Raw genomic sequence first — 143,274 nt, forward strand, 5'->3', positions numbered from 1 at the left:
GTCTGGCCAGTACCATAAATTTGTAAACTTACATTTTTACATATTTAAAAAAATTAAAATTTTATCACAACCATCACATCACTCACAAACTTCAATAAACTTTCATCACACATCCACTTTAACATATCCCAATCCAAACACCCTCAACTTTCTTCACACTTTCTTTTTAAATCCTCACACTTCCACTCTCCCACACCCTCAACTTTCCACCCCCACACCCTCTAATCCAAACACACCATAAATGGGTGGTGCATGGCCCTTCATGACCCTTCATGGGTGGTGTAGGAATATTTAAGGTGGTATTAGGCCTTGGGTGACAATGATAAACATGATACCTCACTTAACAGAGGTATCTTGATTTCACCATTGTCTAGTCATGTAGATATGATTTTAAGCGGTGAGAAGTGAATGAGAATTACACTAGCCTTAATAAATATACATGCATATGGCTTAATATAAGATATACCCTGATATCACTAGTACAAAATTTGAAAACAACGACCATTTATTTAGTGCGGCTTTGCGTTTAAACGCATTTGTAAAAAACGCGGTGGCATTTTTGTAATTAAATTGATTTACAAATGCGGTTCTAGGGTAAGACCGCATTTGTAAATCAATTAAAATGAATTACAACTGCGGTCATAGTAAAGACCACATTTGTAATTCAATTCAGAATGAATTACAAATGCGGTCTTTAGTATGACCGCATTTGTAATTCAATTCAGAATGAATTACAAATGCGGCCTTTACTATGACCGCAGTTGTAATTCATTTTAATTGATTTACAAATGCGGTCTTACCCTAGAACCGCATTTGTAAATCAATTTTACCCTAAAAATAGAAGCGCGCCACTGGTTTTCACTTTCACTTTCGTCTTCTCCGCTCTTCGTTTCAACGTTCTCAGCTCTCTCCGCTTTGCATTGTAAGTTTCAGCTCTCTCTTTCAACGTTTGTTTTCATTTTCGTTTTTGTCATTGTCATTATTCACTTCCTTGGCATTGTCATTTCGTTTCCTTACTCGTTTTCTGCATATAGGTGGTTACTGTTCTATTGGTTCGCTGATTTTTTCTGCTCCGCCACCGCCTTCGCCTACGCCTTCGTCTTCGTCTCCGATCACCATCAACCTAAAGGTTGGTATTGTATTTATTTAATATTTTGAATTTATATTTAAAATTTTGAATTCATATTTAATATTTTGAATTTTTATTTTTCTGTATTATAATATATATTTAATTAATAACTAATACAACTTGGAATGTATAACTAATAACTAATAATTTATATATTTGTGTGTATTTTGAATTTTTGTATTATATAATTTCTATTTTCTTAAATTTATATTATATATAAATTCTATTTTTGTAATTATTTTTATTTTTTGCACTTTCTCTTTGCATATCTTTCTTTTTTTCCCTGGCATCATTTATTTTTTATAATTGTCACTTTAAACTACTTTTACTCAAATAAAAATGAATATGATATTAATCTTTATGGAATTATAATTCTATAGTGTATTAAACTTTGTTTTAGAATTTTAATTTTAGAAGTGACATATTTAGTTAGTTGTTAATTACATTTTAATAAAAGTTTTATGTTATGTTAGTTATTGTTACTTTTAGAATAGAAATATCGTGTTTGGATTGAGTCCGGGGGTGTTCGACCCTCGGCAAATGTGTGAGATTGAAGAGAATACTAATTATTAGAAAATCCTAACTATATTCCAGAATATATAATGGATCGAAGTTGGATTAATGTTGTTCGTATAAGTGATGAGTACGAAAGGGGAGTAGAGGAATTTATACAATTTGCGCAGCGTAACGCGATTATTAGTGGTCATGATGGAGCAAAGATCAGGTGTCCGTGCGTTAACTGTTTGAATGGAAGGATACTGGATGTGATTATCATGAGGGAACACCTGCTATGTGATGGGTTTCTTCGATCTTATACAACTTGGACATGGCATGGTGAATTATTAAATTTACCACGTGTTTCCGTAACTGAAGAATATGTGGGTTCTACCATGGATGAAGCAGTACACGATGATGGAGATGATGATCGATTGGAGGACATGATTCGTGATGTGGGAGCTGAGTGTTTTGCAAAAGCGCATGGATATGAAAGTATGTCAAAAGATGCAGAGACTCCTTTGTATCCTGGATCAACTAACTTCACACGGTTGTCGGCGGTGTTAAGATTGATGAATTTGAAGGCAATAAACGGATGGACTGATAAAAGCTTTACGGAATTGCTCCAGCTGTTGAAGGATATGCTTCCAGAGGGAAATAGTCTACCTAATCGTAATTACGAGGCAAAAAAGATTCTTTGTCCAATGGGTATGGAGTACAAAAAGATACATGCATGTCCTAATGATTGTATATTATACCGGAAAGATTTTGAATTGTTGAAAAGTTGTCCGAGGTGTGGGTTATCACGTTATAAGTTGAAACAAAAAGATGATGATTCTATTGATGACATGGAAAAGCATGGACCCCCAATGAAGGTTATGTGGTATCTTCCCATCATTCCAAGGATGAAGCGTTTGTTTGCAAACCCAGACGATGCTAAGAATCTTAGATGGCATGCAGATGAGAGAAAATGCGATGGCATGTACCGACATCCAGCTGATTCTATTCAATGGAAGAAATTTGATGATGACTTTCCAGAATTTGGTAAAGAATCAAGAAATATCCGACTTGGTTTAGCTACAGACGGAATGAATCCGTTTGGTAATATGAGTACAAATCACAGTTCATGGCCTGTATTACTAGTTATTTACAACTTACCTCCTGGATTGTGCATGAAGCGAAAATACATGATGTTGTCTATGATGATATCCGGTCCGAAACAACCAGGGAATGATATTGATGTTTATCTAAGTCTCCTAATTGAAGATTTGAAGTTAATGTGAGACCAGGGTGTCGAAGTATTTGACGGATTTGCTAATGAAACTTTCAAGCTTCATGCCATGTTATTTTGCACCATCAATGACTTTCCGGCATATGGTAACTTATCAGGTTATAGTGTTAAGGGTCACAAAGCGTGTCCAATATGCGAAGAAGACACTGCTTCTCAACAATTGAAACATGGAAGGAAAACAGTATATCTTCGGCATCGGAGGTTTCTTAGAAGTCATCATCCTTACCGGAGGTTGAAAAAAGCCTTTAATGGACACCAAGAGGGTAGTGGTCCACCAACTCCATTAACCGATGTTGAGGTTTACGAAAAGGTAAATAACATAGACCACACCTTCGGCAAGTCCAAAAAAAAGTCATCTGTGACAAATATTTGGAAGAAGAAATCAATCTTCTTTGATCTTCCGTACTGGTCGAGGTTAGAAGTCAGACATTGTATAGATGTAATGCATGTTGAGAAGAATGTGTGTGATAGCTTAATTGGTACACTTCTTAACATTAACGGGAAGACGAAGGATGGTCTAAATGCTCGTTTAGATTTGATTGAGATGAACATACGCGGCGAGTTGGCACCCATACAAATGGGTAAGCGTACATATTTGCCCCCAGCCTGTTACACAATGTCAAAAGATGAAAAAATTAGTTTTTGTCAATGTCTAAAGGGTGTGAAAGTGCCACAAGGACATTCCTCAAATGTGAAGAGTCTAGTGTCAATGCAAGATTTGAAGTTAATTGGGTTGAAGTCTCATGATTGTCACATCTTGATACAACAGTTGTTGCCGGTAGCTATCCGTGGGATCTTACCAAAAAATGTTAGACACACCATAACCCGTTTGTGCTCATTCTTCTCTTCCATCTATTGTAAAGTCATTGATCCATCAAAACTAGATGAACTTCAAAATGAAATTGTTGTTATCTTGTGTGAATTGGAAATGTTTTTTCCTCCGTCTTTTTTTGACATCATGGTTCATCTAGTGGTGCATCTGGTAAGAGAGGTTAGATTGTGTGGACCAGTGTACTTAAGATGGATGTATCCTGTTGAGCGGTATATGAAAATTTTGAAAGGTTATGTGAAAAATCATTATCGTCCAGAGGCTTCAATGATTGAAAGGTACATAGCTGAAGAAAGTATTGAATTTTGTTCAGAGTACATGACAAAAGCAAATCCAATAGGTGTTCCAGCTAATTCATGGCACCACAGGCGTTCTACAAGTAAATGTTTACGTGGTGTGAATATTGTAAGCAAATCTCGATCAGAAGTCTTGCAAGCACATTTGTACATATTGAATAACACAGATGAAGTTGTACCTTACATAGAAGCTCATAAAGCCATTGTGAAGGCAAATAACCCAAGACAAGCAGAGAAATGGGTCTTGATGGAACATAATAGAACTTTCATGCCTTGGTTTAAAGATGAGGTGTTCAAGGATTCAACGGCATCAGAGACCTTGACTTGGTTGGCTGCTGGATTGAAGTTTGATGTCATTTCATGTACAGCGTACGAAGTGAATAATTGTATATTTTACACGAAGTCCCTGGATGAAAAGAGTACAGTTCAAAATTCTGGTGTTACTCTTGAAGCCGAGTCAATGCAATTTTCGACTTCGAAAGATACAAATCCAGTACTTGGATCAATGGCATACTATGGGTTTATAAAAGAGATATGGGAGATTGACTACACTAAGTTTTCCGTTCCAGTTTTCAAGTGTAAATGGGTTGATAATAAAAGTGGGGTTAAAATTGATGAATCAGGATTCACACTAGTGGACTTTCGAAAGATAGGGTATCGAGATGAGCCATTTATAATGGTTCAACAAGCATCTCAGGTTTTCTATGTGAAAGATCCTACGTCAGAACATTGGTATGTCGTTTTACACGGGAAAAAACAAGGGGAAGCCATAGATGATATTGAATATGGCGAAACTCGTTCATTCACACCAATGATAACTAATAAAGATGACGATGTACTTGATGATGTACATGCAACCCGTAAAGACCATAGTGAAGGAATTTACATATAAACATTCAACCCACATGCAACATGTAAATAAACATTTAGAATTTTTTGTATTATTTTTATATGATTTTAATTCGATGCACATTAACTAATGTTTGTTACCTAATTTTTTTAACAGAGACATGAATGACGACCAGACTCCACACAGACCTCGATCTGGACGAGGCAGTAGAGGACCTACTAGATTGAAGCGTCTTGCATTGAGACGTGCTGCTGGTGAGAAGACACATGTTGACATTGACGTCAACACTGGAGTGGCTTTTGGTCCTAAGGCAGATGAGTTTATGAGCTATCTTGGAGTTGTTTCTCGTGAGAGGCTCTCCATTTTGATTAATTCATGGGATGAGGTTTCAGAGGTTGATCGGAACATGCTATGGGAGGATGTTCTGGTAAGCTTTACATTATTATTGTTATCATATAATGCTTTTTAATATTGATTAATTAATTTTAATTTGATGATGTTATTTTCTAGGCAAACTTTGACATTCCTGATGTGGAACCGCTTCGATCAAAGATATTATCCAATATCGCACTTAAATTTCGTACCTTTAAGTCAAGACTGACTTCGAGATACATTTTTGGCGACCTTAAAGACGAAAATCCATGTTTAAAGTACCAACATATTGATGAAGAGACATGGCGTCTTTTTAGAGAAAGCCGTGAAAATGAGGCTTGGATGGTAAGTGAAGTAACTTTTTTGTTTATATAACATTAATAAGTTTATCTTATTTACTTCAGTTTGTTTATTTCAATTATGACAGGATCGTCGGAAGAAAGCTCAAGAGATAGCTTTGAAGAATCTTACCCCGCACGTTATGTCTCGTTCGGGGTATAGAAAACTTGAGCAAACACTGATGGTGGAAAAGGAGAAATCTCAACAGGGGACGTATTCTGAGAATGTGGAAACAGGGGTCACTTCTCCTCCACCACCTTTTCACCATGAAAAATGGAAGAGGGCCCGAATTAAAAAGTCGGGTGCACCAAGTTCCGAGCAATCCGGGGTTATAATCGAAAAAATTGTAAGTTATTTTTGTTATTTTCAATTTTTTTAAAGCATTAATTATATTAATGATTGAAAATATGATTTTTGTGTACTCTTGCAGGATTCCTTGGAATCCGACGATACATTTGTTGCTGAAGGTCGTCACGATATCCTGGTTGAAGCAATTGGACGACCTGAACACTCTGTTCGTGTTCGTGCCGCTGGACAAGGGGTCGGAATTAAACTTTATTTTGGAGTTTCAGAACGACAGTCATCCTCCTCCTCCAAGAAGGAAACTCAAATGAAGACTAAGTTACGTGAAGAAATAATGGAGGAGATGAGAAAGGAGACTGATTTGATGTGGCTGGAGATGAAAAAGGAGAATGATCGAATGCGACAAGAGTTTCTATCGCAACAAGTTTGTGCTGAGCCGATTGAACCCCTTGTTAGTCCCACTCCCAAGAGCACAAAGGGGAGTTGTGCGGCTCCTCCAACATCAGGGGATGATATCAATGGGCAGACAGAGGATTGTGAGCTACTGGTAGTGGGCGGCAAACTTCCTCGGGTGGTGGCACTTGGAAAAGTCTATAAAAACGCCACCACCTTACATAACGTTCCTCTCTCCCCTGATGTGGCGAAGGTAACAGTTGAAAAAGTACGATTTCCTGATGCTCGTGTTCCACTACCTTCAGATGAGGTAACCACTGTGGCCGATGCATTTCAGACATTCGTTGCCTGGCCCAGAGAGCTCATTCGATCTATGCCCGAACCTCATGTAATAATTTCGTTTCATTATATTATTTTTTATTTATATTTATATATTACATATAATTTAATACAAATGTTGTTTATCTTGTAGGAACCTTTTCAGCCACCAAGTCCGAAAAAGAAGCGTGAGGTTCCAGTTGACGATCCTATGGCTTCCCTACGTCTCATTGCTAGTCAGATTGGCAATGATCCTTTTCCAGTTCCGTGGGATAATACATTTTTTCAAATCAACACTGAACTGCCACTGATGATTTACAACACATATTTATCAGAATTTATATCTGGGAAACAGGAGCTCAATATAAGTATAATTCAATTTTTTATGATGTAAGTATCTTTACCTATTATTCAATTTACTTTAAGTTAAATTATTATTGATTATGCTTTAACTAAAAACTTGTAGGTTTTTGCATAGAGTCTGTATCACTGAGGGGAAGGAAAATATGTACCAAAAAAAAAGAGCACTATTTACAAATGCGGTCATTTACCAATACCGCATTTGTAAATGTGAATTCGCTATTTACAAATGCGGTCTTGGTAAATGACCGCATTTGTAAATAGTGATTTATGAATGCGGTTTTTACCAAGACCGCATTCATAAATCCTAAACCCCAAACCCACTCCCTAATTCAGAATAATATACAAATGCGGTTACCTAAAATGACCGCATTTGTAAATGTGATTTATGAATGCGGTCATAGGACCGCATTTGTAAATTCCAGATTTACAAATGCGTGTTGATCAAATGCGGTTCTATGACTGCATTTGTAAATTTAAAATAGCCGCATTTGTTTAACTTATCTGCACTAGTGTATCGAGGACTTTGATCCGATGTGTGTTTGGTGTTAGTCTTTGTTGGGACTTGATTATCATAGTTAAAGTATTTTAGAAAATGTCTCATATTTAGTTATGACTTGTTGTGTGACTAAATTTGGGTTCATATGTGTATCGTCCCGAGGCGTTGACCAAAAGTCAAAGTCAAAGTCAACACGTGGTGGTACCGCTCGAAGGCCCCAAAGAAGGGAAAGAAAGTCAACAGGTTGACCGCTTGGGACATCACCAGGTTAAGGCGTCGCCTCACAAAGGCGTCGCTAGGTAAAGGCGTCGCCTAAGAAAGGCGTCGTCAGGCTAAGGCACCGCCAGGTTAAGACGTCACCAAGTTAAGAAATAGTCAAAGTTAAGACATCGACGGTGTTACCCCCCGATACCCATGGGCAGGAAAAACCATGGAGGGGTAATACCGTGAGGAAGTCTCGGGCCCCGGAGGCTCAGAACAACAATGAAGAGAAGAAAAAAGGTGGCTTCAAAGCCACAAGTTCTAGTACCAGCAGGGGGTAACCTGACTCGTGAAGTACCCGCGCCACCGCTGGGAAACCCTTGGACAGATACGACCCATGAGGAGGCCACGCCTAGGGGAGAACCACGTGCATGATACGAGAGAAAGGTAGATACCCTCCCAAGGTGAGTGACTAGAGGTTGGGGTGCACGAGTTGGCACCTAGGAAGTCACCCCACGCGCCAGAAGCACTTCGAGGAAAGAGGGCTCACACAATGGAATAACCCTAAGTTGGGTTGCGGCGCTGAGGGACCCTCTGCGTAGAATAACGATCAAGTCAGAAGAGCACGTGGCAATAAGTACGTGCTCATTAAATGTTTTAGTGAAAATTTGCCAAGGTACGCGCTAATTCAATTAAGATTCGAACATTCCAAGGAATATTTTTATACGCTTTCAATGCGCTTTAACGCGTTTTAAACACGAGAGATGTATAAAAAAGGACCTTGGGGCATTTGAAAAGGATTCGAGTTTTGACCTAATTATCGCAGTTTTACACAGAGCACAAACCCTAGTTGTTTTCGCTGCGCACCCACTGTGTGCACAAGGCAATTAGGGCAACACAGTTTCAGTCACTCAGTATAGTTTTCGACCACCTTCAGAGGGTGTGTCATCTTTGATGTTTCTCGCTAGCTGACTTGATCGTCAGAGTGCAAACGGCCGCGAGGGCGCCCCTTTGTTCACTTCTTTTCAAGTATTCACAGACGGAGCAGAACGAAGGTGCCCTAGCTCGTGAGGACAAGCCATGCACAAAGACGACCATGTCAACCGGCGAGAACAATATGCATGATAAATGGGACATGATATAGATATATATATAGATGATGATATATGAGGATGATAAGGATAATGTATATAATGGTATTTGCATGATCATAATCTTCAAATTAAATATTTTTAATGTTTAATATTTATGCAAAATTTATAAAGTTCATTTTTCATTCGTTATAGGGTAACATGAACAAGATTCTCTTTATCACACACGCATATTGTACCACCCTTATTGTACATGAACATAAAAAAATACATCAAGCTTAATCACTAACAACATTGACTATGTATTTATTCTCAAAATAAGAAATGATGGATTTAGATACGAGATTGGAAATCGAGACTTCCCAATCTATTAAGATCTGTAATTGAATATGAAACTATTTTTACAATACAAATTCAAATATTGAAAAAAGTACTATTTATATAAAATATTTCATAAATTTAAATAAATTAAATATCATACTTAATAAAAACAAAATTTATATCAAATTCAAATATTTATAATTAAATTGGTTGATTTATTCTACAATTCAAACACAAATTATAATAAATGACAAATGTTGGTGTTTATTTTTTAAAAAAATAGATGGCAATGTTTAGATCCATTTTTGTAAAAAACTCACTTTATAATATTTGTAGTATTATTTAAAAATTATTTTTATTAACATTTTAGAACCGTTTTTACCGTTTATTGTTTATCCTTATTAATATATATTTTTTTAAAATTTTATTATTTATAAAATTAGCATATAATTTTAGCATCCTAAAAATTAACAAAAAATATTAATTTACAATTTTTCATAATATTATTTATTTAATATTCTCAAAAAAGATTAGACACATATATAAGTTTGTTTCTCCTAATAAATGTTATATTAATAATAATGTTAAAAATTATAATTTCATGCAATGATAGTATAAGTGTAAGGAATTAATTTATGCAGTGTATGATAAGCTTATTGATTATTATAATATTATTTGTTAAAATTGTACCAAATATGATTTTCACTTAAAAAATGTATATATGTCTGTTAAATTCAATTAGGGAGGGTAAGCTTGATGATTAGGTAAATTTTTATTTTGTATTACAGTAAATCCAATGATTTATTTATTTATTTTAATTTATTAAAATTAAATTTAACATAATCAATTTAATAAAAAATAATACAATCTATTCACTATATTTTTTTTGTCTACGAACTAACTACAATACGCTGCCACATCAGCAATTAAGCACACAAAACACATTTATCCTCATGTCATTCTCAGTGTATAGGGACACCTTCTAGACCATACGATTAAGATCCAAATTATCCACTCAGAATATATTTTATTTAAAATAAGAATGTATATTTGAATTATCTACTCAGACAAGTTGATTTTTATTCCATTTATAATTGAATTATTTAAAAACTTTAGATTACTTCAACTCTTATTGTATTTGGAAATGCGTTATTTGATTAATACAACCTCGAGTAATATATTAAAAAAACTTTACAAATTAATTTTAATTTATAAAAAAAATTCTTTTATATTTTCTCCTTGAAAATCTTTATGGACTCTTGAGAATATTAACCTTTTACTTTTACTCTTTACTATTCAACTTTTTATATGATTTAAAACAAAATAGACATTTTAATATAATTATTCCATTAACTTATTGCTTATTAATAAATTACATATTATTGTTTTCGCCTGCTAAATATTGCATGTGTTATTTTATTTTTCTATGATTTTTTTTAAGTTTGACTTCAATTTTTATAAAATTTGAATTTTGATAGTTAATCAACTTATCATATATATTTTTTTTAAAATGGTTAACACAATTCTCATTTAATTTCACATTCATCACACCAGCTTAATAAATAAAATATTATTTAAAAATAACATAATTTTAAATTATATGTAGTCTTATTAAATAGTTGATCTAAAGAGTGAATAGTAGCTTAAAAGTCAATAATATATATTGAAACTCTTAAATAAGATTCTTTAATCACTGTACATATTTCATTATTGATTTTATCCTCATCAATATATCTCATTATATTATCTATTTTTAAAATTTTAAATTTCTTTAAAACCAGTTAATTACCTGTAATAAAAATGTACGTATTATAAAATTAATTTATTTTATAAATATTTATTTAAAAAATAATAATTATTTAATTTTTGTTATTATAAGAAATTAGTAGATACAAATGCACATGTACTTTCACTAATAATAAACAATTTTAATTGTAATTTTAGTCCTTATGTTTTATAAATTTTATAATTTAGGTTTATAACTTTTTTCACAATTCATAATTTTATTTTATTTTTCACAACTTTAACCCCTTAAATTTTAAGTTGTATGAACTTATTATTAATAAATATATTTTTAAAAACATAAAATTTAACAAAATTAAACAAATTTATAAATAAATAAAACTAAAAAATCAAAACCATCTTAAAGACTAAGAAAAAAATAATACAAATTTTGTAAAATATAATGAGCAAAATTAAGTCTAAAAAATATCTACTAAATGTTTTTTTTTTACGTAAACTAATCTCTATGATAGTTTTCTAAAAAAAACAGCCTTTAAAATTAGTCAATATTTCGTAATAATAGTTCAGTAGTCCAAAATACCCATGATAGAACAAAAAATCTATAGCAAAATTAACCTCAATTATTTGAGATAAACAAAATGATAAAATCTAAAGTTGAACTATAACAATAACAACTAAGAAGTACTACCAAATAACAGTTGAATTTATAACTTAAATTTTGAATGTTTAATTAAAACAATAGTAAGCATACAAAAATTAAACAATTATTTTATTTTGTGATGAATAAAAAAATAAATTAGGTTGATTACTTGGATATTTTTGAAGAATAAAATAATAATAAAAATATACATAGATACATTCCGTCTAAGTTATTACTATTTGGATATAAGAGTCACCATCCAGGCGCCACATAAATCCACAATAATCTATAATTCCCGGGTTACAAGCATTCATAAATCTCAAACTCTGCATTTTGATTGGACCACCAACCAGGTTAATTGCGGCATTATTACCAGCAACTGAGTTTGGCTTTTCCAGACGTCATCCTTCAAATACTTAGAACTTTCACCAATCCTCACAATTTTCTTCTTCCTTCATTCAGGAGGATTATATCCTAATGTTTCTCATAACTGCTTGCGTTTCTTCTTTCGTCAAATTCTCTTTTCTTCCAGGAACCCTGGATTGTTTTCTGTAACATCATTCAGGTTCGTAGATCTCAACTTTTACTCAATTGTGTACTGTTTATCCCTGTCGAAGGTTCCTGAATTAAGTGGCGGTTAAGAACTCACACGGTTATCTTGTTATAATTTTGAGGCGAAAATCTAGGGTTTTGTTTCTTGCTTTTCTATTTCTTTTTTCATTTGTATTGTTTTTTTAAAGTTAAATTTATCTCAATTCATAGGATAGGACTGCGATTAGTTCAGTTGCTGAGGATTTGTCTAAGATAAAGATTGCACTGATTTGTTGATTTTTTCTTTTCTTTTTGCTAATGTTATTGTTTGTTTTCTTGCAGAATTTATTTTCCATCTACTTTTAGAAATTTTGTATTTTGGTTATTTCATTTTTGAGAAACTGAAGCATTGGTAAGGAAGGTTTTCAACTTTGAACTGATTACATTAACTTGTAAGACAATTTCAAGATGCTCTGCCCAGGCTCAACTCAATTGTCTCTAGACGTTGGGCTCAACAGTAATATTGGATTCTGTAGTTTTCATCCTCATGTAAGCTGATATTTAGATAATTCCCTACAGTTTTCTATTCAAATCAAAGAAATGCTGAATTTTATTTCATCATTTGACAGAACCGAAGGATGGTTGGTCGATTACATTTGGTCACCATAAATGTTTCACCCTGGAGCTTGGTATTCATGCATAGTCTCTTTTACCTTTTCTCTTTCGTTTATGTTTGATGTTTCCTAACTTGGGTTGCACATGAGACAGTTATTTTTTAATAATATTCTGATTTGATCAAATTTTTGGAATTTAGGCAAAATGTGCACATTTTGTTTGATATTATGCAGAGCTAAGCCATTTATATACTTATCTTCTTTTGCATAAGACATCAAGTCTATAAGCTTGGCCAACTTAGTCTGTTTTAGTACAGGTGTCAAAATAGCCTAAACCCGAAAAGATTAACAGGTGGAGCCAAAACTGATCTGCGCCCCTTTTGGCCTGATCCATGTAGTCTGCAGTCCATATGGGATTAGGTTGGGCCAGTCTTAAGCATTGGATTGGACCAGGTCTAAAAGAATCATGGTACTTTATAAAGTCAAGCCTGACTGAGTCCACATCTTTTACATCTTAACCCATTGGCCAGAGATGAGCCACCATTTTCACACCACTCGTTTGTATAGCTGATTAGGTTCCCACATTCTAGAAATAAACTTGATTGATTTTGTTTTGGATTTCCTTTCGATGACATTTAAATATGTAATAAATCACTTGTAAAGAGTGACAAAAGATATACCAGGTTTAAGTTTTAGAACCCAATGCCAGCCCAATTAGCTGAGACTCGAGACTCGTTGGGTGGGTCATTGGCCAAAATTTGGTCTCAAGCATAGCATCCCTACTCTTTGTATACATGAATTTTTTTTTTTCTTTTATATGTGTTAATATTGATTGTTTTGATTTTATCTAAACCTCTGGAGATATTTCTTTTGGAAATAACAGAAACAAGACTCTTCGGCTCTCCATCTTTTAAGTAGACTACATGCCCCAATAAGGCACGTGCCTTCCAAATGTAAAGTTTTCATATGTCGGTCTGTCTTAATACCAGGTGGAGGGAGTGAAACTCCTCTCATGAAATCTGCCGGTGTTATTTTAACAAGGTTGGCTTCTCTCTTTGTTAATCTAGAAAGGTTCCCCAATTTAGTGGATATGTATGCTCATACCTGTATATGGTCTCTTACTTTTCTTATCTTTTGCTTTTTGTTGTAAAATTTATGTTAACTTACCTTTATGTTTTGCTAGAGTAGTGTCACATGTATATACAATTATGCTTATGAATGTTTATTATAATAAATTCCAGGTTAATGAATAAGTTTGTAGTTATGATTCAGAAGTGTATAATCAGATAAATTCTAACAACACACTCTTCTCTATTGGTTGAAATTTGGTCCCAAATTTTATTTAGTGAACCTCTTTGATGATTTTGTACTTTCTAATAAATTTCAACTAATGAGAGTCTCAGGGAGACTGTATCCTGAATAATATGTTGGAAAGTGTGTTCCTAGCACTCTTCATATTTATATATCACAGGTAAATCATTATAGGTTCTTTTATTACTTGCTCATTTTTTTTTCACTCTAGTTTAAACCATCTGTTTGTTTTCAGTCTTCTAGTGCCTAATACAGGTGCATGGTGGTTAAACAACCCTCCTGTCCTGTCTGATTTTTTGTCTCTATTTATTTAGCTTTTTGTCATGTTCTGGAGTATGTCAACCTGTCAAGTGATCTGTTTCTATTTTATCTTTTAGGGGTGAACATACATATAAATTGACATTGACTGTGGACCTACCTAGACTCATATTGATTTGTATATGTATATGAACGTGTAAAGAAATCTGAAAGAAGATGTTATGATATTTGTAATTTGTATATCTGAAGGATCACGATTAACCGGTTCTGATTTTCTACTATTCTTGTTGGTTCTCTCTCTTAATCTTTTATTTAATACATTACTCTATGGAAACATGATTTATTTTTAGATATTTATTCAGGTCATATGATGCTTTACAAGGAAATCCTGTTTTGCTTCGATTGATCCCAGCCCTTGGTATCATTGCCTTTGCTGTTTGCGGTCTTGAGCCACTCCTTCGAATCAGCAGGGTTTTGTTCCTTCAAGTAAGTTACCTTTAATTTTTTAATTATTCATTTATCCCAGATCTGATTGATTAATATGAATAATACCTTTTCTGATTATGAAAAAAATATATTTTCAGAGGACTGACAGCACTTGGAAGAAAAGTAGTTCGCGGTATGCTATGACATCCTACTTTCAGCCATTGTTGTTATGGACTGGGGCAATGCTCATATGCAGGTTTGAACACTTACAGTAGAAAATTTTATATAAGAGTTTTGGGATTGAACCAGAGTTTGTCGCACATAACCCTAACATAAGCCTAAGCCCAAACTGGGAGTATCCGCCATTTAACAAACTACTTCAGAAATTTAACACATAATAATCTGGAAACGGTTTCACATCCGATTTAAGAAAAACACGCTTAACTGACCAGTACATCTCCCAAGAAGTTATCATATAATTATTTGTTTCAGGGCATTAGATCCAGTAGTCCTACCATCTAAGTCCAGCCAGGTTGTGAAGCAGCGGCTTCTGAATTTTGTGAGATCTTTGTCAACCGTGATTTCATTTGCGTACTGTTTATCAAGGTATTGATATAATTTGTTATGATTTTTCTGCTTGTACTAGACATAAATACATAGTGATTCTATTACTTTTTTTTATTTTTATTATTAAGTGTTTTGGATCCTGCACAGTGGTTATATCATAATTTTTTTTTTTCAGTTTAATTCAACAAGCACAAAAATTCTTTCTAGAGGCAAATGACTCCACTGGTGCAAGAAATGTATGTTTCTATTACATATTACTATTGTTTGTTCTTGTCATTTTTTAATTTTTAGATCAATAACACGATGTACTAGTGTTTGTTGTTAGAACATTTGAACGAAGCCTTAGTTTTCTTTAAAATAAAAATAAAAATTTAGAACATATACTCAAATGTATATAAGGAAATATAGAATTAATCTTAATCAACTTCTCATTTAGGAAAAATTTGACTGACAGGTGGGATTTGATTTTGCTGGGAAGGCGGTATATAGTGCTGTTTGGGTTGCTGCCGTGTCGTTGTTCATGGAGCTTTTAGGTTTCTCCACACAGAAGTGGTTAACTGCCGGTGGTTTGGGCACTGTATTGCTCACTCTAGCAGGTCGTGAGGTACAACACTGTTTCTTTTATATTGACGCCCATTATGGTTTGTACTGGATAGTTTTTTGTTCACTGTATGTTGTGAATCCATAGCTATATCAACTTGATCAAATTCTGCAAGAGTAAGTCTTCTAGGGGTATAGTTAGTAGTCATTTTCAATCAGTATTTTGTATATAAAAAATAATTATTTAATACTCTTGTTTGCTATTTTCATTCTAAGTTCACATGTTTGTGATTTAATCCAGATATTTACAAACTTTTTGTCAAGCATAATGATCCATGCAACTCGGCCATTTATTGTGAATGAGTGGATTCAAACAAAAATTGAAGGATACGAGGTTTCTGGCACAGTTGAGGTTTGTATATCTAACCTAATCAGAATGAAATTTTAAAAGTGTAAGAAGGATCATGAAGTATCATGGTGGTCCATTGAATATGTTTTTTTCTTTTTTATTTATCTCCACAATCATTCGACAATAGAAGAATTATTACCATGCTAAGTTGTGCAACTTCAATTATGTTTTATTCAAAATTGTTTATTCTCTAGCATGTAGGGTGGTGGTCACCAACCATTGTTAGAGGCGATGACCGCGAGGCAGTTCATATTCCTAACCACAAGTTTACTGTAAATGTTGTGAGAAATCTGACTCAAAAATCTCATTGGCGTATCAAGAGTTACATTGCTATCAGTCACTTGGACGTTAACAAAATTAATGTGAGCATTATTTGATCTGACTCTGATATGCATTTTTTAATGTGAAAGCTTATGCTATCTATGTACCCTTTACTTCACGCAGAATATTGTAGCTGATATGCGCAAGGTTTTGTCCAAAAATCCTCAAGTAGAACAGCAAAAATTGCATAGAAGGGTCTTTTTGGAGAATGTTAATCCTGAAAATCAGTCTCTTATGGTTTGTGTCCGTTTTATTAATTTGTTTGCATGACACAAGTAGTTTTTAGTTTGCAAAATTTCATGTTTTCTGCTGGCGTACATTCTCTTACTATAGGTTCTCTTGCAGATATTAATATCTTGCTTTGTGAAAACTTCTCATTTTGAAGAGTACCTCTGTGTTAAGGTAAAATGATGTCATGTTTATGGTGAAAACTTTTTTCTAAATCGTCATTATTCTTTATGATCATAATATTTTTTTTTTGTAACATTTTTTATATGTAAAAATAGGAGGCAATACTTTTGGATCTACTCAGAGTTGTCAGTCATCATCGAGCCAGACTAGCCACTCCCATCCGCACAGTTCAGAAAATATATAGTGACACTGACTCGGAAAATATACCTTTTGGAGACACAATTTTCACTCGATCTAGAGCTGCAAATCGCCCATTCCTACTGATAGAACCACCATATAAAGTTAATGGTGAAGATAAAGTTAAACCCTCAACCCGTGCAACTCGCACAAACGAGGAAAAAGATTCCAAGATTGATGAAACCATGGCAAGTGACTCCAAAGTAGACGAGAATTTTGGATCAACATCTACCCCTTCAACCGATGTAAACAACTCTAGGGATAAATCCAAGTCATTTTCTGAATCACAGGCTAAAAGGGAAAATGCAGTAGATGAACGAAAGGGAAGTACAGTTCCCGTATCTAGAAACCTGGCTCAAAGTGCTGTGCCTGAAACCTCACCTGTTGCAACCCATGAGACCACTTCTGCTACTTCTTCACAGTCAAAGCAAGATGAAGAGAAATCTTCTGTCTCTTCGTCATCAGTTAGACCTTCATTGGAAGAGAACATTCTTCTTGGGGTTGCCTTAGAAGGCTCAAAACGAACTCTTCCAATCGAAGAAGAAATGACTCCATCTGCTATGCCCCCGGACTCACAAGGATTTGCTGTCCAACGGAACGGTGGTGGACCTCCTGCTAGCAAGGATAAGAAGGATGGTCAGTCTTCATTTCCAACTGGTAAACAGAATGACTAGATTAGTAGCTAAATTAAGCCAGATTAGAAATTCATATTTCAGTATATATTTTCGATAGAAGTTAAAATGATCCAGCTGTCTTTTATAAGTTGGAATTATGCATTGTATTCTCCCAAATTACCCGTGTATGTACATAATTATCAATTCATGGTTCACATAACTTTCAGAATCTCTGAATGTGAATAGTCCTTATTGTGGTTTGTCCCCACTCCGATAACAGGCAAAGGTAAATCTAACTAGCATTTGATTTAAATTATGGTTTATAATTTTATAGGTGAATGCAAAGTTGAGTTAGAATTCTTAATTCTTAGTAGTAGTATTACAAATCAAATTTTTGGGAGTAAAAATTTCCTTAAGACATTAACTTTTTAAGCTAGAAATGTCGAAACACATGTGGAAGGAGGATATGATCGAAATTAGTCAAAAATCAAATTTGTTTCCGCAGCCGTGAATCACATCTTCTGATTCACCAGAACAGTTGTGAATTATGTGTTTGTCGGTGAAGAAACTGAAATAACTGTGAGTTTTTTTCTTTAAAAAAATATTCAGAGTTCATAAGTAATCTCATTTCTAAAAAACTAGAAAAAAAAAACATGTATACATTTTATTATATTAAAAAATATATCATTTCATTATTTTTATGAATAATTAATTAAAACATAAAAAATAGTATAATTTAAAATGCCTATTGATATATACATTTTATATATGTTTGAATAGTATTAAAAAATTATATAACCATTATTTATTTATTTTTAATTATTTTGAAATAAAGAAAAAATATTCAATTACTTATTTTATTAAATAAATAAATTATATTTTTATTTACTAAAAAATAAAATTATTCAATTAAAAAATTATAGCAAAAGAAATTATCAAATAATATATTTTCTTTTATAAGTCAGGTTGTTAAATTAATCTTACCGTCTATGTAGCACGAACACAAATCTAACATAAATCTATATATAGCATGAATATATGCATAATATCTAAAATGTAGGATAAGATGATACAAATCTATATATTATATAATTATAAATTATATAAATTGACAATAAAGATTAAAATATACTATTTTTTTAGTAAAAATATATTTTTTATGACTGGTTTAAAATGATTTATTTTTTATTTTATAATCATAATAAAATTTTATATAATAAATTTAAGTTTTTTATTTTTTTAAAATTATGTTAGACCCGTACTAAAATTATCATAAATCTAATAAATATTTTTTGAATTTGACATTTCACTAATACATGTTCTATGAATATTATATAAAATGTTAGTGTTTGATACGTCTCTTCGACATGGATAAGAGAGTGTCCGAATCTCATAACTCAGAGTACTTCTAACGCACACGAATGATGTGTACAACGTTTATTCAAGGTACTACTAATTGTGTTTCGGTTCATATACAAGAAATTACATAGAGTTTATCTTTCCCCATTGTTCAATTTTCTAGTGCACTGTCTATGTATTTTTTAATCAACTTTTCGAAATGTGAAAAGAAACACCCTCATATTAAAAATGCTATGAAAAAAATAATTGAAATTATATTATTTACACTCTTCATCCTTTGTCTTTTAACATTAAAATGTTGTGCACCTCGAATTTTCCCCCATGTATATGACCGTTATAATTTTACCGTTTATTTTTCTGGTGGTATTTGTCGTTACATAATGAATATTAGATTACCATTTACGTCATAAAACTTTAATATTAATGTATTGTTTTTTAATGTGTATTTTGCATTATAAAAAATCCTAACAGTCTAGATAAATCTCATAATTTTTAAAATTCAATCATTTCGTACATAAGATAATGACAGTTAGCTTAATAAATAAATTAGTAACAAAATAATACATAAGGATAGGAGCTTTCAGGTGAGACCCACTTAAGAATTCAAATAAAAGTATTGAATTGGAAATAATAGATATTGAGAAGAATAAAAATAAGTTATTTATACTAAGAAAATTATCTAAGCATCTAAAAGGATATTCCTTGTTAAATATACTCTTAGACCTTCGCTAAAGAATATCTTATCATCATTGAAAAAAAATGCTGTTTGATTAATTAGAAAGTACTAAAAATATACAATTTTAATATGTCAACCAATTACGAATTAACAATAACAAAAATAATACCTTCTGAAATATAATACCTTCTGAATGAAGATATTTAAATCGATTTTTACGAGTTAAAAAAGAATATAAAATTAAATAACATTTTTAAAGTGTTTAATATGAAGTTTTTTTTCCTTCTAAAGACAAGTTAAAACTTACATAAAAAAATTCACTATGTGTAGAAGCGTCTAGGTCCTCTGTAAGAGATTTCGAAAAATGATTAGGCTTTGGACAAAGGGAACCTTTAGGTGGTTTCCGATTATACCAAGAACAAAAACAATGATAGAGAATTGAGAAAAAGAAACAAACTGCATATATTATTCATCCATAAAATAATATGTCAATACTCTATTTATAAAGTACTAAAGATTATAAAATTCTAATAAAATTTTAACTAATTAAATAAATGATAAAATCCTGATAAAATCCTAATAAAATACTAACTAATTAAATAAATAATTAATTTCAAATAAAATCCTAAGTAATTATATCCTAAAACTTTAGGATATAACACACTGCGGCCTAGTAATATTTCTTGATGTAGTGTTATTAAACAGTAAATAAAGAGCACGGAATAACTCGTGATCATATACCACTTTTCTTTCTTTTTCTTTTTAAGAAAAAGGTTTATCGCTGAATTATTGCTGCATAAAGAAGGTTCGCGGTTCGTGTGCTGATAGAAACCTCTTGATTTGGAAGAGTACAAATTTCCGTTTCTAACTATTCGCGATTGTTCCATTGCCGAGAAGAGGATTATTTTCTTTTCTTCGCTCCCACGTCTTCGGAATCTTATCAGTATCAGACATCAGCGTATCTCTCTGTTCGAGCCCGTTAGAAACATTATATTTATTTGCACTGACGACTCACTGAGACCTTCTTCTATTCTCTTTGCGTCTAACATTATCGGGTTTGTCTCTCGTGCAGGTGAACTAGGCAAAAGTTAAAGTAGTTTCGGTTGTTTGTTTATACGATGTTGTGCTCATCGCGTAACCTTGGATTTCATCTCACTTCAATTAGACTGTCTCGCGACGTCAGGCTGTACAGTAATCATGGAAGTTGTTGTTTTTGTCAGGTATGTGGTTACTTAATTTTTCTTGAGATTTCCTATTTGTTGTAAAAAAAAGTGGAATGAGTTTCTGGCGGATGCATGATCTTATTTGTAGAAATTTTCCAATCTTTATTTTTAACTTTTGTGAATGATAATTCAAGACTACTGAAATTTTTTCTTTCTGCGAGTGTTCTAATCCACGATGTACAACGTTGAGTTTCAATTTTGTTTGTCTTTTGGCAGAAGCGCGTGCATGGGGATGGATTATGTTTTGTTGCCATTAGTCTTTTGCCACATGGTTTGGTATGACCTTCATCTATGAAAAATTCATGTTTATTGTTTGTTTGTTCCCTCCAAGCATTTAAATTGTGGTCGCAATTTCACTTTCTTACTTTATATTGCTGGATATCACGGCCATAGGAGCGCCATAACTGTGCTCGTAGACACTTAGGTACAATTCTTTAAGTATTGCTTGTACTGTTCTCTAATAAAAAACAGAGTTTCATCCTGCTAATTCACACAATCCTTTAATAAAAACTTTAGGTATATGGATTACTAGGTAAAACTTCAATTCTAATTGGAGATTAAACAAACAACACCTAAGAAACTGTATTTAAGTTTTTTCTTTTTCTAAAACCCTGGTTCCATCCTAGGATGGCTATGTTTGCTAGTTATCTTTGAATTTCTTGTTTCTGGCAGTTTCATGATGATAAGAGTTACAGTATTAGATTGGATTTAAATGTATGTTTTTCTTTTATTTATTGTCTAAATCCATGGAGAACTTTGTGAACTGACAGAGGCTAGAGGAAGTATTACATAAGACAACAAAAATCAAATATATAAAGCACCTTACTTTTAAATCAATAAACTGTTGTTGACTGGGTAATGTGTCAATATACAAAACCAACCAACCAACTAATACATTATTTATGAATGACACCGGTATCTCCAACTACAAATTTTGAAAATACGTACTAACCTTGTCCAATTTAAGTACTTCTCAGATAAAAAGTTTCTGCTATGATGAGCGTACACAGCAGTCATCTTATATATTTTTAGTACATAAGGCATACTCAGCCAAAGATATAACTAAATATAAGCCATTCTGTAATTCACGTTTGCCAAAAGAGTGCAATTTTCCTTGGTGAAGATGTGGGTAACTATAGCAAAAGATTCGATGCCATCTCATTGCTGACATCACAACAACAAATAGTACTGGGGATTTTTATGTTAACCATTACAATTGAAAAGCAAAGGGTAATTTGAGGTTAGTCGGAGGACTAGTTACATTACTTAGAACCCTGCTTACCATACTCTTCTACTCTGTGATGAGCATCCATGAGAACATCAGTTGTCCAATCCTTTACTTCCTCCTGTGCACAGCACGTGAGGATTTCGGTCACTCATAGTGTGTTTGGATTAGGTTCATGGTGTGAATTATCAATTATTTTTTCTTGGTGAAGGTAAAAACAACAACAAATACTTCTACTTTTTTTTGGTATCACCATGATTTCACAGGATGATAGGATAGAATTGATTTTTGTGTTATCTAAACGCACTGAAGAGTGTTGAAAAAACAAAAACAAAAACAAAAATGTTCAGCACCCATTTTTCTCTTTTCAAGAAACTAAACATGTATGGAAGAAATTGTTGGATTCAGAGGTTGAACATTTTTGTGTTGAGATTGCCCATATTAGCAAGTGATAGATTATGTGTGATGAAGAATATATGATTTTACCTTTCACTTGATAGATTATGTTGACAAATCTAATAAAAGTATGAGAGAAGTTAATTTCAACCATAGTTATACTTGAACAATTGAGGATTGAAAACAGTGTATTCAACCCACACTGTTGGACTCTATTGATGTGTGTGTGTGTGTGTGTATATATATATATATATATATATATATATATATATATATATATATATATATATATATATATATATATAGAGGATACAAAGAAGAGGCAAGGCACTTGCCTAAAACCCTAACCCTAAAATTGGGTACACACAAGAAAAATAATAAAAAACATTATATTTCAACACTCCCCCTCAACCTGGACTATATAGATGATATGCACCAAGTTTGGAACATATAAATTGAATCCTAGGTCCTCTTAGAGATTTACTTAGAATGTCTGTGTGTTGTTCATTAGAGTTAACGAACTTGGTAATAAGATCCTTGGACAACTACTTCTCTCTAACAAAATGACAATCAATCTCTATATATTTAGTTCTCTCATGAAACATTGGATAGGAGACAATGTGAAGAGTTTCCTGGTTGTCACAGTACAACTTTGTGCTCATTTTCAAAATAATTCAATTCTTGAAGGAGTTGTTTATTCCACACAAGCTCACATGTACATAGGGCCATATATTGATATTTAGCTTCTGCACTAGTTCGAGTATAAACACTTTGTTTCTTACTTTTCCTAGATGCAAGGTTCCCTCTAGGGAATACACAATATCATGTGGTAGATCTCATGCCAATGGGACAACCAGCCCAATCTGCATCACAATACCCTAAGACTTGAGTACGTCCTTTGTTCTCATACAACAATCCTTGTCCTGGTTTCACTTTTACACATTTGAGGATGCGAATTACAACTGGATAAGAAAGACCAGGTCTTGTTATATTAAGCTAAATGAGTTTTCCAACTAACCTTCTCTATCTCTCTAGGTTTGAGAAAAATTCACCTTGATCTCCCATCACCGGGTTTGCAATTTTTCATGTCTATCCTCCAAAATATCAAGAGCACATTATCTTTGTGAGATGATGACACTTTCTTTTGATTGTGTCACTTCAATACCAAGAAAATATTTTAGATAGTCTAGATCTTTGGTCTGAAAGTGGCTGAATAAATGGTTTTTAATTGAACAATTATAGTGATATCATTTCCTGTAATAACAATATCATCAACATAAACCATTAGATAAACACACTTCCCAGAAGAAGTATAACAATAGAACATAGGATGATTTGCCTTGCTTAGTTTCAATCCAAAAATCTACACAATATGACTAAATTTACCAAATCAGGATCCATGTGATTGCTTTAAGCTGTAGAGAGATTGATGTAATTTACAAACTAAACCAGACTCCCCCTGAGTAATAAATCCAGGAGGTTGCTCCATGTAAATCTCCTCTTCAAGATTATCATGAAGAAAGGTATTCTTAATGTCAAGTTGAAGAGGCTAGTGACAAATGACAATCATAGCAAGAAAAACACAAACAATGTTGTTCTTAGTCATAGGAGAAAAAATATCACAATAGTCAAAATCATAAATTTGAATGTATCCCTTAGCTACAAGACGAGCTTTGAAATGATCTTCTTCACTAGTAGAACCTTCCTTAACAGCATAAACCTATCTATAACCCACAAGCTTGCTTCTTACTAGGAGAAAGAGGTACAAGCTCCTAAGTAGCACTCTGATCAGGTGCATGAATTTCATCAATCATGGCTTGTCGTGATCCAGGGTGGCCCAGTGCCTCTTGAACACTCCTAATAATATGTGTATAATCTAGATATTCTTGATTGTATAAGATCAACTCAACTCCTCATTTCTATAATTATTACAATTTGTTTATATTGTGAAGTTGGGAGGTGGCGTACGTACCATCAGGAGGAGTTTGGCAAGGAGAGCGATTCCGACAACGACGACCATGGACACAGTGGCGATGTCAAGGTAGGATAGGGATTTGGGAACTGGGCATACTAGTAAATGTTGTTTTTCTTTATTATTATTAGGTTAAATTCAACTTTTCCTTTCACATCGTTATATTTATATTATTATCTTAGTTTCTACTAGATTGAATTTAATGTTTTAAATTTTATATGTTTAAAATAATCCTTTTGCAAATTTATTATTAACAAAGTTGTATGTGTTTGCATTTGATTTTATATATGAATTGAATATTTGGTAATATTTGTAAGGAAAAATAATTTGTACATCATTAAGTAGAGGGTGGGGTGATGTTTTGAGGTTTTTTTTTATTGATTAATAGAATTTAAATCATATACCCTAAGTCCTAAATCCTAAATCATAAGTCTCAAACAAATATCTTGAAAGCTAAAAAAGGATTGTAATTGTTTTAAACTTGTTAATTTTGATTTTTTAAGAAAAGTTTGTATATAAATTGATATAGAATTGATCTAATTGATTATATTTAAGAATAATCAATTATAGAAACTCAATATGACTATCCTAATGGATTATGTTTATTTCTAGACATAATCGATTATCAACAAACTGTATACCTAAACCAAGCTCTAGATGATTGATTATCAAGTTATCAACTAAGTTTGTATTTGAACCAAATTTCAAGATAATTGATTATCTCTCATTTATGAGAATCGATTATTTGTGAAAGCACCATAATGTGCAAACACAAGATAATCAATTTTATTAATATGGTATTAATTTAATCACTTATCAAAAGATTTTTGAAAAAGATTTAAGTTCTTCTCAAAGGCATAGTATGAATATGAATTACATAAAGGGATGCGACCTAAAACTAATGCATACACACATTTACACTTGAAAGCACAATAACACTCTTTATAGTTTCAAAGTCTTGTTCATATATTTTCTTTTCCATCTATCTATTTCTGAATAAATGTTTAGAGATATTTATTTTTTAAATTGATGTAGGTCATATAATGCTATAGCGGGAAAACCAATTGCGATTCAATTCATCCCCGCCCTTGGTATTATTGGGTTTGCTGTTTTTGGTCTTGAGCCTCTTGTGCGACTGAGCAGGAATCTGTTTCTCCAAGAAGTTAGCATCTTATATAGCATGTTTGTCAAAATCATTTGAATAGTATTAATTGCTGATTTTCTGTTCCATGATGTTTTCAGAGTACTGATAGGAGTTGGAAGAAAAGTAGTTCACGTTATATTTTGACATCTTATTTTCGACCTATGCTGCTGTGGACTGGAGTAATGCTCATATGCAGGTATCTTTCTGGACTAACAAGTCTTTTGCAGTGGAAGTTTGCCATTTTCTGTTTGTGAAAACCTTAGAATAAACTATTTCAGGGATTTAGATCTACTAGTCCTACCATCAGAAACTAGTCAGGCTATCAAGCAACGGCTGCTGAGTTTTGTGAGATCGTTGTCAACTGTGCTTACAATTGCTTACTGTTCTTCAAGGTAAATTTGATTTCTGGCAGAATTATATCCCTCATTTGTTCAGTAAACTAACAAATTTACTACTGTATTTGTAAAAACTGTGGTCCTCATTGTGTATTTCAGGAAGTTTCATATGTTATCTGTAATTTTATTCTTTATGACAGGCTTATCTCGCAATTAATACTAGGTTTATGTATTTAAAAACAATCCCATAATCACAGGGATTTGTCTCCTTAAAATTAGCTGTCCATATTTCCTAAAATAACCAGCAGGTTCATGTATTTATTATAGGCCCAATGACCTCATAATTGATACAATGAAGTAGAATATTATTCCTTCTAAATTTGAGAATATTGCACTTTTTCATTGTAAGAAAAGCTTTTTGTTTTCCTATTTCTAGAGCTAGAAGTAAAATACACACTAAAGTGGAGTGATATATGCAAATTATTAACTAAAAAAATAGGATGAAAAAGAAACTGAGGCGCAGAACAATGTAGAGTTTGCTTTGTAGGATAATTCCATTTTTTTATTTTAATTATTCAACATTTCAATTGTATATTTATTTGAGAATTTTGTTGATTTATTTAAATAATAAGCAAATTAAATATTAAATCCTCTTTATTTGTTGTTGTAAAATAAACCATTGAAGTAGTTCACTTCTTATTATTATGGGTTTGGAGTCTTCCTATCTTGTTCAACTTATAATGTAATATGCTTCTGCTGCCTATTTTCAGCTTAATTCAACAAGCACAAAAATTTTGTATGGAGGCAAGTGGCTCCAGTGATGAAAGAAATGTATGTTTCCGTTATAGATCCTTGTCATTTTCCATTTCTGTTTACATGACATTTTAATTCAATAATAGAATAATTTTGGGGTGATACCACTTAAATAAAGGTTTAGTTGTGCTGTGTTATTCCCGATGAAAATTAGAAAAAGGTAGTCAGAGTCTACGAAATAAAAAATTCAATTGCTGAATATTATTTTAGCAAATTTGAATTTGTGGATTGAATATCGTATCATTATAGAATATTATTCCTTATTTTCATGTTGGATATTTTAGTGAGGGACTTCATAAATGTTAATTTAGTTTGTAGATTCCTGAGGGCATTTCTTAAGTATGTAAACACAAATCTTATTCAATATATTGCCAATGAATGACAGATGAGCATTGATTTTACTGGGAAAGCTGTATATACTGCAATTTGGGTTGCTGCTGTGTCATTGTTCATGGAGTTGCTGGGTATCTCCACACAGAAGTGGTTGACTGCTGGTGGTTTGGGCACAGTCTTGATTTCCCTTGCAGGTCGTGAGGTATAGTTTCCTTGATACTGTCTACGAGAATGATTAAAATTTGTCGTCAAATTTTTTTATGGATCCTCCTATACTTCAAATTCTTGAATTCCCATAGACCGTAGAGTAACTCTACTGGGTATAGCCATTACCAATTAGGTAGGCTCCTCTTTGCTGTCACTCTCACTTCATTTTTATGGTGTCTTGTCTTCAGATATTTACAAACTTCCTTTCGAGTATGATGATTCATGCAACTCGGCCATTTGTTGTGAATGAGCGGATTCAAACAAAAATTAAAGGATACGAGGTTACTGGTAAAGTTGAGGTTTGTATTTATCATCTAACCTGCTGAAAAGGTAGTTTAGGAGAACAGAAAAAAATATGTTAATTGAGTGCAAGTGATTTTCATCATAGGTGATATTTTTCCCGAGTATCTTTAAAGTATTTCACTATAATCAAATTTCATATTTTCTCTAGCATGTAGGCTGGTGGTCACCAACAATAATTAGAGGTTCTGATTGTGAAGCAATTCATATTCCTAATCACAATTTGAGTGTAAATGTTGTGAGGAATCTTAGTAAGAAATCTCATTGGCGTATAAAGACTCGTCTGGCTATCAGTCACTTGGATGTTAACAAGATTAATGTGAGTATTCTTAGACTTTAAAAATTGTTCAGTTACTATTTGATGGCTATCTCATCATCTGAAAACTTAAGTAATCTATTTCCTAATTTTTTTATGCAGAGTATAATAGCTGATATGCGCAAGGTTTTGGCTAAAAATCCCCAAGTAGAGCAAAGAAAATTGCACAGAAGGGTTTTTCTAGAGAACATTGATCCAGAAAATCAGGCTCTTATGGTTGAGATACCTTTCTTGTTCATTGGTTTATATAATATTTATGAGCTTATAAATTCCAATATATTTTTATCTTCCCCTTTTCTTCAATTTTTGTTTTGGAAGGCTTTTTTAAGGTTCCTTTTGATGCTACTTGTAGCATATTTCTTAGAATGAAAATAAGCTTCTTCAAAATCTAGAATCTACTGAAAATCTTGGGCATATTTTTATTCTCTGTGGAATACCTTTTTATTCTTTATCATTTAAGAACTGTAATTTTTACTATCATATTGTCATGAAATCGAGAAGTTTGTTATAATATTTGATGTTGTTTTAGGCAACAAAATATATTAAAAACCTGTTTATAAAGAATTTTTTTTTTTTTTTAACTTACGACACATTTATCTTGTGTTAAAAAAAATTCTCATCTATTAGGAAACGATCTCACAAGTATATTTTTATTTTGATTTCTCAACTACCATTATCTTATAAAAGCCTTTTTATGTCACAGATATTGGTATCCTGCTTTGTTAAAACTTCACGTTCTGAAGAGTACCTGCGTGTAAAGGTGAGAATAGATTGCTTATAATACTTGTTGATGCTAGTGCAATGATCCGTACTTCCTTGTTAAGGAAAACATATATAGTAATGCTTATAAATGTTTGGTAAAACAATCCTTTCAACTCAGTTGTATTAGTAATGTCCTCACCCATTTTCATGTTTTGAAACTCGGAAGGATTTTTTAACTGTTTTAAGTGTGGATGGTAACTTATAAGTTTCTCTGTTTTTGTGAATTGTGTGTTTAATCACACATGTAAATCTTTTATTAATAATCAGTGAAAGTATAATATAGGAAAACCTAATAATGGTTAATAGTTGAGAATATTCTTAATTATTAGTTGTTCAAATTTACCTATTTACTAAGATCAAATCATATCTTTTACACTCCTCTTCAAGCTGGAGCATATACGTCGAATGAGCCAAGTTGGTTGCAAATGATGTCAATATGTGAGCTCTTCAAGGATATAGTGAGCATCTTTGGAAGTTGGTCACTGGAGTTGACAAAGTCACTCATGATTTTTCCAGAAAGGACCTTCCCTAGTAAAATGACTATCTATTTGTCTATTTTTAATCTACTCATGGAAGAATGGGTTTGATACAATGTGAATGGCAGTTTAATTGTCACATATTACTATATATCTTGTGTATCTCCATTATTTTACCAATTGAGAAGTTTCTTAAGCCATGTAATCAAACATGAAGTGTCTGCCATAGTTCGGCACTCAACTTCAAAACTAGATTTAGCATTCCTGCTCCTACAAGAAATGACGTTTCCACCACCACAACCTGGTGCATTTTTTATGTATTGAAGGATGCGTAGCCCAACATCCCAATGACTTTCATATGGAGTCTTTTGGAATTGACTAACTACACTAACTGCACATGTAATGTTTGGTCTAGTGATACTGAGGTAATTAAGTCTGCCTACTAGGTGATGATATCTTCCAAGGTTTTCCAATTAGGATCCATTGAACTATCTCTGGGGGCGATTAATCATACCAATCTTGGTCTAAATGTCTAAAGCATTCTTTCGCTGGGAAATGACAATGCTAGATGACGATTGTGCAACTTCAAGGCCAAGAAAGTATCAAAGTGGACCCAAGTCCTTGGTTTGAAACTTACTGTGAAGTTGAGATTTGTATTAGAGAATGACATTAGATACCATTTCATCAACATATTCAACAAAATAGGTGCACATGCCAGCGAAGAATGTAGTGAAAAAATTGAGTGATCAACTTCCCAACGAGTCATACCAAACTCAAGCAAAATAAAGTTGAAACAGTAGAACCTGGTACGGGGACATTGCTTCAAGTCTTAGAGTGAGTGCCAAAGCCTACAATGAAGACATGAGTGAGTCATTAGAGATTATAAAACCAGGTGGTTGATTCATGTACACTTCCTTTTGCAACTTATAATGTAGGAAGAAATTTTTTATGTCCAATTGGTGAAGAGGCCAATGGTAGATGGTGGCCCTGGCAAGAAAAAGACAGGCAAAGGTGATTTTGGCTACTGGAGAAAATGTGTCACCATAATCTAAGCAAAAAGTGTGAGTATAACCTTTTGCTACCAATTGAGCTTTGTAACGATCAATTGTACCATTAAAACAATGGTTTTGTTAGGAGGTGTTGTGGAATAGCTCAAATTAAACTCACTATAGAAGCTTCTACACACAAACGATAATCTAATAACAGATAAATCACAATCATACGGTAAAAGGTAACTACATCAAGAAAGAATCACACAATGGTGGAAGAACGAATGGAATTGGAGATGATGTTGCTGGATCAGTGGGTGACACTTTAAATAGTGCCCATGTCCGTTGGTGACATGTAGAAGTGGAGGTGATGTAGAGCAACTACTGTGACAGCAGGTGGAACCTTTAGAGGACCTTTTTGATGTTGGAAGAAAAGCAAGGACTAGTTTCATGGGACGTAACATCAATAGAGACTAGATACCATTGTAGTTGAGAGAAACATCAATAACCTTTACACAGTCAAGAGTAAAAACAAATACATTTTTTGGATTTAGTAGTAACCTTTATTTTCACTTGGAGTGAGTTCATGGACGAAACATGTCTTGCCAAATATATAGTGACAAAATGAAGTTCATTTTTAGGGTTCAAGATTGGAATGAAGGATTTGATTGTTAAGACCCGATGGAGGCACGTGGTTAATCAGATGACATGTAGTAAGGAGACCCCCTAGAAATGTAGAGGAACATCAATGAGAAGAAGAAGAGTACAAATTGTTTCCACAGTGGTGGTTTTGCACTCAACAATACCATTTTGTTGTGTGTGTGGACACATGATGTTTGATGACAAATATTCTCTTGCATCATTAATTGTAGAATTTATTTTGCAGTTAAACTAAGTTTCAAAATAAGTACGATGAGAGAAATAATTATAGAAGTAACAAAATAAAATATCCTAATGTGTAACAAACACGACTAGGATCCTAAACATAAGAGTAAACTTCAGCAAATTGTGACTCAACGCGCTTATTGACTTGAGGAGCATAATTGGTACAAGTATGTTTACCTAGTTGTGAATTTTGATACAGACGTGGACACATGTATCTGTACGTATTTTCCTAATTATTATCATCAAATCATAACTATATGTTTTCAACTTTGTGAATCTTTAAACTTTTGACAAATATATTGACCCAACTATCCAATTTATTAATTTACTGCTTCCAAGCAACTCTTCATTAAAGATCATTATTATTTAATGATTTAATTACGTTTTAGTGCCTGAAATCTAGAATAATGGCCCCCCTACATTAAAAAAATATATTTTAGTTTATAAAAGTTAGAAAATGATGATTTTAGTCTCTAAACACTAGATTTAATAGACTAAAAGTAGTTTCAAAACAAAATTTAGTCCTTCAAATTTAATTATTTGGAACTAAAATCATATTTCCAAATTCATGGGATTATAATAACTTTTTTTTGAAATTTGGGAGAGTGAAAAAACAATGAGGTCTTGTTTATTTTATATTCAGCCTTAGCTTTTGTGATCAATAATTACTATTTAATAAAACAGGAGGCAATCCTCTTGGATCTTCTCAGAGTTATAAGTCATCATCGAGCTCGGCTAGCCACACCCATCCGCACAGTTCAGAAGATGTACAGTGATACTGATTTCGATATTGATCCATTTGATGACACCATTTCCACTCGATCCAGATCAAAGAAAAACCGTCCTTTCACACTGATAGATCCACCTTATAAAGTTAAGTCTTCAACTCCTTCAACCATAACAAATGAGGACAGAGATGGTAAGATGGATGAAACCTTGCCATCTGACATCAAAGTAGACTGTGATGAATTTTCTGTTACAGCAAGTTCCATCCAGAAGACCTCCAAATCCCAAAAGCCCAAAAAGGAAAGAGCAGGAAGCACTGGAAAGGAAACAACAACATCAAAGCTAGATGATCAGAAATCTGTTGTTTCCACGTCTTCATCATCATCATCATCACTTAGTCGTTCTTTGGAAGAGAATATTATTCTTGATATTGCTGTGATGGGCTCAGAGAGAACTCTTGCAGTTGATGAAGAATTGGTTAATTCTATCCCTGCAGAATCACAAGAAGTTGCAGCCCATCAGAATGGGAGTGAGTCTCCTATTTGCAAGGATAAGAAGGATGGTGAGATGTCTTCATTGCCTCCTACTAAACAAAAGGATTAAGTGGATCAGCAGAATAGATGTTGATGTTGAAATAGAGTAGCTACTTTTGTTCATGTTAACACGAAAATGATCTAGCTGTCTTTTTTAAGCTGGGCATTGTGCTACGTATCCATTTGTAAATTAGTGGGAATCAATTCTCTTATGTACATCACAAATTATGTTCATATCTCATGTCTATCTGTATCATGTTTTAAAGTGTCCAAGCTATTTAGAAAAAGACACAAAACTTAAACATGAGCTTGGCACATTTACTATGAGAGTACATTCCCCATTCAGAATCTCTGAATTACAAAGAAAACATTTTTGGGATTTTATTTGTAATTGGAGAATTAACCATCAAAATTCTCCAAATAACCTCGAAACATCAAAAGCAGAAATATCGCCCTTAATAATTGACTTTCAACGTTACTGGTTTAAAGTGTGGGATAGATGCAAAAGAAAAATAAAAATGGTTATGATCTTTGAGATGTTTCTATGTCAAACCATATACCATATAAAAAATAATGTTTCTCAGTAAAGTTGGTACAAGAGTTCCCAGTCCCGAGTGTTGAACATTCATACATTGCAATTAATGTTTTTTTTTCTCAGATTATCCTTAAGGGGTGCTTATTTGAAAGGGTTTTATGAAACATAATACATCAAAGGTTTGGTAATACTCAAAAGTAAAAAAGCATTAGTTGTTTTTCTAATAAAGGATTGATTACACTAAATTTAGCATCTCAAGATCCACTTAAAAGAATTGTAGGTTAACTGTTTCTTTAACAAAGAAATATTGATGATGGAAATTGTCAGATGATGGGTAATGGATTTGATTGCAATTTCAGTGAATACCTTGAACACAGTTTTTGCAAATTGTTGACTGGATGTGAGTAGCTCTTCTTGCGAACCAAACACTTATCCTAAAATATGTTTCTATTACAATAGACGTTTTGGGTAAATATGTTTCTATTGTAGTCATGTGCCCCTTTTACTTCATCCCATGCTTGTTATAAATTTCAAGCGACTAAATTCACTAATTTAAAAATTCAATAAAAATACATACCATTTTAAATAGCATTAGTAAAAACATACCAACAAGACAACAACATGACCACTAGTTTATAATGAAAATAAATAATTAAATAATTAATTTAATAGCAATTTAATATTGTTTCGATGTATTAATGTCCATTATAGGTTTATGACATTCAACTATAATTACTTTTAAAAAAAAAAATTTAAATAAATATTTCATTTAAAAATAATTAATATATTAGTTTAAAATATGAAAATAAAGAATATAAAAATATCATTAAAATAACACTCAAACCAACAATTTTACTATTAATAAATTTGATTATAAAATTGATTATTAATAAAAGTATTTTTGTATTTAATTGATTTCAAAATTAAATACTTCAAAATTTAAAAAAACACTTCGGTGTGAGTATCTTAATTGCATGAATTCGAAAACTACTGGAACATCTCTGCAATAAGAACTTGGGAGAGAAATAAATGAATTTTGCAGAAATAAAATATGCCAAAACTTGTTTACATTAAGCTCTACACATGCAATCAGGAGCAGGATACGTATAAATCGATTGTTTCTCCTTCCTTAATCTTATTTGCCCTTGTCTGTTCTTGTGTCCATCAAGAACCACACGTTGAAATTCTGACCAGCTTACGCTCTTATTCTGAAATAGATGCCCCAATGATCCCATGCTTGGTCTGATAGTCTTCAGATTCATATAAGCACGATGCGCCACCTAAAGAAGCAAAAGATGTTTCGCTAAATGATAAATTTTGGGAATTTAACTCAATTCTTGCACCAATACAAAACAAATATAGCTAGGTTCTTTTAAACCTATAAGTTGTTATTAAGGGAGTTCATCAATCCAAATCCAAATAAATGAATTAGATTTAAAATCCATATCCATTTTTAACTAGATCAAATTTAAATTGATCTTTTTAAAATCCATTTAAAGTGGATTAAATCTAGATTCAATCCATTTTGTTAATTAGATTAAATTCACTTTGTTAATTACATTAAATTCATTTTGATATGGACACAAATTAACTTGGCTCGAACCGGGCCTAAGTCGACTCAACCTGAACGCAAACCAACTCAGTTCAACATAGACCCGGGCTCGGACGACTCGACAATGGTCCGGACCTGGATGATTCGACATCAGCCCGAGCCCGTTCGACTCAACATCGGCCTGAGCCCACTCGACTCAACATTAGCCAGGGCCCAATCAAACAGACATCGACCCAGGCCCACTCCACTCGACATCGCCTCGAGCCTGAACAACTCGACATCGGCCCGAACCCGGACGACTTGACATCAGTCTGGGCCCGGACAATTGACATCGGTCCGGGCCCGAACGACTGGACATCAGTCTATGTTTGGACAACTCGACAATGGCCTGGGCCCGAACGACTTGATATCGACTCGGGCCCGCTCGGCTTGATATCAGCCCGGGCACGCTCGGCTCGACATTGGACAGGGCCCAATCAACTCAACATAGACCCAGGCTCGCTTCACTTGACGGGCCCGAGAGACTCCACATTGGCTCGGCCCGGCTCGGCTCGACATTAGCTCGGCCCAGCTCGGCTTGACATCGGCTCGACATTGGCTCGGCCCGACCCCAATCGACTCGACATGGGCCCCGGCCCGGACGATTCAACATGGGCATGGGCTCAAACAACTCGACATCGGCCCGGACAACTTGACAATGGCTTGGGCCTGGATTATTTGACATTGGCCCGGGCCCGCTCGACTCGACATTAGCCCGGGCCCAATCGACTCGACATCGACCCGGGCCTGCTCCACTCGACATCGGCTCGAGCCCGGAAGACTCTACACCGGCCCGAACCCTCTGTTGAACCAAGTGGTGTTCAAGCTTTGAAGAATCCAAACCCTTTGAAGGATGTTGAAGCCTTGGCTGTGCTTGGTGTTGCTGGGCTGGTTTAGTATAGTTCTGGGGTAGTTTGAGTTTTGTAATCCACCCCTTGATCGAATCTAAAGCATAAAGCATCTCAATCTTTGTGAAAATAAAATGTTTTCAAACTAAGTTAAAACAACCGATTGTTTTGTCGAAACAACCGATTGTTTATACTTAGGTGTTTTGAGAAAAAGATTGAAAACTGTTTTTCAAATGGTTGAACTGTTAAGAACCAAAACAACCGATTGATTCGAGGAAACAACCGATTGTTTGTTTTGGGACCATAACAGAAAAACTGTTTTATCTTTGACTGAGCTTTAAATGATTTAATTGCTTACGCTCCATTCATGAAATGTTTTGACCAATCTTTTAATGCAATTTAAGAGTTTGTTAAGATTTGATAACAAACTATATCTTTGAATAAATTCAGAAAAAAAAAAAACAGATTTGAGAAAAAAATCCTTGACAAGTTTTTGCTAAGAGTTTTTGAGTTTTCAAAGAGCTGAGATTGCTGAAAGTTTGTGATTGATCAAAGTCTGTGGAATAGGATTCTGCTTGTATTGATTTCAGATTATCTTCTGTAACAAGTGTAATCCTTGTACTCTATGAAACAAGTTTCGTTTATGTGTTTGCTGAGATTGGCTGTGTGTACTGGAGGGGATCAAGATCAGCAATCTTGGTGTTGGTGTGTTGGCCAAGGAGAGTGTGTGTCTTGAGGTGTTCAAGGTCATTCTCTTGGTTGTTGTGTAAGTGATCAAGTTGTGATTGCTTAGTGGATTTCCTCAGGGTTTCTGAGAAGTAGCTCTGGTGTTGGAGTGAACCAGTATAAACATCTGTGTGCAATCTCTCTATCCCTAACTCTTTAAATTCAGTTTTGATATTTGCTGACTAGTATAAACAACCGATTGTTTCGATAAAACAACCGATTCTTTTTACTAGTATTGTGCTTTTTGCTTTATGTTTTGAAAAACTGATTTCTTAATCAAGGTTTTCTTGAAATATTTTCATTCAAGGCTTAAAAGTTTATAAAAACCCTCTTTAAACAATTCACCTCCCTCTAGTTTAAAGTCATATATTCTAACACCCTCAACATTGGTCCAGGCCCGGACGACTCGACATCGATCCGAGCCCAGACGACTCGACTTTGGTCCGAGCTCGAACGACTCAACATCGGCTTGAGCCCGCTCGACTTGACATCAGCTCGGGCCCTCACGGCTCGACATTGGCCAGGGCCCAATCGACTCGACATTGGCCAGGGCCCAATCGACTCGACATAGACCCAGGCACGCTCCTCTAGACATTGGCTCGGGCTCGTTCGGCTGGACATCGGACGGGCCTGAGAGACTCAACATTGGCCCGAGCCCAATTGACTCGACATCGGTCCAAGCCCGGGAGACTCGACATCGATCCGGGCCCGGGAGACTTGTAATTGGTTTGGGCCCGTTCGACTCGACATTGGTTAGGGCCCAATCGATGTCAATCGACTCGGGCCCGTTCCACTCGACATCGACCCGGGTCCGTTCGGCTTGCCATCGACCTGAGCCCGGGAGACTCGACATTGGCTCAGGCCCAGCCGGCTCGACATTGGTCCGGGCCCAATCAACTTGACATCAGCCCGGGCCTGGGAGACTCGACATTGACCCGAGCCCGTTCGGCTCGACATCCACCCGGGCTTGCTCAGCTCGACATTGGTCTGGGTCCGTTCAGCTCGACATTGGACAGAGCCCGGGAGACTCGACATTTGCCTGAGAGACTCAACATTGGCCCGGGCCCGTTCGGCTTGACATCGGCCCGGGCTTGCTCATCTCGACATTGGCTTGGGTCGTTCAGCTCGACATCGGCGCGGGCCCGACGACTTGACATCAGCCTGGGTTGCTCGGCTCGATATCGACCCGGGCCAACTCGGCTTGACATCGGCTCGGGCCAGCTTGGTTCGACATCGACTCGGGAATGCTCGGCTCTTCAACGGCCCAAACGCGCTCGACTCGAAATCGGCCCGGGCCCACTCGGCATGATATGGGCTCGGGACTGTTCGGTTAGACATCGGCCCGGGCCCGCTCGACTCGACATCGGCTGGATTGTCTTGGCTTAACTTGGATCGAGCCAAGTCACAATCTATCCCAAAATGCAATTTGGATAATCCAAAAATGTATCTAATCTATATCTAATCCATATCCAATTAAAAGGATTGGATTTAAAATCCAAAAATATGGATTTGGTTTTGAAATAAATCCATTTAAATGGATTAAAACTAATATGGATATGGATAATTATGAATTGGATTTTTTTCCCACCCTTAGTTGTTATGCAACAAATTATTTATAGAAGTACATTTTGAAATAGAATATTTAACAATGATTCTTACCAGAGCATTGTGCATATTGCCTGGAGAAGCAGAAATGAAGATGTCACTGTGCATGCTCACGTAGTAATCAACAGAAGCTAACAGTGATGCCTTTCCTTTAACCTTGGCCAGTTCCTCTGTGGAGACTAGGCTCTTCTTATCTTCCATAAGAGGAAATAATTTGCTTAAAGTTGCTAACCTAGCTTCTCCACCATAAACCTGAAAGCATACAATCAATCCAGACCAAGGGCCTAAGTCAAAGCAGAGATCCAATCGATAAAAGTATCAGAAGGTATTAGATTGTTAATCATTGGGCATCATTACAAATATCATAATGAAATCTATGCTGAGTAATCACAAGCCTTCCAATCATATGTTGTTAACAAACCTTGTGAGAAGCAAGATAAAGCCGTGTTCTATTATTGAAACCCAAAGCTGCCAGGAGCAATCCAATTTCTTCAGGAGTCAGTGGGCAGCGCCCCTGACTTCTCAACTCTTCATCAGTGAATTGAGAGTTTAATACCCTTCCCTGCCAAAGCACCTGCCGGTACTTTGCTAGAGCAAGCTTCTCAGCTTTACCCCCACCAAAATCACAGGCTGAATGAGCAGCCATATCCTGCATGGGCAATTTGGAATGAAAGTGTTAAGGAGTGAGATATGTAATCATGATAAAAGCAATAGATACCAGATCTTAGCTATAAGAACTCAAGGATAACACTCTGAAATTGCAGAAACAAAGATGGAAAAGAAAACAAACAAAACAACAAGACACCCAAAAACACCCACTAATCAAACCTAATTTTCTCTCAACACCCGCCTAACCCCACAATCCTTTTGATTTCCCCCACTCCATTACTGACTCCAAGTCATTCTTTCTGAATTTCCCATTCTCAGTCCAACGAAAAGGAAGAATGAGAGGGTCATCAAGGGCATTGGAAAAGTGGTTACGAAGGAACTCATGGTAAATAATATCTCTTCATTTGGTCTTCGACCAAGTTGAATGGCGTCAAGTGATCTTACCTAGTGGGACAAGACTTTGTTTTCTTAGTACAAGGCAACATAAATATGTAGTTCCTTGAAGCCATAGTTGCCCTAAAAGTTCTAGACAACAGAGTCAACATATTTTCTATAAATAAGCATGCATTATTGGCTACAATAATAGAGAAGCATGGACCATCAATTCATTATTCAAACACGCACAAGAGCAATTACATTAACAGAAAAATTATTTAGGTGCTAAGGACATTTGAACTAATCATACTACTTCAAAGTTCAAACAAATAAAGCAGTTAGTCTATGCCTGTTAATTAATTATCAACCTATACACAACATAAAGATTGTGTCCTCAATGCAATAACTGAATTAGAATGACAAGCGACCTAGAATTTCATGAAGCTACATGCATAAGCTTTGATTTGTAATAAACCACTCAAACGAAAAGGAAAACTGTACTTTGTCAAAACGCAGATGCAACACAACAAACTTTCCAGTTTGCTGTTTTATTAACACGTCAGTTTCCTCCAGTGGAAAGTATTTCGCTTCAGCTTGGTTGACAATAGAAGTGCGGCGAAGACGATGAATAATGGCATCTCCTAATTCCTTGATATGTGGAACAAAGATCAGTGCTTCAAAGTTGACCTTACAACGGAGGCGCTGGATGTCTGATGGCAGGTTGTTGAATGTCAAGCGATGAGAGAATGGTGCAATAGCAGCAATTCCATAACTGTATCAACCAGAAAATCTACAACAATTGAAAATAGATATTTATGTAAACAATATATCTAAAGGAAGACATTGAATGGTTTATGTCTCCAGTGAAGATTGAAGATTCATGCCTGCTATATAGGTTTCCTGCTCATGAAAAGAGTTGAAAAAAGCGAAACTGTTTTATTCAATCTTTGGGTTCGAACAGGTGTATCCATATATATACAAATAAAGTTTCTGTCTTTCATCTATAGGAATAAAAAATAAAAATAACCATCTTTTGGTTTATCTTATATTGAGATAAACTAATCTAAAAGATAAATTTTTCCATCCTAAATATCAACTATGTTTTCAACACTTCCCTCTCATGTTAGGGAATGGATATTAATCATCCCCAACTTGCCAATAAGCTCCTTTAAACTTCTTGAAGGAAATCATTTGGTGAACATGCCTACCAATTGGAGCCCCATAAAAAAATGTGTTGTGTTGTGACTATAAGACCATTGTCTAGTTTTTCGTTGATGAAGTGTCTATGAACCATTATGTGTTTTGTCTTGTCATGCTGGATTGGATTATGGACAACACTGGTAGTTGAATTGTTTTCACTAAACTGCCTCAAAAAAAGTCCTTTAGCTTTTACTTTCAGGTCATCACAAATACCATGTCTCAGCTGAAAATCCTGCTCTTCCACTAGACCTAGCAACTACCATTCTGCTTTTGACCCCTCCATGTTACAAGATTTCCTTCCATAAACATGCAATATTGGAGGTGGACATTTTTATCTACAACTCTGACCTGCCATAATCTTCATTTGTAAGCACCTTTATGAACAATGTGCCCTCTTCTCTTGAACAAACAATCCTTTTTCCTAGACTTGCCTTCAGATATTGACAGATTCTATCAAACTTTCTGTAGGTTCCTTTCATCGGGATCATGCATAAATTGGCTTACCACACTAACAACTTCCCCCACCAATCTCTAGTATTGGGATTTTTCTATTATTGGACTTTCTTCACTTCCAATCTTGTTTTCAGCTGGTACTTCAGATGTCTTACATCTCAATTTCCTTATTTCTTTGAGAAGATCAAGTATATATTCCCCTTAGGAGATAAAGATACCCTTTTGGAATAGCAATCTGTTCCAGAGAAGTACTTTACCTTTTCCAACTCCTTCAATTCAAACTCGGTTGTCAGCTTCTTCTTCAAAGCCTATTCTTCTATCTAATCATCACCTACAATGATCATATCATGTAGATATACCAGGAGAAGAGTGATTTGCCCTCAGGGGAGTGCTCTATAAAAAGAGTATGACGACCTTGACTCTATTGTATCCTAGGGATGTCATAACCTAGGTGAATCTTCCAAACCATGTTTGAGGTGATGGTTTGAGACCACACAAAGCCTTCTTGAGCCACACACCTGCTCTTTTCACCATGAGAATTGAATCATAGAGGAATCTTCATGTAGATTTCCTCTTCTAGATCTCTAAGAAGTAAAGTACTTTTAACATCAAACTGCTTCAAATCTCAGCAAAAATGGGTGACTAAGAAAGGGTAATCTTTACCATATTCATCTTTGCTACTAGGACAAATGTCTCCTCATAGTCTATTTCATAGATACGAGGGGTAATATTAGCATAAGTGCCATGGTAATTAATAAAGTCTGTTATACTAGACTAGTGCTGAGTCGGCTATATTGTTACTACACCTAATAGGTACATTAGTTACACGATCAGCTCCCTCCCTAATTATAAACCTATAAATTTACTCTCCCTGGTTTGTATTGCAAAACTAGTTCATTCATTCAGCCTTTTAATTTTCCACAAATATAGTTCTCCTGAACATTTTGTTCCTTTTATCCCTCATTTTATCAAACTTTCTAGTGCACTATAGATTCGTATTACAGAAAAATAGCACTTATCAATTGTATTTTGAAAAACCCTCGGATAACTAGTATCAAAAGCTTTTAAGTCGTAATTACAGAAAACAGAAGCCATCTAATGACATAACATAACAAACCAGGTAAGAATCTGAGGTTAAGCTATGTACATACCTCCGAAGTACAGGCAAGACATTTTCTATATACCAATCAGCTGTAGCTTGAATGGGTGCAGTTTTAATTCTAGTAGCTCTTATGCCTGTGGCATAGTACTCTCTTGTGCTCCAAGAATAGTCACTGGGAGGTTCCTTCACTATAGACACTTCATTGCGGAGGACATCAATAAAATGATCCAAGTCAAATATATCTTCGAATGAACTGCAGAAATAAAACAATTCCACTTAAACGGCAACTTGCCAATTTGAAAATTAAACATATAAAGGTTGAAAAAATAGCAAAATCTGGATATACCTTGAATCTTGCCACACAGGGTTCACTTCAAAATGTGGGATAACCAACGTTGCATTCAAAATCTTAGCAACAGCAACAGCATCACATATCTTTTAAAGAGAAAAAAGGGGGAAAATTATATTAGACTAGTGTCAAAGGCAAATGTCAATGAAATACACCCACTTTATCTCTTTGATCAAATTATACCCTTTCAAAACAATCTCATCATTTACATACCCCCATCTTCTGCTGGTTCAACCCCCCATCAAGGAAAACCTGAATATAACCGCGTGACTTTTCAGGTAGAGCTGCAAGAGATTATGAGCATAAAGAAACATGTAAAATACAAGACACTAGTCACAGGCAATACAGCCCTCATTTTCAAGATAAACAAATGTCCAATGTCTAAAAGAAAAATCAATTCAATATACTATAACTCACAAGGTGGTTTCGGACGCTCAGTACAAGGTTTCCATCCTTGGAAGGCCAATGGAGACCAGAGACTAGTTTGAAGTTCAACAGACTGAAAACAATAAAAAAAATGTTAATCTCGAAACAGCTAGATACACAAAAAGCGTGTCAAATTAACCTAATCTTTAAACATTTAACCATGATTATGATTAACGTGTATTTGTACTCACAATTTGGCGTTGCAAAGCACCCTCTAGCAAAGACACGTGCATAGGCCTCGGAGCAATCCACTCCTACAATGACAATTCATCAAAATCAGTTCTTCCTCAAATCAAATTCGGTTTTTCTTTCGTTCAAATTTCGCACATAAGTGTCACAATTAATATCTCAAAATTTAAGGAATTAAAAAGAAAGTTGCAAATTAGAGTTACAGAGAACATAGAAGGCGATGCACGACCAAGAGGTTGGAAAAGATCGGGAAAGAAAAGTGGCAAAAGAATGACGAAAACCACAGCGAAAGCGGACTTTTGAGAGTGGTTTAGTTGGGTGAAAATCTGAAGCTTCATTGTCATAAAGAAGAGTTTCGCAGATGATGATTTAAACGCTGCGTTTTTGCACCGATCACCTCAGAAGACAGTGTTCCTTCATCTTCATCTGCAGTGACGGGGATCCAATTATGGGCCTTCAGGCTTTGATAGGTTTGAGATCAAACTGTTTTCATTAATTAGAGCTTGCATCACTTGTCTCTTACAACAATGAATTAATATGTTGAAACTCTACCTGTAATAACTGCAGTATAGATTTTCTTTATTCAAATTATTGTTTTTATATTTAATAGTTTAATTATTTTTTAATTATTTAATATCTCATCATAATCTATCAATATTATACTTCAAAAATATGGCATATTAATATTTATACTTCAAAATATGGCATATTATGATATGCTGCCGAGCAAATCAATAAATTATAAATATTTTTTTTTCAATTATATTTTATATTTTTCTTCTCTTAATTTATTGATTGTTATGTCAAGAGTAAATTGGTATCAAAAAGTTTTTTATCTTTGAAAAATATATAGCTTCAGAGAGAGAAATACCAATAGAGCAGATACATGTCACCCAATTTTAATGATAAAGAATATGAGTTATGAGATGCAAAAATGATTAGTTATGTTGAATTATTGAATCTTTGAGAGGAAATACAAGAAAATTAAGAGGTTCTTGAATTGCTTAAGAATTCAATAGTGGCTCAAATGAAATATCATAAGGAGAGAAAGATAAAAGAGATAAAGACAAAAAAAAAATATTTTTTTTATGTAAAAAATTATGAATTTCAAATCTCCAAAAAAAAATAGGATTATCTCAAAAAAATAATACTTTGGTTGTGAAAGGATCAAAGGCATGCAAGTGCTTAACTTGGTAGAGAATTTGAGATGCAAAGCATGAAAGAGACAAAAGCATGAAAGAGACAAAAACATTTAAATTGATCAATTGATAAATTGATCAATTGATAAGTATAGTAAATAAAGTGTAACTATTTGGGAAACTCGTTCCTGAAGAAAAAAAATTGTTAATTGTTCTAACATTTTTTGGTTACTATACTAGAAAAATATGAATCCAAAATCTCAACTTTGGAAGAGGAAAGACTTGTCAACTATCATCTCGGGTGAATTGATAAATGCTTTACAAGTTCGGGAACAAAGAAAAATGATAGACAAAAGAAGATTATACGTGATTTTTTTATGTAAAATGACAAGATTTTAAAGGTGGCAAAAATAAGAAGAACAATAAATGAAAGAACAAAATGAAAGAATGATCCAACAATTAATAAGGTGAGAACTTTCTCCCTTGTCTACATTGCAAAAAGAAAAATCATCTAAAAGAATGTTGGTAGAGGCCAAATGTCAAGTGTAGAAAATGTGGTGATCTAGGATATGTAGAACAAATATGCAAGACTAAATCAGAAGAGGAAAATGTGACTTTGGAGGAGCAAGAAGATGAATAACTCTTTGTTGCAACATGTTTTGCTATGACCAACACTTTGAGTAACTCATGGTTAATAGGCAATAGTTGCACAAATCATATGACCAACAACAAGAAGTTTTTTTATAGAGCTTGACAAAACTATCATTTCTAAAATGAAAATTGAAAATGGTGATTTCATCTTAGTTAAAGAAAAAGTGACCATTACTATTGAAACTTGACAAGTTTGAAGCATATCTATGATGTTTCATATGTGCCTGATCAAAATTTGTTTAATGTTGCACTGGCAAAAAGCTTCAAAGTTATATTTGAAGATAACTAGTATTTAATCAAAGACATAAAAAACAAGGAGGTCTATAGCATATAAAAGACTTTAAATTTTTTATTTTAAGAGACTATTATACATGTAGAAACATGCCTTGGACAAAGGTGTCTTGTGATTGAAGATAAGTTGACAGATTGTGTGGCTTGCCAATTTGGTAAGCTAGTCAAAAAATAATTTTTTCAAATCACTTGGAAAACAATTCAAAGACTACAACTGATTCATACAAATGTTGGGGACGACTGGGTAACCGACCACCCGAGTCAAATATTATTTACAACGTAATAAATAAGCAGTTACAAATAATGTTGAATGGGTCAAATGCACACTCTGAAATATTCGTGAAATATCCCAATATAACGATAGAAACTGATCAAACCGAAAGATACACTCCCACGATATCAGGAAACCACTATGCATGTTAGTTGTTAACTAACTATCCAGCCCACACAGGTAAAAGTCTATGAGTCAACATTATAAATAGAACTCTTTGTAAGAAAATGAGGTACGTTTTTTATATTCTAAGAGAACACACTTAAATCATAACACTGACTTGAGCGTCGAAGTGCAATCGCAGGTACTCCCGACAGATCACCAACAACAAAGGGAGAAAACTTGGAAAAACTCAAAGACAATCGACACGTAGACAATTGTGTACCCAACGGACAAGTATTACCTGACCCCTCTACTCCATACTGGTACATATATTATTTATTTAAGATAATAAATTAATGGAATTTTTTCTGATATATTATTTATGACGACTACTAATTTATCGTGTATGTGATTAAGTGATAGTTATTAATATACAATTTTATATAAGTATTAACTACAAGTTTTGATTCTATTCTAACCTCTTTCAATATCTTGGTTTGGGGCACATTTTACTTTCTGCTATTGTTCATGGAGCAGTTAGCCTTGCTTCTCTCTTCATCATCACTGCCATTGTTGATCTTTGAAAGAAGATTCTTGTTCATTTATGGTGATGTTCGCATCCTTGTTCATTTATGGTAATGTTTACATATAACTTATTATTAGTATTATTTGACATGTAGCTGGTATGGTACCAATAATCACATTTTTTGTGAGTGAAGATTGGGGTATCTGTTGTGCTATATGGTACAAAGGACATACAAAAGGGAAATGCAATTGTGGTGTTGGTGGCTAATTCCGAGTGAAAGAAAATCTCCATGAACTAAGTAATCTTCCATCTTATATAAAAAAAAATATTTAATTTATTGGTACTGATGAAAATAATTAAATTGGTTAACTTTAATAAGTAACATTATACTTTTAAAATTTATTTCTCAAAAAACTCAAAACAATATTAAATAATTTAAAGAATAATTACATTTGATGACATTGTTCATGATTTAAAAAATTGAGAGAAAAAGCTCGAAACATTCCAATGCTATAAAGACATGAGAAATGTGCATAAACACAAACCTGATGAACATATATTTACTTCTCACATTGGAGAGATTCTCACATTGGAGAGACACTTATGTTATTTTAAAATAACTTCATCATTATGTTTCCTTTTTCACACAGTTTCATCCTACATAAAGTAAATTAGGCAAAATCAAAGATGAATCTAATCTAGCCCATAAAGTCAAACTCTCTGCATAATACCTGCATTTAGACAACAACAGCCAACTTTAGACCAACACTCATTGTCTCGCTCAACATCTCCGATAAACATTGTTCAGTTGTAATATGCCATAAGAGCAATAAAAATAGACATAAAATTCTAGATTAACTCCCCAACAACTATTGAACATTCAACAATGAGAGAAATAGAGATACTGTTATGCAGTTTGTAAGTAGGCTATTGCAAAGTACTTAATGGCTTACTCAAAGTAAATTTAAACATTATCACCTCTTGCCCTATCCTCCTCTTTACCTGACCACATATCCTGAAGTAGTTCCTGAACTTGATCTGTCAATCTATGCCTAAATAGATTAACCATTTACCTGATCAGATCCTGTCAGTTAACCTACCCACCAGAGCATCTGTATCTTAATCCAACTATTACCATAATAACCTTATAAAGAGAGGATATATTTGCACAACAAAATCAACAATATCAGTATCCAACAATCTGCAGTGTTGATTTTCTTATCAAGAGTTACAACAATATTTTATCTTCCTCATCCCTCACTTTAGAGGGCAAAAGCTTTAAATAATAGTGAACTCACAATAATGTAGATTGTGATTTCATTTCATCGATCAATGAGCATTCGCCAAGGTTGCAGTATAGATGCACCCAATGAATGCAGATTCGAAATGGATGGAAAATATTGAACCCGAAACTCTACCTTCCAAAATTGAACTGCAAGGGAGTTATAATTCATAAAAGGAATACCAATCTGTAAGGATAATCTAGGTTACTTTTACTTGTTGTCTTGAGATTTTCATAAATTTCAACAAAACTTGTCCTAAACCAGTAAAACAGACTCAATCTGTAAAACTAATACAAAAAAAAATCTATTGTAAAAAATTGTTTCCAATACCTAAAACAAAACTTAAATCAATAGAATTATCCTAAACAGCAGAAATTACAACGAAACCGATCCCCTAAAAAAGCTTAGCAGATTGACTAAGATATTCAAAATGAACTCCAAATCAGAAAATCCCAAAATAACGTCGCAGCATCAACCGAACCACGATGACAAAAGGACGCATGCAAATGCGTTTCGAACAAAAAATCTTTGAAGTTGAGTATATTTATATAAACAATTGAAAAAAGCTTCCCAAATTCATATATAAACGCTCAATAAATTAAAAGAAAATAAATGATATGGAGCAACATTAACCTACTTTGAGATTGAGATGTAGAACCACCAGAAAACATGTATAACAAACAAAAACTACTTTAGATGAAAGGAACTAAACTAAACGCTACCTCCATGGGTTTCTGCTTTTCAATTGCCCTGAGCAAAAACAACCCAAAAAACTCACACCCCCTTTCGAGGCCTTCCCCGCTTCCGCGCAGAACGGGAACCCAATTCCGAACCAGCCCCATTCGAAGCAGCCTTCGGACCATTCTCAATCACGAGCTCGGGCACGGACCCAGGCCCATTGGAGCCCGAAGTTCCAAACACAAAGCCCATGGGCAAGCACCCCCAGTTACAATAATAGGCCTCCTGGCCCGGCACGAGCGGGGGGAGCGATGGAATCGAAAGCCCGTGGAACATCCTCTCGCAATTCTGGCACCTCAGGCAACGCCCCTCGCAATCCACAGGGTACTCGAAGAGAAAATAACAGTACGGGCACGCGGTCCAGAAACTCGCACTTTCGACCGAACCGGCGACGTCTCGGTCGTAAAGGGCCTTCTGAACCGGGTCGGATAAAACGGCCCAGGCATCGGTGACAAGCTTGAAGGCGTGGTCGGCGAGGGAGAAAGGGTTCTTGTCAGGATGAAGGAGAAGTCCGAGTCTGCGGTACTGTTTTTTTATGAGATCAAGGTCTTGGCACGTGCGATCCACTTGGAGAATGGCGTACCAATCGAGGTGGTTGTTGTGGATCGGCTTCTCGGCGGCGACGACGACGTCGACGATGGCGAGGATCTGATCAGAGCCGTCGAGGAGCGGCTCAGCTTCCTGCGCGAGAATGGCGAAGTCGCGGGAGCCGCTCAGGTCGCGGCTCTGCAGCAGCTTCTCGCCGATGGCCAGCAAGCGTTCTGCTTCGGCTCTGTTTGTGTTCATTTTTATCTTATTTTCTTTTATTTTATTTTTATTTTTGTGAGGATGGAGTTGGACTGCTGGGAGTTACTTCAGCAGCAGGAACATCGCGCATTACTGGCTTATTAAATATTGACTGCTTCTTCTGTACACAAACCAAACACGGTTTTATTATTACTAGCTACCCATGCCCGCGTTGTTTCACTAAACTAACGTGATTTTTAGTTCCCCCAAAGTGCTTTACTCTGCTTTATATTATATACCCTTTTTTAGAAAAAACGATAATAAATGTTTAACCATGATTGATAGAATAACTGATTAGTGTGTATCATTTTCATTATAAATTATTGTTGTCTTTATTCTTCTCTAGAAGTTTAGTTATCCGATTTATTGTAATAAATCTATTTTAGTTTATGCTTTGTCCTTCCTTTTAGTTAAGACTTGTAAATAAGAATAAAAATAGTACAGGAAATAATTTTACTACCTTTCTAAATAATTGTTTGCAAAGTTATATTAACCGTGGCTTTTGATTAATCGATTACACACATTAATAACATGAATTATTGATAAGTTGGAAATGTAGGATGAAAATTTAAATTTGATTCAATTTTATGATAAACCATAACACATAATATATGAGTTTAGAATTTGAGTTATATATTATTGTTGTAATTTTCTTTTAATTGTGTTCTATAAGATTTTTTATGGGATGATATTAAATAAAATAGTTTTATAATAACCATGTACATGAATTAAAATGATATGTTATTGAATAGGTTGAAAATATATGTAGTAATTGTTGCTACACTTTTTATTTTGTTGGAATCGACTCATAACGGTAAAGATATTTTTGGATACTTAAGTTTTAATATTTGATAATTGAAGATAATAAATGTTATTGATAAATCTATTTATAAATATGAGTTAGACGTATGTAATACTTGACCTAGATTAACACATATATTATACTTAATTTTTGTATTAGTGTAATATAAAATATTATCATTAATCTCGTGCTCAAATTATCTTAATCTGATTCATCAATATTTTCTTGATTAAAGAATTAAAATGATGTTCAATACAAACTTTGTTAATCTAAAGTACATATAATTACAAATATGATAAATAAGATAAGTTAATGCAAAACACATTATTAACATTTTACCCAACTCAAACTTGTTTGAAGGGCAAAAGCAAATGTAAGAGTTTTTTTTTTTTTTTACTTTATCTATTTGATTAAAAAAATTAAAGGAATGTTAACACGAAATAGGATTTGTTGGTTAACTTTTTTTTAAACAATTTTTGAATTCGGAACAAAACTCTATTAATTAAATAATCTTATTTATTTTTTCTGAATTCAAAGTCTGTTCTTTGACTTTGATGATGTTATAAATGCAAAGTGTAACGTCTTTTAATATGTACATAAAAATAATGTTGTATCAATGCTTGAGAATATGCTCTTAAAGTAGTACTATGTGTTTGTATTGAATTTTAGAATAATAAAATGGGGTAATAAAACTTATATAGAATCTCAAAACTCACACAAAGTGAGAAGAAAAGAGGATGAAAGAGGAAAAAAACGACAAAATGAAGGGATGAGGATGAAAACGTGAAATGGGGTGGAATTTATTAAGATTAATTTTGGATTTAAGTATCAATTTTGAGTATATAACTAGGAGTAATTCTAAGTCACTACTTAAATTTAAATTAATTTTTTAATATAATATCAGATTTTATGTTTATATTAATAATTTGTTATGAGATTATTATTCATCATCATTCATAAATATATAATTTTATATATAAATGGTTTACGTTTATAAAAAATGTGCTAAACTTAAATTCACAATTTTAATATAATATTATATTATTATTAATGGTACAACCTATAAATATTTAATCTTCTACATAAAATCTTAATGTCTTTACCTAAATAAACGTGTTAGAAAAATACATGGACTAATTATAATTAACTAAATATAAAATTAGTTTATAGTATATATACATATATAAATAAATAAAGATAATAATTTTATAATATGCTTTATGACTTAATTCTATAGCCGTATACACCCATTTTTATATAATCGTAATATATTAAATTTAGTATAGAATAAAAAACATTTTTACATGTTGATAATAATATAAAGTGAAGAAGAAGAAAAATCAAAATGGAATAATGTAGCATAGAAATATTCATTGAGAGGTAATAGCACGTCAAACAAACATCATGCTCTTCATGTACGAAAAGCAACACTCCACAGAAATATGTAAAGTACATTGAAATAATAAATAGAAATGAATTTGTGGATAACAATCCCTTCATCTAATATTATATATTGATATTTAATTTTCTTTAATACATGTTAGTTTTTTGTTTTATTTAACAACTGATTCAGAAAAAAAAAAATGTTTCATCCGTATCAAATACTGTTTTTTTAATAAAGAAACTACTATCCTTTTATCTTTTGTATTTAAATTTTAAGTTTTGTTCATTTTAATTTTTTTTAAGTTATATTTTAGTAAGTTTTTTCAAAATTAATAATTAAGGAAAACTTTACGATGATATAATGTTTATAGTAAATTTAACATAATTAATTAAATGTTTAAAATATTTATTCACAAAGAGTTTTAATTAAATAAAAATAATAATTTATCATCATGTAGACCAAGGCAGGATATGGAGTGGGGCCTTTGCTCCATGACTTTTCAATTCTTTTTTATGCACGTGTTATTTATAAATCCTTTCATTTAGGAGTCAAATAATAATATTTATATGCTATTTTCAAAATATTTATTATAAATACGATGACATTGTTTTATTTTTTAATGAATACTTTTTTATTACATGGAGATTTATTTTTATCCTTTTAAACAAAATATTTGAATACCATGTATTTATTTTAATATTACTTTTTATCATCTATGTTAAAGACTATAAATAATTGTATTTACAAATTTTACTAGTTTTTTTATTTATACTTATTTTATCACAATTTTGTTTTTAAATACTTATTAACAAAGTAAGCTTAATTACAAACACTGTATACGAAATCGATGGTTTAAAGTTTGAATTATATTATTTTCCATTTCCATCACTTGTTTATTACATTTTTTCTTCTCTTATCTTTTGTTTGAGACTCCAACGTAATTTTGATTTCAAATAAATAGATTCAAACACATTACAAATAAACATTCTGAAAACAAAAGAAATATTGAGTGTACTAATGATTTATCAAACTTTACTTTTTGGTAATTTCGTCTAGGCCTATAATATTCTTATTCTAATATTTAACTATCTAAAAAATACTATTCAATAATTTGTATCAAATAATACTATTTGATGAATAATAGAGCTCATTCTAATCCAGTACAAGTTAAATTTTTCTAATAATTCTATTAGAGAAGATACTATTTTTTATTATATACTATTCATGAAATTTCTACATGATATAAGAAATTGTTAGTCAACATTTATAATACTGGATATTTAAAAAGGTATTTTCGATTAACATTTTAATAAACTATTGTTATAATTATATATATTTGAAAATATATGAATATTTGATTATATTTTTTAAGATGGTCTCTAAAAATTAACTCTAGTTCAAACCCTCGTGTAGACTTACGGTGATTAAAAAGAAAACGTGTAAAAGACAACTGAAATTCCTTCACATCGATGTCTGAAGAACCAATGGCAGATTTTCCTATAATTAATTATTCATAGTTTTGAAATATCCATGTCCAAGTTTGACCACTGGTCGTAGTCATCTTAAGAAATTGAAGTAAAAAAAAAAAGGGATAAGATAAATTTATAATTAGTAATGAAAATAGAAAGAGTGCAGCATTTACCTATCTATAAAGGGAAGGGGTTTCTTTCCTTTCTTGATATCAAGCCACCATTCCAATCAAGGTTATATCTCTCTCTCTTCCTTCTGTGTCTCTTCCTGACTCCCAAAAGTTCTTCTCTTCACACACTTCCGTTCTTTTTTACTAAATCTGATTTGAGTAACACTTTCTTAGTTTTTCCCCTTTCAGTACAAATCAACATAGTGCTACTTAGAGTTCTACAAAAGGTTGAAACATATCAACCAATTGAAATCAAAACCCACCAATCTAAAGCTCTCTTGCATGTTCACAAACTTCCCTTTGGGAGCTAGGTTCCTTTTTTCTGTTCCCGTTATCCAGATCTGAAACTGGGTGTGGCTTTTATTAGGGTTTTTTTCCAAGTTACGCAAGAACAGTGTTTATCATTCCATATCCATATATGTCATATATCAGAGTGTGTTTAAAAGTAGTTCTTATATATGAGTTTTGTGCAGTTGAAAAATGACGAGGGCGAAGATAAAGATAAAGAAAATCGACAACATAACTGCGAGGCAGGTAACATTTTCTAAGAGGAGGCGAGGGTTGTTCAAGAAAGCTGAAGAGCTTTCTGTGCTATGCGATGCTGACGTTGGTCTCATAGTTTTCTCATCTACCGGGAAGCTCTTTGAGTATAGCAGTTCCAGGTACGTACGGATATATATTGTATTACACAACTGTGACTTTTCTCTCAGTATTTATCTACATACATATATACATGTATAAAGCATAATATCTTACGTTGTTTTGTTTTCAATTAATATTAATATGTTTGTGAGTGTGCTCCTTCCGATCCTAATTTCTGGTTAGGCTAGTTGTGCCTGTAGTTTCTGTACGGAGTGTGTTAGAGAGAGAGAGTGTTATGTGTAATCTTATGATGGGTTTGGAACAAAAACCTCGTTTCACTCGCTTCTATTTCTTATTTTATGGGAATTTATCAGTAGTCTATTCAAGTTATGAAAGGTTCCTAGTGATGGGAGAAATAAAAAAAAAACACAGCTGCATAAGTTAGTAGTAATTCCCTAAGCTTTTGATAGATAGTTTTGACTACCTTTTGTAAATATTAGAAAATGGGAATAAAGTAGTGTGGAGGTTTTTTCCAATGGTTAATAAAATAAAAGAAACAAAAGTAATCCAAAGCTGAACCCTTCAAAGCTCAACCAATTTGATATTTGTGACCAATGGTAATCTATTATAAGCATGAAACTGCGAGCTAGATAGATAGAATATGCTCTATCCTATGCAGTGAGTGTATTTGTTTAGCCTTTTCCACATACAATCAAAATTACAATAACCCTTTTATTTTGTAGATAGACCAGCTATAAGTTTATTGTCTCTGACATAATTTCATTAATGGAGTTTTAACTTTCGACTTTTCACATCTAAACTGTTGCTGCATTTTTCTGTGGACTGAGATTCCAATGGTAGGCCATGTTGTGGATTCCTTCTAGTTTGTTTTATAAGGAAACATATGTGCCTGGTTAACTACTGTAATGAAACTGTACTGATGTGTTGAAATTACAATGGCTTGAGGAAATATTTTCCCTCTAGTTATTAATATATATAATCGTTTTAGCAGATAGTGAAGTTAAATTTGACTTTCACTATATGTTGTTTGAGTTGGAAAATGTATTTACAAAGATGCTGCTTGATCTATAAAAATTTATTTAATATATATAACTTTTCTACTAACTTTTTTTTCTTTGTCTCTTCTTGTTTTGTATAGTATGAATGACATAATTACAAAGTATAATACGCACTCGCCTGGCATCAATAAATTGGATAGGCCATCACTAGAACTGCAGGTTGTACAAAAAATTATGTTCTTGATTATATATTTGCTTAGTTTGTTGCGGTTGTGCATAGACTTACACCACCAAACTTCTTGGTGACCGAAGCATATTATGTAATTGCTCAAATTATTTTATATGTTATGTTATACTTGTACATTTGAAAGAGGTGTTAATAATCAATCAAATTTTACACGTTTTTATTTAGGTTGAAGTAACACTAACTGCTGATAAGTAACTGGGCACTTGTTTAATTGTTGATTTCAGCTAGAGGCTAGCAATAGCGCCAAATTGAGTAAGGAAATTGCAGATAGAACCCAAGAACTAAGGTATATGAATTTTGTATAGAGTTAAAACACTTGAAAAATAAGTGGATGAATTTGAGTAAAATTCATTGTATTTATATTTTGAACGGTTTTAGTTGGATGAAAGGCGATGATCTTCAAGGACTAGGCCTAAATGAGTTGCAGCAACTGGAGAAAACACTTGAAAGTGGACTCGATCGTGTCATTCAGATAAAGGTACATACATAAAGCCCTTTTGGACAAACCTGTTGCATGTTAAATTCTGAATGATTTATATGTATATATATATACCAACTCATTTTTCAACTTTTTTACCTTCAGGAAAAGCAGATGATGAGCCAGATTTCTGAACTTCAGAAAAAGGTTTTTTGATATATAACTTGATGATGCAGCTAATGTCTTGAATCAAATTGAAACTAATGCATATTTAGTATAATTCTCTGATCCTCAATAAGATAACCTTCTATAGAGTAAGGGCTAGATAGGTGCATTGCATGAATATTAATTAATGCTTTTAGAGAATACCAGCCATTTGATAACTAATTGGTTATGTTATAAGCATATAATTAGAAATGCAACAGTGTTTTAATTCTAGGAATAATCATAATGTTTTAATTTCTAGATTTATATAGTAACTTCCGAATTTTGAGGATTGTTTGCTTTGTTTTGTGTGCATTCTGCGAAAGGGAATCCTGTTGGAAGAAGAGAACAGGCATTTAAAGAGAAAGGTGAGAAATCAATGACTCACTCAACTCTTAATCTGTTTACTTAACAACAAATCAAGATGAAATAATGTAATAAATAGTTAATGTTTCATCTTTTAAAGCGAGATTTACTGTAACTTCTCTCCCATTTATGATAAACGTACGAAAAACATTTAAGAACTAAGTGAAGATAAACACAAAATTGAAAAGGTAACGTGGTCTTAAATTTTTAACTTTTAGTAGACAAATAATTAAAATTTTGAAAAGGGTACTAAACTAAAAGATGTTTTAGGTTTATGTGTTTGCTTCTCTTCCTTTGGTTACTGAGTTAAATAATGTTACATTAATTAATCAGCTAGTGGAGACGGAGATGGAGGCTATGCTGCGTAAAGCAAAAATGCCTTTTATGATGGACTCGAACATGGGAATGCAAGAAGAAGGTGTTTTATTAGAGTCTACAAACAACGTTAGCAGTAGCATCAGTGACCCTCATGTTGAAGATGGTTCCTCGGACACATCTCTCAAGTTAGGGTAAGCAACCCAACCAAACACTAACAGCCAACAAACACTTACAGATATTTTTACGTTAATTTGAACAAATCCTTTGGTTTTTTTGTTTTTTTCAGGCTACCCTTCTCTAAGTGAAGATATGTAACATGGTGAATGAGCCATGCCCGGTTTCAAGTTTTAAGAAATTGTCTTGAAATCTGTACCCATTGTTTTTCTTGAATTTTTCGTAAGTGAGAAAATGTATGATTACTATATTTTAATAATATATAAAAATTACGATATATTTCCATGTATGTATCTCAGACATAACTTTCTCCAAAGATTTCTTTTTAATCAAATTGGTTTTGGTGGGAAGATTGGTTTGTTGTTAATCACATCAAGGCCACAGTGAAATCTGATTAAAGAAAGATATTACAGTAGCTTAGAAGGCATCACTCTGTGAGACTCAAGGGCAGCTTTTTCAGTAACTTAGGCATGTTTAATCTGTGATGATCTATAGCACTGAATGTAGTACGGTTTTATGGCTCTTTCGGAACCAACCAAGAAGCATTATTGTTTTTCCTTTACTTTTTTTATTCTAACGATAGAAAGTTGGAGAGCTAACAAATATGACAAGAGTTAGTGAAACTATAAAAAACGATAAATAAATTCGCTGTCAGATTTTTCTCTCTCTCTAAAGTATAAAGAAAGTTGATTTTTTAACCTATAATAGTTTAAACATATCAATGTAACGGATTATATTGAATAAATACTAAAAAATAAAAACAAAAACTAATTCTAAAAATAAAATAAAAATTAATTAATCATTATATTAATTAAATTATATTATTTTAAATCAATATCTAATTAGCTAAGGATTTAATTATCAAGAAAATAATAAAATAGAAACTAATTTTAGAGATAAAAAATAATTAGTTGCTATAATAGCTAAATTAGAGATCAAGAGACTAAAAAAGTTTTGGTTTCTAAATTAGTTTCTAAATAGTTTCTGAATTCATATCTAATTAGTTACCAAAATTTTAACTACCAATTATTTAGATTCTAAATTTGGTAGAAAAACCTTAGTAGTTAATTAGATACCAATTTAAAAACCATTTAACAACAATAAAAACTAAAAAAAATTATAGTTTCTAAAATGATCTCTAATTGTCTCTAATTAGTCACTATAGCAATTAATTATTTTTTGGTTTCTAAAATTGGTTTCTATTTTATGATTTTAGTAAAATATAACAAAATATTTACTTTTATTTTAAAATATATAATAATTAAATTTGTAATAAAATAAAAGCATTAAAATAAAATAAATTTAATATAGATATTTATTGATGTTCTGATCAATAACAGTTTTGTATAGATTAATAAATCTACTTAGAATATTCTCTCATATCATGTTATAATTTATTAACTATTCCTCACAAATTCCTTACAAACTTACTTGTATGGTTGGACTTACCTAAGCAATTAATGACTATCTTTATGATAATATTAAAAAAATTATCATATTATTTTTACGGAATGTATACACAATAAGTCTGTCTGCATGTATGATTTTAAGTATTTGTACGGTATTATTTTTCTGTTTGTTTTTGGTGGAAACCTCTTTATGAGTATGTAAATGCTTTCTAGGTTGTCGTTGTGCAAGTAAGTAAGTATATATATATATATATATATATATATATATATAATAATGTATGGCATGCAAACATTAGGCCAATTGAGAAATGGAACAATTAAAATAATGTTTAATTGGAGTGGCTACATTTTTACTAGCTTATTAGAAAAGGATAAATTTAATTTAGGAGGAGGTATTCTTGAATCTAAATTTCATTTACAGTTTATTGTAGTACTGTGTTTTGAATATCATAATTCTCTTTAATGATTATGTGTTTAGATTTTTTTTTTCTCTAAAAAGACTTTAAAGAAGGTAAAAATAAAAGATAAAGTCAGTTTTCTTCTATAAATTGTAACTAATTTATGTACAAATTAAAACTTTTAAAAAATCAACTTAATGTATAAACTAATTTTAACCTAATTTTAATTTATGAAAAAACTATTCATTTTTTCTTTCTTGTTTTTTCCTAGTAAACATACGCCCTTATTTTACTTTAAACACAACTGTTTAGTCTTTCATTTACGTTTTTCTTTTCTTATTAGCAGCAACAAAAATTAGGGTTTAGGATTGAAGACCTTATATCTACATTTATTATTTGCTAAAAGTTTGTCAATTAATAGACTCAATTTTCACATGATCCAAAGAATAATTCCACTAAATAAAAGATGAAGAATACCAAGATTAACAGATATAAACAAATATACATCAAAATGTGTTTAGTAACTTTGTCTTCATAAAACTCTTCACCTTGTTATGTTGTTTTCTTAAACTCGTTTTCTCCATAAAAGTGTTAACACAACCTTAGATTGTCTCTGATTAAAAATGTTTTTCATAAGTGTCTCAAAATAAAATGTTTTACTTTTGGAGAATCTTGATTTATAAGGAATTAGGCAGAGTGCCATATTAGAGGAGTTATAAATTAGGCACATATGCCCACTTTACAAAATACATGTCATTCCCTTATTCTCCTCATTCTCTAGTCTCTTGTAATTTGTTGTTTAGATAAAGTTTGTTTGAGACACTAATAATAATAAAAAATTATTTTACAACTGTTTTTTAGAATAAAAAATTATATTATAATAGAATAATAATTTATTTAAATGTCAAGTGAATATAATTCGTGTTAACGTATGATCACTCGTGTTATTTTACTTGACTAATCTAAACTTGTAATGATTATTTTTCTTCCTCAAACAATCCATGTTCAATTATTTCTACTCAAAGTTTCTAATTGTTGATTTGATTTTAAGAATAATATGTTATATATTGTATCCAATATTTGCTATACCCAAATCATAGATATGATAATAACTTAGTATTTTTTTGCCATTTACTACAAAATCTCACCATCTAATCTTAATATTGCAAGTTAAAGAGGCTTCATGAGACTAATGCTTTCTTGGTTTCTAAGCGCGGAAAGATTGAGAGGAGAGAAAGATAGATAAAGTGTAGGAATCGAGAACTGAAAAAGTAAAAAATAACGTAAAATTAACAAAATTTGGAGACATAAACTTTTTGTGCAGCAATAAAAGGATTTGTGATGAAGCAGTAACTTCTAAATATAATCGTAGTGGTATGGGCTTGATCGAGACCAGGAAAACATGATCAAGATGAGGAAAATCATCAGGGACGACGGTTCGGCCGACCGACACATATATCCATTAACGTTCAAACTAAGGTTAGTGAAACTAATCTGTCATTGAGAATTAGGTAATACAGTCATAAGTGTGATCTATTCCACTAATCATGCCCAATAAGGTAAGTTTACTAAAATAATATAAATAACGCGATTTCCAAGGAGAAAAGGTACAACATTTATTATTGTGTATCTACCCGAGTGTCGATCATCCGCTTTACTGACTTGAGCGTCAAAATATTTTCTGCAGGTACCTCCCCCATTTGGCATTCATCCGAGACTGAGAGCAGAAGAAGAAGCACGGAGGCAAGAAGGATCCCAGCCAAGCCCTAACAACCTACCCAACCGAAGGAGAAAGACGAAGACTTCAATAGTTATCTAGGTCCTATCTCCCTAGCCGAAACAATAATCAATTATAGCTTTTTTATATAATTGATTATTATGTTAATATTTATGTTTTTTTATAATAGAATAAGTATATTAAATTTCATTTCATTTATAGTTTTAAAATTATTTTTTATTTTAAAAAATTAATTGTATAAATTACATTTTAAATATATGAATATACAAAAAATTTATTACACTACATCAATATACAATTTTTTTACTCATTTCTACTATCTACAATCTTTTCACTTATCTCTCTCTTTTTCTTAATTCAAACATCATCATTTTCCATTGATTTCTTAATTCAAATACAAACTAAATATAGAAATCGTGTACAATTGAAGTTAATATAAAAAGTTCATATTATATAAATTAATTGGATAATTTTAAGTGAGATTTAATTAATCTCTCTCCTGATCGCTTGATAGGGCTATTTAGACAGATAAATATATTTTCTTTTATCAAATATATATATATATATATATATAATTAACTATATTTTTTTTTCTTTTATGTGGTGTTTAGTAGATGTGAAAAAAGTAATTAATGCATAATGTTTGGTAAGAACCGAAGAAAAAATAAATTATTTTTAAAAAACAATAAGATTTTTACGGTATATTTTTTTTACATATTTTATTCATTTATTTATCTATTTCTTATGAAACATTTTTAATTTTCACATTATTATTTTTATTTATTTCTATTCTATTAATGTATTTCTCTCTCTTATATATCAAAAGATTTCCTTAATTAATTTATAAAAAAAATATTCTTTTTGACTAATTAATTATATTTACATTCTCATTATTTATAAATAAGTAAATTTAAAATTTAAAACAATCTTATAAAACCAATTAATTTGTAAAATACAAAATTGCATCTATTTATATATTATAATTTGACTATGTATTTAGTTGATATAAAATCTTCAATTCACTAATATTTTTAAATAATACAATAGTAAAAGATACCATAAGTTTAACAACTGGTGATAGAATAAACTTTGATAATGATTTAACAGTTTCTCTATCTGTAATTTACTTTCACTGTCACTGCTACAAAGTAAACAACATATTATTCCTGTTGGTTGTTTTCAAACTTTTGTTCCATTCCTAAAACAGTTACGTCAAAAAAGATTTATATTTTCTGAGAAGACTTTTATGAAAAATATTTTAATTTTTTTAAGAAATCCATTTAATGGAATATGTTAGCATAAGTGAAATAGTTTAATGTTCATTAAAAAATGATGTTTTTTTTTTTATTTTTTTTATTTCTTTCGTCTCATTTCTATTTAATTCAATTTCATCTCTTTTGTGCCTAGATTCTCTCATTTTTTATACAATTAATTATTATTTAAAAACGATTTAATGAAAAAAGTTTCTTTAATTTACAAAAAATTTAAAATTATTTATAAGATCACATATTCTATATTTTTATTTCTAAAAAAAAAAAAAATCCAAGCCCAAAATTTGTATTTTAATCTGTTAACATACATGTGCATAAATAAGAGGTGTTATCTGTGCGTCGTGCAGTGAGGCATCAATCCCTGTGAAATTCAATCAAAGAGGAAGTTTCCGGTGTATCATCTGAAAATGAACGACTCAGATGTCTCTAGGCAAATCCAGCAGATGGTGCGGTTCATCCGCCAGGAAGCAGAGGAAAAAGCCAACGAGATCTCTGTCTCCGCCGAAGAGGTATCTCTTCTTTTCGCCGTGTTTTCTCTTCTTTCGCTCTCCATTCACGCTCTCAGATCGAATCGTACTTTTTCTTCTGCAGGAATTCAATATCGAGAAGCTGCAGTTGGTCGAAGCCGAAAAGAAGAAGATCAGGCAAGAGTACGAACGCAAAGAGCGCCAAGTCGAAATTCGCAAGAAGATGTAACTTCCTATGTACCTTTCTATACTCTTTTTTTGTGTGGATTTTGTCTGAGTTTGAAATTTGTTAGGATTTGTCCTCCATTGACTTTGCTTAAAATTAAATTATGGAGACCAAGCCTTACTCGTATAGATCCTATACTTGATTTCTTATGGAACCGGATTCGGTGCGGTTATTTTTTCATGTAATCACTCATTCAGTGTATTTATTTATGATTGAAGAACTGTGACAGTGTTTTAATTTTAAGTACTAGGATATGATATTTCAGATCTTTATCGAACTGTTCTGAATTGCTGAATGCCTGAATGCATGCAAGTCAGATCAATCAACAATGAAATAGTCTACCAGGACCTTGTGGTCTTGTCGTACAATTTGGTAAAATCAATAATTAATGGCTATAGGTTTAGTTTAGTCTCTTTTTATTTATTTACTTTGTTTGAGTTTGAATACTTCGTTTGATGTTCAATTTCTTTAAAGTTGTTGACGTCTGTGGCAAATTACTTGAAGTCAAGGATATTGCCCAAGTTTGACGAAGGAAATTGAGGGTTTAGTTTCAGAGATGTATTTTATTTCGTTATGTTAAATACAGAGGTGTGCGTTGTGCTTCAAAGTGACAAAAGCAGTGCTACTTGAGATGGTTTATGTTTTGAGTCACAATTGATTGTTTGTTGCAGCGAGTATTCGATGCAGCTGAATGCTTCTCGAATTAAAGTTCTTCAAGCTCAAGATGACGTGATTAGTTCCATGAAGGAAGCTGCTTCCAAGGAACTTTTGACTTCGAATCATCATGATCATGCCTACAAAAACCTTCTGAAAGATCTCATTGTTCAGGTCAGTTAAATTTTGAGTATGGTACACCTACTTGTGATTTGATAATTTGATTTTGCTGTTTTGCCAAGTGCTGATATGATATCAGATTGTTGTTTCCATCTTTTCTAGTAAGAGCCTTGCACCTAGGCAACTGTTTTTAATGTTATTTGTTTATTGTATCCTACTTTTGTATTATTTGAGATTATGGGCACAGCATTGTATCTCTAACTAGTATTTTCATTGCAAATTGCTATTATCCAGAGACATCATTGTATTTGATAACAATGATGATGACACATGAAAAGGAAGAGGAATAGGGTTTCTGATATTAGCTCTGAAAGGGAGTATAAATATGCAAGACATACCAAAGATATAAATATATAAACATGGCAAGAGCATAAAGACTAAACTACCCTTAACTAATAAATATAATATTATTTAACAGTATCAACATCATTGATTGTTTTGTGATAGGAACTTGGGTATTTTTGGAAGTGCAGTGGAGTATTTAGCTGTTTGGTTCTCCTCCTTGTTATAGCTACTTTTTTAGAGTGGGTTCCCATGTTCTTGGGTACTTATCAATTATTAGAGCTAGTTGTTGCTGTCTTGTAAGGGGCTATCTTCGTAGGGTTCACATCAATATGGAAGTTGAGTGAAGTGTCACCAAATGAAGTGTTAGAATGAAACCTGCCAAGATGTTGTCTCTTAGAGGTGGTGCTATGATAAGAACTTGGGTATTGTGGGGTCCCGAACTCCCACATTGAGTAGTATGTATGGGATCCTCGGTGGAATATTTAAGTGATTGGTTCTCTCTCTTTAATAGTTAGCTTTTGAGGATGGGCTCACCAAGTGCTTGGGGACCAGCCTTGGTGTGTTCAATGGCATGAGTTCAAATCCTTACCCATCCTGTTACTCTTCCCTTTTTCATTGGTTAACATGACCTTTTTTATTCCTTTGTAATGATATTGCTGTTTAGACTACCTTCTATGTGTAAGTATGTGGACTTGGAGTTAATGTTAGGACTGTGTGTTACAGTGTTTGCTAAGACTGAAAGAACCTTCTGTCTTATTGAGATGTCGGAAAGAGGACCTGCACTTTGTTGAGCATGTGCTGGATTCTGCTGCACAGGAGTATGCTGATAAAGCAAATATTGACCCCCCAGAGATCATTGTTGACAACCAAGTCTATCTTCCACCTGGACCCAGTCATCACAATGCTCATGATATCTCCTGGTAAAGTTCATATTATAACAATTAAATCTTAACTAATTTGTTTCTTACCCTATACTTTTTTTTTTGTCATGGTTAATTATAATTCAACACTATCTCCTGAGAAAAGTGCAAATTCAAATCTTCTGTGCTTATTAGTAATTCTTTCCCACAACAATTGAGGATACTTCCTAAAATCTTGTTAGCTGTTAGCTGCTTTGATATTTAAATTTTAGTTGTAACACACTTGATTATTTTTGTTGATATTCAGTTCTGGTGGGGTGGTGCTGGCTTCTCGTGATGGAAAGATTGTGTGTGAAAATACTCTTGATGCACGACTTGATGTAGTGTTCCGTAAAAAGCTCCCTGAGGTAAAAATTTACGCATATTAATTCTTACTCTGTGATTTTGTATCCTGTCAGATATTTTCTACTGAATTGTTTCTGTGGACTTTTCATATTATTTCCAAGTAGGAAGGTGGGTTATTTTTGAGATATTGAAACTTTGACATTGAAATAAAAAAAAATACTTCAGTAAAATCATATCTGATGGGCTACTAGGACAGGTAATGGAATGTGCCAGTGATTTTCAAGAGAAAAAAAAAAGAAAAACAGAGCTTGTTTAACAGAAAAAAAAAACCTGAACTTTTAATTTTTTAGAAGCCTTACTATTTATAAAGTTTAATGAATAACTACCCACTAACAACGTGATCCTTGGAATAAGCCATGAATACAATCGGGAATGACAAAGTATCTAAAACTTCCCAACAGACTCTTTAAGACTAGGACAGCAACAACGAACAAAAATAACATAAGCAGAACATGGAGTATAGGGAATAGTTAACTGATGCTCAACTCGATGTCAGCTTCCTCACAACAGATTTAAGTTTTCTGAGGTGTACTCCTTGCCATTATCAAATCTTAGAATCTGAATTTGGTTGCCACTTCTGACTTGAATTTTAAGGAAACAAAAAAGATGCAACACATTCTTGTGAAATCATCAATAAAGGCAACGTAATGTCAACACAAGTAGCTCTTTTTGCTGACTTCAGAAATGTCTTCCTTCTTGCTTTCCAAATAGACAAGCCTTACAGGTTGGTATGTATTATGTGATCATCAAATTTGGGAAAATCAGTTGCCAGCTTCCTGGACTTCATTTGCAGCAGCCCTTGGTGGTGATAATGCCTGAGCCTCTTGTTTCAAACTTCTGTGATATTTTCCTTGATTGGAAAATCAGCTTGCTCTTCCTCTAATGGATTTATAGGAAAACTTGTCCCTTCCGTTTTTCCTTTGAAGATATCATGACTGGCGGCATCCCTAATCAGGCAAAGATTGTCTTCAAAAGCAACTTTGAAGACTCTTTCAATCATTTGGTTAACACTCAACAAATATTGTTGAATTTCGGATACAAACTTTACACCTGAGCAACTTGCTATTGCAACAATTCCCTTTCTTTTGACGGAATTACAATCACCATTGCTATTCTAACTTTGGTGATGTTGGTTGCCTCTAAATCTTTGAAAAGCTCCCTATCGATGGGTCATTTGATTGGTGCAACCACTGTCCTTCAGCCAAATCTTACTTACTTCACTGCTTTCAAAGCACAGCCACAAAGTAGATCCTCGTTGTCTTGACCAACAACCTTAGCTTCTCCTCGTCGTTATTGATTTTTGCTCTTTCATACGATTGCTTCATTTCCCATTTGATTGCACTTTGTACATTTAGCATCAGGTCTCTTCCAACATTTGAGTGGAGGGTGACTCATTTTGCCACAATGCTGACAAGGTGGGTAGCTTTTCTTCTCACCCTTTTTCTTGTTGTAATCATTTGCACTTCTCTCACTACTGGCCCGATGATTCTTCTTGTGATTTTTCTTTTTCCATGTTCTTCCTTGTTACCTCTTGGCTAGTAGAGTGCCTTGATATTCTCTCATCAATCTTTTGCCGCATTTGGGCCTGCATGGCATGTAGGACTTACTTGACCTTATCAAATACTCACTTATCGTGGAGTGAATATGAAACATAAGACTGACATGAACTTAATGAAGATAATAACAAATTAGTATTAAAATATAGAAAGTTAGAAATACAAAGGAGACCAAAATAAGATGGAAAGGCAACAGGGAACGGAGATAATCTGAATATTTGATACTTTGAAAATTTCGGACGAGTTTTCTCAAGAAAATATTTCATATTTGTTGGATAGAGATACTAGACTAGAATATATATACACGCACACATAACTAGACATAAAAATTAAGAATTGACAGTAGTTATTTTGTCAAGGGAAGGAGAAGCCATTAAGATTTTCTAGAGCCAGGAAAACGACAAAATTCTTCAAACTAAACTCTGAACTTGGACTATTGCTCTCATTCAAATAACTTGTATGTAGAATTTTGATTCACATCCACTTTTACGTATTTTATCGGGTAGTTCTATTCACTTCATTCCACAATATTATACTAGTATATACAGTTTCTATTGGATTAGTTTAAGTTGTGATAACCAACATTCTTCTTTATTTTCTTTCTTCTTGGGAAAGGAGGAATGGGTGTAATTATTTTGAGATGATGAACTGGTTAATCATGTCAAAGCACTAGATTCTTATGAAGTTTCTTGCTCTTTGTTGCAGATTCGAAAGCAGCTCTTTGGACAAGTTGTTGCTTGAATATTTCGATTGTATTGTTTCCGTACCATGGAGTGTTTATATCCCGAAGCATAAAGCTTGTCTTGGACCTGAATAGCTCTGGTGCCGTTGAGTTATAGTTGTTGTCTTTTGAATAACACCAGTTTTCGGTAGTTCAGTTGCTCCCATACCGTTTATGATGGGGCATGTGGCGTTCTAGAATTTATCTGGTTCATTGCTGCTTTTAGCTCATGTAGCAGATATATATACATATATATTGTTGACATTGTGAGTATAAGGGTTATCTATTGTCGTGTCTGGTGCAAGTAAAAGAGAAAAAAAACCCGGAAATAGTGAAACGTAGGGTCCATGTGAGGGAATGGGAATTTGACGACATACAACGTGTAATTTCATGCCCCATTTATCATGGATTTGGTCTTCTGATAGACTAATAAAAATAAACTTGCATGTCTTGATGATTATATTCAAATAGTTATCAGAAATAATATTTAATTAGAGGTATATCTTCTTAATCAAATACAAGTTCTACATTAGTTTTAATAAAATATAGGAAATAAAGATATAAACATGAGGAGTATAATAAATTTATAATTAACATATATTTATGTATTTGTGTAAACTAGATTTCGTTCGGATTGGTTTTCATAATCAAATCTGAAATTCAATCCAATAATGGAATTTGATATTCATTTCTGTTTTTTTTTTTCCTTTCAATTTATTCAGTTTAAAGTCTTAGATAGATTAATTTTCATTTTATTACACAGGATTGAATTAATTTATGAACAGACCTATTTGACATTAAATAAATAAAAATATTTTAACCAACTTTCAATATTAAACAAAAATTTCATATGAAATTATGGCTAAGAAACAATGAACCATCATAATTAATTTTATATACTATAAAGTAGGTGCAGTGAAAATAAATAAGAATAAACTAAAAAATTGAATTGTTTTATTGAAGAGGGAGAGAGACAAATATATAGAGCTCAATAGAAATATGTGAGAAAAAATGCTGCCAATTTTATAATTTTTTTCTGCTATTATTGTGCACCACACCAGTATTAATTCATTCTTCATCCATTTCCTCAACTGAGATCCAATAATTTCACCGAGATTAAGGGACACATTCCTCTGAGAATAACCTCGATTGGTTTTAGAACCACAAAATCAATGAGGATGTGGGAGTAATTATGCAAATATTGGTCACACTTCTTTTACTAAAAAATACAATTTCATTTATTAATTATCAAAATAAATAAAATTTTAAAAAAATATTAAAATGGTAGGTCGTAACAATGACACGACTTTAGTGCATTTAAACTAAAGTCCAAATAACAACTAAAATGTAATCAGATTTCAACTAAACTCGTACCACCTTCACACAACTTATCCATTTTGATAATTTTTTAAAATTTTATTTATTTGAGTAATTACGTTGTGAAATTATCCATGGTAAAAATCTTCATTTCTGTACTATTGGAAACTGAGTGGAAGGAAGGAACAAGAGAAGTCATTCTACAAATTTCGGCATACAAAACAAGATGAGCCAATAGCTAAAAGTGAGAAAATGTGCTTCCTTACTATAATTTGGAAACAATCCTTTTGAGTTTTTAAATAGACACCGGAGTTAAAGAAAATAAGCGCAAAAGTTGTGACAATAAAGAAGTTGCAAAATGTAAAGGAACATAGAGATAGCGAAACAAGAGCATGTAGACCAACAACCACGCAAAAACAGAGACTCTAAAAAAGGTTTAGATGTACAGACAACGGAGAAGAAAGGATATAATGATACATGAAAGGTTTTAGAATTGTACTTTGCCAAAACACCAAAAGATGCAGGAATATACCTGATTGCCTGGGCGCCGACATTTCACTATTTTCACTTGCCCGCGACACGATAGTAGAGAACGCTTATACTTCTGTCACAATGTTCACAATAATGTATATATCTGCTACATGATTACCAATAAGCTAAAAGCAGCAATGAGCTATAAAAATTCTAGAACACCACATGCCCCATCATAAACGGTATGGGAGCAACTGAACTACCGAAAACTGGTGTTATTCAAAAGACAACAACTATAGTTCAACGGCACAACAGCTATTCGGGATATAAACATTCCGGGTACGAAAACAATACAATCGAAATGTTCAAGCAACAACTTGTCCAAAGAGCTGCTTTCGAATCTGCAACAAAGAGCAAGAAACTTCATAAGAATCTAGTGCTTTGACATGATTAACCAGTTCATCATCTCAAAATAATTACACCCCTTCCCCCTTTCCCAAGAAGAAAGAAAATAAAGAAGAATGTTGGTTATCACAACTTCAACTAATCCAATAGAAACTGTATATATACTAGTATAATATTGTGGAATGAAGTGAATAGAACTACCCGAAAATACGTAAAAGTGGATGTGAATCAAAATTCTACATACAAGTTATTTGAATGAGAGCAATAGTCCAAGTTCAGAGTTTAGTTTGAAGAATTTTGTCGTTTTCCTGGCTCTAGAAAATCTTAATGGCTTCTCCTTCCCTTGACAAAATAACTACTGTCAATTCTTAATTTTTATGTCTAGTTATGTGTGCGTGTATATATATTCTAGTCTAGTATCTCTATCCAACAAATATGAAATATTTTCTTTTGAGAAAACTCGTCACGAAAATTTCAAAGTATCAAATATTCAGATTATCTTCGTTCTCTGTTGCCTTTCCATCTTATTTTGGTCTCCTTTGTATTTCTAACTTTCTATATTTTAATACTAAATTGTTATTATCTTCCCTAAGTTCACGTCAGTCTTTTGTTTCATATGCACTCAACGATAAGTGAGAATTTGAAGTGGTCAAGTGAGTCATACAGGTGCTGAAGTCTTGAAAGATGTTGGGATTTAATTTAGCAGATTCCAGAATGGTTGAGAAAATTCTGATAAAGGCATTAAAGAGATACAAAAATTTACACAAAGGATCTGTTTAAGATCACTTTGACAGAAATCCTACATGCCTTTGCAGGCCCAAAACCAGGACAAGGAGGTAGTTGATCAAGACAAGGAGGTTCTACTCTTTGTGGCTATTGTTTTTGCAAGCAGTGAAGTGAGTAAGATTTGGCTGAATGACAGTGGTTGAACCAATCAAATGACCATCGTTAGGGAGCTTTTCAAAAGATTTAAAAGCAACCAACATCACTAAAGTTGGAATAGGCAAATCGTGATTATATTTCAGTCAAAAGAAAGGGGACTGTTGCAAAAACAAGCTGCTCAGGATTCAAAGTTGCTTTTGAAGACAATCTTTGCCTGATTAGTAGAGATGCGCTAGGCATGTTATCTTTCAAGGAAAGATGGAAGGGACAAGTTTTGCTATAAATCCATTAGAGGAAGAGCAAGCTGATTTTCCAATCCAGGAAAATATCACAGAAGTTTGAAACAAGAGGCTCGGGCATTATCACCACCAAGGGAAGCTGCAAATGAAGTCCAAGAAGCTGGCAGCTGATTTTCCAGAACTTCATGATTACACACCAACCTAAAATACTTGTCTATTTGGAAAGCAAAAGAGAAGCCATTTCCGAAGTCAGCATAAAGAGACACTTGTAAGCTGCAGTTAGTCTACACGGATATATCTAGACCTCAGAGAACTCCTTCGTTAGCAGGGAGTTGATATTATGCTGCATTTATTGAAGATTTCACAAGAATGTGTTGTTTCTTTTTCTTTCTTAAAATCTAAGTTAGAAGTGGCAACCAAACTCAGATTCTAAGATCTGATAATGGCAAGGAGTATACCTCAGAAAACTTCAATCTGCTTTGTGAGGAAGCTGGCATTGAGCATCAGTTTACTACTCCCTATACTCCACGTTCTGCTTATATTATTTTTGTTTGTTGTTGCTTTCTTAGTCTTAAAGAGTTTGTTATTCCCATTTGTATTCATGGCTTATTCCAAGGATTATATTGTTAGTCGACAGTTATTCATTAAGCTTTATAATTGTAATGCCTTTAATATATGTTTTCTTCTGGGTTAAACAAGCTTTGTTTCTTCTTTTCTCTTGAAAATCACTGACACATTCCATTACTTGTCCTAGTAGCCCATCAGATCAGATATGATTTTGAAGTATTTTTTTAGTTCAGTGTCAAGTTTCAATATCTCAAAAATAACCCACCTTCCCACTTTGAAAAATATAGAAAGTCACAGAAACAACTCAGCAGAAAATATCTAACAAAGGAGACAACCAGAGTAAGAATTACAATGCATAATTTTTTTACCTCAGGAAGCTTTTTACGGAACATTACATCTAGTCGCGCATCAAGAGTATTCTCACACACAATCTTTCCATCATGAGAAGCCAGCACCACCCCACCAGAACTGAATATCAACAAAAAATAATCAGTTTGCCTCAACTGAAATTTAAATATCAAAGCAGCTAAAAGCTAATGCGATTTTAGGAAGCATCCTCAATTGTTGTGGGTAAGAATTACTATTACCATAAGATTTGAATTTGCACTTTTCTCATAAGATAATGTTGAATTATAATTAATCCAGAGGAAAAAATAAAGTGTAGGGTAAGAAAGCAAATCCTGTATTGGCCGGACCAAACAATTAGTTAAGATTAAATTGTTGTAATATGAACTTTACCAGGAGATATCATGAGCATTGTGATGACTGGGTCCAGGTGGAAGGTAGACTTGGTTGTCAACAATGATCTCTGGGGGATCAACATTTGCTTTATCAGCATACTCCTGTGCAGCAGAATCCAGCACATGCTCAACCAAGTGCAGATCCTCTTTCCGACATCTCAATAAGACAGAAGGTTCTTTCAGTCTTAGCAAACACTGTAACAAACATCCCTAACATTATACACCAAGTCCATATACTTACGCATAGAAGGTACTCTATAAATAGCAGTCAAGCAGAATATATATCATCACAAAGGATTAATGCAAGTTGACCAGGAAAGAGGGAAAGGGTAAAGAATTGAACCCATGCCATTTAACACACCATGGAGACCAAGGTTGGTTTCCATGTCAAGAGATAGTTATAATTGAAATGTACTCAAGCTAACTATTACGGGGAGGGATCCAATCACCTAAATACCCCACTGAGGATCCCATACTATACCACTCAATGTGGGACTTAAAACATCCCACAATACCCAAGTTCTTATCGTAGCACCACCCATAAGCAACAACATTTAGGCAACTTTCATTCTACAACACTTCATTTGGTGAAACTTCACTCAACTTTCGTGTTAGTCAGAACTAGGAATGACAAATGAACTTGTCCCCCATTGACTGTGTATAGATAATACCCAATTTTTTAATTTGGGTATGGGGATGGGGATGTACATATCTGCCCTGCCGACCTCTTACCCGTCCCCTTTTTAAGTTACTAAACACCTTTAATTTATTAGGTAAACTACAAAACTTATATTAATTTTTCATTTAATCATTTTTACTCTTTTCTATAATTATTTGACCTTAATCCATTTATTATTTGATAGTCTCACTCACCTTGATATTTATACAATTATAATTATTTTCTTGATATTTGACATTGGAGTAAAGAAAATGTGTATTGTTTTGACATTGAATACTTGATAATACCGTGTTTCCTTTGCTGTGATTTTTTTAAAAAGAATTATTTAATTAATATTTGCAATAGTCAGGGAGAGGCTACAAGTATATCCATTTCCTGATGCCAAGGGGATGAGACAAAATATCATACCCGTTGGGGTATGGGATGGGAATGCGGATGAATTTTTACTTTGGATATGAGAATGAGATAGTCAAACTTGCATCACCCTATCTGTTGCCATCCCTAATCAGAACCTTAGATAGATAGCTCTTTTCATGACACCAACAACTAGCCCTCATAATAATTGATGTGAACCCTACGAAGATAGCCCTTCACAAGACACCAACAACTATCTCTAATAATAATTGATAAGTACCAAACACTTGGGAATCTACTCTAAAAAAGTAGCTATCACAAGGGGATAACCAAACAGTCAAATACTCCACTGCACCCCATACTACCCAAGTTCCTATCACAAAACAATCAATGATGTTGATACAATGGTGTCTCTAGGTAATAGCAAGTTAAATGATAATACTAGTTATAGATACAATGTTGTGCTCATCATCTAAAATAATACACTAGTTATAGATACAATGTTGTGCTCATCATCTCAAATAATACAAAAGTAGGACACAATACATGAATAAATAAATAACATTAAAAACAGTTGCCTAGGTCCAAGGCTCTTACTAGAAAAGATGGAAAGAACAATTGATAAGTACCCAAGAACTTGCTATCACAAAATAATCGACGATGTTATACAATGATGTCTCTAGGTAATAGGATTTTTCAATGAAAAAATTGGTTTTAGACAAAATAAATAACATTAAAACAGTTTCGTATGTGTAAGGCTCTTGTAAAAAAAATGGAAACAACAATCTGATACTTGGCAAACCAGCAACTTCAAATTATCAAATCATAAGTAGGTGTACCATATTCAAAATTTAACTGACCTGAACAATGAGATCTTTCAAAAGGTTTCTGTACACATGATCGTGATGAGTCAAAGTCAAATGATGATGATGACTCACACTCAAAAGTTCCTTGGAAGCAGCTTCTTTCATGGAACCGATCACATCATCTTGAGCTTGAAGAACTTTAATACGAGAAGCATTCAGCTGCATCGAGTACTCACTGCAAACACAATCAATTGGTTGTGCATCAAAACATAAACTATCTCAAGACAACAAGGATTTGGTAGACTATCTCATAATTGATTTGAATTGCATGCATTCCTCAATTCAGAAATACAAAAGCGTCCTGATTCAGAAATTATAACAATTGGACAAAAGATCATATTTTAGTACTTAAAACACACAGAATCACAGTCGTTCAATTATAAATACATAGAATGAGGGATTACATGAAAAAATAACTGCACTAAATCTGGTTCCATAAAGATTCAATGCTGCGTTACTAACAATAATCACACAATCAATAGACACTGTCGTATCGTAAGGATCAAAATCTATACGAGTAGGAGTTAGTCTTCAGAATTTAATTTCAATAAATTTCAATGGAGGACAAATCCTAATGAATTTTGAATTCGCAGAGACAGAATACAAAGGTATATCGGAAGTTACATCTTCTTCCGAATTTCGACTTGGCGCTCTTTGCGTTCGTACTCTTGCCTGATCTTCTTCTTTTCGGCTTCAACCAACTGCAACTTCTCGATATTGAATTCCTGCAGAAGGAAAAGTACAATTCGGTTTGAGAGCATGAATCGAGAGCGAAAGAGGAGAAAACACGATGAGATAAATATATACCTCCTCGGCGGAGACAGAGATCTCGTTAGCTTTTTCCTCTGCTTCCTGGCGGATGAACCTCACCATTTGCTGGATTTGCTTAGAGACATCTGCGTCGTTCATTTTCGGAGAGACACTGCAAACTTTCTGAGATTGATCTTGATATCTTTTCCCACTGCAGTTACAACAACAACAACTCACACTCCACCACACCTCTTATTTGTTAAAATACATAATCTGGTATACGCGTGGAAATTTTATTTCCTTATTTTAAGATGTGTGACCTTATAAAATAATCTCACTTTTTTTTAAACTAAACAATATTTTTCATTCAATCACAACCTCAAAAATATGTAAGACGTATTTATATATTATATAATTAAGAATTATATAAATTAACAATAAATACACAATTTATTTTTTATTTTTATAATTATAATAACAATTTATACAATAAAGTTTGATTTTTTTATAAAATTAATCTATTTTTTTTAAAAAAAAATTGTTAGAACCGTACTATAATTGTCAGAAATCTAAAAAATATTTTTTGAATTAGACACTTCACGGATACATGTCCTACAAGTATCATTCGAATGTCGCCGACTTCACAGATATGTGTCTTACAGGTATCATTCGAGTGTCGCCGACATATCATTTAAGAGGAATGTCCAAACTTCATATCACAACTTATAAAAGAAAATTAGTTTAATAACAGTTATTTTATTTTACAAACAAATTTCAATGCAAAATGCAGAGCATATTTATAAAAAAAATAAAAAATTCTTAGGAGAAATATTAAAGGGTTAATAATTTATTACGGCTCATTTAATTTCAATATTTTATGTTAATAATGTCCATTGTTTTTAAAAGTTGTAAATTATGTTTCACTATTTAGTGGTTCAGTTTGGTACAACCCAGTCGTTGATTTGTCAGGGTGAGACTGATTGGAAATAGTAACATGTTTGTTATAGAATAAACTGTCATTTTCATTTTTTTTATATATTTTTATTTATTTATATAATTGGTTATGATAATTGATATTATTTTTAAAAAAATATACATATAAAAATCAAATAATATATAAATAAAGTTGTAGGTAAAACATTGATCACACCGATATTTAATTATAAATATCTACATTATTAAACAAATAAATGAGTAGACTGTATAAGAGTCATACAAATTATAGATAAGTTTAGTTTGCTTGATATATATGAATATACTAGACAAAAAAAACTTTAAATTAGAAAATTTATAAATATTTTATCACGTATTATGTATTATACATTGTAAATTTTCACTGTAATTTAAAAATACTTTATAACACAAATTTATGTGCAATGGTAATTTAAAAGTTTTCCATTCTTCAATCAATTAAAAATTACAGGTGAAATGTTTTTTAAAGTAATTATAAAAGTTATAAATTTATTATACTTTAAAGCTTGTGATTGAATACTAATATATTTTTTTCATAGTTAATACATGCACTATTTGTTCAAAAAAACATAATTTTTTATTTCAAAAATTACAATTAAGAATTTGCTTAAAATTTGGGTATATATATATATATTATTAATATATGAAATTTTGGCACATACATTAATTAAAAGTCTTATTTAATACTATATGTAAATAGTTTTTATTAAAATTAACAAATTTATCATGATTTTGTGTATAATTACATTACAATACGTTTGCATATTTTTCAATTCAGATAACATAAATGTCTTTTGAATATGTAAAGCAAATACAATTTACAAATTGATATAAAGATTTGCCAGGCAGTGGTAGAGGTGAATATAAAGATAAATGAACTTTCCAATAGAGTTCGGGACAGCTGTCATCTTTTAATTGGCACATTTCAACACTATATAGGTCAGTCTTCAAGGCACATGCCCCAATTGAGAGTGCCATTACAGCTTGGATCAATTTCGCGCTCTCAACAAGCTCCCGCAAAAAACCCTTATTGGGGACAATGAGTAAGTCTCCGCGCAGAGATCTACAAGTCTTGGATTTCAATGGAGAGGATGATGCCCCTGCCGCAGACAAAGACCTCCATCACCAGTCCCTACCTAACCACGATCCTCTCGGTAAGGCGATTTCCCTAAAATCCTAATTCGCCAAAACAAACTTCATATTCAATCGATATTGTTCATATGTAGTACTTGTTTTGCCTTTAGAATGCAAAACGCTGATTTGGTAGGTGTGGCCATTGTGCTATTCATGTTTGATGATTAATATTTTGAAGTATAGTATATGTTTCCTGGAGAGTCAAATTGAAGGAACTGAAGGAGAGAGATGAAACTTGCAGCAGAGTTTTTCTCTCAACGTTTTTTGTTTGTCTGAGGACTTGATTTTATCAAGAATTTTAAAATTCTGATATCTTGATTCTTGGACATCGTTTTTCTGTCTCTTGATTTTCCTCACAATAAATCTTAAGTGACTATGTTCTTGCTATTGTTGAATGAATATATGTAATCTTTCATCACCAATAGGATTTACACATGATTCAGCGATTTGTATGCTTTTAATTCACAATTTGTCAAGAAAAAATCTAAAAGCCTAGTTAGTCTAAATTTTTATAGGAAGAATTTGAAAGAACGCTTGTGAACTTGTCCTATTTGATTTTCCCACTCTCTAACAATGCATGTACTTTATGTTACTATTTAATTGGTTCATTTCCACTTCTAATTGTGTCTTATAAAAAGTATCTTAAATCTTAGTTGCATTATGGATTATGAACTGTAAGATTTTGTCTCCCACTCTTAATTATGGAAAATGTGCTTTAGCTATACCTTGTAGTCTTTATTTTAGTAATTTTGCATTCTTGAAATAGGTTCCCTCTCATGTCTCTCAGTTATTTTTTCCCTTTCATATTATACAAGCATTTTGACTATATTATGCCTGTCATGACTTCTTGTGTTGCTTCTGTTCTTCTCTAAGCTGGTTTTCAATTAATTGATTGTACATAGCCGATGATATATTGACAGATTCCCAGGTGAACAAGGTTGGCATAAAGAATGTTGCCGGTATTCCTTGTGTTGGTGTAGGTGGTGCTATTTTTAATTTGGAAAAGAGTGGTTCTGAACCTTCTCCTGACACACTGGGAGATGTATATGATAGTGAAGAGAAGAAATCTGTGTTGGAAGCCGACAAACAATCAAATTCGACTAGTCATGAAAATGATTATCATATTAAAGATATTTATGACCATAACAAGCTAGAGAAAATGGATATAAGTGGCGAAGTATCTTCACCTGAAACAAACCAGATTGACCCTTCAGGGATTTCTTACAGTGTACTGTAACTTCAATTTTGCCAGATTACAGTCTAAGGAATTGATTTAATTGTGAGATTTATATCTATGTTCAATTCATTTACAGAATGAATCAATTGATGTCAATTCAGAAGCTGATGAGAGTGCTCCAACAAGTCCTGCTTCTGATATTCCAGAGAATGGTGGTATATTTTTTATAATCCTGGTCTCCTGATAACAACACTTTCAATTTGAAAATTATATTGCAGTTTACTCACTTAAGTATTCATTTTTCCAGTTTCATTAAATGGTTTTGGATTGAATGGCACAGACAATTCTGACATGGTAAAGTTTATTTCAGTGACTCCCATTTTGTGCTAAAGATATTGACATGACATGCAGTGTTTTTTCACCTTTATGTTTTTTTAGATTTTGGAATTTCTCTAGTTGTTTTTTACTGCCGTTGTTTTTACTTTTTCATCTCTGATGCATATTATTGTTTTTTGGTTTGGTTTTTCTTTCCCCTGCTGCTGCTTCATCAAGTATACTTTTCTTTACCTGAGAATATAAGCTTTTGTATTATCTCTTTAAGCTAAAAATTTGGTTCATTCTTATCTCTCAATGTTGTACATCAATATAAAATGCTTTCTATGGTATTTAACTTACTATTTTTGTGTTATGTTGGTTTATTTTGATTTTTTGTTCACTATTATTTTCTTCAATGTATTTTCAGGATGACACAAATACAGAAGTCGTTCTTCATCCTGATTATGTCAGGTACCAAGATAATTATTATCTGGGGCCAAAGTTAACCTTCTCACCCTTTTGTGTCAAGATCAATGTTTCAACTGCTTGTATAAAGCAAGAAGCCTTTGATCTGGAATGGGCACTGGATGATCTCATTGACATTAGTTGTCAGTTGTTTCAAAGTGTGAGTTTTGTAGTTCTATTGCTTTCATTACACACACAATGATAAATAATGAAATTACTCTATGAGTGACTTTAAAAGAGTTACTCTTTATCTTCACTTCTAATTGTTTAGTCTAATTGTTCTAAAGAGGACATCAGCTTTAACCATTGGATTAAAAGAAAATGAAGGAAAAATTGGTAGTAACTTGATCCTTCTGTATGTGTGTTGCGTATAAATTCTATAATTCTTTGGTTATGCCCTTTTTTCAGAGTGGAACCATCATTATTAAGCTTAGAGTATTATCAAGTAATGCAATCCAGTCAAATCATGTAAGCAATGCTTCAGGTGAGTGCAATTACTAAGGTTGATTAATGTGGAATGGTTTTCTTCATTATAGCTTGGCATATTTGATACAACTTATTTTTTTTATTCAACTGTAGGTATAAATTTATGTGGGTAAATTCTGGTATTAGGAGTTTGTAGATTGTTTTGCAGATGTTAACTTATCTGTTACGTACTGTATGTGCATTTCTTTACATATGCTAGGTGTTGAGGAATTGGAAATCGCAGTTGTTGATTACAATTGGTCCCTGAGACATAGGCAAATCACATCTCTTAGTACGAAATACTTGGCGTCTTGGAACACTGCGCTACAGTAAGTCATTAAGTTCTTTATAAACCTGTGATGAGTGGTTTCATTGTCTTGGTAAAGTTTATTTGGAAGAGGATATGTTTTTTTTGCTCTGAAATTTATGTCATTTTAGTGATGTTTATGTTTATTTTTTGTAGCGCTGATGTAGAAGGCAATGAAATTGATTCACATGCATCAAGATGCTACTTCCCTAAGTAAGAAATTAATTTCCTTTTCCTTTCTGACAAGTTTACCTTGATGTATTGACGCTGTAGTCCATAGCTTTTATTTTAAAAGAATTTTCAGGTTTAGTACTTTATATCCTTTGCTGTTGCATGGTATATATGTTGTCTTTTTATTTTCCTTTCCCCCCCCTTATTCAGTAGTTTATTCTATATGGTTTAATGTGTTTCTGAAATGTTTGGTTTAGGATGTTATAGCTTTTGGGATAAATAGTTCATGGCATGGTATTAGAGGCTTTATGGCCATGGTCTAGGGTGTAATTTGCTCTACTCATTCTTCCAACAGAGAATGTCAAAGATATCATTTATTGGAAATATGAGAGTCCATGGTTACATTTTCCATTGATTTAAGTAGAAACTTCAATAATTCTGTTGTGTTGAGGAAATCAAGTTTGCATAAATCTACTGATTTTTAGATACTCTTTTAATGTGTCTATTATTAGACTGGGTATAAAAGATCACGATATCTTGTATCTAACCATTAGAGCCTACTGCATTATACTATCATTTTCTAGTCATCATATTTCATGTGTATGCGTGTGTTTTTCTTTGGTGGGGAGTGTAACTTCTGATAGCATGTTTAACTCTGAGAATTTATGATCTGAAACAGTTTTGAGGAGAATTTTGATGATGTTATCTATCCAAAAGGGGATCCAGATGCTGTTTCCCTAAGCAAGAGAGATGTGGATCTCCTGCAACCAGACACATTCATTAATGACACAATTATCGATTTTTACATCCAGTAAGTTTTGTCTTTCTCTATCTGTATACATATAATTCTTTTGTTCCATTTTTTGTTAAAAAATATTTATTCATAATTTCTAACATTGTACAATAACATTTTTATCTTGTTCTACCTGTCTTAACTGCAGAGCTTGCCATATCTTCTCTTACCTTCAAAAACTAAATGCACTTTTGTATTGTCTATTTAACATGCATTTTAGAATTGAAAATAGATAATCAAACTTATGGGAAGAGGAATATCAACATATACCGTGCTTGTACAATGAGAATTTGTGATTGTAGGCTACTAAAATGATTGATAATTAGGATTATGTGAAAAGGCAAAAGATATTAAATAATATAAAATTGTTGTATTCTGAAATTATTGTAAGTCCAGGAGCAACACTCCTCTATGGAGTACTATAAGTTGATTATTTAGTTAACAAGGAAATGGAAATGAAAAGCAGCAAGAAAAAGAACAATCAGAACCTAATTAATGGGTCTTTCTCCCCCTTTAAAAAATTATCTTCTCTTCGACCAATAGCTCCCCTTCCACTTTATTCATGTTTTTCTTACCCTCTCAACATTGTAGAGTTTCCTCCCCAATTCCCTGATGCCAGGTGTAACATCAGTTACTCTCTCCATCCTTGCTTTTTCTACTCATGACAGCAGTTCTCACCCTGCATTAATTATATGCCTGCCTATTTCTTTTTTTTTTTGTCTTCTGGTATACTTATGTTGAAGGCCATTAAAATTGTAGGGTTTTAAATCTAGATTTTGATTCTTGAAGGAGGTTGACAATTTGCAAATCTCAATTTTGGCAGGTATCTTAAGAATCAAATACCAGAGGAGGAAAAACCTAGATTTCATTTTTTTAATAGTTTTTTCTTTAGAAAGCTGGCTGATATGGACAAAAATCCATCTAGTGCTTCTGATGGAAAAGCAGCATTTCTACGTGTTCGTAAATGGACAAGAAAAGTAAATTTATTTGCAAAGGATTATATCTTCATTCCTGTGAACTTCAAGTAAGACTTTATGAAAGGTTTGGTTCTCTGACTTTCTATTTGTATTCAAGTTCTGATCAGCATTTTCTTTTCATGTGATGATAGTCTTCACTGGAGTTTAATAGTCATATGCCATCCTGGTGAAGTGGTTAATTTTAATGGTGAGAAATCAGTTTATATTCTTCTTGTGATTCTCTGTTTTCAGAGATTTATGTTATTCTTGGTATTCTAGACAAGGAGCTGCACAATTCACTTAAGGTACCCAGTATATTGCATATGGATTCTATAAAAGGAAGTCACAGTGGTCTGAAAAACTTGGTGCAAAGGTAGACTAAAACTTCTCACTTTCTTTTATTCCCCTCTTAATCTCTTTCCTGTATCAAAAAATGTATGCAGATTTTATGTATTTTTTTTATTGAAACTAAATTCAATGTTATATATGTGGTATTGCCTTTGGCTTCATGTTTAAGACCTTTTTAGACTCTGCCCCTGCAGCTGAATTTTGCAATTATTGATTTGGAAGCTTTATTAAATTGTGATTTTATAAAGCAATTGATAATGAATCTCCTGGTGGTTAGTGTGCTTCCTTTAATTATATTATTAGTCTTGAAATTTTGCATGACTTTTAATTTAACCAAAATTTGTAAATTGTTCAATTTCTTACTTTCAATATCTTAAGCCAGTATTTGCGTATAATAATTCATTTAAATGCTGTCCACTTTGTAAGTACTCAACTTTTTGCAGTGTAAGACATGTATAAATCTGAATAATAGAGCTCAGACCAATGACAATGCATTCTTTTTATCAAACTGTAAGCGGTTCTTGTAGATAAAATTTCTGTGTTATTGAAACTCTTAGAATTTGGGCTTAGTTTAGGACTTAGCTCATAAAACTGTCTTTTAAGGTGAATTAAGAACTACTTAATATGTGGGAATGCGACAAGAGTCGACATCTTGGTGACTCAATGCTCTGTGGCATTTAACTCAACCTTTCTGGCCAAGCCCCTTATATTCTAGGTGTGACAACAGCAAAGGTGGCTTTTCAACAGTAACAAATACTCAAATGCTATATTTCTAATTTACGACTTTAATTTTGGTTTCATCTTTAAATTCTTGAACCGTGAAAATGCCAATATCATGATTGTTTTATCTTTGATTGCCGCAATACAAACAAGAACCAAACTCAATGTGCTTATAGACACTGCTCATTTGTATTGGCATTTTCTTTTACCTTTTTTTTTAAAATTGACATTAATATCAATTTTATTATCCTGTTATACATGTTTATTTCCTTTGCAACTGTGCAGATTCCTTATATTTGCATTGTCGGTTAAAAAAGGTGAACTCAAGAGAGTTGTACTTGTTCTTTTTTTCTCCTCTGTTATTTGCAGTTACCTGTGGGAAGAGTGGAAAGAGAGACACAAGGATACGTTGGAAGAAGACCTTTCATCAAGATTCTTCAACATGTGTTTTCTTCCACTTGCGGTAACGCCTGCTAACATTTTGACGATTTTCACCAGGGCAATAATTTTTCCTTTAGAGAGACACATTAGTGTTTAAATGAAACAAATTTCTGTTTTATTATTTGCTGAGAAGTAGATATTAGATTGTTTCGGAAACTGGCTGTTTTTTTTTTGTGAAAAATTTCTTACTAGTTGATGTTGATGAAAATCTTTTTCACTGGCTTAATTATTCATATATAAAATACAGATAATTGTTTCAATCCATTATATGTTAGGAGTTGTTTTGGGATAAACCAAAAAAATAATCTAAAGATTGAATGAGTGGGACATTTTAGGTCTTGAGATTTTAAAAGCTGTTAATCCATGATTTTGCGAAAGCAATATTCATTTTAATCTTCTTCTACTTTGTTTTCCATTGATGTTCTGCAAAGTCAAGCATTTTAGAAATGAGAGTTTTTAAAAATCTCATACTAAAGTGCCCTACTCATTCAATCTTGTAGATTAATTTGCGCTTTATTGGGTTTTCCTCCAAACTTTACTTTACATACATTTGAAGAGGAAAATCCCATCACTTGATAATTTTAATTTCCCCTCTTTTGCTACAAACCATTGCATGCCTTTTTGTTAAGGGTGGGCAAAAAATCCAAATTACAAAATCCAATCCATAATTATCCAAATCCATATTTTTGGATTTTAAATCCAATTCATTTAATTGAATATGGATTAGATATAGATTGGATACATTATTGGATTATCTAAATTACATTTCGTGTTGGATTTTGACTTGGTCCAATGAAGGTTGAGCCAAGAAAATTCGGGCCCAGATTGAGCAAAGTCAGCCCAAGTCCACGTTGAGTTAAGTCGTTTGGGCCCAAGTCGAATCGAGTCGGTATGGGCCAAAGTCGAGCCAAGTCATTTCGGGCAAACTGGGCCAAGTCGAGCTAACTGGCTCATATTGAGTCGACCCGAGTCGGTCGGGGCTGATATTGAGCCAAGTTGGCCCATGCAAATGTCTAGACGAGCTGGAACAGGCCCATGTCTAGCTGAGTCTTTCTGGTCCGATATTGAGTTGAGCGGGCCCGAGTCGATATTCAGACGATCGGGTCAGGGCTAATGTCGAGTTGAGCGGGTCTGGGCCCATGTCGAGCCGAGCGGGTTTGGGCCCATGTTGAGCCGAGCGGGCCTGATCTGATGACGAGACGAAAGGGCCCGGGTCGATGTCGAGTCGAGCGAGTTGGGGTCGATTTCGAGTCGTTCAAGCTTGGGCCGATGTCGAGCACAACATGCCCAGGCCGATGTCGAGTTGAGCGGGCCTGGGCTACTGTCGAGTCGTTTGGGTCGGGGACGATTTCGAGTTGTTTGGGTCGGGGCCGATTTTGAGTTGTTTGGGCCTAGGCCGATGTTGAGCCGAGCGGGTCCGAGACGATGTCGATTCGAGCGAGTCCGCGCCAATGTCGAATCATTCGAGTTCGGACCAATGTCGAGTCGTCCGGGCCTGGGCCAATGTCAAGCATAACGGGCCTGCGCCGATGTTGAACCGTTCAAGCCCGCGTGGATGTCGAGTCGTTTGAGCCCGAGCTGATGCTGAGTCGTCCGGGCCCAAGCCGATGTCGAGTCAAGCAGGTATGGGTCGATGTTGAGTCGAGCGGGTCGTGGTTGATTTCGAGTTGTTCGAGCTTGGGCTGATGTTGAGTTGAGTGAGCCCGAGCCGATGTCGAGATGAGCAGGCCCGAGCCAATGTTGAGCTGAGTAGGCCTGGGTTGATGTCGAGACGAGCGGGTCCGGGTCGATGTCGAGTAGTTCGAGCCTGGGACGATGCTGAGTTGATTGGGCCGGAGCCAATTTCTAGCAAAGTGAGCCCGGGCCGATGTCGAGTCAAGCGGGCCCGCGCGAGTGCTGAATCGTTCGAGCCTAGGCCAATGTCGAGTCGTCCGAGCCCGGGTCGATGTTGTTTTTTTTGGGCCCAGGCTGATGTCGAGTGAGCGGGTCTGGGTCAATGTCGAGTCGAGCTGGTCGAGGTCGATTGAGTCGTTTGAGCCCAGGACATTGGCATAGGCTGGTGTCGAGTTGTTCGGGAACGGGCCTATTTCGAGCATAGCGAGGACGAGCCGATGTCGAGTCGAGCGGGCCCGCGCCAATGCCGAATCGTCCGAGCCCGGCCCAGGTTGATGTCGAGTCGAGCTGGTCGGGGTCAATTTCGAGTTGTTTGAGCCCGTGACGATGTCGAGCTGAGCAGGCCTGAGTTGATGTTGAGTTGAGTGGGTGACAGAGATCAAATGGAATCATATCAGCGGGCCTGGGCTGATGTCAAGACGAGCGGTGTCGGGCTGATGTCGAGTCGTTTGGGCCCGGGCCGACGTTGCGCTGAGCAGGCTTGTCCTGATGACGAGACGAGTGGGCCCGAGTCGATGTCGAGTCGTTCGAGCCTGGGCAAATGTTGAGCACAACAGGCCTGAGCCGATGTCGAGCTGAGCGATTCTGGGCCGGGGTCGATTTCGAGTCGTTTGGGCGTAGGTCGATGTCGAGCTGAGTGGGCTCGCGCCAATGTTGAATCATCCGAGTCCGGACCAATGTCGAGTCGTTCGGGCCCAGGCCAATGGCGAGTCGTTTGAGCTCGGGTCGATGTCGAGCACAACAGGCTCGAGCCGATGTTGAGCTGAGTGGGCCTGGGCTGATGTCGAGATGAGCGGGTCGGGGTCGATGTTCAGTCGAGCAAGTCTTGGTAGATGTCGAGTCGAGCGGGCCTGGGCGATGTTGAGTCGTCCAGGCCCAAACCGATGTTGAGTCGTCCGGACCCGAGTCGATGTTGAGTCGTTCGGGCCCGAGCCGATGTCGAGCTGTTTAGGTTTGGGTCGATGTAGAGCCGAGTTGGTCCATGTCCAGGTTGAGTCGGCTTAGGTTCAGTTCGAGCCAAGTTAATCTGTGTCCATATGAAAATGGATTTAATGTAACAAAGTGTATTTAATCCACTTTAAATAAATTTTAAAAAAATCTAAATATATTTGATCTAGTTAAAGTGGATATGGATTTTAAATCCAATTCATTTAAATTCAATCGATGACCACCTTATTTTTTGCATTTGTATCTTTCTTCAAATGGCTCATTATTAGTTGAGTTATTCAAGGAACTAGGATCACTTTGTGGCTCTATTCTCTGAAATGATTATTTAAATGTCGTGATTGAATGCTCTAACTCCATGACAGTTGGCCACAGCAAGAATATTTGTATGATTGTGGCCTATTTCTTCTTAAGACTGGTCACTTTTTGCTTGTGCTGCTTGAGTATTTTTTTTTATTGTTATGATTAAATGGTCGCTCTCCATGACAGTTGCCGCAGCAAGAAAACTCGTATGATTGTGGCCTATTTCTGCTTCACTACCTAGAGCTGTTCCTTACTGAAGCACCTCTTAATTTCAATCCTATCAAACTAACCAAGTTTTCCAACTTCGTAAGTGATCTACTTATTCTTTTAGTTCTGGTGCATTTCACACTTTTTGTTTGAACACAAAAATGAAATCATTGGAAAAAGTTTCCATTCTAAAATCAATTATCTACTCAATTGGTTCTCAATATACAAAGAGTTGTGTTTTGCTAAAAAGTTTCCATTCTAAAATCAATTATCTACTCGATTGAAAATAATTTTACCCATAATTCATTTGTTGCAACGTCCTCAATTTCATTAATCTCTTCATGCAAGTAGTTCTAGCGAACAACTTTCTTAGCATTCTCTTCAATGCACTAATTGGGTGAAGTACATATCCTATTACCTGGGTCTCGCATAGAATTCTACTCAATGATAGTATGATAAAGAATGTATTAAATGGGTGCGATGTCAACATTTTTGTCTTAGTTGTTGACCGTGCTTAATTAAGTATTACTACATCTTCCAATTTTTGCAGTTCCTTGCATAGTTGTCTTAATGTTTTCTATTTTTCACATTTGAAAGGTTACTGGCATGTTAATAACGGGATTCTTATATGAATTTGACCTAATATAACTAGTACTTTCCAGCTTAATGTGGACTGGTTTCTGCCTGCTGAAGCTTATCTCAAGCGAACACTGATCCAGAAGTTAATCTTTGAACTTGTGGAAAACCTTGGTTCACACGAAATCTCTTCCTCTGGCTGTAGCGATGGCAATGAGTGTTTAGAAAATAATAACAGAACTGGGATCGATCATGCTGAAGTCAATAAGGAGTCAACAGCTTCCCATGCACGGCAGGGAATAGAAATCACTCTATTGTCCGGTTCGTCATCTTTGGATCCTCAATCTTTTAACAGTTCAGGCTTGGTTCTTAAAGAGCTTTTTGAGCCAGGAGCTACTGCAGGAGCAATGTTGGGACAATGCCAATCTTTTGACCAGCGTTTCAATGGTTCAATATATTCGATGGAGGTACCTACTTGTGTCTGCATTTTTTTCTTGAATATGTTTGAACCACGCCCTGTACTACAGAAGACTTGCATGTTTGTCAAATAATTTATGCTGTCTGCTTTACATTATACATTGAAAAATCAACTTTCGACCCATCACTTTCTGGAGCATAGTTCCTAAATATAGCCGTTCAAAGGATGTGTACATTTTTTATGCTGGCAAGACATTTATTTTAGATCCCATTACATTCTTTTACATTTATGTTGTAAAACTAACCTCTCCCCCTCTTTTTTGTTGTATGTTAATAGGAAGACACGGATATTGGGGAACAGTTTATGTACCTGCCTACAGATCCCAACTTCCAGCAAGTGGCTGGAATTATTCCTCAAACATGTTCTTTGCCATATCTTCCCAGGGAGTGTGGAGATGATACATGCCATAGACCAGAAATCTCTCTTCAAGCGAACCATGATGTGGTTGTGTCATCTCTAGATACATCAAATGGTGCCTTAGTTGATTCAGAAGATGTAAGGGTCACAAAAAATTGCCCTTCTGTGAGTGAGCCCAGGTCGTCCAATGAAGCTGAACAAGGGGAGAAAACTTGTTCGGCCATGGTAAACCCTGAGCATGTCAGAGATATATCCACCACGGTCTTGGGAAATTCTGAAGACTCAATTATGAATTGTGATGATAACAATGGAGATCTCCACTCTACTGGTCAAGAAACTCTGACAGTACCATCGCAACCAGTTTCTCATGTACCAGATTATGATGAAACTCCGACGATACCATTGCAACAAGTTTCACACGTGGCAGTTGACGAGGATACTCCGACGATACCATTGCAACAAGTTTCACACGTGGCAGTTGACGAGGATACTCCGACGATACCATTGCAACAAGTTTCACACGTGGCAGTTGACGAGGATACTCCGACGATACCATTGCAACAAGTTTCACACGTGGCAGTTGACGAGGACACTCCCACAATTCCAATGCAACAAGTTTCACACGTGGCAGTTGATGAGGACACTCCCACAATTCCACTGCAAGAAGTTTCTAATGCAGTAGGTGATGGTGAGACTTTTGATGGCGTGGCACCTGATATTTGTGAGGAACAAGCTCCGAAGAGGCGGCGGCTTATGCCTCTTGAATGCAATGGTGAGGGCACTGTGACAAAATCCGATTTGTAGATAACAAGATATAGATAAATATGGCTGGCTTCCTTACATTTATTTTTGAATTGTTTCTAGGTTTTACTTCACCTATGTAAATAGTGTCGTTGCTGGGTGGTTGTAGTAGTTATAGTCAATTCTGCGGCCTAAATTGGGAATTACCTGCGGACTTTAGATACAATTCAACCTGGCAATAGCAGGATTTTTTTTATTCATGACAATCTTTTAAGTTCCCTTCTCCTTACATCCTAACCTTCATACATAATTTTGCTATTGTTTCTTTTCATTGTTTGTGAAACTAGGGTTAACATGTTCTCTTAGAAATAGTCAAGTGGAAACCAATAAAAAGCTAATTAGCAATGATCAATGGCATGTAACTTGAAAATAACAAGTATGGGGTCAAAATTAGTGCGTGGAACATGTTAAACCTTATTTATATTTCAACAACTGATCATACTAAAATAACAATACTGGAAAAAATGTAATATGATAATAAACTTACTATAAACATTAAATTTAAATTTACTAAAATGAGATAATAAAATATTAGACCCACAGGTGCAGCCGTTATGTGATTTTGTTAGAAAATCTTAAAATTGATATGATTATTGTAAAAAAATGTATTCTAATCAGAACTTTAAATTTTAGAATGAATAGATGTCTATTAAAAAAATTAAATAAGTAATGTTAAAGCCATGTTCAGTAAATCATATCTATCTAATAAAAAAAAACCTGACTCAATTTATTCTCGTATTTTTTAAATGTACCAGTTTTGAATGTTACTCCGTGAAAGAGGTAACTTAAATTCTTCAATAAATAAAAATCATGAACTCAAAAATAGAAGAAAAAAAAACAAGCTTGGTTTCATAAAATTTGCTGTAATACAAGAAAGTATTTAATTATGCTTTAAAGAAATTATGCTTCGACTTTATTGATGGAAACACATAAAAGAACAAAATTTTAATCAATTTCAAAAATCATGAAACAAAAATAAGTATAAAACAAATTAATTATTGACAAACAAGTTTTTAATTTTTAATATTATAGTGCAATTTTTTAACCGTTATTGTATTTTCAAATAAAGTTGATTGTGTTTATAAATACAGTAAAAAAATGTATACACAAAAAAATTATTAAAAAAATCAACATTGTTAATTACTATAAACTATATACTATAGATAAAATAATTATTAAAATAAAATATTAATGATTTTTATATTAAAGTCATAAAAAATAGATAAAAAAATTGAATGAATTTATTTATTAACTTTTATATTAGTATAAAATACTTATATTTTTTTACCAAGATAGTTATTATTTATTAAGATATTTCTTTAAAGTTAATAAAATTGATTATGTTTATAAAGATAGAATTAATAAAAAAATGTGTAAAAAGACCAGTGAAAAAAAGTAGTTAAATTAAACTGACTATTAAGCCCAAACTTAAACCAAACTAAGGCTTCTTCTTCCTGCATCTCTGCGCTTTTCTTCCTACATCTCCACAATTTTCTAAATTTTGAAACTGGTTTTAACCTTTTATTTGAAAAAAGTCACCGTGGTTACCGGAAATAGGAATCTGGGAGTATGTTACGGATTCATCAATCCCGAACTGAATTATTTTGAGGGTGTTCCATAAGCAAATTTTGCATAAATTATTGATTATCGAATTATTGAATCCAAAAGCCTAAGTCTGTTACGAATTGGTGGATCCAATATGTTTTTTTTTTAATTATGGATTTCTGAATCTAGAATGGATATTTCTGTTACGCATTGGTGGATCCAGAATGTTTTTTTTTTAATGATGAATTTTTTATTGTGAAATGCATATTTTGAATTATGGATTGGTGGATCCAAAATTTGACTGAAAGTGTCAATCCAAAAATTTTCCTTATTCCATAATTCAGAATGCAAAAAAATAAATACAGGTGCATTTTAGGGTTTTTAAAAATTTTAGGGTTTTTAAAAAATAATAAGGAAAGTTTGATCTTTTCATAATATTGTGGGTGCAAGAAGAAAATTGTAGGGGTGCAGGAAGAAACTGCCACCAAACTAACATAAGCGAATGTATTTATACTGAATATGCAGTGGCTCTCGGGAGTTGATGTGCATTGTTTAGGCTTATCACAAGTTCTATCATATGCAGTGTGAGTTGGCGAAGTGAGGAACAGTGGGGAGATGCAGAATTGGAAGAAACTACAAAATCAATGCGTTCATTGGTCCCCAAAGGAAGAATCAACAGAAGGAGCATGACATGTCGATGCCTTACCAATTCACTCACTCAAACCCATAACCCCTTCGCTTCTTCTCTCCACAATAACCGCAACCCTCTCTTTCAGTTTTTCTCTGTAAGAAAACCAATTCCCTCTTCTTCTCTCATAAACTCTCTCAATGTTTTTCTCTGAAATCTTCGCGTTTCTATTTCGTCTTTTCTTCCAGGGTATTCTCCGACCCTCTTTTCGCCCGTTTTCCACCAACTTTAGGGGCGCGCCTACACCTGCTGCTTCTTCTTCTTCTGCATTAATGGCCAATCTCCATGCTGATTCCGTCACTTACCTCACGCAGCGAGAAGCCGCAGAGATCGACGAGACGCTCATGGGTCCTCTCGGCTTCAGCGTCGACCAGCTCATGGTCTTTCTTTCTTTCTCCTTTTTTTTTTCCGTTTCATTTTCGTGTGTTAATGTGTCGGTTAAATTAGTTAACGCCTTTTTGTTCTTAAATTTTAGGAATTGGCTGGTTTGAGCGTTGCTGCTTCAATTTCTGAGGTAGTTGTTTTTGCGTGTAATCATCTCAATTTTGCAAAGATAATTATAGTAATTGAAAATTTTGATTCCTGCTCTGCATTGGAGTCTTCTAATTGGTGTTTTGTTGCATTAGGTGACTGGAATGTGTTATGAAAGAGGAAATATCCTATGACTAATTGGTTCTCTTTCTCTCTGATATTTTTTTGCTGTTAATGGTGGTGCGTTTGTGCTTGAATTACTTTTTTTTCACAGGTTTACAAACCCAGTGAGCATAGTCGTGTTCTTACTATATGTGGCCCTGGTAACAATGGTGGTGACGGTCTGGTAGCTGCTCGCCACCTGCATCACTTTGGTTATAAGCCATTTGTGTGCTACCCAAAGCGTACCCCCAAGCCTCTCTATGCTGGATTAGTTACTCAGGTTGGATGGAACTCATTTTGACGAAGTTTGGAACTGCCACTCCTCTTTTTGTTATTGTGTTTTTTGTGTCTTCTTGCCATCTATTTCTTTGGGTTTAACGAGTTACTTCAAGTCTCATGAGTTGTTGTTGTTGCTGTAGCTTGAAGCACTGTCGATCCCATTCTTGTCAGTGGAAGAACTACCGTCAGATCTTTCAAATGACTTTGACATTCTTGTAGATGCGATGTTTGGATTCTCATTTCATGGTAGGTATTTTTCTTTTTAAGATGCATTTGAACATCTAGAGCATCTACGTAATTCTCACCCGTGTTTTGCAAACCAGGAACCGAACAACATACTGTTACCACTGTTTTTCTGCCTCTAATCATTAATTGTCTTTTTTTTTCATGTATGCCTCCTTGTTATTTTGATGCTTACTGTTAGGATGCTCGTGGGACCCCTGTTAGGATCAATATCATTGCTACAATCATAATCTGCAGCACCACTCAGTTAAATTAAATAATTCTTTCTTTGTTGTCAAAGTCTTTCACATCCCATCACATTGGCTCTGAATTCTGAACTACTGTATGGATCAAGCAACAAATAATTCCATTTTAATTTTATATTGTTATACTTTGTTATTTTCTGTTTCTTCAGGTTCTCCCAGGCCTCCTTTTGATGATTTGATCCAGAGACTTGTCTCTTTGCATGATAATAATCAAATTGGCCAAAAAAGATCAGTTATAGTGTCTGTAGATATTCCCTCTGGGTGGCATGTTGAAGAGGGAGATGTTGATGGTGCAGGCATTAAGCCTGATATGTTGGTATGTATCTGGGATATAATATCCTTGGATGTTTATTTCAACACAATTTGTGTTTCTATTGAGATACCATTTTTCCATTGTGTTTAATTTTTTTGTAGGTTTCTTTGACAGCCCCAAAATTAGGTGCAAAGAAGTTCGGTGGTCCTCACCACTTTCTAGGAGGTAGATTTGTTCCACCTGCTATTGCAGAAAAATACAAGCTTGTACTTCCACCTTATCCTGGAACATCCATGTGTGTTCGAATTGGAAAGCCTCCACAAATTGATATCTCTGCTCTAAGAGAGAATTATATCTCACCAGAATTTCTTGAAGAGCAGGTGGAGGCCAACCCTATTAATCAGGTAATTTTCATGTGAAACAATACTGTGTTGCAGAATTGTCCTTCTTTTACCCTCTGTGTTTGTTAAGGAATTTAGTACTTTGCCATGATCTATTTCAGTTTCCAAATCTGAGATTTTAATGACTACAAATGATTTCCTATTTACAATATTATTTTTGTTATCTTCAGTTTCGCAAATGGTTTGATGATGCAATGGCTGCTGGTTTGAAGGAACCAAATGCCATGGCCTTGTCAACTGTGGGGGAGGATGGAAAACCGTAAGATCTGCTTTTTTTTTTATGTTAAAATGGTGTTTTCCTGAATATCAGTGGGTCTCGTAAAATGAATTACTATTCCATACTTATGAATAATATGTGTAATACTGAACTAAAAGTTGCAAATTACTCTTCTTGATCTGCCTACAGCTCATCACGAATGGTATTGCTAAAAGGCTTGGATAAGGATGGATTTGTGTGGTCAGTAATGATCTGTTAATTTTATCTTAGACCTGTTGTATTTTGGCAAATGCTTATTTGAGTTCAGCTAATGCAATTGATTTGCACAGGTACACAAACTATGAAAGTCGAAAGGCACGTGAATTATCTGAAAATCCTCAAGCATCGCTGCTTTTTTACTGGGATGGTTTAAACCGGCAGGTGAGTAGTATTGTTCTGGCTAGTTACATCTTCAGATTGACTTATTCTTCATGGAAATGATGAAGTTTATTTTCCATGCCAAACAATATCACGCCTTCTTTCTTGGAAACATGGTGCAGCATGCCATAATGTACTTTTATTTGAGGGAAAAGGAGGATAGGTATAATAATTCATAGTTACAATATAACACCAAGAGACCATTTAGGATTTGGATGACTAAAATCTCAGGTGGTATAGCATAGGGGATTAGAATATCTACTATCAATATGGCTTATACTTTTGGAGGCTTGAGTTGATGCGTTTCGGTAAGATTCAACTGGGATTCATAAGGGCTTGATCTGTTTGGCGATTCTTCTACGTGGTTTTAATTTTCTTAAGCCTGTGTAGACAAAATTTGATTTTCCATGTTAAAGTCAAAAACAGACAGCTAGAAATTTTAGTCATGATAAAACATGAACGATGTGAAGTCTGTGTCCTTTATCATTGTTGTGTTCACTCTTTTATCTAGCAAAATAATAATCCATATTGATCTTAATCCAGTCTGTTTATTTATCTATATTAGTTGCATTAAGTTTGATATTAATACCACCAAAACTTCCTGCAGTTGCTTACCTGGATTCTCCGTTAAATACTTTTTTTGAATCATTTTGTTTCTTTAAATGATCTTATCTTAGAAAACCTGCACAAGAAGTGATAGAAGATGAACATCAGTGATATTTCTGCTATACAAATTTAATTTGTTGTTGTTGTTGTTGTTGTTGTTATTATTTTGCATTTTCTGACTTGATTTACATTGGTGAGGAACAATGGTTAGTGTGTCAATTTAACTTGATACATACAGTTTGATAATGCAAACTATGTGTCACTGCATTTTGGAGGCGTGCCTCAACTATTGGATAATCTTGATATTTTAGGACTGTTGGATACTATACTAATAGGGAAAATATGAAGCAACTTTTGATTGACTGATTCTGTTTTCCCAGGTCCTTTTACTAGAACCAGCTGTAATCAATAGTTTATCAGTATCTTAGAGAAATGATTTTTTTTCCTTGGTATTTTAGGCTCCTAAAATTGTGTACAGTTTTCATAATTTATTTCCTCCCTAGTTCATATTTGACTATGGAAAGAAAACTTATTTTATCCATTCCTTTTTACTTATTTATTTTCCTAGGTGCGGGTAGAAGGACCTGTTCAGAAAGTATCTGATGAGGAATCAGAACAATATTTCCATAGCCGTCCTAGAGGAAGTCAGATTGGAGCAATAGTCAGCAAGCAGGTCTACTTCTACCTATCTTTAAGTCTAATTGTTATATATGGAAATGATATGGTATGTAAACTTATAATTTCAATTTCTTGGATCATGGATCATTAGAGTACTGTAGTACCTGGTAGGCATGTTCTCTATCAGGAGTACAAAGAACTGGAACAAAAATACGCTGATGGGTAAGTTTTTGAACAATTTCTTCTGACTCAAATGTTATTTGTGAATTCTGATCAAATATGAAACTCCCTTGAGATGGTCTATAACCCCATGTCTTCTCATTGCTTGGACTTGGAAAGCTGAGTAGCTAACCATCTCATTTGGCCACAATTATACCCTTTTCTCCCATTTGTTAACTCTAGGGGAGCTGTAAATAATACTCATATTTTCTACTTGCAGAAGTTTGATCCCCAAACCTAACTGGGGAGGATATAGACTCACACCACAACTTTTTGAGTTTTGGCAAGGACAGAAATCTCGCTTGCATGACAGGTGGTTGCATCCTTGTTTGTGATAGGTTTTCTTGTTTTTAAGTTGTTTTTTTCTTTTTCTATGAATGGATGAAGTCAAACACTATGTACATAATAGTTTTTAGTAACATGTATTGGGTTTTCAAGCCACGGTGTTCAAGATATGAGCCGTATGCCTATCAATTTGAGTTGATCTATATCCTAGTCTGGCTGCTTGGATATGATAAACGTTATAAAGTAATCTGCCACATCTACAACATTATATGACAATTTTCCATTAAAAAGTTAGTGACTATCTCTATCCTCACAAAAAAATTGAGTTACTTAAATAAGTTTGAGGTTTATATTGAAAATCAACACTTACAAGCTTTTTCTGCATCCCCTCATCAGTCATCCTTAAATAGCCTAAATGTTGAACCTTATCTTGACATTGCTTAAAATTTGGATATACTTGTACTTGATGGGCTATTTGGAATTGTTTTTTTATTTGGGGACGTTGTTCAATTTTGAATTATCTTATTCTGGTATAGAATATGATTATCTGATCCTGGTGCTTTGTTACGTTTGGTCTATAAACAAACCGTCCATAGGAACCTGGTATTTTATTAGGAAGAACTATGGATATCCTATTACAAAGGTAAAGCATTGCAAAACTTCAAGGGTATGCACCGTCCACTCCCCAGACCTGTGGCCCCAATTCTCACAAATGACTAGTTACCTCTCCCTCTAAAACCCTGCTTATTCATAGTCAAGATGCATTATTTTTTCTTATTATCCCAATTAAACTAACTCCCTCACTAACATTTACTGATTGATGCTAAAGATATCTAATGCCCCTAAACATTTGCTTTTTATCATCGTGGCGAACAGCTTGTGATTGCTGAAAAGAGTTTCACTCTCAACCCCTCTTATTTATGAGCACGATTCCTGATTTCTTCTAAATATCCCAGCCCAACTCCCTTTTTCTTCCTTACTAACAGATGCTAGAAGATATCTAACACTAGCAGACACCTAACAGAAACATTTCACAGACTTCCTTTCCTTAAAAGATTTGTTTGAATTCCTAGTTAAAGGAGTACGATGTCCTAGAGTACACTCTAGTCTATCATTCTGTACCATAGCACATTTTCATATATAGTGAAGTAAATTTCCACAAAATTTTCCTGAGATTGTGTGCATGTTTATTGACAGGTTGCAATATACTCCCCATGAGATCAATGGACAGCGGCTGTGGAAGGTTGAACGGTTGGCTCCCTGATAATTTGATTTTTCTATTAAATATCTCAACTTGTAAAAAACTAAGAAAATAAAGTTGTTTCTAAATCTCAGCCTCTTTTTCTTTCAGCATGTTGAATTGTGCTGTATCTAATTTTTTCATATACTTTTACTTTTTTTTATGGCATTCTAAATAGACTTGATCGCAGGCCTACATTCCAAGTAAAAATTTAATAGTTCAGCAAAAGTAAATAAATAAATAAATCGGCTGATATCATATGATATGGGATAGCTTCATTTAGTCAACTTGAACTAATCTGAAATATTAGATAGTAGAAAACGTTATCCATTATCTTAAGACAGTGTCTTGTAACATGTAAGCGATAATAATTATGTGAATACCTTGTATTTATTGTCCGATATTGGTTGCTAGCCCCCTGCCTCGTATTTCTGAAATCGCTTGCATTTGTCACACCTGGAATCTACCAAATGTTTACAACTATGTGATTTTAAGTTGTTAACCTTTTTCAGCATCCTTTTTTCAAAGCCGCATTATTCTATTGTAGTTGTTGTATATACGGACAAGTATGTAAGTTTATTTTGTTTTTCATGAAACTAATCATGGTACCTCAGATCCATTGGTTTGAGATATTCAAAGGTATTGCCATTACCTCATTTTGAAATGGATTTTTCTGAACAGTGTATTTTACATTTCAAAAAGTCTATTTTAGATTGAGAGGAGGGTAGCTAAGGAAGATGGGCCTATATTTTCATAGGCCTACTATTTATGACAAACTTGAGGTTGTTGCTTCATACACCCAGCAAAATTTGAACCTGCATCATAGTAATGTGAAAAGAATAAAAGTACACTCTTTAGTTTTTAAATAGGAGTAGGGGGGTTCAAGTTAAAAATGTATTTGGGATTTGTTATTCTGCAACGCATTTTTGGATTAGATTTTTTGGAACATTTTTCTGGATTAGACATTTAGGAACAATTTTTCGAAATAGTCTTTTTCAAAATATGTTTCTAGCTTCTTTTTTTTAATCCATTTTTTAGAATATTTTTTTGGATTTTTTTTCTGGAATCTATTGTATTATTTGTATTATGGATTTGTTTTTTTAGAATGAGATTTCAGTTTTTCAGTTCTAGAATACAAAAAATCTATTATAGATTTCTTTTTCCAAAATGTATTTTTCAATTATGGAATGAAGAGCAATTCTAGAGTTTCAAAAATCATTGGGTGCATAAAGCAATTGGCCAAACTTGATAGAAGATGGTCGAACAAATAATTAATGGGCTCTAATTGAGTGTAGGAAGGGAAAATACTTTTACTTCCTGCACCTCCATAATTACGAACTGACTCATACTTAAAAAACCAAAAATACCCTCCATTGTGCACCACACTGCTATTACCATTGATCTCACTTCCATGTTACCTACACTCTTGAAGAGGAAGAAGAAAAAGTGAGAGATAATTAGTTGTAAAAAGCTCATTTCAAAAGACATTTCATGTATTATGAAAAAATTATTCTAGAAAATTTATTCCGAAATGTATATATATAAGAAAACTTGTAAAAAAATTATGTTCTAAAATCTATGTTATGTGTTCCAAATAATTTGTTTTGAAAATATTATTAAAGAAATTCTGTTCCAAAAAATCTATTCTAAAAATTATATTTCAAAATTTATTCGCAAATATTTCTAAACCAAATAATGTAGAAGTCACTTCTAAAAGAATAAAATGATTATTTTAAAATCATAGATACAGATATAAATTTTGGGGTACAAGAAGAAAGAAGAAAAAACGAGACTCATAGCAAGACCAAAACAAAAGTCTCGAGAAAAACACGGGCAGGCGAGAGATAACAGAACGGGCAGATCCAGAAAAAGCATTGAAACCTGAACTGAATCTGTCTTAAACAGTTTGAGGATTTTAGCAGAATTTGACGTTTGAAAATTGAAGTCCCACACACCTCTACTCTCTCTCTCTCCTCCACTCTCACTTGCCATCTCTTCACCAATACTCCGATCCCCAGCAACATGAGTGCTAACGCCCCCACCCAAACCCAAACCCAAACCACCGCCACCAAACCTCACGAAGCCGAAACCCAAACCCAAGCCACCGCCACCAAACCTCACGAAACCCAAACCCAAACCACCAGCACCAAACAGGAAGAATCCCAGTCTGCATCTCAGCCTCACACCGCCGATTATGCTCCATACCCTAAACTGGACCCAGACGACGTCGTGCCACCTCCTCCTCAACAACAAGAAGCTACCCTCAATACTGAATCTCGTGCCCCAATCTCCGGCGATGCTGCCACTACCATGCCCAAAGACTCCAATCCCTATGTCACTCCTGCGCCCGTTGCCGCTTCTTCTACTAAGAGTAACGAACTCACTTTTCTTCTCCTTTTCTGATTTCACAAAAACACTCTCAAAACTTACATTATTTTATCAGCTACTTTAGATTCCGTGAAAGACGTTCTCGGCAAATGGGGCAAGAAAGCCGCCGAGGCCACCAAAAAGGCAGAGGATCTCGCCGGCAACATGTGGCAGCACTGTATGTCTTCATTTCCTGTAGCCGTCTTTTCTTTTCATTCTTATTCTTTCTATTACTGTTATTATTAGAAAGTAGTTTAGGCCCAACTCAACTCTTTAGAATCTGTTTCGAATGTTCTGAGGTTTCCGCTACCATTTGCTCATATCTCCAGTTCACCAGTGTTTTCCAACAATAATTATAAGGGAAATCCTAATTAAGGGTGCATTCAGGGTAATTTATGTTATAATTGATTATGATCAAAATCTGTTTTGTTTACATAAATTGGCTGAAAAGTGGTCTAATTGATTTCGTTATGATACAGTAACAAACCAGCTTTCACATAACTATATATATATATATATATATATATATATATATATATATATATATATATATATACACACATAGATAGACACACACACAATAAAAAATATAAAAGATTTTAGCTGCAACTTATTTTATAAACAATTTTTTTTTTTTCTTAAAGCAGCTGAAAGGGAAGGAAAAGAAATAATGTGTTTCTCCGTGATTTGTAATACAGTTACTCTACCATTTCTAAATAAACAAATTCCTTTTAATTTCTTAATCAATACGTAAGAATATGGGTAAAACATGAATCTTCTTAATATTATTATGATTATTTAATTTTTTGTGGAACAGTGAAAACGGGTCCAAGTTTTGCGGATGCAGCAGTGGGGAGGATTGCTCAGGGAACTAAAGTTCTTGCGGAAGGAGGGTATGAGAAGATCTTTAGGCAAACTTTTGAGACAGTTCCAGAGGAGCAGCTTCTGAAAACGTATGCATGCTACTTGTCTACTTCGGCTGGACCTGTGATGGGGGTCTTGTATTTGTCAACGGCGAAGCTGGCGTTTTGTAGTGATAACCCACTTTCTTACCAAATGGGTGACCAGACTCAATGGAGCTATTATAAGGTATTTTTTAAACCTTCTTGCTTCTTATTGATCTATAATAGAAATTATGATATACATGTGCAATTTCGTTTGATTTGATGATTTTGATCTGTGAATGGCTTCATTCTATATGATTACTTGTTAACAGTGGATATTTACTATTATTCTTTTTGTAAAATTGAATAGAAAACTAATGCAGTCAAGCAGTAGTGCTCTTACGTGCTCACTGATCTTGTTTGAAATTTTAAATCCACACTGCAAGTATTTATATTGTATGATACTTAATTCTTCTAGATTTTGCGGTTGCAAGGATGAGGAGAGTGGAACTAATTAAAGATAGTTGCATTTTTGCTTGTTTATTTACACTCATATTTTTGCACTCCATTTCTTGAAATCTGATTGTAATCAAATAAACGAGGTTTGCTATTTTTTTTAACTGTTACTGGTAATGCTGAATGAGCATTTTCTTCAGATTTTGATTAGCTGTTGTATAGTTTGGTACTCTATTTTTGAACTTCTGTCATTGACGATGATGGAGTTCAGTTACTATGTGCTCTGTAGTCTGTTTGTTAGGGTGCAATTTGATTGGCTTCAAACTGTGTGCTAGTTATGCAGAATCGAGAAGTATAGTTAAGAGTTATTGTGTTATATGTGAATTACTATGTTATTTGAGTTCACAGTAGAGAAAATTAGCATTAGATGTTGATGATAATAACCAAGAACACTTCTCTTAAGCCAGGTACTTCCAACCTCGAACACAAGAAATGTCAATATTAGTTAGGCAAAGTCTAAGCCTAAAACACTTGAGGGGGCTCCCTCTAATCCTTTTTATAAGTTCCAATTAACTAATTCAGAAAGATTAAAGAATTTAGTTAATAAAATTAAATTTGTCCTAAATTTATATATTTTTTCAAAATTACCCCTATGGTTAATGAGATATACTCTTACACTTTTTTTAGATGTTATTTTTATTAATTGTTATTATCATTAACATGTTTACTTTTATTTTTTATTAGCTATGTATGTAGATAATCAGTAAGATATACAAGACAAAGTTAGACTCCCTAGAGCCTAGGATGTTAATGTATTTCACTTATCGTTTATTGAACTCAAAACAATTACTCATAATTATTGTGAAGATAAAAGTAATGCACAAGACATTCTATATTGGTTCTTATAAAAGGAATTAAACAATGCTTATAACATAATAACTGTTAACCAGACTCCTCCGTACAGGTGGAAATAAGCTAGAGTGAACAAGGTTTTACTTAAATAAACTTCATCTGTTTGGCTTGAGCTTAGCCTATTACCTGTCATAGGTTTTAAACTTTGGCTTGGCCTAATTTATTTGGAAATCTACCTTGGCTTGTAAGCCTACATGAAATGAAAGTCTATTTCGTATCATAAATTTAAGGCAATTGCTTCCTGCACCATATCACTGCACCCAATTATACAGGAGAAAAAAATACCCTTAACAAAATGGGGTACATATAAAATTACATTCCGGACCCCCTTTTCCGGAACACAATAATCTCTTATGGATAAATTTTTCCGGAATGTATTATTTTTAATTCTGGATTTTCATTTCCAGAATAAAGGGTATTTTTGAAACTGTGTTGGGTGCAGGAAGCAATTGCCTAAATTTAATATAGTTCTAACTTCTCTCTACATGTTGTAAGGATTCTAAACAGGGCTTACATTTATTTTATAATAAGCATATAAGTTTGACAATTTCTATTGGTTTTCATACATTACTACAATAATATTGACAAAAAAAAATATTTTATTACTTAATAGATCGCCTTGTTAGGTCTAGAAGGCTTAAGAAATGGCCTAAAGACGTTTGTTTTACACTTCGTATGCCTCTCACGAAAGTGTAAGTGGAAAATTGGAAAGTTGAGAAACTCTCTGTGCAGACGTAGAAAGCGGAAATAGCACAGAATATGTTGTGTTTCTTTTTTTTATCACAACTCGTGCTAAAAATAACACCATAATATGGCAATCATGTAATCATGGGTACCACATGGGATCTATTTCTTTTTATTCTTATTTTCAAATTTTCTTATGTATAAACATACTTTTTTCTCATTTTTTTTTTTTGTTTCTTTTCAACCAAACCATCATCATTTCCACACATTTTTACGTCTAATTTCGCCACCCTTAATCCTTCATTCTTGTGGTCTTTTATTAGGTGATCATCTAATTTATTTCATCTTTTAGAAGCTTTACCACTATTGAGATCACGGTCATCATGACCCCATGTTATTTCATCATGACATGACCCATTGTTATTTCATCATGACCTCTCTTTTTGTTTGGTGGCCATATAATTTATTTGATCTGGTAGAAGCTTTCCACCGTTGAGATTATGGTCATCATGACCCATGTTTTTTATTATGGAATGATGAGGTTATGTGCCAGCCTTGCTGTAGTACCCTTTTAGGTCCAGGCCAATTACAAATTAGCAAGTAACAATTATGTTTGAAAATATTTTAATATTTATTGCTGAAGCTATATCCTAGGAACTTATTGGCAATGACATTTAACAAAATATGAGACTATTCGAACTAATAGAAATTGAAGTCTTGACGTTTGCATGTAGTACTCATCCACATAAATTGATATTTTGTAGGGGATATTAAACATACTAAACAACACCAGATCATTTTCAATGCTAAAATATTTAGCTTTTGCCGAAACTTTTAAGATTACTTGTCCCTCTGATAATCTGGTCCACTTTTAAATTAAACAGCAGTTTATAATTTCGTCTATTTACTGATATTCTTAGAACATCTAAGCAAGTTGTTCCACATTTGTATACTTACATTTGTCATATATGTATATATACTTGCCCCGTGATAAAAACAATAATATATTGTATAAATTTGAGTTTATGAAAATATAATTGAATTTTGAGTTATTGAAATAAAATTAAAATATAATATAAAATGAATTTAAATATTTATATTTACATATTCATGTGCAACTAATATTTTAAAATTGCCAAACATTTTTTGTAAGAACGAGTCCTGCAAGTAAATAATATTTTGAAAAGCACAATTCAAGGAATAATGAAGATGAGAGAAAAACCTTGCAAGCGTTTGACTTTGCAAAATTAAAGAATAACAACATTTTTCCACATCTCCCGTGGGAATGTACTAAATTCATCCACATACTCTAAACAAAGTGCTCTCTATCTATTATTGTTTCAAATGTGTAATATTTTACTCAAGAAAAATTAAGAATCTAAATTGAAATGAACAATTAATAATCTCACAACATCACTCAAAACAGTTAATCATAAATTTGATTTCATTCTATAAAAAAATAAGTTCATGAAAATTTAAGTAACTTTAATAATAAATTTAAGAACTATCATATCTCCGGCAGTACCATTTTCATATATTTACTGATAATAGTAGTAGATCCCAAGGAAATTGTTGCACTTGTTTATTTCGTGTGTGTATATATATATATATATATATATGTATTTTTGTTTTCTTAAATATTTACTGGTGTGCTTTTCTTCTAATGCATTAGGTGGTGATTCCATTGCACCAACTGAGAGCAATAAACGCATCAACAAGCAGAACCAACTCATCTGAAAAATATATACAGATTATCTCTGTAGACAACCATGAATTTTGGTTTATGGGGTTTGTGCACTATGACAGCGCTGTTAAAAATATTCAAGGAGCATTGCAGCCTCATTGACACACAAGGGATTCAAAAACACCATGTATTATTTTATACCAAAGATGAGGTTTGTATTGATAAGTTACCCATCCATCATGGAAACAATTTATGTTTGTGGAGCTGTTATAGTATTCAAATTGAAACTCATGTAGTGTGCATTATATATTTTTTTACCTGTTCTCTGAAAATGAAAGTTAATTTGTTGCAAGTTGAATGGATACATAGTTGGTGGATGTACATTTTATTTTATTAAATGATCTCTTAAAATTTTCTGTATATTTTGGAATTTGGTGATTTAACTATTTAAACTACGAACAATTTGTTCTTACTAAGCTACTATTGAGGACAATTCAGTCATGGTGGTACAAGCTAAATGATTCTAAAAGAAGGGAAGTGGGTGAAAATATTTTGTAGAAGACTTTTTTTTATCATGTGGGTCTTCTTCCAGTACAATGTAGAGGAATTGATAAGCTGAGAAAGACATGATAATATTGTTGGTTTACATGTTCTCAATAATGAAGGCACACATACTCCAGATCCCAAACATAACAAGCTAGAAAAGGTATGATAAGAAAATAAAACAAAAAGACAAGGACTTACACTGATGAGGTAACAAAACCTGCATCCTTGTTTTCAACAGTTTTTTTTTTTTTTTTTTTTTTTTGCAAAGGGACAGAATAAATTACATCTAAAAAAATTCACCTTTGTAACTTGATTTAGATTAACAACTATGCATGTTTAACATTTAAAGTCTAAAAGCATTCAAGAATGAAAAATCAAAGTTAAAACAGAAGTATTTCATTTTTCATTCATCCAAAAAAAACTGGTTTTGCAGGGCTTTCCTATAGAACATTTTAAATTCTAATCAATCATTTTAATAATTATTTAGCAAAAAAAAAAACTAAATGATTTGTAGGGTAGTAAGATTAAACAAGAGTATGCAGCAAAACATTATTATATAAACTAATTTTTATAGGGTCCCAACATATCCTAACATTCTGTTTCATAGCATTGGTGTTCTCTCCATTTTACTGCTTACAAAAATTCTCTCATTTCTTTTGTGCAGTGCCCATAAAAGAGTACCATGTGAAATTTTGTTAGGAATCTTAGTATCATCTACCCCACTTTTCATACTTTAAAACATTAAAAAACACAACAAAATATTATATCCACTGAAAGACAAAAAAAAGTTTATAACAAAATCTTTTGGAAAAATATAATGAAACTTTTTACCTAATGGTCCCCTCTTATTTTCAATTTGGAGGAAACTAATGCATAGGGACTAACTAAATGGCTCTGACATGATCTGACAGTTGGTCAGATTAAGATAAGATAAAAAAAAAAAAAGGTTCTCTTGGTCCATCTTCAGTACTGTTGATGTGCTATGGTTCATATCAAGTAGGTCATTTTGGCCCATTCTCTAAATCTCTATCTGTCAAAAAACCCAGAACCCTGTCTCAATTATTAATTTTCAACCATCACATTTCAGAATCTAGTACATCAAAAAAGTAAAACAATTTCCAATCCCCCAACCCCCGGCAACAAAATAAAACTGGGTCAAGAACATAAATTACAGCAAAGCAGTTATTGGTAAAAAGAAAAAAGGTAAACAAACTTGGCATCTTTCAAATCCATTTTCTTCTAACAATTAACTGCGTGTTTGTATTTTTATTCAACCCAACTCTACAGTGATGTGTGGACCATAATGTAAAAACATTCTGAATGATTGATATGATAATGAAGATTATACAGAGAAGATCATATGGTTGCATGCAGTAATTTGAGGGAAGAGAGAAAGGTAAAACAAATGTATTAATACGTTTATATTCCACTTCTCCGTATCCATTGACAGAGAGATTGGAATAGAAATTGTCAGATATTTTATTCTTATGAAAATGTTATTTTGAAAACTGCACTATTATTAAAATAAATATTTCTCCCTTAAGTAATTTGATGGAAGATTTTTAACATATTAGCACTCTTCTTATCCTTTATATATACGTTTTTTTTAAAACATATTGACATGCTTAAAGGGTCTATGGGGAAACCAGTTATTTTATGCAGAAAATATTTATCATCACCAATACCATATTATCACTGTGCATGTACTTTCAAAAGAATATACAAAAGCTGTGTCAGTTTATTTACACTTGATATTTAAACGTTAAATGGTTAAAATTGTGTTAAAAATCATAACCAATGCAATGATCAGGTTCAATCAGAAACAAAAAGTTGGAGTTTTGATTTGACCAACTGGTGTAGAATAGCATCTCACCTTGAGATTTGAAGTCAAACTAACACTTTCATTTAATGCATGCACTCAAATTCACAAATCAACGCAAAACTATTGTCTCTGTGTATTGTCTCGCTCCTTCCCCGACACCACGTTCAACAACAAGAGCTTCTTTCGTTGACTTTCACACACACATGTTTCGTTACGCAAATGCACCAAAATTTTCAATAGTGTTATAAAGTCAGCTTCACCTATAAAATATTTTCACACCACGTAGTAACTATTCGTGCTAGAGATAAAGAAAAAAAGTTTTAGTCAAATCATTTTTAGTTCATCAAAGTTGTTCTGAGTTACCATAGCCAAAATTCATGACATGCACTTACATACCAAACGTGACTTGGGATCCATTTCTTTAGTCTAATATATTTTAATTTTGTACTTTTTTAAATGATTCTAGTTGTGTGAATCAATATCAATTCTTAAAAAACTGATTTTAAGCATGTGATCTTAATTAAAAAATTCATTGCATTAAAAACATGTAAATATATAACACTTTATTTTTCTTTATATGCATTGGTAGAATGCAAATTAAGAATGTAATCAACTTTTTTTCAAATGAAAATCATTTATAATTTTTTAATATATTATTTCTCACTTTATTTATTATTTTGATTTTTTTATATTAATATTAATTTTTCTATTTTAATATACTACCTAAGAAAATACTAGTAATTATCTTTTACAATTAAAAGTTTTAAAAAAATGCATTGAAAATTGATATAACATTCTCCTGGATAGCAAGGAAGCATATGAAGTTAAAAACATTTATTGCTATTACTCCTTTCACCGATGTTGCTATGGATAGTGTTAATGGTTCTGAGTAACTTTATCCTTAATCATGTGTTGTATTTTATCTCTGCCACATTTTGGTTTTCTTCTTGTCCATTCCGAAGCGCATTTATGTGAATTTGGAGTTATTATGAAAAAAAAAATCACATCTCATGTATTTTGATGCAAATTTTTTTATATATGTACACAGTCCTATAAAACATAAAATAAGTTTAGTAATAAGTTCCTTCATTCCATTCATGTTCCTCTGGGATTTGTCCGGTGCTATGGATTCAATGAATTCTGAACGTGATGAAATTAAATCAATTATTTTGTCTGGAATTTTTCACAGACCACAAATAAGGATATATGGCTGGCTGGTGATCATCTTTATTAAAGTTTTAAAGAGTTGCACATCAAGAGGGTAAGAAGACATGCTTCTGTTATTTATTTATCCAATGAAAAATTAAATATGTTTTTATTAATTGAAATTAATTTTTGTCTTTAGTGTAAATTTAAAATTTTAGTTTTACGTGTTAGACAAATTTTTAATATGAAATCAAATAGAAGAATATTTACTTATCAAACTATAATAATATTATAATACAGTAACGACTTATTTTATTAATTTTTTTACTATAAATATCTCAAAATATAAAATTTAAATTAAAAATAAAAGTTAATTTTACATTATAACACATGAAAATTTATTAAATATAACCTTCATTTCTATTACCTTATCTGGAGAAGCACACCCACCAGAGTTTTTTTTTTTTTCTTCCATGAAATATATCCTTGTATGGATAACATGCTTAAAGAAATCAACCGTCAATCATAACTTTATCTGTGCACCATTTTACATTAAATAAAGATAGGACATCTTTGCTTAAGAAGAAGAACAGCTAGCAAGAGTGTGTTTCAATTTTAGTTGGAATATTTAATAAACTATTTAATTTTTGTGTTGACATGTTTAATACTTCTTTTAAAATCTAATTAAGCAACATTCACCTTAAACATTAAGAATAGAGTCAGTTAAAATGGTAATAATTTGTGTGAACTAATCATTCTAGAATTAGTAATGGTGGTTGATTTAGTAAACCAACCCCTGTGCATTCATAGACCACCACAAGAAATTAATTTGGTTACAAATGTACATAGTACTACTCAATTTAAAGGGGTGCCAGTAAAATTTAGTTGAGCTTTAGATATGGTAGTTAAGTTGATTCAGCACTACACTTGATAGTTTTGCCGACAGTTGCATGTCCTTAGAAATCCAAGTACAAATTTATTATGTTTTAGATTTTTCTTTTATCAATCAGGTATAATTCCACACATTATTTATTGTAATTTTAAAAATTATGAAAATAGATTTGAGTTGAAATTTGATTATATTAGAATTATATCACTTTTTAAACTGAATTCATATAACTTTGATATAATTTTTTCATAATAAAATTATATTATTTTGATATAACTTATTTTAATAATTTTTAAAATTTTATCTATTTCTATCATCAACATGTGAAATTGTTTCTGTTTAATAAAAGAATTCTACGTTTTCCCATATAAGATGAAATTACAACAACCCAGGCGTAGACATATGGCTGGGAAAATTGTATATAAAATCAACCTTTTAATGTATTTAGTTTGGAATTCACTATTGATTGCATCTTTTTATGCTTTTTACAGCACACAAGAGAATCCTGTGCCACTCTGAATAATGGCAGACTATTTCATGTGAATAGTTTTAATTGATACCAATTATTTTTTAAGAAATTTAAAACCAACCAATCAGAAAAGCTGTTCAAGAGAGAGAAAAGGTCATAGGATGCATCAAATTTGTCTCAATTGAAATTTCTCAATTTAACTAATTAATTACAATAGTTAACAATCAAGTTGATGCAAGTATTATACTCGAACTTTGTGAATAAAAATACATGCAATGATTCAGGAAGGAGAAGTTTAACAAACTTGATAAGTTAAATGTTAGACATTTATAAAACTTGAGAAGTATTTGCCATGGTTAAAAAAGTATCTGAATTTGTTGTAAAAATTGGTTTTATTATGATTGAATATTAAATTATATTTTAAAAAAGAAGAATACTAATGGGTTTTTTCATCTCAAAGATATCCATAAACAATTTAAAAAATATTACTAGTACAACTTCATAGTTATTTTAATAAAAAAGTTTTTTTTTTAACTAATAATTCTTCAAATAGTATTTATTAATACCATCTAAAAATTGTTATTGAGTATATTTCAAACTCACCATTAAAGTTCTACAGGACCATTCACAAGGAAGCAGTAACCAAAAAAAATAAAATTGAAAACTTAGTTTTTGATAGACTGTCTTGTCTATTCTCACTCCAGAGAGTTTCCAGTAAATTCATGTTTCATATGTTAAATACAGTACAAGGGCACCAAAAAAAATCAGTAAATACACCAATCAAAATCAAAATCATTTTCACCCTTTGCCTTTTCATTTCAAAAGACGAGAAAAAACAGCATTCTCAAAAATGGTCTTTATGCATAAAAAAGCTTGCCAACAGTGGAGATTATACGCATATAAACTGAAAAGAAAAGGAACAGTTAAGAAACACGTATGGTAGGAAGTTATTACAAATAAAGTTCAGTCTTGTTAATGTCTGCACTGGCATTACATATATGTATAAGCTTTTAATGCATTTTCAACTCATGAACTGAAAAGATGATTATCCTAAGTAGAAATGGTAGCATGTTTGTGTATAAATATATATACAGCAAGTTTAGCGAGTAACAGCGTTCGAAAATAAACCTAAAGTTTTTTGTGAGTAGTGGTGTGGTTAAAAAAAGAGAAATGGTTGAAGATAGTTAACGAGAAAGTTAAAGAAAAAAACAGTAGTTAAGGAAAAGTGCACAGAGCAGCATTAACGTGGTGCAGTGTTATCAAAATCAGAAAAAGCCTGCATGTCTGGTCTGCAAGCCTGTGATCTGCGACGCAACAGGCAAACAGTGTACGAGTTTGCCGCGTGAAACGCCCACTCATAGTGTTGGGATTACTTTCTCGCTTTTTCACACATGCGGGAATAAGATTTAAATTAGCATTCCGAATGATAAATGGAGCAAACACTGTTTTTGATGAGTGATGAGTAAAAGTAAAAATAGATTAAGCAAACAGAAATGAAGTGAAAATAAGGTGAAGAGTTGAAAGGTGGGATGAAGGTTGAATGAGAAGGTTAGAGTGATTATTAAATGGTTTGTGAAGTTTGAGGTGCAGAAGTGATGAAGAAGTGAAGACATTAATATGAGAGAGAAAGGAGAATAAAAGTAGGGTGGTGTTAGGGAGGAAAAACAGGAATAGAAGACGACAAATGTGAAGAAACAAAGCAAAGTAGTAACTTAAAACAGCTTTGCACTTGCATTCCACGCACCATAAATACAACCACTGTTGCTAATTATTCTCTGCGCTCATCCCCATACTTCCGTTGCATACTCCCCTACCTCACCATCATCATCATCATCAACAATTGCAAACCCTTCCATCATCATCAACTTCCAACTTTATACTTCTTTCTCTTTATGTGGTTAATCTCCCTTGGGAGAGAGTTCTGAATTCGCAATTATGGTGGAGCTGTTCAAGTGATTCGATCCATTCCCAGCTGAACGTTGCTCAGAATTAGCTAGTACACACACATAACAACCACAATCACCAACAACCAAAATCTCATCATCATCGCATCATATGCAAAAATATATCAAATCAAAACATGCTGCTGAGGGAAGAATGCGTCTCAATTAACCCTAACCAGATCTCCATTGGTTTAAATTATTTTAGATTACTAATTAAGTAATGATAACTCCACTTCACTTCCTTCTATTCAGACTAAAATTCATGATATAGACCAAAAAATTCAAAGAGATAAATTGAAGAATGGAAATTAGGGTTTCTTACCGAGAGTGTGTTTGTTATTGTGCATCCAGACCTTGAGCACATGTCTCTTCACACAAGTTTCAGCGCAGAATTGTTCCACAGCAGCTTCGTCATGCTTCTGAATTCTCCATCCTAACTTCTCCGCAAATGCCAGCATCTTATCCTTCTGCTCTTGCGTGAATTTTGTCCTAAACCTCTTCTTCGTTCCACTGCCGCTACCGCCACCAAAACCGCCGCCGCTCGAGCTGGGGTTTGACATGTCCTCCTCTTCTCTACTGAACACTCCTCCCGAAGCCAGCGGTGGTAGCGCCAAAGGCCGATGCTGCGACACAGGAGGGGTTAAAAGGTGGTGGTGGTGGAGGTATCCCGCGGAAGAAGGTGGTGGCCCGCGGTGGTAGTAAGGGGAGAATTGGTGGTGATACTGAGGATGCAGCGGTTGCGGCTGCGGCTGCGAGCGCAGCTGGTAAGGGCTGATTTCCCCGTCGATCTCCTTGCGGTGAAAATTGCGGTGGCAGTTACAGGCGGCGCAAATTACGGCCTCCAACGTGCCTTCCTCTCCGGCGGCCAAGAACTCGCAGCATCCATCGACGGCGTGGCCGCCGATGCTGACGGCATGATTCTTCTGACATTCTCTGTATCTGACCGTCCCCGTGGAGCCGCCTTTCCGACCAGAGTTGACGGTGGCCGGAAGTCCCTCAGCGGAGGTAATTTTAGACCTGGCGGCCGCGTTTCCGAAAGAGTCGTAACCCGGCGCCGCCACCGAGAATCCCATTTCCTCCTCTTCCTCCTCCTCCTCTTCTTCCTCCTCCTCCTCCTCCTGGTCTTGGTGGTGGTGAAATTCCATATCAGTTTCCACTTGGTCTAAAACGAAAATAAAATAAAGTTATGAATAAATAAAAAAATAAATATAGTGTTTTATTTGGGATTTGGTGTGGGAGAGAAAGATCTACAATCAAGTATTGTAGCTGAGAGGAGGAGGCAGTGAATTGAATTGAATGATGAAGTCATAACATAACCCACCGCAATGGATAATAAGTATAAGTAAGATACTGTTTTTATTTTAACATTTTATTAATTAATTAATTGAATTTAAGACATTTTATATTAAGATAGTAATATTAATTTGTTTGAAGTCGCAGTTGAAGATAAGAGAGGAGAAGAGGATGTGGTCATCAATGAGCCGTCTGCAGAAAAAGAGGTGTCTCACTCTCGAAAGCCTTTCAAATACTTCCCATTCTCCATCCATCATCTTCACACATTCACTTTTACTTTAACCCCCCCTCCCTCTTCTCTTCTCTTCTCTTTTTTATCTTTTACTTTTTCTATAACACTTTTTTTCACAAATACAACTCTTACAAACGAAAGGAATAACACAAAATAATACAACATATTTTTCCCCTCCTTTTCCATTTATTGGAGAAAATGTGAAACACACACATGGGACCTACCTGTTTTTTAATCTATTCGTTTTGAAAAGAGTACAAAATATGAATTTCAATAATCAAAATACTATTTTTTTTATTTCTTTTTTTAATTATATATATTATTTTCTACACGAATAAATGAAAAAAATATTTTCTATTAAATACAAAGTGAACTTTAACCTTAACTCAACGTCATAAAATCACTCATGAGATAAAGTTTGCACTCACTTATATACAATAAAATGTTCTTATCAATCACAAACAACAATATTAATTAAAATAACAATTTTTATCAATTGAAGTAGAGTGAACCGCATCATCTGATTCTGTTCATATAAAATTAATGTGTTAATGTAAAATAAGAAAATACACGAAAAATGAAGTAATTAAGATGAAGTTGAGAAAGAAAGGTAGAAATTAAGATGAGAGAATGGTGCATGAAGAAGAATAATTATAGAAGATGAGAAAGGATGAGAGGACGGACCCATAGACTTAGGACACCAACCTGTCATCGGAAATATTAATCTGTCGGCATTCATGGGAGCTGCCTACGTGCCCTTCTCTTCCGACATCACATGATATCACTCACCTGTCACCCTTCTCCTTCCTTCAAATATTTCCTCTTTTCATTTTAACTATTTCATGCTTCTCATATTATTTTTTTCATATTCTTTTATTTTCTAACCGATGAATTATGTTCATCAGTTTATTATTTCACGTCCATGCCTGGTCCATTTATTTTCATGTTTACAAAATTCAATATAGCCCCATATGCCTATAGGTGTTACCATCATTCTTTTTAATCATATTGCAATAATATATATATCCTTTATTGTTGACACAATCACTATACTACAACTACTATTATAAATAATTTTAATATATTGTTGTCACTGTTATGTTATAGGCATTGTACTATTAAGAAAGCCACCCCTACTTGAATAAACATAATCTTTTTCATCTAACAATTTAACTCTCAAGTACCATTCTCTTTTTTTCTTTCACGTGCATATTTCTTCAAATTGAAACGTTTAGATTAATTAGGCATTGCAATTAATTGGCCATGGATTTCTAGGACTTTCAGCTGTAACTTCTGGAAAGCTTGAATCTATGGCGATGCACGTGAATGTTAACCTGGTTTTAGGTTTTTAGATAGATTTGGATCTTACGAGTGTGGTTCTTCAAATTACTTAATTAATTCATATGCATGCTCCAATACGATATGGTAACTGTGTGACCTAATATCTTGGGAGAATGGGATCAACAAGATAATAGTAGATATCCTATGACTCTATGCATTTCATATCGAGATATGTGACATGTTTCATCAATAATTATTCTCACCTACAAAAATCAACATTTCTCTTTTACATAGATACCTTCTTAGATGTTATTACTCTATCAAAAAACTCCTCGTCGCCATTTTTTTTACTGCTGCAGTTCATAGGTTCTTGCCATTTGTTACTGCTGTATTTTTTACTGTATTTTAATAACAATGGTGACCAACAAAATTGTTTATATGTTATTGGGAAAGAAGTGGTTTCAGGATTATATGTGTGCACATAGATTTTGTTTCTCATTGTTGTTTTCAAGAGTTATGCTCATACATCATCAGTATTTTGTAATATAGTTGGAATGTTTCTAAAATATTTCATATTAACAGTTGAAAAAAAAACAATCTTTTTAGTGTAATTCAATACTGAAACATCTTAAACTGAAAATAAAAAATATAAATGTTGTATAAAAAAAACATTTTATAAATTCAAAATCAGAACAAAGATTTAACATTTTTTTAATTATTTGAATACATATTTTTTTAGAGGTGCGTTTAATGCTCTTTAACCATAGTTAATAATGGTATGTGCAATGAATAAGAAAATGTTTATTTTCATATATATGATTAAATTTCACAAGAAATACATTTTAAATTTATTATTTATCATGAATACATGTAATTTTTTTGTGTCCAAAGTATTTAATTTAACAAAGACTATACATGTAATTAAAATAAATAAATTTCATAAAATATATATTATTTTTATTTTAATAATAATAATTTTTTTGGTCATTGTTATTTTTTAATACTATTTTGTTTACAACTGAATAACGATGACTAACTTAGGAACCAATAGCTTGATTTGTTCATTCTACCTTGATTAAATATATGTAGATTTTTCATAATTTTTAATTAATTAATAGGCGCAATATATTATAACATTTATATTAACTATTAGTTGTTTTCCCGATTTTCTTCCTATGGTTTAGATAAAAAAAAAATTCTACATTAACCATCTAAACAATAGAAGGATAAGAAAAAGTTGAAAGTTTTTCATCCACTCATCTTCTTTGTTTCCAAAATTTGTCCAACCAAACGTAGCCTAAGGAGATTCTCTGAACCAGTTTACCGTTAGAAGCAATGAGCAAATAAAAAAGTGTAGTAAAAATACTATATACAGCCTGTAAAATGAAAAAGACACTTCCCTATCGGACTTCAAAATTCCTTAGCTGTAAAATACATCATTTTTTTAATTATTAAAAAATCATTACATTATCAATATGGTTTTTACAGTATCAACCAATTATAGAGCACAACATATATTTTTTAACAAAACATTTCAAAATAAATGAACACCAAATTTCATATTCAAACTAAATTCCCAACTAAGTTTATCATAATGGGATAACTTGGTTGGAAGGAAATTTTGTTCCAGAGATGAATGAGCAGTAAGTTATACAATGAATAACATGACTATAACAACCATCATAAATATTCTTAATCATTCAAAACTGTTGTTAGAAAGACACTAGCATAACAAAATTGTATAGCTTTTAATCTGTTATATTTATTTTACCTATTAGGCAAAGAAGAAAAATATAGAAATAAAATATTTGTGGTAAGAAATTAAATGTTAGAATTAATAAGAATTAAATTTTAAGTCTAATTCAATATTACAAAATTGATTTATAAGATAAGTTTTCTATTTACTTATATTCTATAATTTGTTTTTATTTTAGTCGACGTGGGATATCCAACTTATTTTTTCGCGTTTGACAATTCGTGTGTGACTATATATATTTATGAATGATCCGATAGTAGGTGACTTGATAAATTCAACCAACTCTCGTTAGGATAAATTCTAAAAGACTTTGATCTTATATTAAGAGATAGATTAAGTCTAACTCAATCTTATAAAATCGATTCATTTCTGTATTATTATTATTATTATTATTATTATTATTATTATTATTATTATTATTATTATGTGTTTTTATCATTAGATATGTGTAATAAAAAAATGAATTATTTGAGTGAAAATGGGTTTGTGTTTTGGTGTTGGCAATTGTACTTGTGTCACTCTCATGTCAGCTGGCTGGAAACCACCTTTCACATCCATCCATTTTCCCAACAAAGAACACACGCACGCCCTCTCAACTCCTTATCCTTTCATTTCAATCTCACTCACTGCCACTTTTTCTTCATTTCTTCAATTCCTCAATTCCAATGTCCTTTGCTTCATAACACCATAATATTCTATTCACTTTTCTCTATATTCAGTCAACTACCTACAAAGCCTTTCTCAAATATGCTACTCTTCATTCATTACTCTCTTCATGCAACTTCTCTCTGTTTGTGTTTGATCTGTGTGTTGGTTTCTCTTTCTATTACAAATTCTAAATTGAACGTAAATTTCATTAGTATTTATTCATTTTCAATGAAGTGTTTAACTTAGATTAAAACCAATCTGATTTTTTAAACTTGGGAACAATTTGGTAGTTTTTTAAAAGTTCAAATTGTTTCTGTATGACTTCCAAAATTATTTGTGGGGGATATTTGATGCATTTGCTTAAATTACTAAAAGCTTTTGCGGGTGACGAAAAGTAAACACTGGTCCAGTAGTTGGCACGGACAAAAGGAGCATTTTCTTGGGCTTAGGGTTCTGTTTCCGTTTACATTTTCTTTTTGTCACGATTTTTTTTTCTCCCACCTCAATGTTTTCAAAGTAAAAAGAACAATTTAGAGATGGTAATATAAATAGCATTGATGCTATTTTTCTTATGACTGTAACTTTTAATTTTTTATATAAAAATATCAATACTTATTATAAGATGAAATTTTGATTTTACCTAAAATGGAAGATTTCGAAGAATGGTTCATTTTGAATTTGATGATAAAAGAAATAATGGGAGATGGACGTTGACAAGACGATAAAAGAAGTTAAGGAGCGTCTGAGTCAGCTTCATTTTCCATACTTTTATTTATAGGCTTTTACTTTGTTCATTTCTATAAGTTTTATTTACCTAAAAAGAATTATAAAAAAAAAATGAATGATGTTGTTTTGGAGGTAAACAAATTGAGATAAGACAAACTCTTCAATCTTGAACATGACTTTAAAAGAATTGACAGTGGAAATTTTATTCATTTATTTAATCGAGTTAATAAAAGTTTTGAGTTTGGTTTGTTAACAAATGTTATATTGGAGCTCGATTTGTCTATCTCATTTATAATTTAACTAATTTTGTTGTTGTGATTTTTTTAAAATTGTTTTCAACTATATTAATATAGCACTTAAAAGCTGTTTTAATACTAATTTACTAATAAAAACATTTATAATTTTTTTCTCAAAAATATATTCTTAAAAAATGGTTATTTTATTTTCATTACGAAATTGTAAAAGAAATATAAGATAAAGAAGAAAAGTAAGTAAGAATGTGATAATGGTAAAAGGCATTGAAACGTATTCTTCTTAGCCTTCAATATCAATCCAATGGCAATGGTTAAGGTAGAAGAAGAGTGTTTTTTGGACTGTTTCTTCCTGCACCTCCATATATTCTTCTCTCACCTTCATAAATATTTGGTATTCCAAAAATGTCCTTTTATAATATTCTGGATTATATAATCCGAAGTCTTTTTCAATATAAAATTAGTTTCTAGATTATGTAATCTGAAAGTTTTTTTTTCAATGGATGTCTAGATTACATAATTCATAAGTTACTATCAAATCCAAACTTTTGGATTATATAATCCAGAATACCATTTTTTAAAAATATATTTTGGATTACATAATTCATAAATTATTTCCAATTTCAAGATTAACTTCCAGATTATATAATCCAAAATATGAAGATGACACAAGAAGGATAAAAATACATTTTCATGTTTTGTATGGAGGTGACAGAAGAACCTACGAAGGTGCAGGAAGAAACGGTCTGATTTTTGTGTTTTGTGATGAATTTAACAGAGCTTTGTTGGAGTTCAGAAGAATATGCCCAAACCCACTTATTCCTCTTCTTAGCCCAAAATTTATAAATCTTACCCACATAATTAACGCAGGTCCACTTTGAATGTTTACCCATGAATTTTAATAAACCTTAGTATATGATTCTTTTTTATAAATTTATTATCGAAAGTTTTCAAAATTAAATTATAGAAAGTCATAAAGTTTAATAAGTTTTGCATATTTATCTGGCACAATTAATTGAATAATCAATTCTCCACACAACCATTTTAGGTCAATAACAACAATACCCATGCCAATATTAATTTAAATATCCACAATATGTACCTTCGAGCTCAACAACATTTAATTGTCATAAATTAATAATCAACACAAAAAAATTCAAGTATATCACAAATCGATATCATTAAATACATCCAATCCTTCACCAAAATCTAACTTACGAATTTTCAAAATATTTCAAACACTTTCTCAAAATCTTGTGTTATTCCATATGAAAAAGAGATTAGAAAATCCCTAACTTTTTCTTAGAAACCTTATTCAAAAATCAAATATATTATTACGAAGGTAAACTAATCAAGATTCATCATTATCGATTAGATTTCACATGCAAACAATAAACCAAACTCATGCAACCAAATATAAATACAATATAAGAAAAATACCTTACTCTAATAAAAATTTCAATCGGATAAACTCTTTCTAGGCTCTATCACCTTCTAGAAGACGATATCGTGGAATTTTCTAAAAAACAAAATTAGAAAGATTGTTAAGATCATTTTAAGAAGGTAACTATAATAATTTTAAAAAAATATATATAATAAAATGTTAAAACTACATTAGATAGATTTCGTAAATAAATAAAAAAATATGATTTATTTTTAAGGAATTGAAATTTAGCATTAAATAATTCGGGGAGAATAAAGACAGTTGATAAAAAATATATAATATACATGATGCAGCTGGATATACTACGATAATAATTTTCATGTCCACGGCATATATAAATTATTTTAAACATAATATTAGACAAAGAAAGACACCATTGTTAACTGTGGTGTAAAACTAGTTAAATGATATCAACTTAGTTTTACTGACTTGGTTGTAGGGCCATGATTATTTTTAATATTGAAAAATACAGAAAATTAATCACAATAACTCAAATTGGTCTCAAGAACAAAAATAAAACTTGTAAAATTGTAGAAACTATTTTTTATTTTTATTTTTTGCAATGGGATTACATTGGAATTTAACAAATACTATAATTCCTATCTAGGACATTTCCGAGACAAGAGCATCTGCATGGTTTAACGTTGTTTCAAGAACAGGGAAACAACATTTCTTATCAAAAACAGAAGAGACAAATGGGTTACATTTTTTGAGATACTCGTTTAACTCGTTTTTTTATGGTGAAATAAGTTGAAATTTTAATTTCTCAATTTGTTTTGACTCATCTTAAGAAAAAAAAATCGTTGATAATTTAAAAAGAGTAGATATACTTAGATAGAGTTCCATAAGAGAATAAATAAATAAATAAGTACTGAGATTAATGTGATGTGCGAATAAAAATTAATAAAAAAAGAAACGTGATATGTATGAAATGGGTATTTGGCAATCTTTAAAAAAAACTGTTAAATTTTTTTTGTTTACCTTACCATGTGAAAATGATAATTTAATATATATATATATATATATATATATACCACACATTCTTAAATTAAAAAATAATTCATTATATAAATACAACATTAAGAAGAAATTAGACTTTAATCATAATATCAATCGTATTTCCTATAAGATCAAGTAACTTGTTTCCTTCTTATTATGCATGTCTTTAAAAAAATTAGCATTTGACATATAAAAAATAATATTATATTCCAATTTTAGCTTCCTATATTAAGGTGGTTCTTTATATATCTACAAAGTGAGATGCAAAAGTACATCGACTCAATTCATTTGAATTATACTATAATAAATATATAAAACCAATTGATAAAAAAAATATTTAAATAAATCAACTCACTTAATTCCCAAGTCAATTTTGAATTAACTAAAAAATGGATTAAGTTAACTTAAATGCCGTTATAAATAAACATATATTGAAGTAATTGAGTTAACCTAACTCCGGCATATTAATTCTCTTTGGTGTAGTACCTTCTAAAATATTTTTGAATTGATTTTAAAATTCCTTTTGTTTTCTTTGTTTTATGTTACCTCTTGCCAAACCACATTGTTCAAGAATGAATTCTTCTTATTGAAAATTCAAATTCAATCTTTGAAAAATGGAAAAAACTTCAAAAAAAGAGAAATCTTTATGACGGCTACCAGTCAAGTCTAATGTAACAATACTGTTAAAATTTATAGTCAGGTTGATCAAGAAGCTTATATTCGATGTTAAAGACAATTTCAAAGGAAAAAGTAATTCAAATATAATTTTTAAAGTATTTTTAAAAAATAACATTTTTTTATATAAAAACTCATACTATAAAAAAACATTTATATAAAAGATATACTTTATTTTATACAAATTAAAAAAAAACATTAATTTGTTATATATTATAATATACTATACGTAATCCATCTTCATTGCCTTGTGACATTAATTTCCATCTAAAAGATGTAATATTTGATCAATAAACACGATGAATTCGATAAACGTTCAAATTCACTTAAAATGAAACAATTATTACGTTTTTTTTATTAAGAAACCATATCATTTAGAAAAACTCGTTATCGCTGATAGTAGTGGAATTTTAATAGTTTTCAATCTCATCATTGCCGCATTATACAAAAATCATTTATAAAGACGAAAAGGACGTACGATGAAATTCACATAGAATTTGATCATCACTCGCTCAATATATATATATATATATATATATATATATATATATATACAAATATATGAAAAATAATTATTAGAGATGTTTCTTTGGACATAAAATTTATTTACAAAAATATTATCGCCTATCCCCTCATTTGAAAACTTTGATTAATTATTTTTTTTCATACAAATTAAAAATAGACTCCACTACAACTTTCTTTTAAAAGTCAGTTTTTAATGCTCCACTAAAAATTAACTTAATTACATCTAAGAATAAAATTGAATTTTATTTACGAATAAATAATATTAATCGATTCTTAACTTTACAATCCTTCTGGATAAATTCTGTAAGGTAATATTTAGGATTGTAGTTGGATTATTAAGAATTTGTGGTTTCATACATTTCCATTTATTTAATATTTTGCCAACAACCGAGTTAAACCCTCCTCACTATAATTGTTGTGTCTTAACTCGTACCTGTTTTTCAGAATTCATTCATAAAAAATTGTGTGCGTGTAAGTTTCTCATACAGTGAAGGTTGGTCCAAGTTTAAGATCGACCATAAATCAAAGACATAAAAAGAGAACATTCCTAAAGATAAAGAGTCCTTCAATCTTAAACTAGTTATAGCAATTAGGTTTGAGAGCGAAGTTGACATATCTTTGATCCTGCAAGAATTAATTGTATTAAAATCTAAAAAAAAGGGATGATATATTGAAGGATTAAGACCGCATTGTCCAAAACAAAAAGATAAGGACAGCAAGAGTTAGAATTTAGGTGTAGTATTAATGGCAGAAAATCAGAGTACAAATGCAGTTGAATGATCTATGGTCTATGTGAGGTAGCTTAGAATGGAGGGAGTGAGCAGAAGCATCCAATGCAAAAGATTGGTCCTTCCCTTCTCCAGACAAAAATGATTCATTTCAAACCCAATCAAATCATACTCACAGGCACAGGCACAGCAGGTGAAACATCAAAAATCTCACTACTTTCAGCTCTCTTTTGCAAACCCAACCCAATTCCACTCTCACATGTGCTGCCACCAATCCAATCCAATTCAAATAATTCCTTCATTGTCTATCCTCACACTCCCACCCTCATCATGCAATTTCACTAACGCTTTTTCCACCATTTTCTTTTCTAACTTATCTGTAACAACCAAATTGGCCATTGCCGACCCTATTACTAATACATCATCATCATTATTATTGTTGTAACTCCTTTTGTTATTATTCTCACTGTAATGTGAAAGTGCAGACCCTTGCAAAACCCCCATAGACTTTGACTTCTTTAACCTCACCTTCCTTCTCCCAAACCCGTGCTCGGTTTGGTGTGGCTGCATTTTAACCCAACTCCCTCTCACCAAACCAGAACCAGAACCAATGGACTTTGACCTTGTGACTTTATTATTATTGGAGGCCTCACTCCCATACCCTACACCCCACACACTAGATACTTTCCCCTTCTTCCTGCTCCTGCTCCCACTCCCACCTTTCACCATTCTCACAAATTTCTCACTGCTGTCACAATCATTAATACTATTATCATCACACTCCTCCCACGCCACCACCGGCATCGTGCTCTCTATACGCGCCACTCGCCGCCGCAAAGACAGCCACATCGGCGACGCACGAACCCTCTTTCTTACTAGATTCAGACACTCCACCACCTCCGCCATGGACGGCCGCTTCTCAGCTGTCGACCTCACGCATCTGGCAGCCTGCACCGCGAGCTGCCGCACCACGGCGGGGTCCGTCGGCGGGCCGATCCGGCGGTCGCAGATTCTGGCGAAGTCACCGAGCTTGATCAGCGGCACCGCCCAGTCCACCACCGAGGGAGGACTGTAATTGACATCGATGGCGTTCCGGCCGCTGATGATCTCCAGCAGCAAGATCCCGAAACTGAAGACGTCGCTCTTGGCGCTGAGATCCTCTGGCGCAAGATAGCACGGGTCGAGGTACCCTAACGTCCCCGCGGGCGGCGTGCACTTGACGCGAACGTCCTCCACGTGTCCCCTTAAGGCAAGGCCAAAGTCACCGAGCCTGGCGTTCCATTTCTCGTCAATTAAAACATTGGAAGACTTAACGTCGCGGTGAATAACGGGAGGGTTGGAAGAGTGCAATTCGCGAACCGCTTTCGCAACCTGAACCGCGAACCGGACCCTCCGGTTCCAACCGGGCGGTTTTTTAACGGAATGTAGTAGATCGTGGAGCGAACCGTTGGGCATGTATTCAACCACGATTAATTTGTTGCCGTTTAGGTCGGTGCTGAAGCCGATGAGGTTCACCACGCGGGGGCTCGGAACTTGAGAAAGGATCTCGATCTCGTTTTCCGTGGGGCTGGTGCAGTTCCCGCAGCCGGTGCATTTAGTGGAGTGGTTCTTCGAGGCAGAGACCAGTTTCGTCGTTTTGACGGCGGCAAGGAGCTTTCCGCCGTCGAGAGTAGCTTTGTACACTCTGCCGTGGCTGCCTCTGCCTAGGAAGCTCTCGGCAGAGAAACCAGAAGTAGCGGCGGCGATTTCGGCGTAGTGAAAGTGGCGGATTGGTTTTGCAGCGAGGGGTTTGTGCTTTTTGAAGTGAGGGTCGCAGGTGGCGATTGCTGATTGGGCATTGCAGGAGAGGTAACCCATGAGAGTGAGAATTGGAATGGATTTGGAGGAATGAGAGAGAGAAGTTTAAGAGAGAGATGAGTGTGGAAAAGGGAACACATGGGGCGCCAAAACCCATAACTGCAAAAAAAGGTGTTTTCAACTTTAAAGTCCGAAGTGATTCGCAGCTTTAGGACTATGTGAATGCAATCCAAACACATTTCTTTTTCTTTCATTCTCCTTTTACTTTTTCTATTTTTCTTTTTTCTCTATTATCTCTTCCACTGCTTTCTAGTAATTAAATGATTTCTGCATGCAAAGTCGTGCACCAAGCATCAAATAGGAACTTCTTGGTTTTCACTTTTTATTTATTTATAAATACATAATTACTTTTTCCTTTTAAATTGCTTAGAAGCAAACTATTAAGTTACTTTAAATAAATCAAATTAAATTGTCTTTTTTAAGATATTTTTTTAACTCATGCATAAGTTTAGCTTACGAAAAAAATTATTCATTTATTTTTCTCCTCATGCTTAGAGAAAGGTAGACAAACAAAACCTAAGTATTCAAACACTAATTATTTTGTCTATGATTAATGTCAATGATATCTCTGAGTTAGATGAAATTAAAGTGGATTTAGAATTAAAGCGGGTAATTTCTAATGTTGACAAGGTGTGATTGATTAATTGAGATTAAGTTCATTTAAAGTCCATAGTTAACTTAAAATGTAGTAAATACTTTAAAAAATACTTTAATGTTTAAATTGGTGACAATGTTACTAGAATTGAAGATGTATATATTAAACATTTATATGTACAAAAATTAATATGCGAACCGTTAACATTGAAACTTCTGACTCTGTGATTTAATATTGGTGTGACTTTGCTTGTTTCTAATTGAAATAATATGACTTCCATAATGTTTAGGTGAATTCCATTAACATTTGTCATTCTGGGCTTTCATAATATTCAGGCTTAAGAGAAGCTTAAGCTCAGTCAATACAAGTTGGTTGTTAAATGAAATATTTTTGTAACAAATTATGAAATAAGTTAATTTTTTTTTAACTATTTGTTTTGGTTTCAACTAAACTTTACCCGATAAATTTAAATAATTTGCATGATATCTTAGATTTCAATATCCTTACCATATCTGTGTAAAATAACTTATTGAATTTGACAAAAAAAAACTAATTTTTATCTAAGATTTTAGATATATAAACTTTTAGTTAATAGGAGATAGAGCATAGAATAAGAAAATTAATTGGTTTAAAGACACGTTTAATTAAGTATGCTAACATACATTTTTTTGGCAGAAGTAAATAGGTCAATAAATAAAAGTCTTTAAAAAGACAAACTCGAAAAGAAGATTAGAACATAGTAATTGATAATGAAGCACTAATAATTATAATATCAATAATAATAATTTATTTTCTTAAGTGTCTACAGTATCGTGTTTCACATTTTGGATAGGATGAGCCTTGAGCAATTTATTAGGAAATTAAAAGTCTCATAAATTTTGATATCATCCTAAAAAATAAATTTTAAATTTAATTAAATCTTATATAATTAATTTATAAGATTTCTTCATTTACATAACATAATTTGAAATTGGTATAAGATCTTCAACAATAATATTATATTTTATTTTTATCTATGATGACACAAAGTTATGATATGGGTAATGATATATATGATCATGGTCTTTCTTATATTGACAATTTGATCATTATTGAGATGTGGTAGAATTTTGTAAAATAAGAATCCCTTGAATTATTAGGAGTAGTTACTGAAAAATTACGAGTCCTCCATAATTGCAAATATTTGCATTTAACAGGCTATCAACAAAAAATAAAAATCATTCATTGTTATCATTTCCCCTTCATTATAGAATGTCACATCTCTGACTCATCCAAGTTTTCTCAAGAAGAAAGAAACTTCACATAATTCATTAGGTTCGTTACTTTCATCATACTTCAGAAAAAAAAAACATTGATCTTAGCTCCTTTAAATAAATAGAAAACAATTTAATATTCTATCCATAAATAAATTAGGTATCCAATTATTATATATATATATATATAATACAAACTAATTTTAGAGAAAAAAAATAATTAATTATAATAATAATAAATTAGAGACCATTTTATAAATTAAAAAAAAATCTAAAAATTAGTTTTTATTATTGTTAAATAGTTTTTAAATGAGTATTTAATTAGTAATCATAGTTTTAACTATCAATTATTTAGTTGTTAGCAAACACCTCTAATTAGATATCAATTTAAAAATCATTTAACAATAATAATAGAAACTAATTTAAAAATCAAATTTTTTTTAGTCAATAAAATAGTCTTTATAGCAAATGATTATTTTTTGTCTCTAAATTTGATTTTTATTTTATAATTTTTTTGTAATATATTAATAAGAAAGATTCCACACTTTCTCTATTATGGCGTAAGACTTAGTTTTAATTTTATGATTAACATGGTAAATTTAAAATTATATAAATAATATTTTTTATTAATATTAATGATGATAACTATATATAAATATTTCATTATATAAGTGACAGAAATTTTTATTTTATTATATATTCGTTTTTTTATAATATTAAGTTAAACCTAAAATTTATTTATTAAAATAATATTAAAGTTTTTTAAAACTTATAAAACTTAAAGTATCTTAAAAATTAAAAGCTTAAATTTAATTAAACAAATAAATTCTTACATTTTATAATATTGTTGTATACACCTAAATCTTCTCTTTGACTATGTTCTCTAAATCCCTATTTAAAGTTACATGAATATGTTTAGAAAAGAAAACACGTAGAGATAATCTCAATTTTTTTCTCAGCATGCATATATATTATAAAGTGCGATAATTGATTAATTATGTATACACGGAAGAGGTGACACGCGTGTGGGACACATTTTAACTTTTTTATTTTTAGATTGTTGAAAAAAATCCACTTGTTCTGTTGTGCACGACACAGTTCTGCAACCACTAGTCTACGATATTATTTAATTGTATCCTCTTCGTATTATTATTATTATTACTATTATTTTATTTATAGTTTTTAAGCAAGCATTGGATCCACCTAAATTCTAAGTTGGATACTTAGTTGAACTTTACAATTATACAACACAATCGTTAAACGCGATAAACAGCTAGAAATGAGACAATTTCCATTAACTAACTCTTAATATATAATTTGCTGACTTTATGCCATTGATTGGCGAGCTTTGAGACTAATCTTATACGTTGAGTTTCACAATAATTGCAACAATTATTAAATTATTTTTTTAATATTCACAAAATATTTAGTTTTTTGTTCATTTAAGGAATAACAAACCTTTGTAAAAAAAATCATTATATATAATTTCAATCATCATTTCACACATTTCACTATAATTTTTTTTTCTATTCATCCGGACACTTTTTGAGATAAAAATTTATATATAAATAACAATACTCTTATATTATTAATTTAATATTAGATGAAAGACAAAGACACATATAATAAAAGATGACTAATGCATGTTAAAAGTTAAATTATAATAATTAAAAATAAATAAATAAGTAATAAATTAGGTACCTATCTTGTTTTTAACTTAATAGTGAATTCAATTTGATCAGGTCCAACAAATATGAAATCTGATGTTATATAAAAAAACAACTTTTAAGTTTAACTAATTATTACAAAATCAAGTTGTAAAATAAGTTTTGTTATTAATTTTATTTTATTTTTAATCAAAATCTCTAACATGGAAATATAAATAGATTATTTAGTTTACACTTCTCAATGCAGAATTTTACATTCCCAAGGCATTAACGTGATAACTAGTATTACTAATGGACTTTAAACTTAACTCAACTTCATAAAATCGATTCATATGGTTGAGTTAGGTTTAAAGTCCACTTCGTAATATGATATCAGAGTCATTTCGAGTCTATCCTAGCGAGTGTTTATTGGACTTATCAGGCCATCTGTTATCGGGCCGTTATCGGACCATCCATAATATGTTATTCCAAGCACGAACTGTCACTCTCGACGTGATAAAAGTGTGTTAAAGATTCCACATCGACTAGAGATTAAAATATTTCATTGAATATAAATGAATACAAATCTCATTTCATGAGTCAATTTTATATAGTTGAGTTAGGCTTAAATTTCACCTTGTAATTACAAATTTTTGTAGCTTTTACGTTGAACGGAAAAAGGATAATTAAAACATCTGGATGGAAAAGTCCGATTATATATTTTTGAGCAACAACGGGTGAAGTGAAAGAAACAAAGTGAGTAGCGACAGAAGAAAAACTGTGACGTGCTTACGCAGCATTGAGAAATACTCTGAAACGTGGGACGAGAATGTGTTGGTTGCTTTTGTTTGTAGTTTTAGAAACTGAGTGTGGAGTTTTCTTCAGCTTTTGAGAGTGAGAGATGTTGAAAACCAGCTTCCACGTCTCAATATCATTTCAAACGCTAAATGATTCTCTTTGCCTTCTCTACTTGGGCCTCACTTTTCAAATTCATACACTAACTTCTAAATTATGTTTTTTTTCCCCTTCTAGATAATGACGTTTGGTTTAAATTATTTCAGTTTTTTTTCTTCACAAGTTGAACGAAGCATAATTCTGCAAAAATACCCCAGAATATTTTTTATAATTCTATGACTTTATTTTAAGACTTTCTGCTTCTCTTTGATTCTAGAATTTAATATTCATTAACACACTATTCAAAAAATAAATTTAAAAATCACAAATATATATATATATTTATATATATATATCAATTAATTTTAAAATTTTATGTTTAATTTAAACTTAAAAATTAGCCTTTAAATTTATAAAAATTAAATCAAATGCTACTGTTCATACAAAACCTCCCTCAAGTTATAAAAATATCTCTTGATATTTTTTATCACTCAGAAACAAAAATAAATAACAAGGTATTAATAATTATTAAAAATAAGTTAAAGAAACAGGTAAATGTCATTTTAATTTTTATTAATTCTCAAGAGTTGTCCGAGATCTCAATTATAAGTGAGGCAATCTTCACTTTATAGTTTTGTGAAAATAAATTAGATTTTATGTATACATTTATTTTTTAATATAATATTAGATTTTAAATCTGGAAAAGAAAAAATGTATGAATGTGGGATGGTGACATGGAAGAGCAGAGAAAAACCCTTTGGAATAATGTTGGTGACCTAATTGCATAAGTTAATCACGTTTGAAATATATCTGTTAAAATTAAAAACTTGGTAATTGTTTTCAAACAGGGGATAATCGCTTTTGACTTTTGCTCCGCCGCGATGGAAACATGTGAAAATGCCGCCAAATAATGTTCAAATATACTTTCAAATTCATGATAGCATAATAATAAGTCAATGAGAGTGGATACTTTTGGAGATATATTAACCTCTAATCTGTCTATATTGTAATGTTAAAAGAGTGTTTTGATTTCTATTATAATAGTCAAACTAACTTTAAAAGGGTGGTATATAAAAGTACAAAAGTAATAAAATATATATTATCATAAATGAAAGAATATGAGTTACAAGGGATACAAGATAATGAAAAGAATTTACTTTTACTTTATCTTATTTTCATCTAAAATTTAATTTTAAGCTTTATTTTATTGTCAATAATTTAATAAGACAAATTTACTTATAAATCTTATTCTTGTTGGAGATCCTTCCTTAATTTAAAGGGACACCATAACCAATGAATATTGATTATTGATCCACTAAATATATTCAATAATGGTCATTTCAAAAAAAAATTGAATTGTATCTCTCTCCTGAAAATGTAACGAGCATTAATCTCCTTATGAAGAAGTTTTCCTCTCATTCTCTGTATTAAGGAAACACTATTGAGGAAGAGAAAAACAAGCAAATGAGAAGAGCAACATAAAGAAAAATGAGAGAATAGATACACACCATAATGGTGAGATTAGAAATCCTAGTGAGATACTAGAGAGACTTTGTATTTCATCATTCTTAGGTGAGATTAGAAATCCTAGTGAGATGCTACAATGTCAAACAACCGATTGAAACAACAAAACAACATGTTTTCCACTTCTTTAGAAAACAATCTTTTTAAAAAAGGTTTTGATTCAAATCAGTTTTAGATTCAAACAAAGAGTAGATTGCACATTTAATCTACCCATAACCCATCCACACAAGCAGCAACTCAGCCTTCTACCAAACACCATGGATTTGAAGACATCAAAGCACAAGATCATCCTTGATCAACACATGACATATTTGTTTTTTGTAGAGGAATATTAAGTCTCTTAGAAATTTGAGTATTTTTCTTAAAACATATGGTATTTTTTTGGTCAATATGTTAATAACTCTACAAGTAGTTTTTTCACCATGGATAATTTTGCAAGATTTTTCACCAAAATTCAACATATTTTTTCTTGTAGTCATGGTTGTTTGCGTTTCAATTATTTAGGAGTGTTTATTTTTGTTGGTGCTCCAAAGTGTCGATTTCTTCAACCTTTGACTGATAAAGTCAAATTGAAGTTAACATCTTTGAAAGGTAAATCTTTTTAGCATAAATGGTCGGATTTAGTTGGTCAATACAATGATTACTGATGAATTTCTAGTTTATAGTTTTAATATGTATAAATGACCTATTTCACTTTTTAACCAAGTTGAGCAGTTGTGTCAAAATTTTATTTGGACTAGTGATATTCTAAAAAAAGACATAGCCACCATGAATTGGGATACAATTTGTTTTCCTCTTGAGAATGAAGGTTTGAAGATTATTAATCTTTGTCTTGAAAATAATGCATATCTTTTTACGTTTGCTTGAAACTTTAATTATAGCAACAAGCCTTGGTCTTTTTTTCTGAGCCAGGATCTTAAATCAAAATACGAGTTTAAAATGGTTTATAGATCCTCATATCTTTGGCCTAGAATTAAGCAGTTTATTGTACTATAGACTTCTTGGACTATTGGTACATATACTTTTTATTAATTTTTTGAATGATAAATGGTGTTCTACTACTTCTTTAGCAAATATTGTGGGGGTTATCTGATGGTGCCTAGCATTCCAGGTATAGTCTCTCATTTTTGGACAAGTTGTGCAATATTCCCTTGTCTTTTACAGCAGATGCCTCATTTTTTGTAATCATATCATGGTTAGGGAGGAACAGGATATTCCTAATTGGATTCTAGATGAGTCTTCACTCTTAAATCGGCTAGGACTTTTTTCTTGGAATCAGGAGTTCCTTGTGGTTGGGGTAAATTCATTTAGCCTTCATCTATTCCGCCTTCCAAAACTCTAGTACTTTGGAAAAAAATTTATGGACGACTTCCTACATATCAACATATTCAAAATAAAGGTTTATATATATGTTCTATCTGTACGCTTTGTAAAAAGCATGAGGAATCTATTTAACATTTATTTTTTGAATGTTCTAATGTTTTGCATATTTATAGTTGGGTTCGACAAAATTTTTTTACTTCTCATTTATCTAATAAGAACGATCTTTTTTTTTATTCAAACTGATGGTAGTCCTTTGGTTAAATTGATTAGGCTTGTTGTGATAAGTTTGTCTATTTGAATGATATGGTGTATGAGGAATTATGCTAGATTTCAGGATAAGATTGAGGTTTCTAGGGCTATTTCGATAATTAAATATTCAACTTATTTAGTAAGAAATTCGCCTAAAGTTTCAACGTGATTAAATTTTTTAGGATTAATACTTTCGTCCTCTTCCTACTAGATGAGAGTTTCTTTCACTGGATTGGATTAAAACTAACACTGATGGGGCTGATAAGGGTATCTTGATTTTACTACTTGTGAAAGTATTTTCCATGAGAGTATGAGAAAGTTTATTGGTGCTTTCTCCGTGTTTCTTAAAGTTCAGACTGTTATGATTGTTGAATTTTATGGAGTTATATTGCGTTTCTTGAAGTTCAGACTGCTATGATTATTGAGTTTTATGGAATTATATTGGAAGAAACTCAAAAGACGGAGCTTACTAATATCTGACTTAAATATGATTCTATCTAGGTTTATGCTGCATTTATTGCCATGACTAATGTTAACATATAGATTTTGGTCTAATCTCTCCATATTTTTTATATTTTCTATTTTTTAATATTTTTTTCATGTGATGACAAATGATTATTATTGTTACTTGAGGTGTCAGCTTAGATGAAATGTCAAGTTGCATGATACCTAAATGTTGCATGATACCTAAATATGAAAGCTTTAAAAAAATAAAATATTATTTATAAGAATAAAATAATTACAAATATTAAAATATATACACATTTGTAAATAGAAATTAAATAATTAAATTAATTATAAATATTAAAATATATGTATTTATTGAAGAAAACAATCAAACACTTAATTTAATTAAAAATATAAAATATCAATTTAAATTAAGATTAAAATAATTTAAAACTAAAATAATCATTTTAGAAACGTTTTTCTCAAAAATAACTACGGATATTGTTATAAAATAAGACAGAATAGGAATAGAATAATTAGCATAACTAAATATTTATAAAAAATAAATAGGAATATAGGCATCTGAGTAAATTAAAAGAAAAGGATAGACTAAAAAAGAGTAAGAAAATTTCTCCCGATAATTTACTATACAGAGATGAAATATAATAAAATGCAATATTTAAAATCAGAGACTGTACAGAATGTACCAAGCAGCTACCATTACAATTAGTTGATTTTTACAACTTTTTCCTTTTTTTTTGTTTTTTGTTTTGAACCATCAACAGTGAAGGAAATAAACACAGTATACCATCTGACCAAAATCAAAGGTCCGGGATAACATCCAGGATTTATTTTCAACTTCCCAAATTACCCTTCTTTAAGGATGTCAAAGCTCGTACCCACCGGTCACAGATCTGCATGCATGTCAACACTTATCAGTCAACCAAATAGAGTACCGTACAATGCTACTAAGGTTCAGTGATTTAACTTGCAAGACAAAAGCATATGAAATACAATTCGACTGATGTTGTCTATGCTGAGAACATAGTTGAGACGGCACCAAACATATTAATGAAAGTTAGCAAACCTTTAGCTTTGAGCACATTCAAATGGACGCAAGCGTAACGAACCCTCAGGAAAATCGTGCATACCAAACGGTTCAAAGGGCCTGCAGAGAACAAAATCACTACTTAACCCAAAAGATCTCCGAATAGTTGATTCTTTCTGAAGACACTAGGGATAGGCCAATATAATTAAGCATATCAGTGTAACACAAATAAAAAACTAATAATGAATCTTATCAAACTGTCAAAGATGAGAAGTGCAGCCTGCCTACTTCATAATACTTGGTTTAAATCAAGATCTTATCAAATAAGTGATCTCTAAAGGTGGTGAGTAATATAGAAAATTGGACATGTATTTCAAAAAAGCATCCCAATATTAAGAGAAGAATGACCGACTAAAATACAAGTCATGTTCATTACTATGCATTGCCGCCATCAATTAATAAAAAATTATGTCTAAAATTCTTACAGTATAGAATTACGGCTACGAGATAACTTTTGTTGATTGCTTTCCATAGCAGCCAACACATCACCAGTTTCTGGTCCGGCTGAACCACCAGCTACAGAAGATGGAACAGGAGCACTTGGAGTCCATATCTAGAATAATGTTCAGAAAGCTTCAGAGATTGAAGTTTTTATTCCATTCAAGAAATACTAGCATCATATAGTCACCATTCTCACCTTTATTGTGCTATCAATCCCACTGGTTGCGACAACAAAATCAAATGGATGGCATTGTATACAATTTACAACTGTAGCATCAGGAAGAAAACAACAGCTACAGACAACCAAAGAAAAGAAGACTAAATAAAACCTGAAAATCATAAGGAAAACAGTGTTTACCAGATCCATCACCATTTAGAATTTTTATGAGTCTACCAGTACGCTTTTCCCAAATAAACCATCTGCCATCATCACTTCCACTGGCAACATACTCTCCTACAAATAAACATTTGAGATGATCTTGAACAAATTTCCGACTGTGCCAGACCAACTTTTAACTCAAAACTAACCGCTTATGTTAGGCTCGTGCCTCAACAACAAAATAAAGTGAGGAAGGTGTACAGAGAGGAATAAAGAATAAGATAGGGAGAGAATTAGTCTATTTTATATAAATAAGGGGTCAAGAGGGCTGAAGGTAGTCTATTATATTTTCCATTGTGGCTTATGATTTAACATCTGAAAAACCATTAGTTAGGATATTTATGGATTCTTTACGGTTTTTCGACAGCCTCCACTGCATCCACATACATAGATTTTTTTTTTCTTCCCATTTCAGCAATTGATATTAAAACTATTAAAGCCAACTGGTTTTAGTATATATACATTTCTCCTGTGCAAACAATATAAAGCAATTGTTTAAGGGACTTAGCCCATAATTTATGTTATTTTGTTATTGATTCTCTTATTATCTTCATCTATAAATAAACACCCCTAAGTGTCTATTTTATAGAAGGAATAGCAACCAAAAGGAAACGGAAGAAAAAAAATATTTTATATTTGGTTGGTATATTAGGACTCGCTATGCAGAACCAATTCTAATTTAGAAAATCACATATGAAAGAAATAACAGACCTCTTAGACCAAGAAAACTGGCCTGTTTTATGTCCGTCCCAATATTGCAGTGGCCAATAAATCTACGTTTCATATCAACAGCTGGTTCAGGCTGCAATATTAACAATAGAATTTTTTTTATCCAAAATGTATAAGTAATTTAATATCAGTTCATTAGGTTGCAATTTGAATGTTGTTGCACCATTTCCACATAACACTAACCATTACATTCTAGGATTGTGCATTAGAACCAATAGAGAGAAAGAAAAATAAAATCAAATGAAGCAATTACAAAAGCCCAGGAAATAAAATTTAAAGAGAGAAATATTTTATGGATCATAGTGATGAGAAATCACCAACAATTATTAAATTTGAAGATAGTAATATGTACCAGATAACAAGGTGATTCACATGGGCCACTAGCACCTGCATTGTCTCTAGAGTCACCTCTCCGGTGAATTCTAACATTTAAACTTCCATGAAGAATATTTGAATCGAGATCATGTGCCTCGTCACCAGATATTGATGTTTCAAAGTCCAACTCCAACTCCTCATCGTAATCAGAATCATCCCTGTCTGATCTTGGACCATCTTGTGGAACATCACCATTAGCCTCGGGACCATAGAGTATGTCACTTAATGATAGTATTCTTCCACCTCGAATGTCAGACCTAGATGCACCATCATTGGCCTTGCTATTTTTTTCAGCTTCGGCTGTTAAACCAGTTAGGTCCAACATAAAATATTAAAAATATAGTACATAATTCGGATCATAAAGAGAAATATTTGAAAATAGATTTTTTCTTTAGCAGTTATGAAAATAAAGTAACTGTTAAGTACTCTCTATCTTTGGTTGACAAAAGCAAAATATAAAGCTTGTTTCAGAACCACAATGGGTCACAAACTTCTTTTAGGCAATACCTAAAGCAATATCCTTTTTCACATTCTCCACTCTTTCTGCAACTTCAGATTTGTGTGGGGCCAGTGAATGGGAAGCAACAGCAAAATCCAAAGCATCTTCATGTCTACCCAACTACAACGAAATAACATTAGTATAATGGATTTTAAAACTTAATAGGCAGGTTCTACTATAAAAGGGTATACATGACAAAAAAATGGCATGAAGTCAAAAAGACCCATACACAAGTCCCTCCAGGCAAAAAAAGGCAAAACATAAACACATACTTTAACTGTTATGTCAAATATGCCTTCAATCTCAGTTTTCTTTTAACAAAGGCACAAACTTTTTGAAATCCTGTACAGATATTCTTTAAAATTTTATCAAGTTGGGGTTGACACCTATAACATCAATTGAAGATATCACAGATAAACTGGTCTCAATTTCAAAATACTCTTTGGTTTCTCTGTTTCCTTCTGGGTTTCAATAGGGTTGGTAAAACAATTCTATCCACAAGTAAATTCATCCCTTTCATACATTGGATCAAATCCATCCATCTAATTTTATAAATGGATAACGATCCACCTATTAGTTATCAAAATTCAATGAATCCTCCTATCAATACGAAACAGATTAAAATTAATCCAATCAATTTTTTCACAACTAAATCTTTCTTATATGTACTTTTCTTAAAAGTTTAAAAAAAATGAATTTGTCTCAATTTATTTATTAAAAAGTTTTTCAAAAATGTTTCAAAATTTATTTTAAATTTTTGAAAATTTGTACTTTTAGATATACATCCATGAAAAAAAATGTTAATGGATGTAATGGATTGAATCTTTTCTTAAATGGATCAGATTGTTAATGGATCAAAATGGACAAATAGATTTTTTGGTATCCAAGCCTTCCAGTTTACCACCCCAAGATTTCTATGATCTTGTCTCTTCATGCTTTAGTTGCAATTTTCTTATCTACAGCAAATTTTCAGTAGTTGAACTATCTTGTTTCTCACCTGCCATCCTAGTTGGCAGGGGAATGTTACAGATTTTAAGATTTTAAGTTTTATATCCCTTTGCTAGTCCCACCCCAATACCCAAAGACATTAATAATAATTGATATCAATAACAAGTATTTCTGCCTAAATTATCTCTCCCATTTTCACTACTACAGCAACCCTATGCAACCAAAAAACAATTTTTTCCATGAAGATAAAAACAGAATACACGTGCTCAAAAAATCCTTTCACTATCAATTTCAATCTTGTATAAGTACATTTCCATTTTTCGCTTTTATGAAGCTTTTGTTTCTGCTAACAAACAAAAAACTATACACTCTGACATCATATTTTAAATAAGAGGCTTAACGAGTCTCAAAAACCAGTATAATGCATTATTTCAAAGTGAACATTTTCAAATTTGAAGTTCATACAATAAAATTACCTGTGACAGTGCTTCTGACATGTAATACAGTGCTTTGTAGGAGGAATTATCAATTTTTCTAGCAGCATAGCAGTCTCTTATAGCCATATGCGCATCATTTTTCCACTCCCTCTGGATCAATAGTGGAAAATTCAAAACATGTCAGTCCAGCAAAAATGATAAAAAAACTAAACTGAAAGGAGGAAAACAAAATGCCAAGACCGAAAATAACAACAACAATAATAATAATAATAATAACCTTGATCAATAGCGCAGCACGAGTGCACAAGCATTCATGTTTCAGTGCAGACCCAATGATATGGCTATAGCCATCCAAAACGTCATTACATGCCTCAATTCCATAATAGGGCGTCCCATTGTCCAATGATTTCTTAGCATATTTTATCAGTTTCGTGCACTTGTCAAGCTGTAAAACCCAATTAGTCAAGAAAAATATTATGCAAAACTAAAGTGACATCTCTTAGTTACAGCCCTTATCTGCTGGAAAAATATACGTAGGCATTCACCATCCCCCAACAAAATAAAAACTGCATACCTTTGCAGCAATGTTCTTTTTAATAGTAAATCCATTAGGGGAGACATTAGACACACAAGACTGCAACTCTGTCCCATTAATTGTTGGAGAGTAAGTCATCATCTTTGATACGTCTCCTGAAGCATATTGCATCTCATTCACTCCAGCTGCATAATGAAAAAAAATTAAGTACTGTCTCCCCTTTAAAATCTGCATAAACATAGAAACCATAACATAACAGAATGGGAGTTACTTCAGTAACACAGTTATAGATAGTTGAGAGCATCCAAATCCACACCATAATAAAAACTTAGAAAATAACTGACACATCAACGAAAACCTGTCGGCAAATGAAATAAGTACTGCCTTCAAAAGGATTATTTAATAAATTGGAACTTCTGTTTAGGTCTTCAAAAGATGCATTGTGAGTTCCAGTTGAAAAACCTAAACAAAGAGTCCAAAATATGCAGGATCCACAAGTAGCTCACATCATGGAAGACATCAAAGTGAAACACAGTATCAATTAGCCTCTTAAAAACACAAGAAAAAATAAAAAAATAAAATAAAGGATATTCACTGTTAAAGCTTCATTCCATTATTTATTTAGAGTTTCAATATTTTTTAACAAAAGTTCATATAACAACACATTAGACTTATGTATCTGATAATGTGACTTAAAGGTTACAACTAAAACAAGCATAGCGTAACCAAATAAAATGACACTGCAAGAAAAATGTATCCCTTTCCACCCATTCATAAAGTAAACTATCAGGAAGTTAAAGAACTTCTATAATTTATCCATATCTCAAGTTGAAAAAACAAATAAAAACATATTATGTTATACTACTACTGAAAAACAAATAAACAAGGAGTGAAGAATCAAGGTTCAAAGCGATACACTTTACCATGATTTACATTCATCAGGTAAGCATGCTCTCCACTATAGCTGAGGAGAACCTCATGTCCATCAGGACTGAATGTAACATGAGTTAAGTGTAAGCTTGGATGTCCCTGTAAAAAAGATACAATTTGAGAGCAAAAACATTTGGCTTGAAGTGTTATAACTACTTACATGTCCATAACACACCATATACCAAGGTGGAAATGTGAAAGCAAATTTGATAAAACCTAGAACATGTAGGGCATTAGGGATGGAGAATGAAAAATTAACATGTAGGGCATTAGGCATTTTGCAGAATAGAGATAGGAAATACTAATGATATTTGCAACCTGAGCAGTTTTTTAATACATGCATACTCCTATGTATCTTAAGTTCATTTTCAAAAAACACCTGTTTAAAATTAATAATATAACCAATATCCAAAGAAAAAACTGTCACCACTGTCATTTCCTTCATGAGACACTAATATTTCCCTGAATACCACCATCTCCTGAGACATAAATATGCCCAACCCATGTGTAAAAATACTTTTGTTTAGATTTATGATGAGAATACACAAAGGTTAAGTAGGTGGCATTCAACACAGTATCAATCCCAGTTAGCCCTCTAGAATGAAATAGAATTCCCAATTTTGTGGTGATATTGCATTTCCTACAACAATCATGAAACATGTAAGGTTCTCAAACTCAAAAGTTTATGCAAACTCATGGATACACTTCAAAAGGGTTAGGTATATGCGATGAAAAAAATCTTGATTGAATTTTAAAACAGTGCATGAGCTTTATATATATATATATATATATATATATATATATATATATATATATATATATATATATATATATACACACACACACACACAAATACAAAGGTCTCTAGCATCTTATCTTCTTGTAACTAAACAAAATATTTTCTACTAACTCGACACTCCCTCTCAAGTAGGTGAATAGCTATCTATCATTCCCAACTTACATGCAAGATCATGAAATCATTATGTGGGAAGACCCATGGTAAAACTAAAGCCCATATGAGATGTAACAAGCAATGACAATGCCATCCAGTTTTTCTTGAATGAAGTGTCAGTCTGTCTCTATGCTTGGTCTTATCATGCTCAAATGGGTTGCGAGCAATGCTAATAGCTGATTTATTATCACAATAGAGTCATAGGTTTTTCACATTTCACTTTAAGATCATTCAAAATAATTTTCAACCTTTACAACTCACACCATGTGTCATAACTCAAACCTTGCAACTACTTTTTGTTTTTTTCTCCTTCTCCAAATCACCAAGTTTCCGCCTAAGAATTCAACCTTCACACTAGACACACTAGACCTTGCAACTACATTTTGTTTTTTGACTTCTCTAAGTCACCAAGTTTCCACCCAAGAACATGCAATATCCCAAGGTGGACCTCCAATATGTAATTGACCCTACATAATCTGCAGCAGTGTACACCTCCATATTTATTTTTCATTCCTCTTGAACAACAATCCCCTTCTTAGACCTGTCTTCAAATATTGAAGGATTATGTTCATTAGATCATGCATGAACTGAGTGACTACACTCACAACATAAGTTATGCCAAGTCTAGTGTGGGCTAAGTAAATAAGCTTCCACACAAGTCTCTAATATTGACCTTTATTCACGTGACATCTCCTTTGAGGTCAGTGTGGGTGACTCTCATTTGTGATAACCAAGTTGCTTTTCATATTGCCTCAAATCTAGTATTTCATGAGATGACCAAACATATCAAGATAAATTGTTACTTCGCTCTATAAAGATACATTACCACTTTGTTAATTCCACTGACCAATTGGCACATATCACCAAACCATTGAGGGGCTCTAGGATTGACCATATATGTAACAAGTTCAATGCATATGATTTATATGTTCCATCTTCAAGGGGGTGTTAGACATATTATACATATATTTCGTATATGGGCTTGGGCCATCCTTATTTAATGCTTTGTATGATATACATATATATGTTCATCATTTGTGCTTACACACACTAGAGGATTCTATCACATGAATATATGTCTTTCCTCTCTATAAGAACAATATAAACACTTCAGGAATTGATAATCACATATAAGTCAAGCCAGTGACTCACACGATCAGAAAGATGCATTGGACAAAAATAATTAACGCAAGGAGGAGGAGACATTATTTTTCGACAGGAGCTAAGAGGTGGCAACATCCTTCTATCATATAAGCGTGCAAAGGCATCACTACAAGATATAGAAAGTCTAACATCAGTTTTGAAATACAAGGATGAATTAATTAACATAATTAATCAACAGAAATATTTACCTCCCACCAACAAGGACCAAATATGGCCTAGTTGAACTAATATCAAAAGACTTTAAAGAAAGGACTTGTTTAGGAGGATCGGCAAGTGATCTTTTAGATCCACTTCGTAAGTCAAGCTGACATTAAACATGAAAATCAGTTAATTAAAAAAAATACAAGGATTCCAACTGTAGAAAACAGTGATCATAGTTAATCAGCTAACTTACAGTACAAAACTACAAAAACTACACCCTAGGAAGATTGTTAACACATACTGACTATTACTAGAGCCATTTAATTTCCAAATGTTTAAGAAAAGGAAATAATGATAGCATCATGAGATCAAAGATGCAACCAAGATCTCAAGCATAGAATTAACAATTCCCTTGAAAAATGCCTTAGTCATATAGGTTTCCCATGTGCACTTATAGTTAGCAATCTACATGAAAAATCAAATTAAAAATTTGATCCCTCCCCTCCATCCAAGTGCAATTTTCCATTAATGTAAAATGTATAATAAATAAATATAAAAAAACATTTTCTTATTAAAAAAAGGCGGATAACGTGGAAAATTTAATCACGTGATTACATCCAACATTATTACAAATAAGAATATCCTGCTCAAACCTACCTGCTGGTGAAAAGACTATAATGGGATGTTTTCATTTTAATGAAAAAGAATCAGCTTATTGATGAGACAAACATAAATGCTACATGTTGCTTCAGATGCTCTAATAGCAGATGAATTATTCTCAGCAAACCAATTGGTAATTTGGTAAAATCAAATATTACAGAAATGGAGGATAATCAGTTTTCCCAAATCACATATATGTATGGAAGAGATGTAAATTTTAAATTTACAATTCAACTCAGATGTTCATACCAGACAAGGTTCAATTGCATCAAAACAATTAAGTATGAATCCAACTGAGTTAAACCACTTACAAGAATATTTCGACACTCTTGGTGTGAAGACCCAGCTGGAGGACAAGAGGTACCTTCCCGAAAATCATGTTGTCTAAGGGTCCCATCTTCACTAGCACTCCATACTATATTAGGATTGCCTTCTTCAACCTGAAAAAAAGAATAAGAAAGACATGAAAACCAACAGGATACAGATTAAATTAAGCATTCCTACATAGATTTTGTTTTATTTCCTTTAACCTCATTGATGTAATGCTATTCAAACTATGCTAAATTGGTAAATTATTGGACCACATAACTTACAGCCAATTTCTTGACTCTTCGAGCATGGCACTGATAAAGTGCAGATGGAGCAATGATTGAATTGTCGCTAGATCCACTTCCACTTAAGCGAGACAAGTTAAATAACCGGACCTGACAAAATGAAAAATAAATGAAATAAGAAAATTAAAACCGCATTACTTATTATAAATATTGGAGAATCACAATACTACTTCAGCATCTCCAGCTCCAGAGGCTACAAGCTCATCAGAAGTTTCTGGTATAAACTTGGTACAAAATATATTTGCAGTATGTCCTGTCTCAATTGAATGTAGAAGTTTTCGTCCAGAATAGCTCCAAATATTGATCTGCAAAATTTCAGATAAACAATTATTTGTCTTGATTTGCACTTATGACTAAACTTATCAAACTACTCATGACTCAATAATTGTAAATTATAAAGCTAAATTATATCAGACAAAACAATCAAAGAATTTTTCTAAGTAATTTGATGCTTTTTTTTATAATTGTCTATTTTGTTTGAAAATAAATCACAAACAACTGAGAGAACTAGATGCAAGCACGGAAGAAATGTCAAAGTCTTCAGTAGATGTAGAGTGCAAAAGGGAAGTAATAGGATCATGGACAAAGAAAATAATTTTAGTTCCCATTTTGTTAAATCTTATGGCTACAATATAGTAGATGAGACTAGAATACAAATGCATTCAAAATAAGTGGCTTACCCGAGTATCATCGGATCCGGATATCAACAATGAACCATTCGAATTCCAAGCCACCGCATTGACACATCCAAGGTGGCCCTATTCAGATCAGGAGCAAAAATATACCAGCGAAGTCAACAAACAAAAATAAGCAAACAACTGTATGGATAATGCTATTCAATAGATGTACCATCATATAAAGTTTTACATTGCAAACCGTTTTTAAATAAAACATTAAATATATCATACAACCTTGGTCAAAGACATGATAAGTATGAATATAAGTGCATTTCTGTGCATTCAAAATATACAAATATAAAGTGATAGAATCACTAAACCCGCAAGTGACGATAAAACAAGAAATCAAGATGAAGATAAGAACACCTAATTTCGCATTTCTTAACTTGCCAATAAAAAGACACAGATGTATATGATCGAATCACATTTTGAAAGAATATTCACACGCTATTCCAATTGCATGTTCACATATGACAGAAAGTACTACGATGCCGGAGTAAACTAAGATGCGTTACCAACCTCTAACTCTCTTTCTTGAGAAAGCCTCCGAACGAGAGAGGAATGAGTCTGCAAAGTGTGATTAACATCCTAAAGAAAACAAGAGGAACATGCACGTGGTCAAGAATCATAAGAAATCATAAGATACGGCAAAAATCTTGAACGGAAATCAGAGCACGGCTTTCATCGAAAATCGTCATGCTCCAGATTGAGAATCGGAATTTGCAAGAATCTCAATCGCGTGGTGTGAAGACGCTTTGAATTAGAGTAATAGGGAAAATGAAGAAGAATACCAGTGGAGAGTGAAGATATCGTGAGTCAAGAATCGCGTGTATGTTGCCATCGCGAAAGGGAACGGAGTCCATGGCGGTGTTTGGCTGCCGTGAGAGAAAGTTATAGTAAGCAATTACTCCCTCACTCGGTCACTCCGTGAATGTCATCAATCGTTCCAAACACTTCTTTTCTCTTCTCTTCCAGGTTTCTTTTTTTTTACAGCCAGTCTTGAATAAAAAGAAAGTGTAACAGTGACAGCATAAATAAATAAAAATTATAGGTTTTTAATTATCTATAGGTTTTTATTATAACTGTTTTATTTTATACAGTTTTTTCCTATTTTATTCTTATTTTATCATTTTATAATTATTTTATTTCGCATATATTCGTATTTTATATTTTTATCATTTATATATATATATATATATATTTATATTTAATATTAAAATTTAATTAAATGAATATGAATACAAATGAAAAGGTACATAAATTATTTAATTGTTTATTGATGTATTATGATAAACAGAGTAAACTTAATAGTTAAATTTTCGCAATATGGTAAATTTATAATTAATAAATTTAATTTTAAGTTTACAAGTGTCATGCACTATAGTAAAAGAATTTTAAAAAAATCATACAATATAGTTTTTATCTCTTTTATTTAATTACAAGTAAAATATATATTAAATAAATTTAAATTTATAACACAATAAACATAATTATATTAAAACAATTATATTTAAGATTTGTAAATTTTGTTGTTACTAATATAAAGAAATATAAATAATGAATTTTGAACGAAAAAGAAAATGTGTTTTTTTCAATGAATTTTGATAACAATTTTTTTTAAAACTAATATACTGTCATAGAAAGCAGTTATCAATTTAAAAAAAACAATTTTTTTTCATATCTTCTCCTTTTTTATTTCTTCTTCTTATTTGGTTTACTGTTACTAAATCTTATGCAATATATTATATTTTTATTATTTGTATATAGTAGAGATTTAAGTAAAATTTTATAAATATTTAATCAATGTAATTTATTCTTTTGTAAAACTAATAAATTTAAATTTAAATTTTGATTTTATTAATATGAATAGTTAAATTGCATGATTTTTAGTAAAAATTTAAAGAAATTGGATTTTATATAGTAACTAGATCTGTCAATAATTCAAATAAACGACAAACTAATATTTAAAATCAAATAAAAGATATTATTATTCACGTATTTATATTAAGAGTGCAGATTTATAATTTATTTTAATAAATACAAATATATTATATCTATATATAAAAATATTCCTTTTTATAAGAAATTTAAGAATGATATTATAGTTTTGTTTTGAAAACTGTTTTTCCAAAACAAAATTACATAAGTAAATATATATAAATTATTTAGTTTTTCTCTTTTTTCTACTGTGGCTTATTAAACAACTTTCTGTTTTTTTTTCTTCCACTTTCATTATGATTTTTTTTTACTTTTTATTTATTTCACGTTGTAATTCAAATAAATCATAATACTTAATAATCTATTTTTTTTAATCTTATGAGAATAAATAAATAAAAGTTATAAATTTTTAAAATTAAAAGAACGATATGTTTTTATATCATTTGATTATTGTTATAATTTAATTAATGAAAATATTTGTTAATAATAATTTATTTTTTTAATAATAAAAAAAAATCCCAAATATCAATCTTTAATTTTATTTGGTCTTCCTTTAAAAAATAATTTAATATTTTTTTTCTTTAAAATACACAAACTAAAAATGCTGTGTTTCCACTAGTTTAATTATAAAATAGAATAATAGGATGTGAATGAGATTTGTTTGGGTATATGAAGGTGTGAAGGAGTAGATGTTGCGTTATATGTAAGCGCCCTTGGTGGTGGCAATGGATGATTGCCACCTCCTTCACTTCTATAAACACTTTAACTTAAATACTTCACAAATTAAAAATTTCACCACATTTTCCCTTTTTAAGAATTTTATTTTCAGATATATATTTTTATTTGACAAAAAAATTATATTCTAAATTATTATAATTAAAGTTACCTGTATGGCATAACACAATGGTCACTTCAGTTTTATTTTGGTTTACATATTTGGACAAATTGGATCAACTACAAAATGTTTCATAAATTAATACAATATGGTATAATTTAATTATATACTTCAAGCTTTAACTCCTAATTCTAAATTAAGACATCTTGCAGAAATCATTGATAAATTTAAGAGTATATTTTTATAAAATTTCTCCATAAAAGTAACATAAAATTTAAGACACTTGATATTATGCCGTTTCTATTATAGTAATTACTATTTCAGATTTTTATTTTTTTTTAATTTCATTACGTTATTTTAATTATTATTTTATTTAATTTTATTTGATTATTAACAAAAATACATATTTTTACAATAAAAAACATTTTTTTTATTTTTTAATTTATTATAATATATATATATATATATTATGTTACAGTAAAAATTATATGATTACTTTTTCTTCGATCTTTATACCATTTTTAAAATTTATAAAAAATAAATGTTTTTAAATTAAAAAGTTATTTATATTCTTATTTTTTATCAACATGTAAAGATATAATGTAAAACATATAAATGTTTGTATTTTTTTATATTATTAATTCTATCGATTTTTTAACAATCTTTATCGACACTTTTTTCTTTACTTAAGTTTAAGAGTGGCAATGTGGGTTGGAAAGGGTGACTAATTATTTCATTTTTATTTAAATAAAGAAAAAATAATTTTTTGAGTTTGTCAACTCATTGGATTGTAGGTGAGAGGAACAAGTCATCAGTGTGTCTTCTTTTATTTATTGTGTTTTTGAATAATATATATCATATTTTTAAAATAAATTCTGATAGAATGTATTTATTTCGATATTAGATTTAATCAAATTATTTTGCTGTATACAGATTAAAAAAATAACCCATCCACTTACTATTTTATTTTTAAGAATTGAATTTTACACACATTTTTATTATTATTTTTACTATATTCTAATGAAAATTTATGAGTGGTTATTAATATCTAATTTCATAAAAAAACTTATTTACATTAATTTTTTTATATAATTTGATTGATTAAAATATCATTGAAATTTATTTTATTTTGTTATCCATTAAACCTTTTTAATTGTAATATTAAAATTTAATTTAATTTAATTTTATTATTGTTTTTATATTTTATTGTAAAAAAATATAACCATCACTATAATCAGATAAATAGGTCCGAAAAAAAAAAGCAAAAGAATTTGTTAGAAAAAAGATTTAAAAGTGATACCATTCTATAACAATTGCTTCTTCCTGCACCTCTATCACTTCTTC

At 32.5% G+C, this 143,274-nt stretch overlaps 13 protein-coding genes across 28 annotated transcripts; 7 read left to right on the top strand and 6 right to left on the bottom strand.

Annotated features, from left to right (window-relative positions):
• Window positions 1-11,738: 11,738 nt before the first annotated feature.
• Window positions 11,739-17,878, top strand: LOC137820304 (mechanosensitive ion channel protein 2, chloroplastic-like). 2 transcript variants are annotated; one of them, XM_068624299.1, is made up of 14 exons: window positions 11,739-12,035; window positions 12,344-12,550; window positions 12,631-12,690; window positions 13,499-13,656; window positions 14,535-14,670; window positions 14,769-14,866; window positions 15,103-15,216; window positions 15,353-15,413; window positions 15,632-15,781; window positions 16,019-16,129; window positions 16,321-16,488; window positions 16,571-16,684; window positions 16,793-16,849; window positions 16,954-17,878. In XM_068624299.1, the coding sequence occupies exons 2-14, from the start codon at window positions 12,470-12,472 to the stop codon at window positions 17,707-17,709; spliced, it is 2,064 nt and encodes a 687-aa protein (XP_068480400.1). In that variant the 5' UTR covers window positions 11,739-12,035; window positions 12,344-12,469; the 3' UTR covers window positions 17,710-17,878. The 2 variants fall into 2 exon arrangements, with proteins under 2 accessions (XP_068480400.1, XP_068480401.1); XM_068624300.1 differs by having other exon boundaries at window positions 11,749-12,035; window positions 14,547-14,670.
• Window positions 17,879-20,371: 2,493 nt separating this feature from the next.
• LOC137820305 (mechanosensitive ion channel protein 2, chloroplastic-like) lies at window positions 20,372-32,553 on the top strand. 3 transcript variants are annotated; one of them, XM_068624301.1, is made up of 14 exons: window positions 20,372-20,642; window positions 20,757-20,904; window positions 21,124-21,183; window positions 24,481-24,569; window positions 25,536-25,662; window positions 25,743-25,840; window positions 25,923-26,036; window positions 26,750-26,810; window positions 27,178-27,327; window positions 27,521-27,631; window positions 27,784-27,951; window positions 28,051-28,164; window positions 28,652-28,708; window positions 31,745-32,553. In XM_068624301.1, exons 2-14 carry the CDS (start codon window positions 20,803-20,805, stop codon window positions 32,387-32,389), a joined length of 1,896 nt encoding a protein of 631 aa, XP_068480402.1. In that variant the 5' UTR covers window positions 20,372-20,642; window positions 20,757-20,802; the 3' UTR covers window positions 32,390-32,553. The 3 variants fall into 3 exon arrangements, with proteins under 3 accessions (XP_068480402.1, XP_068480403.1, XP_068480404.1); XM_068624302.1 differs by having other exon boundaries at window positions 20,391-20,662; XM_068624303.1 differs by having other exon boundaries at window positions 20,476-20,652.
• A 1,259-nt stretch (window positions 32,554-33,812) lies between these two features.
• LOC137820307 (O-fucosyltransferase 31) lies at window positions 33,813-42,877 on the bottom strand. 2 transcript variants are annotated; one of them, XM_068624304.1, is made up of 10 exons: window positions 42,531-42,877; window positions 42,330-42,392; window positions 42,130-42,211; window positions 41,926-41,996; window positions 41,710-41,798; window positions 41,413-41,616; window positions 39,110-39,380; window positions 38,046-38,273; window positions 37,679-37,876; window positions 33,813-34,134 (listed from the first exon to the last, which is right to left on the bottom strand). In XM_068624304.1, the coding sequence occupies exons 1-10, from the start codon at window positions 42,669-42,671 to the stop codon at window positions 33,925-33,927; spliced, it is 1,557 nt and encodes a 518-aa protein (XP_068480405.1). In that variant the 5' UTR covers window positions 42,672-42,877; the 3' UTR covers window positions 33,813-33,924. The 2 variants fall into 2 exon arrangements, with proteins under 2 accessions (XP_068480405.1, XP_068480406.1); XM_068624305.1 differs by having other exon boundaries at window positions 42,557-42,837.
• Window positions 42,878-45,841: 2,964 nt separating this feature from the next.
• LOC137820748 (uncharacterized) lies at window positions 45,842-48,216 on the bottom strand. Of its 4 annotated transcripts, none has more exons than XM_068624987.1 (3): window positions 47,313-48,216; window positions 46,606-46,725; window positions 45,842-46,038 (listed from the first exon to the last, which is right to left on the bottom strand). In XM_068624987.1, exon 1 carries the CDS (start codon window positions 48,112-48,114, stop codon window positions 47,365-47,367), a length of 750 nt encoding a protein of 249 aa, XP_068481088.1. In that variant the 5' UTR covers window positions 48,115-48,216; the 3' UTR covers window positions 45,842-46,038; window positions 46,606-46,725; window positions 47,313-47,364. The 4 variants fall into 4 exon arrangements, with proteins under 4 accessions (XP_068481088.1, XP_068481086.1, XP_068481085.1 ...); XM_068624985.1 differs by having other exon boundaries at window positions 46,606-46,739; XM_068624984.1 differs by lacking the exon at window positions 46,606-46,725.
• A 3,692-nt stretch (window positions 48,217-51,908) lies between these two features.
• LOC137822045 (MADS-box protein AGL24-like) lies at window positions 51,909-55,556 on the top strand. 4 transcript variants are annotated; one of them, XM_068626936.1, is made up of 9 exons: window positions 51,909-52,003; window positions 52,413-52,601; window positions 53,681-53,759; window positions 54,012-54,073; window positions 54,166-54,265; window positions 54,371-54,412; window positions 54,736-54,777; window positions 55,109-55,284; window positions 55,380-55,556. In XM_068626936.1, exons 2-9 carry the CDS (start codon window positions 52,420-52,422, stop codon window positions 55,396-55,398), a joined length of 702 nt encoding a protein of 233 aa, XP_068483037.1. In that variant the 5' UTR covers window positions 51,909-52,003; window positions 52,413-52,419; the 3' UTR covers window positions 55,399-55,556. The 4 variants fall into 4 exon arrangements, with proteins under 4 accessions (XP_068483037.1, XP_068483040.1, XP_068483038.1 ...); XM_068626937.1 differs by lacking the exon at window positions 51,909-52,003 and adding an exon at window positions 52,018-52,319; XM_068626938.1 differs by lacking the exon at window positions 51,909-52,003 and adding an exon at window positions 52,120-52,290.
• A 4,797-nt stretch (window positions 55,557-60,353) lies between these two features.
• On the top strand, window positions 60,354-65,897 carry LOC137820309 (V-type proton ATPase subunit E-like). The gene is made up of 6 exons (XM_068624308.1): window positions 60,354-60,592; window positions 60,675-60,775; window positions 61,448-61,604; window positions 62,619-62,815; window positions 63,063-63,162; window positions 65,422-65,897. Exons 1-6 carry the CDS (start codon window positions 60,491-60,493, stop codon window positions 65,455-65,457), a joined length of 693 nt encoding a protein of 230 aa, XP_068480409.1. The 5' UTR covers window positions 60,354-60,490; the 3' UTR covers window positions 65,458-65,897.
• Window positions 65,898-67,149: 1,252 nt separating this feature from the next.
• On the bottom strand, window positions 67,150-73,030 carry LOC137820308 (V-type proton ATPase subunit E-like). The gene is made up of 6 exons (XM_068624306.1): window positions 72,765-73,030; window positions 72,582-72,682; window positions 71,952-72,132; window positions 70,057-70,253; window positions 69,687-69,786; window positions 67,150-67,626 (listed from the first exon to the last, which is right to left on the bottom strand). The coding sequence occupies exons 1-6, from the start codon at window positions 72,864-72,866 to the stop codon at window positions 67,591-67,593; spliced, it is 717 nt and encodes a 238-aa protein (XP_068480407.1). The 5' UTR covers window positions 72,867-73,030; the 3' UTR covers window positions 67,150-67,590.
• A 1,508-nt stretch (window positions 73,031-74,538) lies between these two features.
• LOC137820151 (probable ubiquitin-like-specific protease 2B) lies at window positions 74,539-86,731 on the top strand. 5 transcript variants are annotated; one of them, XM_068624011.1, is made up of 16 exons: window positions 74,539-74,833; window positions 75,742-76,041; window positions 76,127-76,205; window positions 76,298-76,344; window positions 76,733-76,930; window positions 77,179-77,254; window positions 77,456-77,564; window positions 77,699-77,755; window positions 78,393-78,524; window positions 79,330-79,530; window positions 79,615-79,670; window positions 79,742-79,835; window positions 80,900-80,993; window positions 84,299-84,418; window positions 84,982-85,362; window positions 85,650-86,731. In XM_068624011.1, the coding sequence occupies exons 1-16, from the start codon at window positions 74,762-74,764 to the stop codon at window positions 86,532-86,534; spliced, it is 2,901 nt and encodes a 966-aa protein (XP_068480112.1). In that variant the 5' UTR covers window positions 74,539-74,761; the 3' UTR covers window positions 86,535-86,731. The 5 variants fall into 5 exon arrangements, with proteins under 5 accessions (XP_068480112.1, XP_068480110.1, XP_068480111.1 ...); XM_068624009.1 differs by having other exon boundaries at window positions 74,628-74,833; window positions 75,734-76,041; XM_068624010.1 differs by having other exon boundaries at window positions 74,628-74,833; window positions 75,734-76,041; window positions 76,127-76,202.
• Window positions 86,732-88,507: 1,776 nt separating this feature from the next.
• Window positions 88,508-94,533, top strand: LOC137820716 (pyridoxine/pyridoxamine 5'-phosphate oxidase 1, chloroplastic). Its single transcript, XM_068624931.1, has 14 exons — window positions 88,508-88,861; window positions 88,953-89,144; window positions 89,240-89,278; window positions 89,510-89,677; window positions 89,817-89,922; window positions 90,314-90,480; window positions 90,579-90,821; window positions 90,989-91,077; window positions 91,225-91,275; window positions 91,365-91,455; window positions 92,627-92,731; window positions 92,828-92,898; window positions 93,116-93,208; window positions 94,378-94,533. Exons 1-14 carry the CDS (start codon window positions 88,721-88,723, stop codon window positions 94,442-94,444), a joined length of 1,623 nt encoding a protein of 540 aa, XP_068481032.1. The 5' UTR covers window positions 88,508-88,720; the 3' UTR covers window positions 94,445-94,533.
• A 1,667-nt stretch (window positions 94,534-96,200) lies between these two features.
• Window positions 96,201-101,759, top strand: LOC137820710 (GEM-like protein 1). Of its 2 annotated transcripts, none has more exons than XM_068624923.1 (4): window positions 96,201-96,791; window positions 96,864-96,965; window positions 97,605-97,876; window positions 101,396-101,759. In XM_068624923.1, exons 1-4 carry the CDS (start codon window positions 96,443-96,445, stop codon window positions 101,567-101,569), a joined length of 897 nt encoding a protein of 298 aa, XP_068481024.1. In that variant the 5' UTR covers window positions 96,201-96,442; the 3' UTR covers window positions 101,570-101,759. The 2 variants fall into 2 exon arrangements, with proteins under 2 accessions (XP_068481024.1, XP_068481025.1); XM_068624924.1 differs by having other exon boundaries at window positions 96,203-96,791; window positions 96,873-96,965.
• Window positions 101,760-107,815: 6,056 nt separating this feature from the next.
• LOC137820899 (zinc-finger homeodomain protein 2-like) lies at window positions 107,816-109,745 on the bottom strand. Its single transcript, XM_068625210.1, has 2 exons — window positions 108,545-109,745; window positions 107,816-108,272 (listed from the first exon to the last, which is right to left on the bottom strand). Exons 1-2 carry the CDS (start codon window positions 109,365-109,367, stop codon window positions 108,178-108,180), a joined length of 918 nt encoding a protein of 305 aa, XP_068481311.1. The 5' UTR covers window positions 109,368-109,745; the 3' UTR covers window positions 107,816-108,177.
• A 9,029-nt stretch (window positions 109,746-118,774) lies between these two features.
• LOC137821793 (serine/threonine-protein kinase-like protein At1g28390) lies at window positions 118,775-120,990 on the bottom strand. Its single transcript, XM_068626547.1, has one exon. The coding sequence runs from the start codon at window positions 120,635-120,637 to the stop codon at window positions 119,066-119,068; it is 1,572 nt and encodes a 523-aa protein (XP_068482648.1). The 5' UTR covers window positions 120,638-120,990; the 3' UTR covers window positions 118,775-119,065.
• An 8,234-nt stretch (window positions 120,991-129,224) lies between these two features.
• Window positions 129,225-140,161, bottom strand: LOC137820633 (protein ALTERED SEED GERMINATION 2). The gene is made up of 20 exons (XM_068624806.1): window positions 139,949-140,161; window positions 139,677-139,745; window positions 139,161-139,238; window positions 138,651-138,785; window positions 138,460-138,570; window positions 138,178-138,306; window positions 137,254-137,369; window positions 137,054-137,171; window positions 134,943-135,048; window positions 134,059-134,204; window positions 133,762-133,929; window positions 133,524-133,634; window positions 132,108-132,219; window positions 131,578-131,900; window positions 131,208-131,298; window positions 130,476-130,571; window positions 130,314-130,384; window positions 130,102-130,229; window positions 129,656-129,736; window positions 129,225-129,482 (listed from the first exon to the last, which is right to left on the bottom strand). The coding sequence occupies exons 1-19, from the start codon at window positions 140,018-140,020 to the stop codon at window positions 129,658-129,660; spliced, it is 2,259 nt and encodes a 752-aa protein (XP_068480907.1). The 5' UTR covers window positions 140,021-140,161; the 3' UTR covers window positions 129,225-129,482; window positions 129,656-129,657.
• Between the last annotated feature and the right edge of the window lie 3,113 nt (window positions 140,162-143,274).

Source organism: Phaseolus vulgaris, chromosome 9 (genome assembly GCF_000499845.2).
Source record: "Phaseolus vulgaris cultivar G19833 chromosome 9, P. vulgaris v2.0, whole genome shotgun sequence".
NCBI classification, from domain to species: domain Eukaryota; kingdom Viridiplantae; phylum Streptophyta; class Magnoliopsida; order Fabales; family Fabaceae; genus Phaseolus; species Phaseolus vulgaris.

Excerpts from the sequence above, each read along its gene's own strand:
- LOC137820633 (XM_068624806.1), bottom strand. The coding sequence starts at position 140,020 with ATGGACTCCGTTCCCTTTCGCGATGGCAACATACACGCGATTCTTGAC. Across the intron at positions 139,746-139,948 it reads GATATCTTCACTCTCCACTG|GATGTTAATCACACTTTGCA; the intron begins GTATTCTTCTTC and ends TGTTTTCTTTAG. Across the intron at positions 138,571-138,650 it reads CTGGAGCTGGAGATGCTGAA|GTCCGGTTATTTAACTTGTC; the intron begins GTAGTATTGTGA and ends TCATTTTGTCAG.
- LOC137821793 (XM_068626547.1), bottom strand. The coding sequence starts at position 120,637 with ATGGGTTACCTCTCCTGCAATGCCCAATCAGCAATCGCCACCTGCGAC.
- LOC137820308 (XM_068624306.1), bottom strand. The coding sequence starts at position 72,866 with ATGAACGACGCAGATGTCTCTAAGCAAATCCAGCAAATGGTGAGGTTC. Across the intron at positions 72,683-72,764 it reads TCTCTGTCTCCGCCGAGGAG|GAATTCAATATCGAGAAGTT; the intron begins GTATATATTTAT and ends TTCCTTCTGCAG. Across the intron at positions 69,787-70,056 it reads AATGCTCATGATATCTCCTG|TTCTGGTGGGGTGGTGCTGG; the intron begins GTAAAGTTCATA and ends GTTGATATTCAG.
- LOC137820710 (XM_068624923.1), top strand. The coding sequence starts at position 96,443 with ATGAGTGCTAACGCCCCCACCCAAACCCAAACCCAAACCACCGCCACC. Across the intron at positions 96,966-97,604 it reads CGGCAACATGTGGCAGCACT|TGAAAACGGGTCCAAGTTTT; the intron begins GTATGTCTTCAT and ends TTTGTGGAACAG. Across the intron at positions 97,877-101,395 it reads CTCAATGGAGCTATTATAAG|GTGGTGATTCCATTGCACCA; the intron begins GTATTTTTTAAA and ends CTAATGCATTAG.
- LOC137820748 (XM_068624984.1), bottom strand. The coding sequence starts at position 48,114 with ATGAACACAAACAGAGCCGAAGCAGAACGCTTGCTGGCCATCGGCGAG.
- LOC137820304 (XM_068624299.1), top strand. The coding sequence starts at position 12,470 with ATGCTCTGCCCAGGCTCAACTCAATTGTCTCTAGACGTTGGGCTCAAC. Across the intron at positions 12,691-13,498 it reads ATGTTTCACCCTGGAGCTTG|AAACAAGACTCTTCGGCTCT; the intron begins GTATTCATGCAT and ends TGGAAATAACAG. Across the intron at positions 16,130-16,320 it reads AGGTTTCTGGCACAGTTGAG|CATGTAGGGTGGTGGTCACC; the intron begins GTTTGTATATCT and ends TTTATTCTCTAG.
- LOC137820716 (XM_068624931.1), top strand. The coding sequence starts at position 88,721 with ATGCGTTCATTGGTCCCCAAAGGAAGAATCAACAGAAGGAGCATGACA. Across the intron at positions 90,822-90,988 it reads AGGCCAACCCTATTAATCAG|TTTCGCAAATGGTTTGATGA; the intron begins GTAATTTTCATG and ends TGTTATCTTCAG. Across the intron at positions 91,078-91,224 it reads GTGGGGGAGGATGGAAAACC|CTCATCACGAATGGTATTGC; the intron begins GTAAGATCTGCT and ends ATCTGCCTACAG.
- LOC137820309 (XM_068624308.1), top strand. The coding sequence starts at position 60,491 with ATGAACGACTCAGATGTCTCTAGGCAAATCCAGCAGATGGTGCGGTTC. Across the intron at positions 61,605-62,618 it reads TGAAAGATCTCATTGTTCAG|TGTTTGCTAAGACTGAAAGA; the intron begins GTCAGTTAAATT and ends TGTGTGTTACAG. Across the intron at positions 63,163-65,421 it reads TCCGTAAAAAGCTCCCTGAG|ATTCGAAAGCAGCTCTTTGG; the intron begins GTAAAAATTTAC and ends TCTTTGTTGCAG.
- LOC137820899 (XM_068625210.1), bottom strand. The coding sequence starts at position 109,367 with ATGGAATTTCACCACCACCAAGACCAGGAGGAGGAGGAGGAGGAAGAA. Across the intron at positions 108,273-108,544 it reads CAATAACAAACACACTCTCG|CTAATTCTGAGCAACGTTCA; the intron begins GTAAGAAACCCT and ends TGTGTGTACTAG.
- LOC137822045 (XM_068626936.1), top strand. The coding sequence starts at position 52,420 with ATGACGAGGGCGAAGATAAAGATAAAGAAAATCGACAACATAACTGCG. Across the intron at positions 54,266-54,370 it reads ATCGTGTCATTCAGATAAAG|GAAAAGCAGATGATGAGCCA; the intron begins GTACATACATAA and ends TTTTACCTTCAG. Across the intron at positions 54,778-55,108 it reads ACAGGCATTTAAAGAGAAAG|CTAGTGGAGACGGAGATGGA; the intron begins GTGAGAAATCAA and ends TTAATTAATCAG.
- LOC137820305 (XM_068624301.1), top strand. The coding sequence starts at position 20,803 with ATGTTGTGCTCATCGCGTAACCTTGGATTTCATCTCACTTCAATTAGA. Across the intron at positions 27,328-27,520 it reads TTTCCCTTGCAGGTCGTGAG|ATATTTACAAACTTCCTTTC; the intron begins GTATAGTTTCCT and ends TCTTGTCTTCAG. Across the intron at positions 27,632-27,783 it reads AGGTTACTGGTAAAGTTGAG|CATGTAGGCTGGTGGTCACC; the intron begins GTTTGTATTTAT and ends TATTTTCTCTAG.
- LOC137820151 (XM_068624007.1), top strand. The coding sequence starts at position 74,719 with ATGAGTAAGTCTCCGCGCAGAGATCTACAAGTCTTGGATTTCAATGGA. Across the intron at positions 76,345-76,732 it reads GCACAGACAATTCTGACATG|GATGACACAAATACAGAAGT; the intron begins GTAAAGTTTATT and ends ATGTATTTTCAG. Across the intron at positions 79,836-80,899 it reads CTGAAAAACTTGGTGCAAAG|TTACCTGTGGGAAGAGTGGA; the intron begins GTAGACTAAAAC and ends TGTTATTTGCAG.
- LOC137820307 (XM_068624304.1), bottom strand. The coding sequence starts at position 42,671 with ATGACAATGAAGCTTCAGATTTTCACCCAACTAAACCACTCTCAAAAG. Across the intron at positions 41,997-42,129 it reads TGAGCGTCCGAAACCACCTT|CTCTACCTGAAAAGTCACGC; the intron begins GTGAGTTATAGT and ends AATCTCTTGCAG. Across the intron at positions 38,274-39,109 it reads TGCATCTGCGTTTTGACAAA|GATATGGCTGCTCATTCAGC; the intron begins GTACAGTTTTCC and ends TTGCCCATGCAG.